The following is a 121,896-nucleotide window of genomic DNA, read 5'->3' as shown; positions in this document are numbered from 1 at the left end:
GAGAGCGAGAGCCACCCCTTTCGAGCGGGTTGCTGGCTGCTGCTTCGGGCTCGACCAGCCCCCTGGCTGAGGTAACTTGAGGGGAACCACGCGACACTGAATGAAAAACCGGGACGTGGGGAGAAGCCCCGTCCCCCCAGCCCCGTCTCTATGGCAACCGGAGGAAACTCCCCTCCCGCTTTCCCGCCTCTTTCTCTCAGTCCGGGCGGGCTGCCAAGAGGGCGGCGCCTTCAGCCCAGCCCGCTGCTCTGGCTCAGGCCGCCCCGCCTTTCTCCGTTCCCCGCGGCTCTCGGAGAGAGGAAGGCGGGCTCTCTGGTCGCGGGAGCCCCGGGGCTGCTTTCCTCCTCCTCCTGGAGATTATTCCCTATTATCTGCAGGAAAGGAGGAATGCAGCAGCAGCAGCAACGGACTTCTGGGGAGATGAATGCGGAGAAGGAGGGTGTGTTGCTGGAGCTGGAGGAAGATGACGAGGAAGAAGAGGGGGAGGAAGAAGAAGATGGGGAGATGGGTGAGTAAGGTGTGTGTGTGTGTGTGTGTGTGTGTGTGTGTGTGTCTACACGTGTACATCCCGTGCATTTAAAGCGCCCCCCTCCAGGGAAAAGAATGTTGGGAACTGTAGTTTTGCCCCACGCCGGGCTGCAATTCCCAGCAAGCTACAGATCCCAGGGGAGAGGCGTGCTTGAAACAGGCTTGAAAGGAGACGGCGGAGGAAGCGCGTCTCAACTCCAGCACTTTCGAGCTAAGGCGACAGAGCTTGCTTTGCAACAGGGAGAGTTGAATCACGTCTTAAAAGTCTCTTCCCAAAGAGAGAGAGAGAGAGGAACGGGTGGGTTCCCGTTTCATTGGCTGCCCTTTGATTCACCCTTTTTTTGTTTTTAAAGCGGCGTGTCAACAGCTTGGACAGTGGCGCAGGCAGCAGAAAGTTAACTCGGAAAGTTTGGCTCCGCTATTCTTTCCAGCTCCTTTGCAGGCCGTTCCGCGGTGTTCTTTGGCTTGCACCGTTCAGCTGGGTCTGATAGTGTCCTGTGCCTGGAGGGAAAAGTCTTCTTTCTAATCCTGAGTTGAAAGACCTCGCCGTTATTCTCTCCCCCGTGCTCGCCTCGTTCCCCTCCCTGCTTCCAAAATGCTGATCTGAGATTTGAACGGAACATCCGCAAAGAAAACTGACGGCCATGGGCGTTTTGATGGGCTTGGGAAAGAATGCAGTGTTGTTCCGGAATCTTTGGTTGTTGCTTTTATTATTTTTGTCTGGGAGTTGAAAGTTCAGTGATCATTTGTCACTTTTCCAGAGAAATGTGAGTCAGAAAAGACGGAAGAATAAGCTGGGAGGATAAATGAGACCTAAAGGCATGGTTGTGTGTGTTTGTTTTTTGCAACAGATGATCTGGAAATACTCAAATAGCGCCACCTTTCTCCCGGAGCGAAAGGCAATTCTTTAAAATACTGCGAGGATATATAAGTTGAGGGTAACAATCCAGCAAAAGTCTCGACATAGGCTGTAGTCCTCCTAACCCCACCTCCCTGGGAGTAAGCCCCACTGAATCCAACGGGACTTACTTCTGAGTAGATGGGCTGCAGACCTGACTATGACTCCATTTAAGGCACACCTCCCACCCCCTAGAATCAAGGAAACTGTAGTTTACCCCTCACAGAGCTATAATTCCCAGCACCCTTAGCTACAATTTCCAGGATTTTTAGAGGAAAACGTGCTCTAAATGTATGGTGTATAAACAGGCTGCAAGTCCCATTGAAATAAAGAAGAGTTAGGTTAGTCACAAACCCTCTGCTGCTCTTTTAAATAACTATATCAGTAAATAAAGCAATAAAATGTGTACTTTATTAAATCTAAGCTGTCCTGTTCTGGAAAAGGACATGGAAGTAAGTTTAACAAAGAAGCAACATACAGGAACTGACAATAGGAGAAAGACGCAGTTTGCTGTAGTGATGGAGCCAGCATTCCACTGTAGGTCCAGCGGGGAACTCAATCTCTTGGGTTGCTGTGTTAAAAGCCACCCCCTGTGTCTCGCTTGGACCTCACGGCTGGCATCAACATCAAGAAGAAGTGGTTCTGCTTTCCCAGTTTAGCCATGCCTTAATTTGACTGCCAAAGCATGAGAGAAAAGGCATGATGAGTAAGAAAATTGTATTCTCAGTCTGTAAGGGGGAAAGTAGTTAACTGTCTCTCACAGATAAAACATAAGAGGGCTGTTTGCTTATTTATTAAGTTATATATTTTTAATCAACTGTCTTTTCAAACAACCTGGGAGTTGGATTGCAGCCTAAGTCATGCTTAAGAGTGAACCCATTGAAACCAAAGGGACTAACTTAGGCCCCACTGATTTCAAAGGGACTGGTTTAAGGATTACCAAGTGTGAAGTCCATTTCAATGGGCTTGTTCTAAGCACGACTTAGGCTGCAGTCCAATGCCAAGCTAATGCCATTTGGCATTGGGTCTGATCTGGGCCCGGTCACTGTGCCAGCCTGGCACTGCCTACCCTCCCCACAACCTGCATTCCCTTCCCACTTTCCTTTGCTGTCAACCATGAGTGGCAAGACTGCTGGAGCTAGGATTGCTCTGCCTGTGTGGATTCAACCCTTGCTGCTGCAGGTGACATATGATTAATGAAGAGCAAATGAACAGAACAATGACAAAACAGTCTATTAAAGCTGCGTAAAAACTATGACTCACCAAAGAGACAAAACAGTACCAACTGAAGGTCGCATTGATCAACCATAACCAATTATACTCCATGTTAAAATTCCATTTGCTGCCATCAAAGGTTATACAAAGAGGGACTCATCCAGGTGCCACAAAAGAGAAACTAGCAGAGTACCACTCCAGAACAACCTCTGAGGCACATTCACCATACCCTCATAAATAGGCAGAGGCCGCATTCAGATGTACGGCTAAATCCTTGTTTAACATTATATAAATGAGCCTAGCCTCTTCCTGTGCTTGTAAGCTATTCCTTCTCCTCCTTGTTGTGGCTTCCCACATGCCTAAGAAGAGGAATTTGGAAGCTTTTGCTTTCCCTTAACTGTGGTTTATAACTTTCCAGCCTTAGTTACAAATGTTTCTTTCCCATAAAATTGTCACAAAAAAATGCTTTTTGTAATTTAGTACACAAAAAAATGTTACTCCAATCTTCTCCTTCTACTTTGTAAAACGAACCTGGCATTTAACTCTTCTAAATTATAGTGCAGGTCTGTCTACGTAATTGACACGAGTCTTCCTTGCAATCATGAAACCGTTTACTTCTGCCTAAGTTGTCAACGGAAATAAAACGAAGCAAAGACAACAAACAACTGATGTGTGTGATATTTGCCGGTGATGCATGGAATCAGAAGAGACTGGGTATTAGGAGCTGTTCAGATTTATCAAAGGGATAGTGTGTGAATTATTTATCATCTTTGTTTCAAATTCTAACAAGGCAAAAGTCAATAGACATGTGATTGTATCTATTGCCATTTGTATTATGCTTAGGTCAAGTACCGTTATTTGTTGAAATGTAGCAAAATTATATAAGCAACTATCATTGGTGTTCAGGAAGTCTTGTAGTTTATCTGTGTCAAACGTAAGTCTTGGTAAATGTAAACACATTTTTTTTTTTTTTAAGTGAGATTGAATGTGTAAGCAATCAACCTGGTTTTTAAAAGACTTCAGGTACTTGGAAGTTCACATGAGCAAGTTCATTTTCCATAGCCTCTGAAATAAATTTATTGCCTTTGTATGTTCATTACATTTCTGATCATTGACCCTAATCAAACTGAAGTTGATTAATAGGGTGGGGGTTAGGTTTTAGTGTGTGTTCAGTTCAGGCTCTATACAGCATGGGTAGGCAAACTAAGGCCCGGGGGCCGAATCCGGCCCAATCGCCTTCTAAATCCGGCCCGCGGACGGTTCGGGAATTAGCATGTTTTTACATGAGTAGAATGTGTCCTTTTATTTAAAATGCACCTCTGGGTTATTTGTGGGGCCTGCCTGGTGTTTTTACATGAGTAGAATGTGTGCTTTTATTTAAAATGCATCTCTGGGTTATTTGTGGGGCGTAGGAATTTGTTCACTTTTTTAAAAAAAAATATAGTCTGGCCCCCCACAAGGTCTGAGGGACAGTGGACCTGCCCTCTGCTGAAAAAGTTTGCTGACCCCTGCTATAGAGAGATCAGGGAAATGTAAAAATGAAACAGAGCTACAGTATGTTTCAGGAACTAAGTTGGCATGGCATCACTTCCTTCTTTGTGGGTTGAGTCAGTCTTCTGGTTTTATAATCGAATCAAGCTGTCTTCTTAAAAACTGTCTATAGAGAGAAAGTGAACTCATGGACATTTTGTTACTTGTTTATTTCTAAAATGTCTATGCTACCCTTCTGCATTGCTGCATTGCTTTCTCAACTGCTGTTGTTGTTGAATCTATAGCATCAACCTGTACTGGAGGATGTACTCCAGGATGTAATCCAGAAAGAAAGTGTCCCATTAAAATCAGTGTCTTTGAATGCATGGTTTGCAACCAGGGAAACTGATACTTTCTTTCCCTCAACTTGTCATGGGCTGGTTGGACACAAAGGAATGGTGGGAGGAACCAGCTGTGGAACCACCAAGGCAAGAAAGCTCAGAGCCCAGGGAGTGATGGTGGGACAGTGATGAGAGGTCAGAGGGAGAAGACTGGAAAGAGGATGTGCCAGAAGCAGAAGCAGAAGCAGAAGCAGGGCTTAGTGAACAGGGAGAGTCTGTGGCAGAGAGGTCAAGAATTGGAAGCTGAAGTTGTTGTTGTTGTTGTTTAGTCGTGTCCGACTCTTCGTGACCCCATGGACCAGAGCACGCCAGGCACTCCTGTCTTCCACTGCCTCCTGCAGTTTGGTCAAACTCATGCTGGTAGCTTCGAGAACACTATCCAACCATCTCGTCCTCTGTCGTCCCCTTCTCCTTGTGCCCTCCATCTTTCCCAACATCAGGGTCTTTTCCAGGGAGTCTTCTCTTCTCACGAGGTGGCCAAAGTATTGGAGTCTCAGCTTCATGATCTGTCCTTCCAGTGAGCACTCAGGGCTGATTTCCTTCAGAATGGATAGGTTTGATCTTCTTGCAGTCCATGGAAGCTGAACTTAGTGAGGTCAAATTGAAATTAGAGGCAGAGATAAGTTAGGCTGGTGAAAAGTCATGGTTGTTTCCTCCTGCCGCTGTGACAGGCTCCCTCCCAAGGAGAGGCATGAAAAAGTCAAGGAGAGTTTGGCTGTACACAGACACACAGTCTCCAATTGCTTGGGGAAAGCCCTGGAGAGGAGGAGACATAGACAGCTGTGGGAAGGTGGGGACCTTTAGTCTTGGCAACTGATTTCCTGGAAGAAGACCCAAGAAGTTGCTGCTCATTAGGCCTGACACTCAGAAAAGTCTGTGGAGATTGTGTTTTTGCTCATCAAGTGTTAACTCCAACTTTGGACTGTGTGATTACTCACCACCACACCCTGTGACATAACTGTAGCTGTTGTTGCTCAAGAAAAGTTTTGTGCCTTGTCATGGAAGGCTTAGCGCACATACCAGAAAGAAGAAAAACTAGGCAAGTTTTGTCTCCCTCCGAAAAGAACAGCAACAGAAAACTTCTGGCTCCGTGTGTGTGTGTGTCCAGTTGCCACCTGGTGGCTAAATCATATAATGACACTATCCACCTGTACTGCAGTAACAGTGGAATGCCATGCAAAGCAAGTAGGGCCTAGATTAAGCTAGATCTCTAGCTTTCATGTGGCTTACTGTAAGGGGAACCCCATCACTACTGCTCTTGGCACAAGGCTGCCTGGCATTAAAAACTCAGAGCCACAAAACTGCATGACAGGTACTTCATTAGGATGGAACATTGCCCCATTCTCCACACCTCCTATTCCCTAATATAGCCATTGAGCAGTGTCTCTATGATGCTATTGTGCAATGCTGATTGGTACTCCTGCTTGGCAAAGGCACAGGGACTGCTGAAATGAGTGGAACAGTAGAATTATTCCTTTATTCCCAAGGAAGAATGTAAAATAATTGTGGCTCATGTGGAAAGGAAAATGGAAAAGTTAAGGAACAACAGCAAAAAATCAATAATGAATTCTGTTGTGATGTCTATCATTCTGAAATTTGTGTAAAAATGTATATAAGACTTACCCCTTACCATCTTAGGGCCCAACCAGATGAGATGATGGACATCAGTGGTAGTGATGCTTTCTTCAAAGCTTCAAAGCAGCCATTGGTTGGGGAAGCGATTGAATCAGGCCTGTGGTGCTAGTTAATTGAAGTTGCTGTTAGTTCTGCAGGGCAGGAGTGGGAGATAGAGATACCTCTAATAGGGGATGTTATGAGCATTTGAGCAGGATTAAAGCGAGTACAAGTGGCTTTCTCTCTCCCTGCCCCAAGGCTCAAAATTTATCTTGCTGATCATATTTTTAAAATTCTTACTATAATTTAACAAGTACCTGATTGTACAGTATTTTTTTCCTATACAAGTTCCAGTGAAATAGATCGTTCCTAGATCGTTCCAGTTAAATAAAAATCTTCACTTGTTGACCTGAGTTGAGGTTCTGGTTGAATGAGGAATGCCACATTTTTAACAAGTGGCAAAAGATTTATGTCTGAACACTTATTTTAATTTCCCAAGCTTCTAGGCCCCAGAATTCTGGGTTACTTGGCAAAATACATTCTAGCTTCTCTGGGATAGAAATCTAATAATTTGCCACCTTCCTAAATTATTTATTCAGCGACTGTACAGGTGCAATAAAAAAATGATCCATTATCCGTAACATAAATTTATTTTACAAGCAATTGCTAACTTCTTTAGTATACTCCTAGGTGTTTTTGTGTGTGAAATATGACACCCATAACATTAGGATGCAGCAGAGCATCTTCTTCAGTTACCTAGGATAGTTTAAGTCATGTTGTTTTCCTGGTTTTGCTCTATCTCTTGGATATTTTTATGTACGTGGCCTTCTTCAAGAAAACACCCATTTAGAATTCCTTTCTACGTGACTTTTCTGAAACGACTCAGTGTGTTGTTTTACATGCTAAAACTAAACCAGTCAAAGCTGTATTCTCTTCCAGTTATTTGTTTTCTTCATGTTCATACTAAAGAAAGTTATTTCTTCTACTATCTAACTGTCAAGGAGGTGGATACACAACTAGTCAGCTAGAGAGTAAAGATAAGATATTTCTAGAATTGTTGCCTTCCTTACAAGCAGAAAGTGGGACATCAAACTTTCCCCACACAAAAAGGCAAAAAGTGCCACATTTTGAAGAACTGGACATGTTATCCTATAGGATTGCACTTCCTACCTTTCTTCCAAAGAGTTCAGGGTAATGTATATGGTTCTTATTCATTCCAGCTCTGTTGAGGTAAGTTAGGATGGGACAGAAATAGCCAACATATGCCCTCCAGATATTGTCAGATTAAACTCCCATCAACCCCAACCATTGGTTATCCTGGCTGAAGCTTGATAACATCTGGAGGAACAATACTGGCTACCTTTGGACTGAGACATAGTGACTGGCCCAAGTTCTCCCAGCAAGCAGCAGTCTCAGGACCAATTCATGTCTGGAACTGTTTTTCTGCATAGTTTGGTCCATTCTAATACCTGAATCCAAGAAGTAGTGCTATGCCAAAACCTAGCCTGCTTTTTGCCTCATCCCCAGCATACTTTAGAATTACTTTAGTGTATAGGTGAATGCAAAATCAAGCTTACTATATCATTGCAAGGTGGCCAAGGGTGTTGTGTGTGTCTCCCACCATCCCATTAAATATTTCTCCAGCACTCTGCAACTTCCCTGCCTCTCCAAACTCCCTGGTATGAAAAAAAGCACCATGGTAGTCTTTATCTAGTGATGGGCTTTAACTAAAGTGCAGGGAACTTAGTAGGCTGTCAGGGTCCATTCCAGACAGGAAGCCAAGGATTCAGGAAGGCTGCAGATTGAAGGCCATCAAAGAGATGATTTATAGAATGAGAGAGAGGATACTCACAACCTGTGAATCTGTGTTGAAAGTAAAGTAAATGTGGATGACAAATCCACCAAGTTTTCCCTCCCCTTTGATAATTTTCAAATGTAATTGCTTTTCTCAGTAATTGATGAAGAATAGTCACAAAAAATATTGGAAGAAATATTTGGCACACTACTATTGGGCTGTACCCCAATAACACCTGGAGGGCCACAGGTTTCTGGTCTACACCTAAACTCCCTATTCTTACTAGTGTTCAGATAATTGAGGTCCAGGCTATATTTGAGTTGATGTAATCTAAATCAAGAGAGAAGCTATCTAGGGCTAGTCAGCTTCTGTGGCCAATTCTCCATTCTTAATCTGCATTTGCTCTCTGCCTTAATTCTTTTGTTTAATCAAATTCAACATTTCTCCAGAAGCAGCACAGGGATATTTTGAAGCTAAATACATTAAAGGTTCTGGTTACTATAGCAATTGTGGGGGGCAAGAATAAATAAATTGTACTAATGATCCAAATTGTCTTTATTACCCATCTCCCTCCATAAGACCAGACCTTCCTTATATGCCCCACTGGCAAAATCTAATATGTATTTTGGCAAGCAGCCTTGTCTGCTTTAGTTCTCAAGCAACTTATCTCATACTAATTAAGATTCTGAATAGAAGATCCATCTTTTTCCTCTAGCCTATAGTTTTATGATAATATATTTATATCCTGCACACAGGCCTGCATGATAGCTTACAGTAATGCTAAATACTAATAAAATAATTAATAATACAATAAAATAAAATATTAGTGTCACAATAAAACAGTGAAGCAGTATAGAGAAAGCAAAATGGGAAAGAAAAACAGAACCATAACTAATATTAAACTTCCTGTTCTTTCCCAAGGCATAGTGGAACAGGAAAGTTTTAATTTGTTTTCCAAATACAGATAAAGAGTCCTGTGGCCTTTCTGATAAAAGAAACTCTGAAGTGAAAGTGCCACCAGAAAGAACATTTCACACCTAATTGCTGACAAACTAATTTCTGATAAAGATGGCATTGGGAGTAGGCTCTAACCAAATAACCTAACGTTCAGGAAAAAAAATCATGGGAAAAGCAGCCTCTGGTATATCCTAGCCAGGCTGGATGGGAAGGTCTATGGCAGCACTTTGAAGATTGTATCTAAACTCACCGTTAATCAGTGGAACTCCTTCAGCACTGGTGTAATGTGTTCTAAGGGGCCAACACTGGTTAACAGCAGTCCTGCTACATTCTGCACTACAGTGGTACCTATGCTTCAGGTTACATACGCTTCAGGTTACAGACTCCACTAACCCAGAAATAGTACCTTGGGTTAAGAACTTTGCTTTAGGATGAGAACAGAAATCATGCTCCGGCGGCGCGGCGGCAGCAGGAGGCCCCATTAGCTAAAGTGGTGCTTCAGGTTAAGAATAGTTTCAGGTTAAGAACAGTTTCAGGTTAACTACAGACCTCCGGAACGAATTAAGTACTTAACCCGAGGTACCACTGTAGTTTCCAAAGGGTGTTTAGATAAGTCATTTTGTAAAAAAAAATGTACTTATCCAAGCAGGATTTGATTTAGTTACAGTGTATGTGTATGTAGTGTCATTTAATGTGGGGTCATCTGATGTCCTGTTAAAAGTGTTGTGGGAGGCACGAATTATTGGTTTGTTGTTGTTTTTACTGTGTATTTTGTGGTTTTATATTACGATTTTATTTTGTGAACCATCCTGAGATCTGTGGATGAAGGGCGTTATACAAATTCAATAAATAATACTAAAAATAATAATAATGCAATGGTTGATTTTGAAAATACTAAGTACCTGTTAATGGCTGGTCATTGGCTGTTATGTAAGTACCTGAGACTTTTCTGAAAGCAAAGAGTAAGGTTACCATAACTTCCGTCACAGAGCTTTGGCATGCTGATGACAATGTAGTGTGTGCACACTCAGAGGATGACTTCCAAGTCATCCTAAATATCTTTGCAGAAGCTTATGAAAAGATTGGCCTATTGCTCAACATCCAAAAAACCAAAATGCTGCACCAGCAAGGACGAAACAACCCCTTTGCAGTGCCATAAATCCAATTCAATGGTGTAATGTTGGAAAGTGTCGCTCACTTCTACCTGGGCTGTTATCTTTCCACAAGAGCTGACATTGATGCCGAATAAAGCATCGCCTGAGCTCTGCAAGTGCAGCTTTCTCCTGATTGAAGTGCAGAGTGTTTGAGGACTGAGACATTTGCAGGGAAACCAAAATGTTGTTTACAAAGCTATTGTACTACCAAACTTACTGTATGTTTGTGTAACATGAACCACTTATAAATGCCATCTCCAACTCCTTGAAAGATTCCATCAGTGGTGTCTCCAAAAAAATTTACACTTCACTTGGGAAGACAGGTGAACTAATGTCAAAGCAACGATTCTTCAACATCAACTTTGTTGGACTGGTTATGTTGCTCGGATGACTGATTATCGTATTCCAAAGCAACTACTGTATTCAGAACTTAAAAATGGAAAGACTCTCTCAAGGCAAATCTTTAAAAATGTAGTATAAACGCCAACAATTGGGAAACACTGGCCTGCAAGCGCTCCAATTGGAGAACAGCCTTTAGCAAAGGTGTCATGGGCTTTGAAGATGCTCAAACTCAGGACAAAAAGGAAAAACGTGCTAAGAGGAAGGCACAGTTGGCAAACCGTCACCATGATTAACTCCCACTCGGAAACCTATGTCCCCACTGTGGAAGGACGTGTGGGTGCAGAATTCTTAAGACCATGTTCATGGAAAACCATCTTACTCGGCTACAAGTGAAAGAAGAAGAAGAAGAAGAAGAGGGCTACTATGTAAGTACCTGAAACTCGTCTGTTGGAAAGTGGTTGGTTGGTTGGTTTTGCAATATGGAGAGTACAGTGGTACCTCTAGTTATGAACTTAATCCACTAATTCTTAACGGAGGTCCGTTCTTAACCTGAAACTTCTTAACTAGAGGCATGCTTTCACTAATGGGGCCTCTTGCTGCCGCTGCGCCACCAGCACACAATTTCTGTTCTCATCCTGGGGCAAAGTTCTCAACTCAAGGTAACTCTTCCAGGTTAGCGGACTTTGTAACCTGAAGCGTTTGTAACCTGAGGCGTTTGTAACTCAAGGTACCACTGTATTGTAAATTACACTTCTGATTGGCTTATTGGGCAGAAATTATTAATTATGCATTGGACAGGGAAAATGGCCTGATTGGCGGGGAGGTCTCTACGCCTCTCAAATCTGATTGGTTAGTGGACAGACAAGCTGGGACATAAATAGGCCTAATCTGTTAGGATATTTCCGTTCCACCTTAAAAGGGAGCAGGCTTTGTAAGTCACAGAGTCTGCGCATGTCCTAGTCACAGGATGTTTATGTTCTGATATTCCTTTCGTTTTTGCCAGTTGGCCAGAGATGCTGACACAGAACGGTCACGTTTTCTTTTGTTCTGTTCTACGCTAAATAAAGTCTGTAAATTATGCTCTTCTGCGGTGCAGCTTTCTGCCTGTGTTTCTGCTGATAAACATTGTGCACAAGCCTGGAATGCAGCCTATCTATTTCTAAGGCTTCGTGCCGCTAACTGTTGGATCTGCGTGACTACGGGAGGCCGATGGATCGTCCGGCAGCCGGCTTGGGGGCTCAGATGGACACTATCTCCCTGGCAGTTTCCCAACATAATCTACTCATATTGAGAGAGACTGCTGACCAGATATGAAGAAGACAGAGGGTGAGACTGGCTGAGAAGAAGAAGCCGGAGGCTAAAGGTGAAGCAGAAGCAGATGGGAAAGAGACTATCCAGGCTGGAGGAAGCTGAAAATAATAGTCTGCCTTAAAAGAGCAAAATCATTAACCTTAAGCTGAAGGTGGGGAGTGAAGACAGTAAGAAGAATTCAGCAAGGAGCTGACCAGAACTGCCTGTAAGCCTGGCTCAAAGGTGGTCCACAGTAGCTAGTGGCAAGACTGACTGGGGAAGAGGGGCTAAGGGTAATGGCTATTACGTTAAAAAGTGTTAGGAACTAAAGTGTATCAGCCAGGTTCATGGAAACATCTGTAACAGAGTCGGTTTTTAGATACAGCAGCTTTATTGCAGCATATATAAGTAACCCTTAAAGAAGCAGCAACAAATTGGAAGCATGGCATTCACCTTATCATATCAGAACTTCTATTAATCCGTACTTCTATCAGAAAGGGTTAATAGAAAAGTAAGCTGTACGGTATGCAGCTCAAGAAAGATATCTTAAATGCAGTTTCTTGCCCTTAGGAAATATATTGCCCCCCTCCCAAAGACCTAACTGAGGAAACATAGTCTTATCTGTGCTAAGTTTAGATCTTGGACATGATGAGTTAATACTGCATCTGGCCTTTAAACTATGTTGGCATCTTTTTCTGTTTTATTTCTATGCTGAGATATTTTCCATCTGTGTTTTATGGACACGTGCAGGACTCAAGTTCCCCGAAACTGCCAGTTTTATCTCAGTAATGTCACTGTTTTTCTTCATTTCTGTGTGTATGTTTAGTAACCAGCTACATATTAATTAAGGAACATTTCAGTCAACCCTTGTCTTCAGCAGTGAATGCAAAATGAATGTCTGTCGAAGAGTAATTGCAGATGGACAAGAGGGCGATTCAATTGCCGTTCAAGCAAAACATATTAAGCTACAGCATATGCACAGGAGAAGGGTTAATATGCAACTTCCTCTGCCACACTATTAAAGTACCGGGCTCATGCTAGAATACTAATTGAAGTGACTTGCTGGCACAAAAAGCAAAGGCAAGAGCCAAAAAAGCAAACAAAAGGAAATCCTTCTGTACTACACTTGTTCCTTTTTTATTATTCAGTGCAGCTCTGATTTATATTGAACATTATCTGGGCCATTTCACACCCGCAAATGCCGCTAATATTCTGCATGTGATATGAAAGACCATAGGAAGGAGTGCTTGTGTGAATCAGCAAGAGCACAGAATAACTTCTGGCGGCACCATTTCCGTCTGGTTTAGGTCATAAAAATAGCTATGCACTGCTCCTTGTGATCTAGCTCTTAATACCCAGCATTTATAATCCAGCTTTTAAGAGTGTAACAATTGCCTTGGCATGGTCAGACTAAAGGTCCATTCATTCAGTCTCCTGTAGTATGAGATGCCCATAGGAAGCCTCCACACCATAATAATGGTAGCCTTCCTTTGTTGTTTGTTCTCAGCATCTTATGCTACTTCAATTATTGTAATTGACACCTATTGCTCCATAAGGGACGTGGGTGGCACTGTGGTCTAAACCACTGAGCCTCTTGAGCTTGCCAATCAGAAGCTCAGCAATTTGAATCCTCGTGATGGAGTGAGCTCCCATTGCTCGGTCCCTGCTCCTGCCAAACTAGCAGTTTGAAAGCACGTCAGTGCAAGTAGATAAATAGGTACCGCTGCGACGGGAAGGTAAGCGGCATTTCCGTGTACTCTGGTTTCCATCACGGTGTTCCATTGTGCCAAAAGTGGTTTAGTCATGCTGGCCACATGACCTGGAAATCTGTCTGTGGACAAACGCCGGCTCCCTCAGCCTGAAAGCGAGATTAGCACCACAACCCCATAGTCACTTTTGACTGGACTTAACCTTCCAGGGGTTCTTTACCCAGTCATCCATGAATTTGTCTTAATCCTTTTAAAGCCACCTGAGTCCCATTTCAGATTTTGCAGTAACACAGTACAGTGGTACCTCGGGTTAAGTACTTAATTCATTCCGGAGGTCCGTTCTTAACCTGAAACTGTTCTTAACCTGAAGCACCACTTTAGCTAAAGAGGCGTCCTGCTGCCGCCGTGTCGCCAGAGCCCGATTTCTGTTCTTATCCTGAAGCACTATTTCTGGGTTAGTGGAGTGTGTAACCTGAAGCGTATGTAACCCGAGGTACCACTGTAATCCTTATTTCCAGTGTGGCTAAAATCACCACCTTCAGGTGATAAAGGGGCCATCTGGATGTCATTCCACAGCACTCCCACAGAAGGGCATCTTCATGCAGTGCTGGCTTCAGGATTTGTGGGGTCCAGCATCAACAGTAAGGAGTACTTAGGGGTGCTGTAAGGAAACCTGAGTTACTTCTTAGCATAGCAAATGCTCATCAGGTTTCTATAGCACACTTGTGAAACTCTTTCGACAGAGTGATAACATATACCAAGGAAGGGCAAGAGAAGGAGATCTGTACACATAGCCTTTCCCTTGACGTACAATAACTGTGAGATAATTTTTAGAAACCTTAATTCTAGCATTATTATGTTTGGTCCAGAAACTTGCCCTTTCATGAGAACTGATGGTATGGGAGCGTTTAGCCAACCTACCTTGTGAGCAGAGATTTTGCAAGAAAAAACACGCGAAAGGAGTAAGATGAAATGAAGTTTCCACTGCCATAGAATCATAGATTGTATGTAGAGTTGGAATGGACCCTGATGATCATCTAATTCAACCCCCTGCAATGCAAGAATATTTGTTGTTTCATATGGGGATCAAACCTGCAACCTTGGTGTTATTGGCACCACACTTTAACCAACTGTGCTATGCACATCATGAGCATGTTTAAAACACAGAAAGTGGTAGCTCAGCTGTTTGTAGCCACCGGGATTAAACTTGTCTCATACAAAAATTGAATGTGATTAATCCATCGTTCATAATTTTACTAGCTTCTCTCACCACTTTTTAAAACAAAAATCAAAATCAGGACCTTCAAGTAAATGTCTGAGACACTCTCCCATAAAGGCCAAACGTGCAGTTTGGCAGTGTTGCTGGATTCAAACCAAGTGGTGTTTCAGTGGCCAGCAGTGCTTTTCCACCATCTTTAAGCTGGTACACAAACTGCAGCCCTATCTGGAGAGAACTGACATTGCCACAGTATGATGCACAACACAAGGGGCTGTCTTTGAAAACATTTCAGAAACTCAGAATGTGCCAGAATCCATGGAGGCTAGGCAGTCATCATTGTTACACAGTGGTACCTCAGGTTATGTACTTAATTCGTTCTGGTGGTCCGTTCTTAACCTGAAACTGTTCTTAACCTGAAGCACCACTTTAGCTAATGGGGTCTCCTGTTGCTGCTGCGCCACCAGAGCACAATTTCTGTTCTCATCCTGAAGCAAAGTTCTTAACCCGGGGTACTATTTCTGGGTTAGCGGAGTCTGTAACCTGAAGCATATGTAACCTGAAGCGTATGTAACTGTGCTATGCACTGGTGTGTTTCTGGGCTCAATTTAAAGTGCTGGTTTTTACTTTGAAAGCCCTAAACAGTTTGGCACCGAGTTCCTTTTTGTACCACCTGCACTATCCTGCCCAAACTTTAGGATTTGATTCAGAGGCTCCCTGACATATTCACCTTTTAGGTTGCTTAGGTGGAAGTCGACAGGAAAGAGAGGTTCTTTTCTACGGTGCCTGCAAGACTTTGGAATTCCATTCCATCAGATCTGTGCAAGGTTACTATGCTGCAGGGTTTTTGGAAGACATTGAAGCCTCTCTTTTTCATTTGTTGTTCTAGGAGTGATGTTTTACTGGCTGGGTGATGGCTTTGGGTGGTTTTTTTATGAAGAGTTTTCCCTAAGAACCTTAAGCTTTTTAAAGCTTAAACTTTTTGTATTATTGTTTGCTTTTCATGCTGTTTCGTGTTTGTAAACCACTCTGGCTGGAAAATGTCTCCAAAAGTGGCCTAAAGTGTTGTTGTTTTCAAATAAACAACGCAACAGGGTATATCCCATTTTATTGTGAGAAAATGTCATTAAGTATAAACAATGTACTTGATGCTATAAGGTTGCCATGGGTTTGCGGAATAGATTTAGTAACATGTGAATCCCAAGCAGACTGTATAAAGGGTTTGTATTGGGGGGTTTGATTATTGATTCTGTTGTATCTTATATCAGGCATACACAGGACTTGAGCAGAGGGAAGCTGTCCGTCAAGATCAGCTGCTAATCCCAAGCTCTGTAGCACAGCAGAAAGAAAAGCTGTTTCATCTTATTTGTGCTGCAGTGGTTTCCTCTGTGTATATATCTGTTGGCAGGTTAGCATCTAAGTGTAGATCTGTTTTACAGATACATTATTCAACAGTTTCCTGACCCATAACCATTTAAATGGATCTAAAATGTGAGATAGTTCCCATAGCAATGCCCCTGAGTTTGCTTGCAGCTGTAATCATTATTTTTGGCAGGTTTACTTTTCCAAATACAATGCTACCTATAAAAAATGATGCATGTAGCATATGAGAAATATGATGAATTGTTCCATCTAAGCAGCCTGTCTAATGGGCCACGGAGGTGTCATTCATCAAAATATTCTCCTCAAATCATGGCAATTCCCCCCAGGCCAACTGTACAAACTCTTAGTCAGCTTCAAATAGCCCCAAATGCCCCCATTCAGAGTGCAGAGCCTGTTATGTAGCTTATCTCAGAGTGTTTCATTATTTCTGGTTGCAACTGAGGAAGAAGCACATCACTGCTTCTAGGATGTGTTTATACATTAGCCATGCAACTGTCTGACCAGTGTTCGTCTATATAGTCAAATGTATATTAGAACAGGGACCGTGGTTAAAAATTAACAGCATTGAAAGTGCACTAACTAGAACAATATGGAGTTGTCACCATTAAATAATTCTTGCCACCATATGCAATTTTACAGTCTCCATAGTTGGTTTGGAAGAGAGAAGAAGGGAAAGGGAAAGGAGCCCCCACAAACCTAGCACAGTTTTTTGAGTGGGAGGGGGATGAATCTGTAATCCATATACTAAAAAACAACAACTTATTCTGTAATTCTTCATCTTATAGTTTTTCACAAATATGAGAAATTTAGGTAAGATTCCCATTTTACAGATAAGAAATTGTGGTTGAGTCACAATGGCTTATACATAATAGGTCAGTGGATAAAGTGGGATTTGAATCCTGGTCTCCTGTAGGGGAAATAACAGCCTATCAAAATATTTCTGTCTGGAAATAAAAACACTACAGGACATAACCACAATGTAAGCCTCAAAAAGACATCTTCAATGTTACATTGTCAGAAGAAGAAAGTAGCTTACTTGTTTGGCTATATGGCATAACTGTGTTACTAATATTTGCAAGTCACGTTTGTAAAGTGGTACCAACCCAGCCATGTTTGTTACAGTTTTTTTGTGCAGAAAAAGCTTGCAAGTCTTAAATTGTTTGGAGACAGGGCCTCTTCTTCATGCTACAAATATAATCTGTTGATTTTTTTTATGTCCAAATTGGCGGGGGGGGGGGAACAATCCCAAAAGGCATAAAACCTTAAATCAAAGGAGAATAAGTGTTCTTTTACACATGCTAGCAAAAAACCACACACAAAAACTACTGGTCTTTGAGTATGTTATGTCCACTGTTAATTGATTTCATGTGGATTAGATGGTGCAAATTAGAGCACTGTCATTTAGAGTTTACATTGTATACTTTCCAGCTTTTACGTCTTGTCATCATAATGCTTCTGAGCTCTGTAACTGAAAAGGAAGAATTTGGGAACACTTTTCCCCGCCCCCAGTTTCTTGTAGAGCGGTATATTCTCATGTTGATCCAGTCAGTCAGGTTTTTCAAGATGTTGGGACACTTTGCTCGCTAAGAAAGAATTTGTACAAAGCTTCTTGAGATAGAATAAACACCTTGCTATTTCCATTTAGGAAATTTGCTTCATTCTCCCCTCCTGCATTCCCACCGTTAATAGGGCAAACAAACACCAGTTCTTTTCAAGGTGAAATTGTTGTCCTTCTCAAGTGTAGGAAAGAGCAGCTGTAGCTTGTGTGGGACTCTGCTTCTTAATTGGCAAAAGTGAATCACATCACCAGCCACCCAGTGCTGCCAAAAGAGCTTAATTCTGGAGCCACATGGAAGAACAGCAGCCAGGTAAGAAAAACAGCTAATGGAACTGTAAGGAACGGAAGTCTCAAGAAGAAAGTGCATGCTTGATTGAGAGGCAGCAAACCTTTTTATGTTATATGCAGGAGTTTCAAAGGGGATGGAGTGGTGGGATTTTTCCAGAGAACAATATGGAAGGAAGCGCTTTTTGAAGGGAGTCAATCCAGAATCCACAAAACTTGCTGCACAGATGCAGAAGTAACAGTAGTAAGTTAAGCAGCAGAAAAGTCATAATGTGAGCCATAATTGACATGTGTGTTTGTTAATCATACATTTAAGCATGCAATATTTACACTGCTTACCACTGGGGCCGAACTGAGGAAAACAGCCTGGGAAAGAAGGATGCAGAAAAGAAAGACTAGTCATGTAGAGAAATGCAGAGTTCTTAATTCATATCACATAGCATCTGAATAATAAATAAATAGAAATATTCAATTAAATATCATATTGCATTTGGGGGGGGGGGAAATTCTGTAACACAATAAGAGATATTTCCCTTCCAACATGGTTTAGAGCAGACCTTCTTCCTCAATGACATGTTCAATGTTTCATGAAAAAGAAGGGAAGCCTGAAAAAGAAGCAATTTTTGTCTTTTCTACATGTATATTTTTGCTTTAAGTATGCCTTAATGCTAATCTAGGGAGGTTTCCACGTAGCTTTTCATTGTTTTCAATCTTTGTTGAACTTCAAGGGTGGAGCTTAATAGTACATACATCCTTTCCAAGCATGTTCTTGGCACGTTTGATATAATTAAAGTAGCAGTTTCTGTGATCTAATAGCGGTAGGAACTCTCAGAGTCATGTTCAGAGAGTAGCTTCTGGTATGAGGCAGGCTCAGGCATGTATGTTTAACATTCTTGTCAAGTGCAAACTTACAGCTGAACCAAACGTTATGCCATAACATAAATAACAAAATCCCAAGGGCCACTTTAATGTGGTGGGGATGGTGGAGATGACATATTTCTGTTTTGCCCTGACTCACCTTGAATGGTCTGCTATTTTAATCCGCCGCCCCCCCCCAATCTTCTCCCACCTTTTTCCCAGGGTACCTTGGTGTTACTTTAGGATACATATCTCTGCACTACTTAAGCTTTCCCTCCTGCTATTTGGCACATGGTATGATTAAATGCATGAGATCCAGTAGGTGGGCTCCCACGAGGCAAGACACAGTAATAACAGCAAGAACATTTATTGAACTACATAACTGGGAAACAGAGGCAAAGCAACTGCTTATATACACTTCTAAAAGCCTGGGCCACTCCCACTCCCAGCAGGGCTATAGCTAGGGGGTGGTGAGGTGGGCCCCTGCCAGGGGCGCAGGCGAGGGCCCCCACAAAATCGGCTTTAAAATATGTCCACAAATATGTCTGTAAATAAAAATATTCATTATTGCCTCATAAGAAAAGGTTTTAAATAGAGGGTGAATTGAATAAATGGAGGGGGGTTGGAGGAAGAGGCAAAAAGAAGAGCTAATTTGTCCATGGCTAGGGGGTGCAATCTGCCAGGGGTGCAAGATCATCTAGCTACAGCTTTCACTCCCAATGTAATTGGCTGTCTAACCTTCCAAACTGCAAATCCTGACTCAGAGTTCAAGGGCCAATGGCAGAGGCCCAAATCCTGAAATGCTCTGTGATTGGACAACATGTAGCAAATCAGAACACAGGAGCTCAGAATCCTTAGTCCAGATTCCAGCTCAGGCAAACACAGACCACTGAATATATAACACGAGCTACCAACTGTTGCTTCTGGGAAGGCGGGTGGAGTAAAATGATGTCTTTTTCAAAGTGGCCTAAGTTGCTTTAGGTGTCTAAAAGTTTTCACATTTCACAGAAGCAGTTTACCTTCCTTGAAAAAAAATAAATCAGTACTTGATAGCAATTGTTTAACAGTGCTAGTGGAAAATATACTGTGGGTATTCTGCAGTGCTGCAAGGATCCTTTTTAAGATTCATGGTTTATATTATAAACTCACTCAAAGGTTTCTCCTTGAATGCCTTTTTAGGGTGTGGGGGAGGCTTTTAAAATGTTACACTTTCAAAGCTCTCACCATAATTCCCACATCTGCACCAAACTCTACTCTTGGTTTAAGAGCCAACCAATTGAGATCATTGAACAGGACCAACATTTTAAGTTATGACTCATATTTTTGAAATTTAATGTTGGTGGGAAATTGCTTGAAATATTTTCTTGTTTCCCTCCCTGGAGCAAATACGACACCACCCCCAGAATAGCAGGCAGGAAATGGAATTATCCACTTCTGGAAGAAACGTTAAGAAGCTTAAACAATATGAAGAGTAGGTTGCCACAACTTGCATCTCTAATCCTAGATATGTTTTATAAGTTATACTAGGCTATAGTTTCTGCCCAGTTCTCATGGCAAGTTTTTATTATACAAATCCATTTGTACAAAGTAGTTTCTACACAATTTCAAGCAATTTTATCTAGGCCAGCAAAAAGCCATATCACTTAAAACATGATTTGAAATGTTTGCAAACTTTGGCGGAATCTTCCCCTCTCCATAGCTCATTTTGGTACACAGGGTGTCCACTGGGATGTTTTTAGGTTGTTATCTAGAGGACCTGAACCCTGAATCTTCTGCCCTTTCCTCCTCCTTCTTTTTAATTACAAAAAAACCCACAATACTTACAGGGAGGCAGGGCAAACTGCAAAGTGCAAGGCAACCACAACCGTAATTTCTTTAAAAATCTAAATTTACACAAATATATTAGCATATGCAAATTTATGTCTTAAGTCAATGCTTTGATCCTTTTAAGTACCTGGCACCCCTATGTGGGATACTAAAAGTGATATCAAACCAGCTACACTATTTCATAGAATCGTAGAGTTGGAAGGGACCATGAGAATCACCTAGTTCAACCCACTGAAATGCAGGAATATGCAGCTGTCACATACAGGGATCGAACCTGCAACCTTGGTGTTATCAGCACTTTGTCTAACCAACTGAACTATTCATATCTCCACAACAGAGATATTCCCTTTGGGCATTTGACACTCTCCCAGCAAGTGCATAACAACTCCCATGTATTGCATGCGAAGTCCCTCCGTCTGAATTTTTCATGGACAATCACATTTCTTTCCTTTAAAACAAAGTGTGACTTATGGCTCAGTCTTTCAAATGCTGTGACAGCAATTGCATAGTGTTATCAAGACTGTGAAAAGTTACATAATGTTACACCAGTGCTGCAGGTAAATATACACAAACACAAGTGTTTAACAATGCACACCTGTGCACCAGCAGTAGGAAACTGGAAACAGAAGACTGTTTTCAAGTTTAATGGTGGTGGTATATTTTCAGAAGATCACAGCTGTGTATGGAAAGGTTAACACTTTCATTCCCTGCCACAGTTTGAGCATCCTCCCCTACCAGAAATGGTCTCCAAATGGATTTGAAAACAGACTTCTACGGGTGCCAGTGGTAGGCTGGTTTTTTGAAGCCTGATTGTTTCACAGATGTGATCTTCCTTCCCTACTTGCAGTCTCTGTGAAGATCACACACACTTGTCAGCATCGCCCTTGAGCCAGTGCCACCAACTGGACTCACACACTTCAGCCCCGACTGGGCTAGGCGAGCTGGGTAGCACTTCCAGAGACCACCTTCTGCACAGGAACAGGTCAAAGTGCTGTGGACTCACAGCTTAGAGTTGTGAGCACTGAATTCACTCCAACAAGAAGACAGTCGTCACACAGCAGAGTACAGCAGAGTATAGCGGAGCATAAACGACTCGGAGAGCAGCTCTGTAGAATATCTTCTTTTATTCTATCTAAATGAGGTCTAAACGAAAAATGCTGAGTGTCTGCAGCTGCTCTTAGCAGCAACCTTATCTATACACACGATCTCTCTCTAACACTCAGTCTCTCTCTCTCTGACTTTGATGTGTGGCTGGAGCGGAATAAGTAGAGAGCAGAAACCGCCCCTCCTCTCTGGAGAATCAGCAGAGCACATCAGCAGATTCTTGGATATGGGAGGGGTGAAATCTCCTCATCACTTCCCTCTGGCAAGTAGGGTTGAAAAACGCTGAAATGCTTTTGTCCATCCCTAATTGCTGGGGTGGGGGAAAGTGAGACTTTTACATGCCTGATATGTGTGTGCATGTGGGGGGGGGGTATGTGTTGTGCGTGTGCGCACTTTGTGTATGTGTGAGAGAAAGTGTGGGGTGTGCCTCTTGTTCTGATCACACGTACCATGGAGATGTGACATCTGGAGGGTTGTCCAAGAGGGAATGCAAAATTGCTGCTTATCCTTGCTACACATGTTTTCTCAGATGCCCTATTATGTGCAGTGGGGCTTACTCCATCATAAGGTTTATAAAGGTAAAATGTAAAGGGACCCCTGACCATTAGGTCTAGTCATGACTGACTCTGGGGTTGCAGCGCTCATCTCACTTTATTAGCCAAGGGAGCCAGCGTACAGCTTCCTGGCCATGTGGCCAGCATGACTAAGCCGCTTCTGGCAACCAGAGCATCACACGGAAACGCCGTTTACCTTCCCGCTGGAGCGGTACCTATTTATCTACTTGCACTTTGACATGCTTTCGAACTGCTAGGTTGGCAGGAGCAGGGACCAAGCAATGGGAGCTCACTCCGTCACAGGGATTTGAACCGCCGACCTTCTGATCAGCAAGTCCTAGGCTCTGTGGTTTAACCCAATGTGCCACCCGCATCCCAAGGGTGTTTATAACTGCAGCCTAAGACTAACACACTGACCTGTTGCAAAGGGCATGTATTTTTGAAAGCAAGTTCAATTGCTCATGCTTTATATGAACCTTGAGTTGAATCAGAGTGCCTCGTAGTGTTTGGAGGGTTTACCCAAGATGAGATAGGATCTCTGCCAGTTCCCTATCCCACAAATTCCCCTAAGCCTTGTGGCACTTTGTCTCCTTGCTTGCAAAAAAACCAAAACACCACAGACCTTTTCTTTCTTTCTTTTGCAAAAAAGCAAAACCATTCTAATAGGAAATGCCCTTGGTCAAGCTGGGGCTGGGGGAGAGGGGTGAGGAGAAGGATAGCCCACTGTGAAGGACACAGGGCATTTAATCAGAGGGAATTATTTCACTGTGGCTGTCTAATCACAGTGGTTTATGGGAAGGATGTTGATGGGAATAAACACATTGAACTCACATGCTTGTTGCTCTTTTCTCAGTTTTGTCTCTCTTGAGTAGGATACATAGAATAGTTTTGTGGTGGACTAGGAGGCACCCCTCCCCTTACCAAATATGGACCCAAGCCAAATCTTGATGCCAGTCCAGTGCATACTCCTAATAATTGCCTGTTTAAACCCTTACCTTGCCATCTTCTGTGGGTGTTTTGTTACATAATGATCTGCATATTTTCTTGTTTATCCTTCGTTTGTCTCCATGGGAATATGATGATATAAATAAATAAGTGGAAATTTAAGAGTAAATTGAAATTTTCTCCAGTGCAATGCAGAGCCAATAGTAATTAACCAAAACTCTGATGAGGAATTCACAAAAGAGAGAGCAGGGAAGGGGTAGAAGGAAGTGAACTGTGATCCATGAAAGCTTATGCCACAATAAGTATTTAAAGTACTGCTGGACTCTCAGTTGTTTTTGCTGCAAAAGACTAGCCGTCTGGAAATAATTACGGTTCAGAAAAAACAGCAGCATTACTTTTACTCTTGCCCAGAGTTAAGAGAATCTGTTTCTCAAGCAAGATACCAAGTGAGAATTAAACTGAACACATGCTTAAAATCAGTGCTTTCCCCCATATATACATATATAGGGGTACTCTCATTTTCCTACTCATACTGCCCCTCAATGAAGCCAAACTTAGATTCAAAAAATGTTTAGGGGTATGCGTACCCCCAGAAAAAAAGCACTGCTTAAAATATAGCCTTTATTTTACCACAAACTTTCACCATGAAGCAGTAGAGTGCTCACTGAACTCTGCAGCCAAACTTAAAATTCATCCTGTTAGAAACAACTATATCACTGGTTTCACATCAATCTTATTGTAAGATAAATGTGCTTTATCTACCTTTACATCACTTTTTATAGTACAGTAATGTTTCCAGAAGGCACACCCATGTTCAAAAAAGTCTCCTGGGGATGACTGCCCATCTGTGTTCTTAAAACTACGTTTACTGGATAACCAACATAGTCCTGTCCATATGTTTTGAACTACAGCTCCCATAATCCCTTATTATTGGCCATGCTGGCGTAAAGCAAAATTGGGCTTTATATATTTATAGGGAACTGAGATTGATGTAGGAACATAATCTGGGTTCATGAACCTAATGTAGCATATTATGTTCTTAACTCTCAGTGGTAGGAATGAAAGGGCAAAGCTGAGAATTTCACCCCAAAATGAAGAAGATGTCACAAAATTGAAGGCTGTAACTAAACCATCTCTTCTGTATTATTTTAGTCTTGGAAGAAGTGGAACAAGATGTCTTTCAGAGCTATGGAACAATGCCCGGCCAGCAACCACTGCATAAGCCAGAATGGGTAGGTGCTACTTCAACAAGTGTTGTTATCTTTGCTTTCTTCTCCAAAGCCTTTTCTGTGGTGGCCCCATCACCACCACTATTTGTGGAATATTGCCCCCTTCCATGGGAGGAATGGAGGGTATGGAGTTATGTAACGGCCAAGCCAAGAAGATAAGTAACTATGCAACCTTCAGAATACATCTGAAGGCAGCCCTGTGTAGGGAAGGTTTTTTTTAAAAAAAGTTTAATGTTTTATTACATTTTTATATATGTTGGAAGCCGTCCAGGGTGACAGGGGCAACCCAATCAGATGGGTGGGGTAATAATAATAGGACACCTCTATATTCATCAGAGAAATATTGGAGTGTATGTGCTTGTGTTCTGGCAAGGAGAACAATAAGTAGTATTATTGTGGCAGCAATTTTGGCAGTGGTGGCAGAAGAAAGGAAAACATAGTCACACTGGGGTTTTCAAGGACACTGGAGACACTGTGCCAAGACCCCTCAGAAGTCTGGAGCCTGAAGAGAAGGAGAATTTGCAGGGCCATTCTCACATGACACTTTGATCTGTTCTATGATCTCCCTTTACTGAAGAATATATTGAGACTTCAGAATCTTCATTTCTGAAGGATGTGCTAGCAGGCTTAGGGAATTAGATGTGACAGCAATGGACTGAAGATGAACCCAATTGTATTTGACCCTTGACCTCTGAGTCTTAGTTAACATCCCAGAAATACTGATAACCATGGTACTAAGAGGAATATAAATGAGAATAGAGACACTCACATGCAAGAATTACGTAAAGAAAAATAAATTAATTGTACTGTATGATCAATTACTGCTTTGCTTTCACAGGGTTTAGCTATGTTCATGTATCGCAATAAAACCAACTGCCTCATTGCCCAATAAAGCTTATACCACAATAAACCACTTAGTCTTTAAAGTGCCACAACAGGCTTTGTTGCTTTATCTTGTTTTGCTTATGCCACACAATATCAACCCTATAAGGCCCCCATGGGCTACATAGGAAAGTACACAACAACATTCATGCTAATTCTACGTTCTTAGGATAATTAATAGCTGGTTAATTATTCAGGAATAACTATGTCAATAACATGCAGTGCTTTAGTTTTAGAACAGATTATGTGGTCTCTTTTCATTCAGTAACATTGCCAATTAACTGTTGTAAGGCTGTATTAATATAATACATGAGTAATTAGCAAGTGCTGCGTATTATAAGCCCAAATTGGAAATGGAAGTGAAAGATGGAAGGAGGCCTTAGGGTTTTGGCTGAGTTTAAAGTAACTTCATATTATCATTATTATTATTCCTATACCACCCACGGATCACAGGGCATTTTACAATATAAAACCACAAAAATGTATACCATAGTAACAAGCGAAAACAATAAGACCCACCCCAATTGTTTAAAAGGCCATAGATAGTTTCATTAGCCAAAGGCCTGAGCGAAGAGGAATGTTTTTGCCTGTCACCTAAGGATATGCCACAAAGACACCAGGTAAGCCTCCCTAGAGAGAGCCTTCCACAAATGGAGAGCCACCACAGAAAAGGCCCGCTCTCGTGTTGCCACCCTCCAGACCTTTCATGGAGGAAGCACATAAACAAGGGCCTCAGATGATGATTGCAGGGTCAAGGTCAATTCCTATAAGGTGTCAGTAACATGGATCACCCAAGTGCAGGGAAAGAGGCAGACTCAGAAACTGAGCTAAGTGAGAGAGAGAGAGCGACTCTGCAGGTAAGAACTGGTTGACAGAGCAGAGAAGGCGTAGTTCGACCCCCCCTTCCTGAAGAAAACACTGTCAGCTCTTAAAAAGTGGGAGAGTTAGGAGGCAGCCAGAGCATTGCTAGGCAATCAGCAGATAAGCAGACGACTGAGAGTGTGTTGAGCGGAAGTGCAGAGGGGGAAGGCCAGCTTCTCAATCCCCATTCTAGGAGACTGGATAAGGTCAGAGGACAACGGAAGGGCAAGAGGGGAAAAGCGGGAATTTGGTGTCCTTCCTGCTGTGAAAGGGGTGGAGATTCAGACTGACCAACTATTGTCAATGCAAGCAGGCAAGAAGCCATGCTCTGGATGTGTTTTTTGTAAATAAACGTAACACAAAACTGCCAGAGAGTCATTACTTCTTATTGGGACTTGCTTGCCTGCCTGAGATCATTACATAAGAGAGAGATGGTGCTTAAGGTATGGCGGTCCTGAGTATGTAAGAGAGTTCGGACATCTTAAATCACTATACAGCATCCTTCACTAAATGCATTTTATGGATTTAGTCCATCCTTTCACACATCTCATTGGATATCTAACAGTACAAAATGATTTCAGTTCTTGGTATCTTCTTAGTATTTTTTTAACCAGAAACAAGAAGTATGGATCTCTGCCTACGAAGAAGTCCCACTTACTGCAATTACACAGATTGAATTGCTTTATTTTTAGTGCTACATAGATACTTTGAACATTGAACATTTACTCTGCCTAGCAAATAATATTGTACTGACTCAAGTGTTTATCGGTATCAGGTTTTGAAACTGCTTAGAAAGCATGAGATGTGCAACCATTTCTCTTTATAGGGCAATAATAGGAAGGGTAAATCCTGTGAGATTCTAAGAAGAGCCCTGTTGGATCCTACCAAAGGCCTATCCCGTTCAGTGGGTTCATATTGCTTGTTAGTCACTGCACACCCATAATACCTCTTCTGTGGGAACTAAGGACCCACAGTACTGAACAACTCACTAGACCAATTCCCAGCTTCAGACCATCAGGTTAGAATCATAGAATCACAGAATCTTAGAGTTGGAAGGTACCCAAGGCTCATCTGCTTTAATCCCCTGCAATGCAGGAATCTCAACTAAAGCATCCATGACAGATGGCTAGCCAACCTCTGCTTAAAAGAAGGAGAGTTCACAACATCCCGCAGGAGACTGTTCCACTGTCAAACAGCTCTTACTGTCAGAGTGTTTTTCCATATGTCTAGGCAGAATCTCCTTTCCTGCAACTTGAAGTCCTACCTTCCAGAGCAGGAGAAAACAAGCTTGATCCATCCTCCATGTGACAGCCCTTCAGATATTTGAAGATGGCTATCATATCTCTCCTCGGCCTCCTCTTTTCCAGGTTGCTCATTTAAGCCGCGGATGGATCCCTTGGCTCCAGCTGCAGATTTATTCACTTTTTAAAGCCATGACTTCCAGTCTCATTTCCCCACCTGTAAGGGTAAAACAACAGCACGTAATAAATCAGAGCCAGCCCTACCCTTAGGAATGGGCAAAGTAGCCTCTTCATTTGGTGGATTTCTGGGATAAAATAGCAGTGATGGCATCAAGAAGCCACCATTCAAAGCAGTGTTGTTTTGAACATCGGATCCACATTTGTACGAGGACAAAAGGATAAGACAACAATTGCTATTTCAAAACCGAATTATGACATGCTTTTAGAAGTACACGCTGTAAAAGATGTGGTACTTAACATTAAGTGGCAAAACCATTGTGCAGGTGAGAACCACTAGTGCACACCTCTCTGTAAAGAGTTGCTTGCCCACTTGTCTAGGATGTGTAGCAATTCTTTCCAGCGAAATAGCGTGACCCTTTTGCTCAAGCCATCCAATGGCACATTAGCAAACAGAGACACACAAGCCGGTATGCATATTCGAGACAGCTAGGCAAAGCTTTAGTGCACGTTTGAGATAAATATTCAGATCAATGTTTGCTTCCAAGATCTGCAGCGACAAGCTTATGCATTCCATTGGCTTTTGCTTTGGTAGACTATTCATTCCATTATATAAAAAAAACAATTTCTTCAGCATGTATTGGATTAAAATTCAATCTTTACACCTTGTGGGGCGGCACATAGGTTTCGTGTATGTTGTGATGTTATCCAAACGTTTTCCCACAGAGCTCTGCTGAGCCAATTGAACATACATGTACACTTTCTTGAACTTAGAATCATAGAATTGTAGAGTTGAAAGGGACCCCCGCCCCAGGGTCATCTAGCCCAACCCCCTGCAATGCAGGAATCTCAGCTAAAGCATCCATGGCAGATGGCCATCCAACCTCTCCTTAAAAAACTCCAAGGAAGGAGAGTCCACAGGCTCTTATCAAAGCTGTGCTGGGTATGTTCTGTATGATAGCATGTTGGAATTTTCACTCTAGTATGTAAAGATGGCTGTAATGTTAAAGGTATGATCTGTTCCTTACAGGCAGAGTTTAATCTGAAACCTGACTCCCTCTACTTTAATGATGGCCAAAGAAGAATCGACTTTGTTTTAGCATATGAAGATGAGAGCAAAAAGCAACATAAGAGGAGCTTTCAGAAGAAGCAAATGGTATGGCTTGCCTTCTTGTTTTATGCTGCTGTTTTTGGGGACTCCTCTTTTATGGGCAATTTGAAGCATCTGTTTTTAGTGATTGTAGCTTCCAAAGGTGTAGCTTCCCTTCTTTTCTTTTGTCTTTTCCCACAAAGCTGATTCATAGAATTTCAAACAAAGAGAGGATTTGCTGTTCTTCCCCTTGGCCTTTTTTTTTTTTTTTTTTTTTTTTGTCTTGATCTTTCCAGTTGGGTTTTATTTCTCGTAGTTGAAAGCTATATTATCCCTTGAATTCAAATTTACTTAGTGCTGGCATGCTCGGTTACTTTTCTGAGTGCTTGCCACAAAGAGAGGACTGAGGCCAAGAATGAAAAAAGGAAGCTTTTAAAAGTTATGCATTCCATACAGTTCCGTACAGGTGGCGCTGTGGGTTAAACCACAAAGCCTAGGACTTACCTATCAGAAGGTCGGCAGTTCAAATCCCCGCATTGACGGGGTGAGCTCCCATTGCTCGGTCCCTGCTCCTGCCAACCTAGCAGTTCGAAAGCACGTCAAAGTGCAAGTAGATAAATAGGTACCGCTCCGGAGGGAAGGTAAACGGCGTTTCCGTGCGCTGCTCTGGTTTGCCAGAAGCGGCTTAGTCATGCTGGCCACATGACCCGGAAGCTGTATGCTGGCTCCCTCGGCCAATAAAGTGAGATGAGCGCTGCAACCCCAGAATCTGTCACGACTGGACCTAATGGTCAGGGGTCCCTTTACCTTTACAGTTCAATTTTTAGCTTGGTATTGCGCTTTTGGGATAGTACCCCTTTAGAATGAATCTTTGAATGCAACCCAGATTAAAACAAAAACACCCTTCCTTGCACTTAGAAAACCAGCTCATCAGAGAGACAGGAAAGCTATCTTCTGTACTTGCTAGCTTTCTATAGGAAGGCGTCTTTAGAATGGGTGGAAGGGTTGTTCAACCATCCAATTTCCTTATCCAAATTTAGGTAATACCAGGAAGGCTATACTATATAATATAACAACGATCCAATTTCCTTATCCAAATTTAGGTAATACCAGGAAGGCTATACTATATAATATAATAAGGTATAATCCTTATTAAACCAAAAAAAGAGGAAATAATGAAAAAACGGAGACATAAATAGCATAAATGTGCCTTGGGGACCAGCAAATGGCGCCAGCTGCATCAACATCCTGTTTTTCATAGGTCTCTTGTGGTCAATCTAGTGAACCCTGGTTGCCTCATTGTTTCCTAATAGGTGCCACTGCATGATAAGCAGGAATTCAATAGCGGCAGTTTACTATCACTCCAGGTCTACACTGGAAGAAATTTCCCCTGCTAGATGTGAATATGTCACTTAGCTGTTAAAGGCACAAGAGCAGTTAAGGACCTACTGACCTCAAAATACTACCTAAAATGTGTAACTATGCTATTTACCTTTGAATGACCTATAATTTATATTTTCCTCCTAGGTGACAGGAATTCAAATTCTTTCTTTCCTTCTTTTTGAATTGCACTGACTCTTAACAACCATGTTTAATTGTTGAATATTTTGCCTGATCTCCTTCCTCAATTAAACTAAGATTACACTGTGCAGTTCCCATTTCTTGCTAGCTTTCCACACATGCCAGTTTGTGGTTTTGTTTTGTTTTAGCACTTATCTGTTTGGTTCCCAGCATAATCTGCTGACATGTCTTAGTCTTAGCATATTGTATTTTTGTGTGTTCAGTCAGTCCATCAATCAATCATTTTATTTGTATGCCACCTTTCCAAAGTTAAAACCATGCTCAAGGCTGTTTTCAACATATAAAAATACTACATAAGTACAATCATAACAACAGTAGTCCTAAACAATTTTTAAAAAATAAAAAATACATAACCAAATAGAACAATTAAAAGAATATTATTATTTATGCCTGAGTTTTCTATCTAAAAGTTCCCAGTAAGTTTTAAAAAACAGAAGTTGGTTCACTTTTTGCCTGCATTACAAAACCATTATATCCTGTCACATGCTTTGTATTCCATGACTAGTTCTGGGTTTTGAACTTGCAAAATATATGCAGTCACATGGAAATGAAGCCATTGGCCACCCATATGCAAGCAAGTAGGGTGATTTATAACCCACATGACTACGCAATCTCACACTGCCCTCCTAAACCAAGCCAGCTATGGTGTTAGCAGCCCCAAAGTGCAATGAAAATAAAAATGGCAATAACACCAATTTTCTTTAGATTGACTATACATGATCCTGACCTGACCTTTCTAACCTCAATCGAGCCATTTTCACATTTCCAGTTTGTAGCGCAGGGCTTAGCTACACCATATTTGTAGCTATGTTAATAAGAGTTTTAGATTAATGAATGAGTAACCCTTCATAACTTCAAAGGCTCCATTCAAAAGTAACACTGAAACACAGTTTGGGACTAGAGGAACAAGTCCTGTACTCATGTGCATCTCCTCTTCCTCTCTCTTCTTCCCTCAAATACCTGGTTTTGATTAAGTACTTTCTCTTTAGACAAACCATAGTTTTCTCTTACATTTAAACCAGCAAACTATGATCTGCATTTGTCCTCCAAAATATGCAACCCCAGTTCTTGTACAAATCTTTTAATTACTACCGTTACTCACTTTTGATAGTCCGGGATGGGGAGCTAAGGAACCCCTTATCTGGAGCATGTGTGTGTAGTGGACAGAAAAAACTTTCTTTTGTTCTGTTGATGACCGCAGGGAGATTTGCACCTCCACCTTCTGCCTAGAGAGGTCAGCCTCTGAGGACATGAGGGAGCTTATCTCAGCACTAAAGTCAGCAGCAGAAAGGCTACAATGATCAGCATAAAAGGAGGAGAATCTCCTCACTGCTCTGTGTGAACATTGCTGCTGAATCTTAAAAGTTTCTACTGGCTATTATTTCGGTCTCTGCCCCTTGACTGCAACAACTGTAGTCATTGCCCCATTAACACTGGATTCTCTTAAGATGCTATAATTCTGATTCTGATTCTAATTCTGGTAGCTAAACTGGACTTAATAGCAAATTGCCAACAGGGAAGGAATGCCACATATAATGCTTGTGGAGCCCTCCTAATAAAATAAAATAATAAAATAAAACCAAAGGGTTGAATCCCATGTAACACCAAGCTAAACCATGGTTTGGCATTACATGACCAAGCCTCAGGCTTGTGATTCCTCTCTCACCCCTATCTCTTTCCTCTTGCATGGCAAGCCTAATTAGCTACAGTATTTTTTTCTTGGCATATACCATCATTATCTCTGAACTGGCAACCTATGGTTTGCACTTGTCCTCGCTCCAAAGAAGGGTGGTTGGTTGGATATAATTGCAAATCACTTGCCAGATTTGGATAACACTGCAAACCATGGCTTGCCTCAAACCAAGATGCAGCTAATGAAACAGACTGCATGAAGGACAGAAGAACTGCATGAGCCAAACCACTCTACAAAGTGGCTCAGTATATAGTAGATTTATCGTGAGATACAGACCAGAGAACATCCAGTTTACCAGGACCTGAAGAGCCTGATTTCATAAGTAAATAGTCTTTTACTGACTCACTTGTACCATTCAAATATAGTAATTCAAATTTAGTTTGGCTGCTTGACAAACTGAGAAGTTGTTTGAACAGTTTTCTTTAACGCAAAGAGAAAACTTTCTTTTCCGGTCCTATAAAACAATAGCATGAATCGGTATGACTAATTTGGCCCAACAACCCCCACCCCCTTGCACACACGAAAAAACCTCACTGCAGTCAACCAAATGCAACCAGCCATGCTCTGGGCACTCCAGTGTCTCACACTGCCAACAAAAACAAACAAATTAATAAAGAACCTATCCATGTGACACTGATGCAAAAACTCCACACATACATTATGCAAAAGAATGAAAGATCATGACCCCTTTCTTTCTCCCACCTCTCTCTCCCCACCTCTTTCTCCCCCAAACTCAAAATTCCTAGGATAGCAGTGTCTCACACTGAATGTAACTGACCTGTAGAACAGACTTTATGAACTGAAAACGTGGTCTGTGTTATTTATGGAATTATTTCTTAAAATTCAGTATTGTTATATATTTACTTTTGCTCTGTTTTATGAACAATGTCTGTTTGTAAGAAAAACGCCTGCTTCGCACTCAGTGGCAAACCCTTACTTGCCACCTTGCACAATCACAGAACCATGGCCAACGCCAGCTCCCTGACTTGTGTGCTTGTACAGCACACACACGTTCAAACATATACATGTGTTTGCTGTATGGATTCATCACATTGTGTGTAGAGCTTAATATTTTGATGTGTGAAACAGATGCAAAGAAAGCCAGCTTCTAAAGCTCCTTGGTGATAAGTTAAATGCAGTGATTTGTTCTTTTTGCACAAAGACCTTGGTGCATTTCTGTTGGAAATATGAATTGTTATGCTCTTCATGGGGAAAAAATAAAATCTTGAACTATTTTTCAATCGATTTCAACAGAGGAAGAGGCTAGCGTATGAGTCTAACTTGATAAACTGTGGTTTGCAGCTTGAAGCAACAAGTTCGGTGAGTGCAGCTTCCTTTGTACTTTTGGCAAAGTGTGAATTTTTTCATCAAAAGGAGAGAAAATGAATTTGTATGGAAGTGGCATTGAAATCTATCCAGGTGCTTGCATTTTTTCACACCATTCTCTCTTTAATCCAGCAATAGTGGGAGGGGGGAATCTCAACTCCCTCTTTGTTATATATATTCTATTTCTCAGGTGTGTGTGACAAATCAATACACTCAGAACACTTGGTTTGAAGTGGGTTTAGTTGCACAAAAGAATGTCTCAAATGTTACAGCAAAGAGAGGTGCCTGCACTTTCACCATGGGAGAACCATGCCTTTTCTGTTATGTTTTAATGGTGCTGTCCCTTCCACCAAAAGGAAAAGGAAAGGCAGCTTACACAAGAGTTCTGTCTGTACACTGCAACACAGTCAGTGCTCTGGTTCATAGTGTACCTTCTCCACTGCAAGTTAATCTGCTTTTATCTGAAATAGTGTAGATTTGTAATGCCTGCAGAGTATTTCTGTCTTGTCAACTGCTCCTTCTGGTGTTCCTGCATAACTATTAGAAGTTCATTCTGTTTCTGCACTTGCTGGGCTATTATGGGTTGACTACGATTGCTAGAAATGAAGTGATATGGTTCAGCTTCTCTAACGCCCTATGTTATTCCACCTTTTTTAAGGAAAGAAAAAAATCAGATAAAAATTGCACAGTTTCTCATTTATGCACAACAATCATGCCTTCTTTCAGATTTCCATCCACCCATATTGCTGAAATATAGTAAGCTGAAGAGAGAAAAATTACCCCTCTTCAAACCGGCACAATTTACAGTGCCTCTACCAATTCCCAGATATTTTATATTGTGGACAATGAAGGTCAACTGCATATATTACATGTGGCAAGTGATAAAAATCAAGAGCAAATCAAGCTTTAGAGCCAACTTGGTCATATTTATGACCGTATGTCATTTTTATGCTAGTGTCATCAACTGGCATTGTTCATCAATCAAAACATTTAGAAACAGCAACCTTGCTCCCAGAGGTAAATTTTGTAATCACAACTAGTAATAGAATTTCTTTATACAACTTTGTTTATAACATGCTTGATGGATTTATTGACTTAAAACAAGACAGTTATTTGTCCCTTTAATAGACACTTTTCTCCAGTGAAAACCTATATCTCCTTTTCCTTGGAGCTTAGTTTGTGCCATGGCTTAAACTCACAAATCTACTTTCAGTGCCAGGTCTCAGCCTCAAAACAATGAAAGAACAGTAAGGCCAAAAGTGCCTCTGGGTATCTTTATCATACCTTCTGATCATCTTTGAATCATCAGAAGGAGTGATGGGTAAAGTCCTCATGACTTACCTTACACTTAACACATGCATACCTGCAAACTCCTAGACCTCTTTGCATCTTCTTCCTTTCCCTCTGCTCAGGCCTACTTGGAGGGATGAGGGATGCAGAAGGAGAAGCAATATTGGACGCTGCATGGTCTCTTTCTCTTTCCCTCTCCATCCATCTCTCTGTGTGTGCATGAATGCCTAGCAGACAGCAACCCAAGCTCAAGGATAGAAGTATTGTAAGAAAGACCAGCAGCCATGTTGAAGCAGAGATTTCCAGGCTCTCCCTCAGGAAATAGCTACTTCTTCATTGAACACCAGTCTTTCCTATTCACACTTTAATCCCTGAAGAACCAATAGTATGCCAGGTTAGGGGAGGATGATGACTTCCAGCAAGCCTTGCACTCTTAAAAAATAAGCACCACCTTTCCAGTTGTAATCTTATGATACTCCTACTGTTTTCGGTATGTCAAGTGCAGGAGAACTTCTCAGCTGAGTTTGTCCAAAAATGTCCCTTTGCTGGTAATGGCTTAAAACAGTGATGAAATTTTATCTATGAATATCCATTCACTGCAGGTTGGGGATGAAAAGCTTATATTTGTAAAAGTGCACGCACCTTGGGAACTGCTGTGCAGCTTCGCTGAAATCATGCACATCAAATTGCCCCTGCAACCCAATGACCTGAAAACCCGTGAGTCACCATTTAAGTGGATTAGCAGATTCTTCAGTGTGGATGAAAATATCATCAAACCAGAGCAGGAGTTTTTCACTGCGCCATTTGAAATCGACCGTTTGTCAGACTTTTACATACAGGACAAGGAAACTTTCTTCAATCCAGCAACCAGGAGCCGGATAGTAAGTTCCCAACATTTACATAAGGATGAATTTACTTTCTGTTGGTGTAGATATCTAGACTTTTTTCCAGCTGTTTTGAGCATCAGACCAGCCAAACAATGCACAAACAATGTTTTGCACTGTACAATCAATCTCTGGGGATGGGTTGTAGCTTGGAGAAGGGCAAACTCGGCCCTCCAGATGTTTTGGGACTACAGCTACCATCATTCCTGACCACTGGTCCTGTTAACTAGGGATGATGGGAGTTGTAGTCCCAAAACATCTGGAGGACGCTCCCTTGCTGCCACAACCACCGTCTTGTGGGACAAGCACCATCTCATCTTCCTCCCCAAGCTTAGCAGTGGTAGAACTGTTGGGGAAAATAGGGATATTCCAAGATAAAACCAGAATCCAGGATGGCTTTCATAATTCCAGGATTGTCCCTGGAAAATCGGGACACTTGTGGTGGGTAGCTCAGTTCTGCAAGTGACAACAGGAGTCTGGCTGCAGAATGTGAGAGTTAGAAGGAGCAGGGATGCCACATCACCCTTAGTTCACTAACTGCAACCTGAAATAGGCCTGAGTCAGGGGGAAAGTTCCTTGCTGGGCAGAGAAGCCTCTCTCTATCCATTTGCCAAGTTCCAAATGCCTCAACTGATCCTGCTTCCATTTCCTTTCTCCCTGATTCACAGCGTAAACCTACCTCCCATTTCAGAATATCTGTTCAGGCTACCTGCCCACTTCAGTGGTTTTCATTTAGTAGTAATACTTAAGGAACACTATGTATATTGCTCCATGAACTGCCATTTTAGGATTAATAATGTGCCTGATGAGCACTATTAAGTATAAATCAGAAGTGAATTTGTAAAAGTTGGTCCCCTTTTGCCGGGTGGGAGTCGGTGGTGGGTCTTTGGTCTGGACCAGTTGGAGGCCAATGATCAAGACAATGCATAATTTTAGACACTCCTACCACATGATAGATGTCCCCTGAGCTTATTCTGGTCCAATTCTTCATTAATAAAGAACTTTGGGGGTTTTTCAGGTTCACTTTATTCTTTGCCGTGGGGAATATGCTATAAGAGACAACGTGAGAAAGTTTGGAATCAATAAGCTGCTGGACTCTGGGATCTACAAAGCAGCTTTTCCACTCCATGATGTAAGTCCAATATTTTTAAAAAGTACCTTTCTGAAAAACCAAAGAAACAACCCTACAATCCTAGAAATAATCCTAGAAACAATGATACAAAAGGTTCTATAGAATCCAATAAGAAAATACTAGCTGGCCTTTTAGCTGTTTGTTGAACATTCATCCTGATTTGCTTGCGCAAAAACTGCAGGGAGGCTAAAAAAACATTAACTACATATTGAGCATTCATTCTGATTTGTTTGTGGGAAGGTAATATTGGTGTTTCATCAAGGAATTATTATCATACACTTTCCAGTGCATTTCACTTATCACAAAAAGCCTGATTTGGGGATGGGGAGTGAATTTGTTGCACAACATCACCAAAGCAATTATAATTGCTCTACCTGAATATGTCAGTATGCGACTGACACCCAAAATCACACCCAAAAATCATAGCAATCTGGAAGCGCCCTGTATGCCAAATTGTGGCCTGTCTCTTTTGCAGCTACTTCAGTGGACAAACAGTACATTTTCTGGAATACTGCAAAATGGACAAACACTAAGTGATATATACCATATTTTTTTTGGTTGTTTGCACTTTTTGAAAATTAATAAATATAATATAAAAAATAAAATGCAACTAGTGTAATCACCATCATCATATATATTTTTATACCCCGCCCTCCCCGGCCAGAGTCAGGCTCAGGGTGGCTAACACCAATAAAATTACAGTAAAACATAATGGGGGGAGGGACAAAAAAGCCCCCCAGTTTGTTAAAATACGGGTTAAAATATAATTTAAAATGCAGCCTCTTTTTAATAGTAGTCCATAAATCAAAACCATAAGGGGAGGGAAACATAAGGGTCAGACTGAGTCCAAACCAAAGGCCAGGCGGAACAACTCTGTCTTGCAGGCCCTGCAGAAAGATGTCAAGTCCCACAGGGCCCTAGTCTCTTGTGACAGAGCATTCCACCAAATCAGGGCTAGTACTGAAAAGGCCCTGGCCCTCGTTGAGGCCAATCTAACCACCTTGCTGCTTGGAACCTCCAAAGTGTTGTTGTTTGTGGACCTTAAGGTCCTCCGCGGGGCATATCAGAGGCGGTCCCGTAGGTACGACAGCACCTTCTCCTCAAGAGAGGAGGCTGGCAGTAGCAGCCAGGGAAAGACTATGGAGAGGCAACGAGATGCTCCCTTGCCACCACTGCTTGAGCGCAGGCTCAATCTCCTCCCTGAGCTCAGCAGCAACAGCACTGGAGGGGGAAATAGGGACATTCCAGCATCAAATCAGAAGCCAGGATGGCTTTCGGAATTCCTGGGTTGTCCATGGAAAATCAGGCCACTTGGAGGGTATGCCATCATCCCTGAAAGTTTGCCATGCTGAGTGGGACTGATGGGAGCTCAAGAGTCCAACAGCTCCTAGAGGGCACCAGGTTGAAGAAGATTATTCTACTTAATATCTCTTATCATTTGAAGGAAGCTAGAAATAGCCTCAGACATTCACATGTCAAAACGGGCAGCATTAACCGTCTCTGTGGTTTTTTTCTGCATAGTGTGGGAAGCTTCTGTGTCAATTGCAGCAGCTACCAGGAAATCATTTATGACTGCTGCGGCACATTACAGCAGCAGCATAACAAAAATAATGATGATGATAAAACATCAGATTGTAGTTTCCTCTAAATGAAAAATGGTGTAATTTGACCCTCAGGCATTTCCTGGTAGGCACTGCAAACGCTACAAGAGAAGCCATTCCTTTTTTGAGCAGGAGTCTGAACAACAGCTGACATTAAAAAGGCATGGCATGAACTGTGCCTTCAAGGAGGTGGGAATTCTTTAATTATCCACTCAATCCTCTGTTTCACAGTCAAGATTCAACTACCAGTCAGAGGATCCCAACTGTCCAAATGAACGATATCTGCTGTACAGAGAATGGGCTCATCCTCGAAATATTTTCAAGTTACAGCCCTTAGATCTTGTCAGGTAGGTATGGACAAGCATGAGAGAGGCTGAAAGTCCTTTTCTAATGTGATCCCTCCCTGCTCCATGTATAGTCATTATTTTTAGAGAAAACATGCAGAGTGTAGGTAGCTTAGTCAAGTCACCTTAATTTGTTTCTCTTGATGTTCCTTGGAGACAGTTTGATTTTGTATAATCATCTACTGGTTACATATTTGTGAGAATGTTCAAGATGCCTAAATATATTTGTGTAATGAATAAGAAAACCAAGGTCCCACTTGGAAGTTATCTCAAAGCCATGTAATTTGCAGCACAATTCTATGCATGTCTATCCACCGTATACCCCTTCTCATTCAGTGGGGCTTACTCCTGAGTCATTGTCTAAGACTGCATTGGATTGCAGTTTTCATGCAACTGAATTATTTGTTTCTTAATATTTATAATTAGCCTTATCCCTAACACTGTAGCATAAATGGAAATCTTTGAAACCAGGTTTCTAAAAAATGAAATAAATATGTTAAAAAAACCCCCAAAAATGTTAAGCAAAAGCTATAAAAACAGCCCTAAACCAAAAATTACCAGGCTTGCACGTCAGCAAAATTACAAAATAAGGAGGTTTCACATTAGTAGAGAATCCAACTGTGGATATAATACAAATTTTAACACAAGTGAAATTGTTATTGTGGTGCTCTGATAGAGTTCCTTTGGGACAAGTCTCCCAAGGTTTCTTAACATCTGTGTGACAAGCAGAAATTTAAAAGACAAAAAGTATTTTCTATTTCTGTACCTCTGTGCCAGGAAGTGTCTTGTTAAACTTGCTAGGACAAAAAAGAAGAAGATGGAATTGTTGCTCCTGAATTCTCTTGGAGATCATTCATAAACACATAAAATGAGGCCTCAAGGTTCAATTCCTTTAAGGCAGGCTTCCTCAGCCTTGCCCCTCCAGATGTTTTTGGCCTACAACTCCCATGATCCCTAGCTAGCAGGACCAGTGGTGAGGGATGCTGGGAATTGTAGTCTCAAAACATCTGGAGGGCCAAGGTTGAGGAAGCCTGCTTTAAGAAATCTGGAAGCACAAAACTGATGGCAATACACAATGATCCATGTGTGTCAACATTAAATGTAAGGAGTTTCTCGCTTCCCCAAATTATTGGATTGAGAGGAATTGTATATTTGTCCATAGTTTCTAAATATGTGTTTTTATCTGCAGGAAATATTATGGGGAGAAAATTGGAATCTATTTTGCCTGGCTAGGATTCTATACTCAGATGTTACTCCTGGCAGCAGTTGTTGGACTCGGGTGCTTTTTGTATGGCTATTTCATGAAGGACAACTGCACTTGGAGGTAACCTGCACCAGTTCATGTCGTTCACGTTGGATATGATCCAGCATGCATATGATCCAGCATAAAGATCCAAATGTCATTAAGTGGACCATTCCCAAATAATAATTTGTTGTTCCAGAGTTCAGCAGAACTCATTAGATTTTCAGTGAAATCTCAAACTTATCAACTCAGAATTCAATGAGGATTATTTCTGAGTCAGTGGGCTTGAGGCCACAGCCTAAATTATGAGCATGCACGTATAGGATTGCACTGTTTGTTGTTTTATAATAACATACGAATGGTCAAGTTATTGTTTAAGTGTTCAGACATATTTTGAAAGATTAGAAAAAGTTGCCACCCCTTTTGCTACTGAGTAACCACATTCACAGACTTTCCAAGTGTCCCTGTTTTTCAGGGACATCCCTGATTTAGAGAAGCCGTCTTGGTTTCTGATTTGATCCCAGAATGTCCCATTTTCCTTTAGGATGTCCCTATTTTCACTGGTTAAATGTTGGAGGGTATGGCGTTATCTGCACCCCTGAGCTGTCTGAAGGCAATCCTGTATAGGGAAGTTAAAAATAAATAAATTAATGTTTTATTTTGTTTTTATATATGTTGAAAGCTGCCCAGTGTGGCTGGGACAATCCAGTAAGTTGTGTGGGGTATAAATAGTAAAATTATCATTATGGAATGGGACATCTGTCTTCTCTGAAGTGTTGAAGGGTATGCATTCAGTGTGAAAAGGTTAAAGTATGCTAAGGCCAGCTAATCTTCAGTGTGTGGTACTGTATTGCCCCACTGTATTGCTCCTATCATCTATGACCAATTTCTCAAACTTATTTTTTTGCCTCTGCTCTTATTCCTTTGTTTCATAGTTCTCTAGAGTAATATATTTTGCAAATCTTTAACGATCCTCTCTTCTGGACATACCATAGGCTTAGAGGGAAATCTCAGCAGTTCTTTTTATAGAACTCTCAGCTGAAATCAGTTGAAGAAAATCTGCTGTTGAAACTCACAAACCCGTATAAATATTAGTTTGATTTATGAATTTTAAAAATTGTGGTGCTAGCGCTAATAAAATAAAACACAAAATAGTGATGGGGGAAAATAAAGGCAGAAATCAACAGGGCTATGCTACACAAAGGGTTTTAAGATTGTAGCTGAAGAACAATGAAAGATAAGTTACTGCAGTCTACATACAGAAGATGTGTTTGGAACTCAGTTGCAAGAAGTCACTTAGAGGGGTGGCATTTTGGAAAGAGAAACAGAAGATGGGAGAAGATTAAGCAGTTCCTCCACTCAATCATTTTCCTAGAGAATGGAGTTATGGAGAAGTTATCACTTCTCCATAACTTGTTTTTTTCTGTACAAATGGGTCACTATGGTAAAAAGCACTATTGTATGTAAAGTCTACTTTGGCCTTATTGAAGTAACTGCAAAGTGGAAACTTAAGGGAGTATAGCATGCAGAGAGAACTATGAAAGCAGTGAATTAAGCAATTTGTTCATTGAATTACTCAACCTCTCAGATGGATCCTTTCAATTTTAGCCAGGAAGTCTGTGACCCGAACATAGGAGGTAAAATCATCATGTGCCCCCAATGTGATCAAGAATGTACGTACTGGAACCTCACAATCACCTGTGAATCGTCCAAGGTAACAACAACATTTACTCTAGCGGATTATGGAAAGGCATTGTTTTCTGGGGCATGAAATTTTATTTTGAAGCGAAGTTAGAAATACATGCAAAAGAAAAAAAGAAAAGAAAAGAGGATGGATACTACATAATAATACGAGACCACTAATGAAAAGGGGAGAATGCAACTTACTGATTACAATCATTGAACTTGTGCGAAGGTTAAGTTAAAAGACAACCTCAGGAAAAAGCTCATTAGATAAATGTGTCTATTTTTATTTGACTGGGATGTGAAACTTGAAGGCAAGTTCCTATACTGTCTTTCAGTATCCCATCTGTTTGCTCAGGTAAATGAGTTTTGGCTTTATGAAGTATCCTTAGGAAAATGGATAGTCCATTAACTTGAATTGCTCCTGTCTACATGTGGTTTGTCCTGCGCATCTGTGTTTGAAGGAGCAAGAGTGATAGTCTGGTGATTCTTATGGCAAGGCAGACCTGGCCACAAACTGTTTTCTTCTCCTTCATAAATAGAGTGACCCAAACCTCACTTTAGAAGAGTAATATAAGGGATATGATAGAGATGAGAATGAAATAAATTGAATAAACAGAGCAAAGATATGAAATCATTGTGTGTGTGTGTGTGTGTGTGTGTGTGTGTGTGTGTGTGTGTGTGTGTTTTAATAGACCTAGACTTAGCATGCTTTTCATGTGATAAGCTTATCACATTATAGTTTGCCTTCCACTGGTAGATCTTTTGTTTATATGATGATAAGAATGCAGCAGCTGGAGCTGCTAATCTGTGATATTAGTTTTACACAACCATATTATCATCTGATGGTTGCTGCCATCACATTGGGAATATATAATTTTTGACATTTCATTTGTTTTCAGTTTGCTCAGGTTTTTATGTATGCGTTTAATATTCCCAGCACTGAAAGATATTTTGCCTCTCTTTTCAGGATAAGTAGGCGTTATAAAATGATTTGCCTCTAAAAACAAAACAAAAAACCTTACATATCACATATTTTGCCATTTTCCATAATGTGGGACTAGATTGGCATTACAGTTCTGTTTTCTAAAACTTGGCAGAACACTAAAAAAAGGAAACTTTATTTAACTATAAAATGCAGGCTGTTATCAAGGCAGCTTCTCAAACAGTAGCAAGCTGTGTGCCATGGCCATTGCTTCCAGTTGGCAAACGCTTCCTCCCCTCTAGCAAGCAGATGGTCAATGTCTTCAGCTGATTAGCTGTGGGGCAAGAAAGCAGCAAGCAGGTATCTGAGTTCAGCCCTTCCCCATAAATGATAAGGAATGCTTTTCTTGTGGCATTGTATGCATACTGCAAGGATGCCAAATGTCTATGTGGGGCTTCCATTTCCATGGCAGAAGAGATGGTCTGCCATGTGAAAATCTGTTTCCATGCATAGGTAGCCCCTCTTATGAAATTAGGTGTTGTGTAACAGCCTATGTTCTTTAGCTGTGCCAAAAAACAATGCAAAATTGTATGCTAACCCCTATTTTTCTGAATGCTTTCCAGAAGCTGTGTATCTTCGATAGCTTCGGAACACTTGTGTTTGCAGTATTTATGGGAGTATGGGGTAAGCTAATTTCAAATACATTATTTGAGGCAGGAGTTTGGGGGGGGCTGGGGGGGTTAAATCCAAACCAAAGCCAAAATACAGTGGTACCTCGGGTTAATTTGTTCCAGAGGGCTGTTCTTAACCTGAAACTGTTCTTAACCTGAGGTACAACTTTAGCTAATGGGGCCTCCCGCTGCCACCACCGCGCGATTTCTGTTTTCATCCTGAAGCAAAGTTCTTAGCCCGAGGTACTATTTCTGGGTTAGCGGAGTCTGTAACCTGAAGTGTCTGTAAACTGAAGCGTCTGTAACCCGAAGTACCACTGTATGGCTTTGTTGCTGTGGGTAGACTTCTGAAGGGTCCCATTTCAGACTGCAGGTAAGGGTTTTATTTTTGTGTGTGCTCCCCCTTTAAAAAGAACCCTGCATGTGATAAACTATTACATCAGGAAAGAGGCACTTGTGTGGGTGAGAAAACGTTTGCTTCTTTCCTCATTTTATTAGTTCATATACTACTGCACACCTGGATAGCTCAGTCGGTAGAGCATGAGACTCTTAATCTCAGGGTCATGCGTTTGTGCCCCATGTTGGGTAAAAGAGTCCCGCAGTGTAGGGGGTTGGACTAGATGACCCTCGTGGTCCCTTACAACTATTCTATTCTATTCTATGACTCTATACACACAACAGTTGTTACCAACAAACGTATTAAATGGTCATGGTAAAGTTTTGGGTTGTTGTTTTTTACCCAGAAAGCATCTTGTTTCACTGAATAGATGCTATTTACAAGGTCACAATAACTAGCATTAATCCACCCTGTTTAATCACCATGCTTGCTTGCTGGTGATTAAAATTAGTGCTGTATTGAAATCTAATTGCACAGTATGTCACGTAACATTTAGGTCACCATTAGCACTCTGTAAAGGTGAATATACAGAAAGGTGCCGTTGTAACATTTTAGGCAAATATTACAAATTGACAGCAACAGGCTTTCAATGTTAAGTATGTTGCAACTTAGTCATCCGACACTTAACATTAAAATGGACCAAAACTACCTATTTTCTACAATATTTAAATTGAATATAAAAGACTTGCCAGTAATGCACAATTCTTAAATATTTATTAACAATAATAATTACAGTAATGGAAGAACAACTTACTGAAGTACCCATGGGTCATGTCACCCAACAGCCAACTGCTTCACCATGCGAAATGGCTTTCTGGTGCTATTATAATTTAATACAGGGATTTCCAATGATGCAACACATTATTTTAGTGCATTATATTGACATGCACACCTCCCACAGCGGTGACATAATAGCATAGATTCTGCAAGATTCAAATCCTCATTAACTGAAAACTCTACTTAGGGTAGGCACCAATCATGGTTAAGGTGAGCAGGGGCAATGTATACCAAAGACAGGTGGGGGTAAGTCCCAGGCCCTTGTTCTTGTCTTAACCATGGCTGAGTTAAAACCCCACACATACACTAAGTAGAAGAAGAGGAGCATTACCATCTCCCTCCACCTGTTTTCTTCCCATGCAACACTGCATGCAACACTAATGTCTCACCACAACTGAAACTGATCTGTAGAAAACACAACTTAGAAAAAGAGACAATGCACGTATTTTTGTAAACTAAGAAATCTTCAATAAAAAACACCATGGTTGAGTTAGCATTGCATCAGGGGGGAGAGAGAGAGAGAGCACATTACCCACAGCTTTCATAAATAAAACAGAGATCCTCAAGTTTCTAACAAGAGCTGTGGATTACAAAAAAAGTGTATTGAGGCAACGTGTAGCTAGAAGAAAGCACATCATCCAGCACTGTTATTGAGTTGCATTGTTTGTTATATGTGACACATGCTGCTGTTGCAGTCATGTCCCGCCTGCTTTGGAGCTTTCTATAGGCATCCAATTGGCCACTGTGAGGATGTAGGGCTGGACTGGCTGGGCCTTTGGTCCAGTCCAGAGAAGCTCAGCTCTCCTTAAGTCCTTCAGCTTCCATATGTGCTCAAAAGGCACAGTTTTTGCAACACTAGTGAAGCATTCCTCTTTTCTCCATTGTAATCAATGTAGGCCCAATTCCTACATTGTGCAGAAAGGACCTCCTGGCTTCTGGCAAAGGCCCTCATCTGCACAGTACTTTGATCATTTGGGTATATAAGGTTTGAGACAATCTTTTGGATATCCTGGTCCCAAACTGTATAGGGCTTTATACACCAAAGCCAGCAGCATGAAATTTACCAGGGGACACAGGTGGTGCTGTGGGTTAAACACAGAGCCTAGGGCTTGCCGATCAGAAGGTTGGTGGTTCAAATCCCCGTGATGGGGTGAGCTCCCGTTGCTCTATCCCAGCTCCTGCCAACCTAGCAGTTCGAAAGCACGTCAAAGTGCAAGTAGATAAATAGGTACCACTCTGGCGGGAAGGTAAACGGCGTTTCCATGTCCTGCTCTGGTTCACCAGAAGCAGCTTAGTCATGCTGGCCACATGACCCGGAAGCTGTACGCCGGCTCCCTCGACCAATAAAGCGTGATGAGCGCCACAACCCCAGAGTTGTCCGCGACTGGACCTAATGATCAGGGGTCCCTTTACCTTTACCTTTTCTCAATGAAAAGAACAGTAACAGCAGAGAAGGGTCCCTGAAAAACAGTGGTAACCTTCCCCTGCAATGTGTATCTCTAAAGGAGACTTGAGTATGTTTTAGGTCAGGAGTGGGGAACCTGTGGCCTTCCAGATGTTATTGAAGTACAGTAGTACCTCTGGTTGCGAACGGGATCCGTTCTGGAGGCCCGTTTGCAACCTGAGAAGCCCGCAACCTGAAGCACCATATCTGTGCAGGTGCGCGGCGCGATTTGGCGCTTGTGCGCATGTGGTGAAACCCAGAAGTAACCCTTTCCGGTACTTCCAGGTCGCTGTGGGGCGCAACCTGAAAAAACGTAACATGAAGCAAACGTTACATGAGATATGACTGTACAGCTCACATAATTTCTGACCATTGGCCACACTGGCTGCTGTGAGTTCTTTCTGCACGTATAGAAATAGTAATGCATCACAAAAAAAGACAATTTTAAATTAACGAATGTTAGAATGATGTTGGATAGAAATTAAGTGGTTTCTAGCTGTAATGCTTTAAGAGAATATGAAACAAAGGTCTATAAATGGGTAAAAGCTTAATGGTAAGGATTTGCTGAACTAATAAATTTAAGTGGAATACCAAAAAGGGAGGTATGAGGAGGTCCAGGGAAATAAGCTTAAGGAAAATAAGAAACGGAAAATTAATGTGTTTTTAACTGTTTTTATTTTGCATTTTTATTTTTATTTTTCCATTTTTATTGTAATGTATGAAAAAATCTTAATAAATATCTTATAAAAAAACAAAAAGAAGAAAATTTAAGTAAAAACAACAAAAAAAAATAGTTTCCACTGTTTTCCTTATAAACACCTGGTTGCCATTCCATCAACTGGCAAGATTTGACTCCATTTCTTCACAGATTGGCAAAGCAAACTAATAAACCTTGGATTCGTAATCCTCAGCAGCTAAAATAATCCTTGCTTAATCCTTCTTTCATCAGTTACTTTGTTTCTGGAGTTTTGGAAAAGACGGCAGGCTGAGCTGGAATACGAATGGGACACTGTTGAGTTCTTGGAGCAAGAAGAACAAGTACGTCCCGAATATGAAGCGAGATGCCATCGCGTCGTAGTGAACGAAATAACACAGGTCTGGATAGGTTTGTTTTTTAAAAAATGTGCTTAGAAATATTATAAGAAAAGTTCTTTGGACTCTATCAAGTCCAGTATTTTTGTCAGGAGCCAGATCTATTTGTAGAAATGTATATCAGCTAAGCAGAATACAATGTAATACGGACAAAGAATCACTTTTCATTACTATGCCCTTGTTTTCTGGTATTTCTGCCTAGAATCACTTTTCATTACTATGCCCTTGTTTTCTGGTATTTTTAAGAATGTTGTTGTTGATTACTGGTAGTTTTAACTTGCATTTTTTATGTTGTACCCTGCCTTGGTATTAATACTTTAAGCAAATAATATATAAAATAAAATATTACATAGATAAAACTCCAACCTCAGGAATTTTGGGTGGAAAGGCTTGGAAAAGCATCTTCAGGAAACCTGGGGTTGTATTCACTGTTAGTAATTCTTGGCATAAATGAACAAACATGACTAACATAGGCTGGTTAATTTCAGTGGTTCTTCTCTAAGTATAACTTAGTTAGAACCGAGTTGACAGACCCTCCAAGTGTCGCTATTTTCCAGGGACAGTCCTGGATTTACAGAAGCTGTACTGGTTTCTGACTTGATCCTGGAAGGTCCCACTTTTCCTTAGGACATGCCTATTTCCACTGGAGAAATGTTGGAGGGTATGCAATAGGATGTCCCTATTTTCATCAGAGAAATGTTGGAAGGATGAATTTGAAGTCCATATCACTGTTGGCAATACTAGGAGAGAGCAGGCACTAGTTTTGAGATATAGCGGCTTTTTATAGTCTTATTCCACTTCCTGTTATCCAGTCTTGGTTTTCAGCAGTATTAGTGCTTAAAGATGCTCAAAATATAAAGATATTTTTTAAAAACCTAGAAATTCTGACAGGGTTGTTTTAAAAGTCAGATCAGACATTTAGGTGAAGTGAATTAGTGCGATGATCTTTGTCTTTGCTAACAGTTACATCGATTCTCACCACTTCAGAGGCCATCAGCTTTTCGTAACGAAAATTGGCAAATGTGTTGCCAATTGAAATCCTACAAGAATTACTCAAAATTAAGAGAACAAAATAATCTTTGATTAACCAAGAGATTTTGCTAACAGAGAATAGAGCGGCGGTAAAGAAGCTTTACATAGGAGCATAGGGAGGTTCCATATACTTATGGGGTCATCCACACTTCTTCTTGTCCGACTGCTTCCCCAGGGAAAGCCACTCTTTACCACAGACTCAGAGCAAACATTAGTTGGGTTTCCCAAGGATTGACGTCTGCTCCAATTCAGCAGTGAAGAGGGGGATTCCCCAGGGAAAGTGGCGGGGCATACCAGTGGCGTAGTGGAGGTGGGCATGGGGCAGTTGCCCTGGGTACAAAATTGTTAGGAGCACAAAATTTCAATACCCAATGCTGCCTTAATACAGCTGCACATTTCTTTTGCTGGGCTCTATTGGAAATGGCTTCTCCATGTGAAGTGACCTCTCCAGACCAGGCATAGGCAAACTCTGACCCTCCAGATGTTTGGGACTACAATTCCCATCATCCCTGACCACTGGTCCTGTTAGCTTATGGTTACCAGATTTTTTCAATGAATCCAGGGACACTTTTTTTTTTAAGCTGAGTAGCAACAGGGAGTCAGTTGTAGGGATGGTGAGGCAAAAGACGCTAGGCCCAAGCACACATGCATATTGTACAAAGGTGCAACGCCCTTCTTTTGCACTCTGTGAAACATAAATGCCCATGACTTCCGAGCCTTCCTTGAACTCCTTCCCCCTTCCCCCTTTGTTTTGACAGATCAGAGGAGGCTCTGGAGTCATGGGCGGGCGGCCATTATCCAGGAGGGGCCAGCCTGTTAGCGCAGTTGGCTCTGGCTGGCTTCAGGAGCTGCTCACTGCTTGCTGCCGTGGTGCAGGAAAAATGATGGGTGCCACGGCAGTGAGCAGCTCCTGAAGCCAGCCAGAGCCAACTGCGCTAACAAGCTGGCTCTGGGCTGCTGAGGCTGCCGCTGCCACATTTCCCAGGGACAGATTTGCAAATCTGGGGACATTCCAGGGACGGAATTTGTCCGGGGACACATTTGCAAATCCTGGGACTGCCCCCGAGAACCAGGGACATCTGGTAATCCTATGTTAGCTAGGGATGGTGGGAATTGTAGTCCCAAACATCTAGAGGGCCGGAGTTTGCCTGTGCCTGCTCCAGGCAATGGAATGGCTCTTCTTTTCTTATCTCAGTGGCTGCGATCTCCTGGGTGATGTGGACACTATTAGGCAGTTGAATGCACAAGTGCGTTCTGTCCGTTTCCTTCCTTCCCTCCCACCCCTCCGCATGGCCCCGGGCTCTGGCAACCTAAGCTACACCCCTGGGGCAAATGAAAAGCTGTTCAGTCCCATGCCTAAGAAAGCATGGATCAAGCAGAAAACCATTCGGACCCATGCATTCTAGTGTGGAAGGGTGGACGAGCTTTAAAGCAGACCGCTAACCCATCTGTTCACACAGACTGGCAGCTGCTCTCCTGGGTTTCAGGCAGGAGTTTTCCTAGCCTGGGAATTCATCCCAAGAGCCTCACACATTTAAAGGATATGCTCCATGACTGAGCTCTGGCCCTCGTTCTGTTATATTTCAATTACGTTTTCAATTATATAATAAGTTTGTCACTGCCTGAGTACTGCACATTTTAAATTCATAGTTCGGCTCTGGGGGGAAAGACCCAAACTTATTCTAATGACCTAGTAAAGTTCTCATATTAGAACTTTATTTCATCCTGGAAAGGAGGCTGTTCTGAGGGCAAGTCTCGCCGTCAATAAATAAGGCTCATGTCATCAGCCATAACTAGGACTCAAAGGATATATTTCATAGCAGATTGTAATTTACGTGGAGGATTATGGAGTAAAGGGGGATAGTTTACAATGCCTTCCCATAATCTCCATCTGAAATGAGTTGATTTATATTTTCTAAAGCAGGGGAACTATTTAATATGATGTTGGGTATGAGGCAGGTGCTTGCATAATATACTACAACACAAATCTAAAGCTATATGATGAAAAAGAAAATCATTCTATGACTGCAATGGGTACCATGTGAACAGAAGTTTATTTATTTATTGTAATATTGATGCACCAACTTTTTTTTACTTTTTTTAGTGTTCACAGGTGGTTTCCAAAAAACCCAAACATACACATGAAAATAAATCCAATGTTTAGAGTATAAAGCAATTTAAAGCTAGCGCTCTCTCTCTCTCTCTCTCTCTCTCTCTCTATATATATATATATATATATATATATATATTTAAAAGTAAGAAACCTCCAACTAATTTTGAATAACAGTGCTTTCACCAGCAATATTCAACTTTCACATGGCTTTTCTGCGCAGAGATACCAGAGAGGGACCTCTTTGCTTTGAGCTGTACTTTTGGATAAGGACTGGCTGAGTGGTTGAGAGATCTGATTGGCTAGAGAATGGTAGATTGACAGAAATGTCTGCAAAGCCTCTCTTGAATTCAGATGGAAGGATTAAATGTGTGTGAAACAGTATGCGGTTTTTATTTCATTTTATTTCTTTTGTAATCACTTGTCATTGTCCTTGGTAGGGCTGTGCCCCATTAGCTCTAGTGGAACAACCTCCCACTGCCTGGTTCTGAGCAGAGACTAATAATAATAATAATAATAATAATAATAATAATAATAATAATAATAATAATAATAATTTATTATTTATACCCCGCCCATCTGGCTGAGTTTCCCCAGCCACTCTGGGCGGCTCCCAATCAGTGTTAAAAACAGTACAGCGTTACATATTAAAAGCTTTCCTGAACAGGGCTGCCTTAAGATGTCTTCTGAATGTCAGGTAATTATTTATCTCTTTGACATCTGATGGGGGGGGGGGTTCCACAGGGCGGGCGCCACTACTGAGAAGGCCCTCTGTCTGGTTCCCTGTAGCCTCACTTCTCGCAATGAGGGAACCGCCAGAAGGCCCTCGGAGCTGGATCTCAGTGTCCGGGCTGAACAATGTGGGTAGAGACGCTCCTTCAGGTATACAGGACCGAGGCCGTTTAGGGCTTTAAAGGTCAGCACCAACACTTTGAATCGTGCTCGGAAACGTACTGGGAGCCAATGCAGATCTCTCAGAACCGGTGTAATGTGGTCCCGGCGGCCACTCCCAGTCACCAGTCTAGCTGCCGCATTCTGGATTAATTGCAGTTTCTGGGTCACCTTCAAAGGTAGCCCCACGTAGAGCGCGTTGCAGTAGTCCAAGCATGAGATAACTAGAGCATGCACCACTCTGGTGAGACAGTTCGCGGGCAGGTAGGGTCTTAGCCTGCGTACCAGGTGGAGCTGGTAGACAGCTGCCCTGGACAGAGAGTTAACCTGCGCCTCCATGGACAGCTGTGAGTCCAAAATGACTCCCAGACTGTGCACCTGGTCCTTCAGGGGCACAGTTACCCCATTCAAGACCAGGGAATCCCCCACACCAACCCGCTCCCTGTCCCCCAAAAACAGTACTTCTGTCTTGTCAGGGTTCAACCTCAATTTGTTAGCCGCCATCCATCCTCCAACCGCCTCCAGTCACTCACACAGGACCTTACCTTCACCGCCTTCACTGGTTCTGATTTAAAGGAGAGGTAGAGCTGGGTGTCATCTGCATACTGATGAACACCCAGTCCAAAGCCCCTGATGATCTCTCCCAGCGGCTTCATATAGATATTAAAAAGCATGGGGGAGAGGACAGAACCCTGAGGTACCCCACAAGTGAGAGCCCAGGGGTCTGAACACTTATCCCCCACCACCACTTTCTGGACACGGCCCAGGAGGAAGACTACTGCTGGAACTTCCCAGGGGACAGAATTCCTGATGCCTGGAATCCTTATCTTCTCAAGGACAAACTCCAGAGCAGAACTTATTGGCAGAACTTGAAACACTATGCAAGTTGTATGGGAGAAAGAAGCTCCCTGAGATACTCAGGGCTTTACTGGTTAAACAAAAACAACAGCTGCAGTACTTTGAGTTGTCTGAAAGAGTCTGGAATTTGTTGTCGCAAATAGTTTCATTACCAAGAAATAGTGTGATGACTTTGTCCTTACTCTGAAAGAATGGTCAGCAACAAATTGGAAGGTGGCTAAAATGTCAAGCTTAACGATATATATTTGGCTGAAGAATGGCAAGAAACTATTTTAATTTTAATTTTATGAAGACCAAATATAGTTTAGATATTAAGAGTTTTTGTATTGATGTTTATACACCTATGCATTAAATTCAATTTGCTAAATTGACCTAAATAAATATCTCACCTGAGCTTTATCTCTTTCATTCTGCAGTCCAATATAGCAAGAATATTGATACTCATGAAGGCATGCCAGCTAATTTGCACCTAATATCATCTTCCCAAACATGGAGAATTCCAGATTAGCATTTATGAATATGTGGCATTTTTCCTACAATATTTTTATTGTAACATTATTATCCTCCAGTATTGAAATCTAGCTTCAGCCCTTTGAAGAAAAATCTTTTATTCTCCATTTTTGGTGCTGAAAAGCAATGAAATTGTTTTTCTCACTGTTTTGTTCTTTGTTGCCAATTCTTTAATGTTTCTGTAATAGCATCAAAAAGCATATCACCTACCACTCTCACCTAGGGGAAAACTGCTTTCAGGTTATGCTATGGTGATCAGATACCTATTTGTTATTGCACAGCGAGTATAATTTACTTCTACTTTTAAGTCAGTTGATTATTGACCTGAATGGGTCTCAACTGCTTGCATCTTGTGTTAAACAATAGCTAATGTTAGTAGTGAGATTTTTGAAACTGCATTATTTTCAAGCAAATCTCAGTGCTGTCTCTCTGCTTTCAGCAAAGGGAATTTTCTATAATCCCTTCAAATTGTAAGCTTTTCCTTTGACAGAAACTTAAAAGCACATTTTGCTTTTTACTTTTACTTAAAATCAAAAAGGTGGCAGAGCAACTTTTAAACTGATGCCAGGGAAGGAGAAGAGGCATGTCTGCCTTGGAACAAATCATTGTCCATGGATAAAGCAGAAAATATTTGTGATCATTCAAGTGCAGGAGAGGTAGAAGCAGACTCTGAGAGGGCAGTGTCACATGACAGCAATTCAAAGAAGTCAATATATTTTAGACAGTATGTTTTTCATACATTTGGAAATGATCCACAGAATTACTTTAGGCATGGCCAAGGGCTTTGGAACCTTTTCTCCTTTGAAGACCATATCCCCAACGTATATCTAGGGCTAGCCCAAGACATTTTTGCCGCCTGAGGCAAAACACCAAATGGTCCCACCACTGCCATCACCCACACACTGACACAAATGTCATGGTGCCAAGTACCCAGTGCTGGTTGGTTTATTTTCACCTTCAGAGAGAAGATAGGGTGATCATAAATTAGATAAGTTAACCATTTGCTGCCCTTCCATGACACCCAAAACCTGTCGCCTGAGGTAACAACCTCTCTCTATCTAACAACAGGGCCAGTGTTGGGGGATATCGTGCACTGCTTTTGAAATTCCTTACAATTCCAAAAGCCTTTTCCTAAATGATATTGGGAGAGCTATTGTTCCGAGAAACTCAAAGCTCCTTTAGATGCATGGAACTAGTTGCATAGTTTTTTGGGGGAAGCCCATGTTTTTTTGGGGGGGGAGTATGTGATTTTAGCATGATAACCCACTAAACCTCTCAAAACTAGATTCAACAATGCTCAGACAGGTTGAGGGCGATATGTGAAGCAAAGTATTTTAATCTGGAAACAAAAAAAACACACAAACGAACTGTTTTCCTGAAACACTGAGCTACGTGGAAAAGAAATGTGCATATTAACAAAGGGAATTCTTTCTCGATCCCCTTTCTTCACAGCAAGAAGAGCATATCCCCTACACAGCTTGTGGAAAGTGCGTGAGGATGACCTTCTGCACGAGCGCTGTCTTATTCTGGGTAAAGTTTCCACAACTGCTGCTTGTCATTTATTTAGCTTCGTCAGCATGATAGATTCTGTAAAGCTTAAATGGTTATGGCCCCTTCCTGAAGGACGGCTGTTCCTCTGGTGGACTCATTTCTCATGGCTGTACTGCTTCAGAATTGCACAGGACTTTTCTTAAAAACAGAACAAAACGCAACTTGCTACATTAATACATTTCTGCACATGGAAATCTAATATTGGAGAAAGTTCCAGCCTGACATTTTAAAGCTTTTCATGGGTTATTTTTGTCTTAAGAACACATTGAAAAACAGCTCTCCTTTCAAAGGAGACAGTGCAAGGCACTGCGAGAATTGAGCCATGCGAGCAACTGTGCCTTTAAACTGGATCTCAGAATGGCAAGGATTCCTCACTTTGTTCTCCCTCACCTCCAAGAAAGCATCTTTCTTCCTTATGCCAGGCTTGATCCCTTACCTTGTCCCATTTTCCCTCTTTTTATGCTATCCTGCATTGAATTTCAGGTGTTTTTGCCTAGCTGGACTTCTCTCCTGATGGCTCCATTTCTGGATTTCTGTCTCCTTTCTCCCATCTTGATCCCCCATCTCTTCTGAACCCCCTTCTTACCTCTTGTGCATCAGCTTGAGTTCTTGGATACTTTGGCTCATTTCCTTCACAGGTTATATTTCAAAGGTACGTTTTAAAACATCTACAAATGATACGTATGTGCACAGCAGAACATGATACCAGCAGCTTCTATAATAGGACTCATGTTCTAGGGAGCTGAGATAGATAACGGCTGGCCTGGCACTTGGGAGAAAACATAACGGTTTTTTGCCATGAAGTGATGGTCAGTCCAAACCTCGTTGCCTTTCCTGCCACTTTTTTCGGACGTGTTGTTCCAGGCATCTGGTTCAATAGTGTGTTACAGATTACAGTGGTACCTCGGGTTACATACGCTTCAAGTTACATACGCTTCAGGTTACAGACTCCGCTAACCCAGAAATATTACCTTGGGTTTTAGTTCTATGGAGGAGAGTTTTGATTTATTGGATATCCCTATGGCATAAACTCCCGAACCACTATCTCATTCAATGCATGTGGCGGGATGACTTCACAAATTTGTGGTCAGGAAAAATCCATGCCAAATTGCTGTCCTATGAGATCTCGCCCTCTGAATTGCTCAAACTGGATCTAAATGTGGCAAAAAGGTGTATAAATCAAAGGCTGGATGATACGGAGCTATACCAAAATTTCTTAGCTGGTGGTGGAGTCTGCTCGCCGTTAAATTTCGGCATAATCCCTATCTACCGTGCTCCGTCCTACTTAACATCGCTTACAGCCGCGTCTCACTGATATGCCTTCATTAGAGCTAGGTTCAATGTTTTTCCAACAAATGTCCTGAGACATAGATTCACTAAGGGCCAAGTCCCTTCAATGTGTGCTTGTGATATGAAAACATCTGAATCTCTACAGCATGTCATGTTTATCTGCCCTATGTACAGTTCAGCTCGTGCTAGTATACTAAACTCCATAATTCAGCCTATGGCTGACAAACCAGTAGACCTACAGCTTGCCTGGGTTCTTCAAGATGTGGATCCTTATATTACCCTACAGGTTGCTAAATTCCTAACAGCTGTCCTCTCGTACAAGAGACGGAATGGAATGTTAGCCGATTATTGATAGTTATAAGAATTTTCTACAATGACATCAGATATTGATTTTAGCGTAGTGCCTAAATCTTAATCTTAAATTTTTCTTTTGAATTGCTAATATCTGTCCTTGTGAGCTGTGAATTGTGTTATATTACTGGTGACTTGTACGAGTCCACTGTTTTATTTGATTTGTTTTGTTGTGTTGTGCTTTATGATGGGCGTAAAGCCGAATAAACATTTTCATTCATTCATTACCTTGGGTTAAGAACTTTGCTTCAGGGTGAGAACAGAAATCGCGTGGCTGCGGCGCAACGGCAGCATGAGACCCCATTAGCTAACGTGGTGCTTCAGGTTAAGAACAGTTTCAGGTTAAGAACGGACCTCCAGAACGAATTAAGTACATAACCAGAGGTACCACTGTAATGGGTCTTTTCCTACCCGTTTCATCTGATTAAGATAGCAAAGCTGGGTGTCCTTTGCTCCCCACCCCCACCCCAATTCCAGCTTAATTCAAAGGAGAAACTAAAATAAGTCTATACAGCCATGGGGGGAAATGTGTGGCATCGTGGAAGAGTTTCAAAAATAGTTCCAATGTGCACTAGCCAATGCCAGTGGTAGGATTGTCATTAGCACGGCTGTAGATACTGCCATGGAAGTGCTACTGTAATCTTCCTCTTAAGGAACATACCACAGGGCTATGAGAAGGAAGGACATTGCAATGAGCAGAGGCAACTGGCAAAAGGAGGAAGCTAAAATTATATTCAGGGCTGGAGGGGTGAAATTTATTACAGAGTGCTGCACTGCATGCTATTCTTGTGTTCCTATCTATCTCCCTTTCTCCACTTTTCCTTTCACCCTCCATTTCCAGTTCCCAGTGCTCACCTATGTGCTTTCTCCCGCACAAATAGATATTGTGGATGCTGTTGTAGGAAATGTTTTCTGTACCAGAAATGAAGTAGAAAATTCATAGGTTGCCAGCTTTCAAGAAGTAAAATCCAGGACAGCAAGTTGTTGAGCTTTTTTTAGGAAGACCCAAGCTTTTTTCTGAGATAAGCCCCCAAAATACAATTTTTCAATTGACTTGCGTAAGATCCAGGACAATTTCCCCCCAGAAATTCCCCCCAGACATCAATTCCAGCTTGGAAATCCCGGTACTGTCCAGGAAAATCTGATCATATGGCAGCCCTAAGATTCAGCGAACCCATATTTACTGTTGGGGGAAATTTAATGTCTTGAAAAATGAGTTACGATTTGGGAGTTTAATTATGTTCAGGAAGTTTAATTATGAGAGGAATGAAATGCATTGTAGGTATATGCATCAGAATAATAGTATATTGATTGCTATATACAATCAATCAGTGGCATAAAGGAAAGTCGGTGTTAACGATTGCATAGACACTTACTGATACATTTAAACACACTTTTGAATAATGTATAAATCTAATATATTTGTATTTATAGTTTAATTTACTTTTTCTGTAATTATATATGTTACTGTGTTTATATAATAAATTCATCAATTAAATATGTGTGTGTGCGCTCGCACTATATATATGTGTATATATGTGACATATAAAATATATCATACTTATTTCATAGCAGTTATGTTGTTATTTGATTTCAGATCCTGCTCATTATCGCCTCAGTTATTGGCATAATTGTTTACAGGCTGTCTGTTTTCCTGGTGTTTTCCGCAACACTCCCAAGGCATATCAATGGCACTGAAGCCATCCAGAAGTACTTGACTCCGCAAGCAGCAACTTCAGTTTCTGCTTCCATCATAAGCTTCATCATCATTATGATTCTGAACATGATCTATGAGAAAGTAGCAATCATGATTACTGACTTTGGTAAGATGATCTCTTGCCCCAGCTACAAAGCCTTTCAGAGTAAATGGAGAAAAACGTTGTGTTCTTAAGGGGTAACTCAGCAAAACAGGATGCCTCTGCCATGTATTTGAGAACTTTCCCCACCATTGCTTGCAATGACTTCTAAAGATTTTAAAGTTCAGGCTTTCTCAGTTAACAAAGAAATGACATTCAGCTCCTTGCCTAAGGAATCCTTCTATAGCCAGCATGAAAGATCAATTGTTTACAGCTGTATATTTATGAAACTGACAAAGCACGGAAGATTACTGTAATAATTCCAGCCTTATGAAAATGGATCAGCACTGCATAATGCATTCAATTACATTCAGTATTGTTTATAGATAGCGTAGTCATTTTCTTGTAAATAAAAAGGGAAAGAATCACTGTTTGAAACCCTTCATGCCTTAGTAAATAGCGAAAACAGAGCGAACACTGCTGGTTTCCTTCCCATCCAGGTCATTTACATTAAAGGAGCTGTCCTATTTTGGCGCATCTAAAGTAGCTTCATTTTAATATTCTTTCATTTGCATCACATCAAAATGTTATGTTCATTATGTATTGAATCTGCTGGAGGCTTTTTGCATTGAGAATTGCTGCTTGTTCTTGTGTGGAAGAGCACATATTCCCCCCCCCCCTTTTTATAACACGTTGTCATGAAATTAACATAATGGCTACAGTATATTAGAGAACTCCAAATAATCTAAATTATAAAGATGTAAATTGTATTCAAGTCTACGACATACATATCTCGAAAGCTCTTCTCGAGTTAACCATTTCTCTCTCCCTCACCCCTTAAACTACAGAACTGCCAAGGACGCAGACTGATTATGAAAACAGCCTCACCATGAAGATGTTCTTGTTCCAATTTGTCAACTATTATTCTTCCTGTTTCTACATTGCATTCTTTAAGGGTAAATTTGTAGGTTACCCTGGCGACCCTGTTTATTGGCTGGGGAAATACAGAAATGAAGAGGTATGAATGAACTACCTGCAGTGGGTTGTCCTCTCTTCATTTTTAATTTTTTTTCAGCTAGAAGTCTTAGGGTCAAACCAGATGTTACACATAGATGGAAGTAACATTAGCCAAATATCATTTTTAAAGAATTTTTGTGCAGAAGGAAAAGCAGGTGCTTAACCCTTTCCTGACTAACTGCTTTTCATGAACTTCAAAGTAGGAAAACAGACAGAAGATGAACACTGCGGCTTCTGCTGCACTTTTCCCAGTTCCCCCTTCAAAAGCTTAATTTGACTTTTGAAAAGCCCATCGTGGTAATATTATACATGTATGCGTGTAACATCTAGTTTGGCCCTGAATCTTGGCCACTTCATCCGTTTCAAGAGATACATGGGAAGCAGTGATGGTGTTAAGGTTTGGTGGGATTGCGATCTCGCAATGGTAAACTGAAGTACTCAGCTTCACAGCTACCGCCATTTTGAGCTGAGTCCGAAGTCCTCCAAGCTCATATTCCACCAAACCTCAGGTGCCGTAGCTTCTTGCAGCCACCACTGATCCCCCTCCCCCCAAAAAAATAACTTAGCTACAATGGTTTAGGGAAGTTTTTAATGTTTGAAGTTTTATTCTGTTTTTAATGTTCTGTTGAAAGCCACCCAGAGTGGCTGGGGAAACCCAGCCAGATGAGCAGGGTAGAAATAATAACATGATGGTGATGATAATAGGATGATGGAGAGGCCTCACAAAATGGTCAACGTTGCTTGAAATAGCAGGTGATTTGCTTACTTCCCTTAATGGCTGTGAACACTGCAAATGGCAATACCACTATAGACAACATGGCGCTGTTACTATTCCACACCTGTAAAAAGAATCTTTGGGGCTGCTTCAGCTCCTCCACTCTCCCCACCACTACCCCACATAACTAAAGTGTGAGAAATGTAAGTGCCCTGATTCAGGTCAGGGCACTGACAGAAGCAGATAGGGCCAGCCCAAGACATCTTGCTGCCCAGGACAAAGGCAATATGGTGCCTTTCACTCTGTGATTCTTCTTTCAACACTGACAATAGGACGCAAACCTGCACCATATCTGAGGACAGCAAGCTAACTTTTAGACCCAAGGCAGGCAACTGCAAGGCACTCAGAACCCTCCAACTTCTTGCTTCACTGCCTAAAAGCAGGGCGAGTTCTGGAAGTAGGCTTCTGAGCGAGTGTCCTTGACTGCAAGATTAACTATATGCTATCCCCACGCTGGTAATCAATTATTTTGGAGGGCACAGATTATGGTTAAAGGTAAATGTAGTTCTGCTGCAGACAAGTTTAACCTCTAAACTCTGTGAGCTGAAGACTACAGGAGCCATATGTAAGCTATTCTTTGCTTTTCGAAGAAAAAGTCTGGTATAAATTAAGCAAATTTATTAAAAATGAAGGTGTTACATTTTTTTAGTAATAATCACCAATGTTAGATGGTTTGTGCATTTTTCTGGAGAGTTATCTGAATAGAATGATGCCAAACAAAACATTATGCTAGTCTTTTTGAAGTAACAGAATATATTTTAATATGTTTTCATTAATTGAAAGTTCGTTCCCTGCAGCTAATGAGCTGGAAAAATTCATGTCCACCCTCCCCCTTCTTCTTCCAATCCTAGTGTGATCCAGGTGGATGTCTCCTTGAACTTACAACACAACTGACAATAATAATGGGAGGCAAAGCAATCTGGAATAATATACAAGAAGTGCTTCTTCCGTAAGTAAATAGTGTTGATAGCTAGGAGTCAAAACCAAACCTGAATTTGAATACAGGGTGGTTGTTTTTAGTGAACCTGAATTTAAACCTCTTGGTTGCTTTGAGCTCACAGCAGAAGGCAGCCCCTAAAACACAAAAAGCTGTAACTGATTATTTTTTTAAAAAAAACTGTTTTAATGATCAGAAATTCATGAGGACTCCATAGGAGGTGAGAAACAGCCTCATCCAATCCTACAGATTTGGGAAATATTAATGAACAGTGTGATAGTTGTGCCTTATTTTACTTTCTGAAACGTAGGACTGGTTCAAACTATGACACTATGGCATGCTGGAAATTTTAAGAAACAAGTGGCAGAGGATTAAAGCAAGGTCCAGAAACATTAGTCTCCATCAATGGAAAACACAGCAACATATGCTTTTGACCATGAAGAGGTCATGAATGGAATCCCTATTCTCTATTGTTTTGTCTCCATTATTTTTTTAAGGTAGAAAAATGAGGATCCAAACAGGCCAAATCCATCAGAGCCTATACAGATGAACTAATGGATGGCTCTCCCAGAGTAACATGTAGCTTGACCTTGGCTGTATCTGCCAGAAAAGGCAAAACTGAGCCCATTATTATCAAAGCAAAGAGGCAGACTTAGCTATTCCATATTGGACAAAAAATTGCATGATTTCTACCATAAAGAATAAATCTAGCTGGTGATCTCCATTCATAGGTGGCTTAAGAACCTGATTGGAAGATTTTATTCAGCTTCACGGTCTGAGAAAGTTGTCCCTCGCTGGGAACAGGACTACCACCTGCAACCCATTGGCAAACTTGGATTGTTTTATGAGTATCTTGAAATGGGTAAGCTGGCTGCTATAATTCTTTTTAATAATTAACATTCTATTAAATAAAAGCGGGATGGGTGGTTTTTTCTAGATTGGATGGCTGGGCTATTCCTTTCTTTAAAAAAAAATCTGAACACAGAGTATTTAACTGTGGTTGTACACAAGACATTAGGGTTGCACTTACCTGAGAGTAAACACCTCTGGATACAGTGGGGCTTTACTACGGAGTGAACAACCACATGATTGTTCTCTAACTGTACTATTTAATGTTGCTCTCTTGCAAATATATATATATATATATATATATATTTCCACACACCCCATGTCCTGATTGGCATTATAAATTCCTTTTTACAATGGCGTTGGTTTCTTGCTGGCTACAGAGTGCAGATAATGAATGGAATCATCTAAGTATTACTCAAAGTAATTTACTCAGAGTGAATTAATGAAGGTGACTAAGATGGGTCCATTAGTTTCAATGGATCTAGTCTGAGTAAATCTTACCCATAGACTTTGGGTAACTTTCCCATACTTTTCTGATCCAAGAAACCAGCTCTTTCAAGTGATCTAGAGTAGCTCTGTTTAGCCACTGGGTTTGGCATGCCTGACTTTTGAAAGCGCACACAATGCTAATTAATATTTCACCAGTGTTTGTCACATTTCTCATTGGCAGTTATACAGTTTGGATTTGTCACTTTGTTTGTGGCCTCCTTCCCACTGGCTCCCCTTCTGGCACTTATGAACAATTTACTGGAAATACGTATAGACGCCTGGAAGATTACCACACAGTTCAGGCGCATAGTTCCTCAGAAAGCTCAGGACATAGGAGCATGGCAGCCCATCATGCAAGGAATAGCTCTTCTTGCTGTGGTGACCAATGTAAGTACAGTCTTTAAGTAGTGACAATTTGGGATCTGAAATGCCAAACAGTTATTTCTCATGGGGAAGTGTTCTTCAATCAGTTGTAATGTCCGTTCTCCACATTCGCACCTTTGAACAGTATGAAATTGTTGACATGTTAGATGTTCTCCATTTCCTTGAGGAATGAGAAGTCCAGCGACAGTGGTACCAGTGGTTGGTTGGTTGGTTGGTTGCTTGGTTTGTTTGTTTGTTTTTTATGAGATACCAATTAAGACTCATGGTGCCTTTGTGATATCTGTTTGTATACAAGCTGACCATCTTGAGTTGTACTTTATTGCACATTCTATTTTGTTCTTATTTTGTATTGCGCTTTAAATTGTTATGACCCATTGCAAGACAATGTGTGATGACAGCTGGTATATAAATATTATAAATTAAATAAGCATATTCCCTTTGCTTTCTCTTTCTCCCTTTGAGGACAGGGTCAACAAACCCTACTGCAATGAATTTTGCTAAGGCTCTGCGGTAGGAGTTTCCACTCAATTAAACTGGCTGGTGCCAGGTTTAGTGTCCAAAATTTACTGCTAGCTGGCACCATGCTAGAGGCATTCCTCTTACTCTTTTACACAGGAGGAGGGAATGCATCTTCTGAGATGCCTCTGGCAACACTAACTAGTAAGTCACTTAAAAAGAAATCCTGTGTGGTTTTTCTCCTGAGTCGATGTTTTCTTCATCTAAAAAGTTCATTTTTTTTCAAATGGACTCAGGTGGTTTGATCATAGAACAGCCAAATAATTATTGCCTCCTAAGTTTTACTGAGAGGTGACTTATTGAAATTAATGGATCAAAGTTTGCCATGGCTACTAATTTCAAGTGGGTCTACTCTTGAGTAGAACTAGCACGGATTGCAACCCTTAGTAACAATAGCCACTGAAAATGCACAGTGGCCCAGGAAGCCTGACTGTCATAACCGCAGCAGAGGCTTTCTAAAATAAAAAAATAAAAATCCCCAAAATAGTTGATGCCATGCTTCTTTTACAGCAAGTTCCATTTCTTTCCACTTTATGGATTACTCTGCAAAACTGGCAGAACTTTAAGTGGATATTGTACAAAGCTACCTTGGCACTTAAGAGTTCATGCAGCAGAGCTGACATTGCTATATTCAGTTGCCAGGCATAAGCCCAGTTTTCATTTGTTCTGGGGCAATAGGAAAAGTGATCACGTCTTGGAACATTGAAATCAGAATTTTTTTTAGTGTGATCCTCTTTTTTAAAAAAACAGCCTACAAATGGTGGGGTGGGGAGTTTATTTTTACAGAGCATCCAGAAGAATATATTCTCTTGTGTGTGTCATCACTGCTATTGCACATCTGGAAATCATTTGAAAGAGGTGAAAGTTTATGTGGGAAGAATACTGGAGGGGTGAAGAGAGAAAGGCAGCGTAAAGAGCAAATAGGTTATACTGAATTCCAAATAACGTTTCGCAATAACTCAGTGTTCTTATACATAGGAAAAGTGGGAAGCGGGGGCAGTATTAGAAAGGTATAATATTGTGATCACTCAGAGGGTGTTCCCTACTAGCATGCATAAACCTGATTCTTATAATCATTTCTGCAAAGCCACCAGGGTATTACATCCACAGTTTATTGCATGCATTGTGTGGTCGTCTGTCAGGGAAAAGCTGCTTATGTTTTATCCCACCCTCCCACCAGGGACACAGACCATTGCACATAGCCTGTTGTGGGTACAATCATAATGGAAACAGGAAGGGAGTTGAGATTTTTTGCCAGCCAGAAACTGGAGAGATCTGGATGTGTTGCGCTTCTGTTTTGTACAATAATATATTTCCCATTTCCAGACAGATACACACACACACACACATTCCCTCTCTCTTTGTATAAAATTCTACCTAGATGCAGTTAAATCTTGCCCATTTCCCTCTCTTTTCAAATGCAGGCAATGATAATTGCTTTTACGTCTGATATGATTCCACGCCTGGTGTATTACTGGTCATTTTCCGTTCCTCCCTATGGAAGTCAGAGCACTTACTCCATGAAGGGGTACATAAACAACACACTTTCCGTCTTTGCTGTGTCAGACTTCAGAAACGAAAGCAAGCCAGCCGCTCTTCCCATGTTTGCCAACCAGACAACATGCAGGCAAGTCTATTTTACCATTTAAAATAGCATATATATATATATATATATATATATATATATATATATGCAGGTTTTGGTGTCTTCGGGTGTCTTCCCGTGTAAGAGTTGGGGTTGAATTCCAAATAACGTTTCGCAATAACTCAGTGTTCTTATACATAGGAAAAGTGGGAAGCGGGGGCAGTATTAGAAAGGTATAATATTGTGATCACTCAGAGGGTGTTCCCTACTAGCATGCATAAACCTGATTCTTATAATCATTTCTGCAAAGCCACCAGGGTATTACATCCACAGTTTATTGCATGCATTGTGTGGTCGTCTGTCAGGGAAAAGCTGCTTATGTTTTATCCCACCCTCCCACCAGGGACACAGACCATTGCACATAGCCTGTTGTGGGTACAATCATAATGGAAACAGGAAGGGATTCAACCCCAACTCTTACACGGGAAGACACCCGAAGACACCAAAACCTGCATTCCTGTACCCGTGAAAATCTACGAAAGCATATATATATATATATACACACACACACACACACACACACACACACACATATATGTATGTATGTATGTGTCAGGGGTTCAGGGACAGAGGCACAGGTGAGGGGGGAGACGGAGAGCGATGGGGAAGAATCCCAGGACTGTGAGGAAGAGGAGGACAATGACTTGAGGTCTTCCATGAGTCTCTCAAGTGAATCGGAGGATTCCCAGAAGGGGGCGCCCCTAGTCAGGCCAAGGGGGTTCACAGGGGGGACATGCCAGGGGCAGGGAAGCAGCAGGGAAACCCCGAGTGGGAGTGGGAGATCGGGGCCGGCTTCCCAGCAGGAACGAAGTGAAGAGAGTGGAGTTCCCAGTGTGACACACGGAGCAGAGCAGGAAGGAGACAGGGGAAGGAGATCGGGGCAGAACGTCCTGCCGGAAGAGGCGGAGAGTAGTACAGGGAGTAGTGTAAGTGTCAAGAGGAAGGTCAGGGGTAGCGAACGCGCGCCAAGTTCAAATGTGGAGGCGCGCGGAAATGGAGAGAGCCCGGAGGAGGAGCCTGGCCCCAAAGCACGAAGGAGGGGGGAACAGGCATCTGAGGGATCCGCTTCGGGAGAGAGCAGGAGGGAAGGGACCCAGGGGGGCAGAAAGACCCTGCGGAAAAGGAAAGACAGGAAGAGGTGGACTAGCACAAGCCTCTTAAGCTGGTGTAGGGGCGGGACCGATTCAGAGGGGACTTAAAACGTCTAGGCTAAGAGACGCGGGGTTGCGCGCCTCGGTTGTGAAAGCAATAATGAACTGCAATAAACATCCTTGTATATAAGAAGAACCTGGCGTTGGTCTTTTGTGAGCTGAGACCTGAGGCAGCCCTGACAGTATGTATGTATGTATGGACATACAGTGGTACCTCAGGTTAAGTACTTAATTCGTTCCGGAGGGCCGTACTTAACCTGAAACTGTTCTTAACCTGAAGCACCACTTTAGCTAATGGGGCCTCCTGCTGCCGTCGTGCCGCCGGAGCACAATTTCTGTTTTTATCCTGAAGCAAAGTTCTTAACCTGAAGCACTATTTCTGGGTTAGCGGAGTCTGTAGCCTGAAGCGTATGTAACCTGAAACGTATGAAACCTGAGGTACCACTGTATATATATATATATATACGGCTATATACAGTTGTACCTTGGTTCTGTAATGCCTTGCGAGTTGAATGTTTTGGCTCCCAAACGCCGCAAACCCAGAAGTGAGTGTTCCTGTTTGCAAACGTTCTTTGGCAATCGGAAGTGGCACCTTGGAAGTCGAATGAACTTCTGGAACGGATTCCGTTCGACTTCCAAGGTCTGACTGTATATTCTCTCTCTCTCTCTCTCTCTCTCTCTCTCTCTCTCTCTCTCTCTCTCTCATACACACATGTCTTCACTTATACTTTACCTCTCAGCATTGTAAAGTAATAGTAAACAATGGTCAAAAGAGAAGATAATTTTAGTGTCGACAAAATAATGCAGTTCAGTAGATGTGATTTATCTGCATTTCGTTCTCATTATGGGACAGCTGCATATTCCTGCACTGCAGGGGGTTAGACTAGATGATCCTCAGGGTCCCTTCCGGGTCTACAATTCTACGATTACATTCTGCTTAATTTGTGTGTTGCCTTATCAGGAGAATGGGATGGATTTTGCTCCCCCTTCTGGCCTGAGTGTCATATTGCAGAGTCTGCTGAAATGATTGCTTCATTGTCTTTGACTGTTAGGTACCGGGATTTCCGATACCCCCCTGGGCACGAACATCAATATGAACACAATATCTATTACTGGCATGTTATTGCAGCCAAGCTCTCATTCATCATTGTCATGGAGGTCAGTATATTTCCTCCTAAAAGGAGTTTCTTCATCATTTTGTATTCAAAACCATGTCAGCATGTGTCTTCCATTCCTTCATCCTAAAGTTTCAGTAGTGCCCTTTGTCTACCTTGCATAAGCCCAGCCCAGCCATGCAATAGGGTGAAAATTTCTCAGGCATGTTTTTCAGAATTTTCCTGGTCTGATTGTCATAAATTTGGGTGGCAGAGTTGGGGGGGGGGGGAATCAGCAAACAGATTTTTCTGATCTCAATGGAAACAAAACTTGCCATGCAGTTTTGGTGCAGCCTGCCTCAATGGCATACATTTTGGAAGAAAAACATATGAAAATTGTACAAAATGAAATCCTCGTGAATGTCCTCCATCTAAAGCAAGTCTAAACAAAAGCTACCAGTTCTTCCCTTTCTCCTCTTCGGTGGAGGGTGGAGAAATACTGAGCAAATCTTGAATACTGTTTTTGGGGTGTGTGGGTTTTTTTAAAAAAACCTGCCTTTCTAGAGACTGAGATGGGGGGGGGACAAAAAGACAAAAGGTTTGTGAATACATTAAAAAAAATATGTTATTAGTAGCTATTTTTAACTCTGTCTGTAAGGATATTAAACTCCACTAAGATATCTGCCTGTCACCCTAGTTGGGAGTTAAAAGTAAAGCCTGCAAAAAAGAAAAAAAAAGAGCCATTGCACAAAAATCCCAATTTTCGCCTTCCCTTGGTTAACTATTTATTTTTTTTAAGACATTTGTGTATTGCTTAATTATTCACACTTCTAAGCAGTGTCCTTTTACATCAAAACAATCCACAGAAAATGGGACAACGAAGCAATAAAAGTTTATCACAAAACTGGACTAGCTCAAAGTGCCGGCTGGAACAAGAGAGTCTGATTCAGGCACCTGAAGTTCAGCAATAATAATTTTATAATAGTAATAATTTCATTAATTATACCCCGCCCATCTGTCTGCAAGGGGAGGGACCTGTCTAATCTCAGTTGGGATGGAATCCCACAGCCTTGGGCCCACAACACTGAATGCGCAGGATGGCAGCGATGGTGCAAAACATAAAATACATTCGAACTTTCAGCTCAGGGAAACACTGGTTCTTCACAAAGGGGGTAAATGGGCAGCTAGGAAGCTGCTGTCCCCCCAGAGTCTGTCCCCAGGGAGCACTCCAATGAGGGTCCTTCTCTGTCCATATTGCACAAACAGTGCCTAGCTCTGTGGTCTCCATGGTAGGTAGCACATTGGGATGGCAGAGATAAACAGCTGCATGGCTGGCGCTTTCCTAGCAGGGAGCGGAGAGAGAAATAAATTGCCACCTGGGCATGCTCTCAGAAACTCTCTTAGCAACCAGCAGGAAACCTTAAAGAAACATTTCCCCTTGCCGTGCATTAGAGGTTGTTTCTTTGCATCTCCAAATTAGATTGATCCTTTGAAATGAATGTGAATGTGCAGATCCTCATGCGTCTGTTATCTGAATGCACATAGGTCATATCTGCACTATGAATTTAAAGTGCTATTGTATCATTTTGAACAGTAATGGCTTCCTCCCCCCAAAACAATCCTGGGAACTGCAGTTTGTTAAGGGTGCTGAGAAGTGTTGGGAGACCTCTATCGCGCTGCCACAGTTGCCAGAGTGGTATAACAATCAGTCTCCTTTCCCGGGGAATTCTGGGAATTGTGGTTCTGTGCAGGGAATAAAGGTAAAGGTAAAGGGACCCCTGACCATTAGGTCCAGTCGTGACCGACTCTGGGGTTACGGCGCTCATCTCGCTTTATTGGTCGAGGGAGCCGGCGTACAGCTTCCGGGTCATGTGGCCAGCATGACTAAGCTGCTTCTGGTGAACCAGAGCAACGCACAGAAACGCCGTTTACCTTCCCACTGGAGCGGTACCTATTTATCTACTTGCAGTTGACGTGCTTTCGAACTGCTAGGTTGGCAGGAGCAGGGACTGAGCAACGGGAGTTCACCCCGTCGCGGGGATTCCAACTGCCGACCTTCTGATCGGCAAGTCCTAGGCTCTGTGGAATCACCTAACCTGACAATTCTCAGCACCCTGAAGAAACTGCAATACCCAGAATTCTTTGGGAGAAGCCGGGACAGTTAAAGTGGTGTAGCAGCGCTTTAAATGCGTTTTACAGATGTGGCCAACAGACTTCCAGATTGTGGCAAAAGTCAATAACGGGGCAATATTACTCTCTTTTATAATGGTTGTATATTCTGAGTAGCTGACTCTGTTTGTGTTCCCTCCCCCTCCCCCATCCAGCATATCATCTACTTGGTGACATTTGCTATTTCACACATAATTCCCGATGTGTCAAAGAAAACCAAAAGCAAAATTAAACGGGAGAAGTATCTAATACAGACACTCCTGCATGAGAATCCTGTGAAAGCTATGAAGAAAAATATGGGGAGCATCGCCGACAAAATATTAAAAGGCGCAGATGGGACTTTCCGTCCTAAAACTGAATAGAGACATGACAGCCTGACAGTGCCTAACCAGTGGTGTGTGAATCTTTCTACCAAAACAAACAAACAAAGGGATCGGACCAAAGACTTGGTAGAACGTAATTGCAAAGGAAGAAGTGAATTCTCGTAAACAGAATGGACAAGCATTTCACCGTGGCTTTTGTTGGCTGTTATAAAGGGGCTGTCCTAATCTAGACTTTTGTGGTGTGCCTTCCAGCTGTATGCCATTTGAAACCAAACCTCAGAAACCAAACCACTTGTCTTAAGAGGGACACGGCTTATTCGGACCAGTTTTGAGTACTTTGATTGCCTTCTCCAGCTTTATCAAACTGGGTAGAAATGGACAGTGTGGCAAGGAGGGGAAACAGGGCTGCCTACGCTGGCCTCAGACTCGAGCCCCCTCCGCTCAAATGTACAGTCTGCACAAAATGAATTTAAGCAAAATGACAATCCAAAGGTAAGGGGGGAAAACCACTCTTGTGTTCCATAAAGCCTTAAGAGATATGTATACTGAAGGGAATGCAGTAATGTTCAACCAGGAATGGCCAGTGCAGTGGGGCAGCGACATGCCCCAGCTCCCCTGACGGCAGTGTTGCTGCTGCTCAATGGGGCAGGGCTGGGGCTGGGTGGCAGTGAAGGCAGCAGTAGAGCAAATCCAGTGTCTCCTTCCGACATTGGCCCAACCTGACTGCCATGCTGCCCCATCCCATTAAGGAGCAGCTGAACCACTGCTGTACAAGCAGCCACGTGGCCTTGCTACTCTGCACTGGCTGCTCCTGCATTCAGCATAATATGAAGGGATTTGCATCCCAGTCAGAGCCGTACTGCCACTGGCACCTCTGCTGATTAGAAGAGCCACGGAAGAGTGGACACTTCAGACCTGCCTCCGTTTTTGCTCTGTGCTCTCTAATTTCCCACCTCTCATTTCAACCTGAATGTCCCTAGAAGTCTCTGGCAAGTAGTTCACAGTGCTAGCAGACATTACTCTTTTGCTTCATGGCTCTATAGCCATTCTTCTGTTTCACTGGAATCCCAAGCTCATGTTGATTTCTGGAGAATGTTTGAGTGTTCAGCTGCCATCTTAGCTTCAAAATGCAGAGTGGAAGATCTTGCACTGGTTTGTAGTTCAGACTATGGACTTGTCATACCTGATCAATGTAATGCATTACAAAAGGCACCACCGAGAAATATTAAATGGGATGGAGAAAGCCTTTTCAGTCATTCAGAATGTTGAACTAATATTCAAGTCCCAACTTCCAGACCAGGGGTCAGCAAACTTTTTCAGCAGGGGGCTGGTCCACTGTCCCTCAGACCTTGTGGGGTGCCAGACTATATTTTGGGGGGAAAATAATGAACGAATTCCTATGCCCCACAAATAACCCAGAGATGCATTTTAAATAAAAGGGCACATTCTACTCATGTCAAAATACCAGGCAGGCCCCACAAATAACCCAGAGATGCATTTTAAATAAAAGGGCACATTCTACTCATGTAAAAACATGCTGATTTCTGGACCGTCTGCGGGCCGAATTTAGAAGGTGATTGGGACAAATCTGGCCCCCCAGGCCTTAGTTTGCCTACCCATTTTCCAGACCATGGGAGCATTGTGCCTGTTGACCCAATACACAAACACTAACCCCTCACTTCACTTAAGTGAACATAAACATGGATATGCAGCCACATAGAAGAAGAGATATCTCCATGTGGCTGTGTATATAATAATTTGATTCAGGTAGGTGTGAGGTGAGTGTGTGTATCTACAAAAGCATGTGTGAATTCTGAGTTGGCCTAATACATTTTGCTACTTGAGGTGAAGGACGAAATGGTACACCCACGTATACTGTGTGCTGAAGGTGACCAGACTGGCAGTAGAAGTACATGACACACACAACTCTATCCTCCAACATCTCACCATTGAGGCAGCTGCCTCCTTGGGCCTAATGGTAGAGCTAACCCTGATTCTAAAGAGGTCAATGAAGACAATAGTCTGATGTGTAACTTGTGTCACCAGCAAATGAATATTTAGAATGGGGTGCAGCTTATAGTGCTTTATCACCAGGGGTGCCAACTTGAATAAAATGTTTGGGTGTGTGTGGAGATAATCCCTGCCCCACAAAATTTATCACAAGATGTGGTGCACGCATTCCATTTGAATGGCAATGCCCATCAACTGGGGAGAAGCTCAAATATTTTAGGGGGAGACGGGACAAAGGGACCTCAGCCCCTAGGAGTTGGCTCCTATGTTTATCACTGTTTCAGGAACAACTGGCTGGTATTGTAGGGAGTACATTGGCTCACAGAGCATTGAAAGTCTTTGTGCCAATTGATTTTGCAAAGCTTTTGACTGATCTAATAAAGATTACAAATAGAGGTACAATCGGTTTAGAATATTTGACAGTAATGACTGCTTTATTAAGTGGTTTTTCCAAGAATAGACGGATGTGTTGATGATGATGAAGTGTGCTGTGAAACTCTGACCACTGACAACTTGTTCTGACATTCGAATTAAGAGACTTACTCAAAAGATCTATTGTTTCACTGTGTTAATTGTGTATCAGCTATGAGGCAATGTGGCTAACTTTACATTTAATATGTATTAGGGGAGCCATAAGTGTTACTTATATATGATTATATATTATGAATACAGAGTTGCAGTTTTGGGTAATTGATTTTGTTTTAATCATGGTAACAGAAAAGAATATTGATGTAATGCTTGCATGTAGATAATCTTCTGTATTGCTGCTTCATTTAATCTCCCATCAATGCAACTTGACATATTTGTTATGTTGTATAATATGCACACATACCATAATGAATATGTTCTACAGATACCTCCAATGAGGCCTGATGCAATCTTATGCTCAAAAGTACATTGCACTGTGTTCAGTGGGTCTTTTTCCTCAGAGAGCAACTGGGGCTGCAGTCACATGCACATTTACTGGGAATAAGATTCACTGAATACAACACAACCTATTTCTAGTATGCATGGGTAGAACGGTGATGAGAATATATAGCTTTTTTCAGATAGGGTATCAACAAAGAAAAATTAGATATCCATCCCAGGTTCAAATCCTGAACTGAAATGACAGTTTCTAGTATCCCATTTCATGCCTTATCTGTCTCTTATTTTTCCCTATTTGCAGACGACTTTAGCTCCCCAAAATTCTGGATCATACCAAGTGTTATGCAGAGACTTACCATGAGGCATGATAATTAAAATTTCTACACTATAATGCATATATTTTGGCTGATGTCCAGTGCTAATTATACTCATGGTACTCTTGTCCATTAATCTCAATGGGTCTACTCTGGGTATGTCTTGGATCCCACCCTTTATTTGTACACCCACTTTACATAGATTTTAAAATTTCTGTTTCATCTATTCTGAAAACTGAAGTCATCATTTGAGTTCATGGATTTTCAGGCTAAAATTTTACATTCAGCATCAAATAACCAGAGGTTCATGTCTCAAGACTTGGTTGCTCAAATTGGTGTTTGTTTGAATTGATATGAAAGACTTCCTGTGCTGTTGGCTCTGGAGATTCACCCTTTCTTTGGGCATATTGCCTGACATGGGAATCACTCTTCCCTGAGCAGCATTTTTACCATCCAGTAATAGTTTATCCATAAGTTTCCCATAATACATAAGAGTTATTCTCCCCTTCCTAGGATTAACTCAATTAGTCTTTATCTACAATATTATATCTAGTGCATGAACCGTGGGGCAGGATTCCCAAAAGATGCATGAACAAAAGGGGTGTGAGCTTTTACCAGACATCTACAGTCCTGCTTTTTGAATCTATATTTATTGATCTGAACCATCCTGCTCTATATCTTGAACTTTTTATGCAGTCTCCTGCACACTTACTTGGGAGTGAATCCCATTTAACTCACTGGATCCTTACTTAAACCCATATAAGACTGCTCTGTCGGACAGTTAAAAAAAACAAAACACAACAACTTAGGTAGGCCCAATAACGATGCTAATGGGGAAAAATGTTTTTCTAATTACATCACTGCTACACAATAATTTTGAAATTGGAGGTTAAAAAGAAGAGCAACCAGTAAGTGGTATTATACACTTTACAGAGCTTCTATGCACCAGATTAAAAAGCCAACAAGACTTTTGGTACATGACCTAAAGAAATTAGAAAGAGTTTACGCAGGAATAAAGTCTGGAAGATTGTTTTGCAAATTATTACTTTCATTAGTTATATATTGGCTTTGGCTATAACCGTAACACAAGCTGTTTTGTCAACAACAGACAGTAACTGTGATAGCGATAAGTCCCAGGCGTCTCACAGCAAGAAGTGCTGGACCAGCATTTGGGGGATCAAGCTGTGAATGAATATTTCAGAGGATTCCCCTGGCTTAATAGTATTTACTAAGAACATCTTCTCCGTACTTTTTCTGGTAATATTGACTATTATGTTCTGAACTGATTTTTCCCCCTCCTCTCTTTATTTATTATCATTGTAATAAAGTTGATTTTATAATGTAACATTCTTAATACTGGCCTTTTTTTAAAAAAAAAACAACCCCGACTGCAACACTGAATAATCTACCGATAAGTGTTATTGAGAGGGTGTTTATTTATGACTTTTGCCAGATTGTAAGTTTTCAATTATCCGAAACATTGAACACATAGTGCTACATACAAATGAACGCAATTTTCTTGAAAGAAACATAAAGTCTATAAATGATCTAAAGCCAGTGGAAGTCGTGGTGGTGGGAAAAGGCCATGGAGGCATCTTCCTGGCACTGTAAGCCGCAGAGCTTACGTGAGAAGTGCTAGGAGGGAGCAAGGTGGTGGTGAGGGTGATCCTATTTTGACACACTGGAAGAGGCAACGCAGCACGCTGGCCAATGTCCACAAAGCCCTCACCACTCTTCTGCCCTGCCCAGATTTCATAGGCCAGCTAGATACAGAGGAAGTTGCGCCTAAGCCATGGTTCACTGCTATTAGTAAATTGTCGTTTAATTGTAGCAATGAGTCTACCACATTAAATTCATCCAAGCAGCAATTGTTCTTCCAGGGCTGAGGTGATCGGGTGGTGCATTCCCTTTTTTATTGTTTAAATTGAACAAAATGTAAAATAGACCCTGTTGAGATGTATTGAGAGACTGAGGAGGAAGGGGTTGGGACAGCACTATTCCCCCCCCCCCCACACACACACACACTGGCATAGGGACTTACCGTAATAGCACAGGAAGTGGCTTTAAGCTGTTTTTAAACAAGCTGAGCCCATTAAGAACCAACTTCTTCCTCTTCTCCCTTGACACATAGAGTGGCTGAGTGAATAAGCAGGCATGCTTATTTCCACAAATGTACAACTGGTGGTTGCTCTGCCCCCACTTTACGCAATCCAGTTTTTATACCCAAGTGGTCACTGGCTCCTGTTACTGCGACCCGCTACATACATCTGGTTCAAGGATTCTGAATTAATGAGGGGTTGTTACACTAGAAATATTCCATGTAAATGAATGCAACTTGCAGTTCAGCAGCAGAGCTTCTTTTGACAAACTTCACTCCAGGAATTCTTTAATCAACCAGTTTTTTTGTAAAATATTCTGCCTGCTTAACACCGCCCTAGCTTGAATGACTCATATTTCATCAGCTGCAAACATGCAATATCCTCCCCACCCCCTCTTTCTCTTCCACATTTTACACTTCCTGCCTGCCTGAGAACTTGGGGGACAACTAGGATTTAGAGGCTGGTACTTAATCACCCGCATCCGTACTAATCTCACATGGGAATTGACAAATCACACAAGAACCGTCGTCTTCTTTTTTATTTCTTGTACTGGGAAAGCTGGAAAACAGGCAAGGGAGTTTTTAGCTCAGTGGTGCCTGAAGCCATATTGTGCCAAACACCTGTTGGAAGAATTATGGATTAGTAGCAACTAGTTATTACAGTAGAAAAACGCAGCGTAAAGGAAGATAAATGTTCCTTTAACAGCAGAGATTTTTTGGGAAAATTCAGCCATGTTAAATGTTAAAAATAGGTCTCATTTTTTATTTTATTTTTAGTATTCCCCTCTTCAAATGTAACTTTAAAATGTGGGCACTGGCAGAGGAAGGGGGTGCAGGGGGTGCAGTCTGCCCCGGGTCACCCTCGCTGTGCCCCCCCCCCCGCCGGATGCTGGCTACACGGGCAGATGGTGGCACCCTACCCTGACACTCGCCGTGCGGGCAGTAAGGAGCGGGCAGTAAGATGCTAGCAGCACCACCACCCCTCCGGACGCTCATCCCGACACTCACCCCCGGGCCAGCTAGCCCCGCCCCCACACCGCTCTGGGTGCTGGAGCAGGTAGCTCTGCCTCTGAATGGGGGTGTGGTCTTGGCCAATGACTTGTTCATGAGCTAAATAAGGTGGAATCTAAGGTAAAGGGACCCCTGACCATTAGGTCCAGTCGTGGCTGACGCTGGGGTTGCGGCGCTCATCTCGCTTTATTGGCCAAGGGAGCCAGCATACAGCTTCCGGGTCATGTGGCCAGCATGACTAAGCCGTTTCTGGCAAACCAAAGCAGCGCATGGAAACGCTATTTACCTTCCCTCTGGAACAGTACCTATTTATCTACTTGCACTTTGATGTTCTTTCGAACTGCTAGGTTGGCAGGAGCAGGGACCAAGCAACGGGAGTTCACCCCGTCGCAGGGATTCGAACCACCGACCTTCTGATTGGCAAGTCCTAGGCTCTGTGGTTTAACCCACAGCACCACTCTGAAAAGGCTTTTTTTTAAGTTCTTTTTTTAAACACACTGAATTTTCCATCAGGCTCACCATCACTATCTAGTGTCACATTGTATCTTGCACTTAAAACACACTTAACACGTTTTATTTGCAGTCATAGGATTCATTTTAGCTGAGGCTAGTGAAAGTATTACTCAGTCTGCTGGAACATTTTGTAAATATATTTAAGGCCTCCTATCATAGTAACTGTTTTGTGCAAATGAGTCTTCTAGACCATCCGCATTATGAATAGACACTGAGCAAGGTGGAGAGAGAAACACTTAATGAGGAAAATAAAGAATCTGTGCTATGCTCTCCTGCCATGACTTAAACACATGGCTTCACTTGACTAGAATGTGTTTGATAAATTTATCTTTCCCACCCTGTCCCAAGTGCACAGGCTATGCCAGAATATAGCTCTATCTAAGCATATCTTCATTATAACCCTGCGATTCAAAACTGAACAGGCATAGCAGACATTAAAAGATGCCACCTTTAGCGGCTTTGGTCTCACAAAACCCTGGAATCTTCTTGGTGATGGGTGGGTTAGAAATAAACAAGCAAGCATGCAAGCAATTACCGGAGATGCTCAGGTCAGGACCTCAAAAGTAGCCATGCCAAATGTGCATATGTGCATCTCCATTCATTTTGTCATGAACCAGCAAGGGCTGCAGCCAGGACTGGGAAACACCGGGACAAGCTGGAGGTGGGAAAGGGGAGGCTGGTGTAGGAAGTACTCATGGGGTGATGGAGGATGGTGAGGGGATGAGGGTCAGGGCACAGGAACCAGAGCAGCAGGACCTATCACCAGAGCCAGAGGGGCCCCAGTCTCCACAAATATGGCGGGCTCTGAGGCATAGGGAGCAGCAGGTGAGGTGCTCTAGGAGGCTGAGGCAGGCAAATGCCCACAGCCCAGCTCCCTAGCTGGCCAGGTGGGACTCACTAGCTCTGGGAGGAGCTGGGTGATTCCTCAGCTGGAGTAGGCTTGGAGCAGATGAGAATCACCTGCCTCATCAAGCCCAGATGAGGCAAGCAGCAGGAATAGTATAAAAGGGAAGCAGAGGTGAGGTGCAGTGGCTTCTCAACTGCCCATGTTGAGGGACCGTGACTTGGATGTTCCTGGACCGCCATGAGACTGTGCTTTGGGTTTGACTCTGGACTGTATCCTGGCTGCTGGACTTCAGACTTGGCTACTTGCATTGACCCTGTGCCTCATTTCCTGACCTTTGGACTTTGCTTGTGTGAATCAACCCTCAGACTTTGGACTTGGCCTACTGACTTGCTGCCAGGTAGGCCAGGGGTTTGGAATACATGTGATGCTACAATTGTACAGTACAGTAGTTATGGCTGCGCACACACAAATACTGATCTGGGACCAGAACTTAGGATTGGCACAAATATGATATGGGACAATCCAGAGCCGGCTTGACCCAGACAGAGGTCCTGAATTGATTTTGGGAGCCAGCCCTAATGTTTTATTAGGATTTTAAATCCTAATTAAACGTGGTTGGAAGGGGGCAAAATGAGATGCACACCCCCTCGCAACCACATGCGTAATCAGGGTTTTAAAACCTGCCTGACTGTCTCTACCAAAGCCCAATTCAGTTTGGGATGGGGGCCTTAGTTAACTCATGAGCATAGTCCTAGTAGTGGTAACCACATGCCACAAAGGTGTTGTCCTAGCATTCACCACATCTTGTGGCAGTGAATAGACTAAGATACAATCCATTGTGATTATTACTTGCTTTTAACTGTATTTGCAGTGACTGTAAAGAAATTGGGGTGGAACAGCAACTGCTTTGGAGACTATCTTATGCCACTTTGCACATCACACTTTTCTTACACACTTGGGATTATTTCCATACTGGCAAAAGCATGGAACCTATGTGTTGCATGTTGCTATCATGCATATGTGTACCTAAAACTGAGTATTGCAAAGCCCATCATGTAAGCTGCCATTCATAGCAGTTTACCAAACGGCACACATGCAAAACATTTGTCTAGGCATTTGTCATGTGCAATGATGGCTATGCATAAATGTTGTACTTTTTTCTTTTTTACACAGAAGTCCTTTACTGGGAGAAAAATGCACAATCATTTCCTGGAAGAGCTGCAATTTTTATTTTTTGCCCTATAGAATTCGCAGCACTCTTTTTTCCAATCATGTTATTTGTCAGTTCATGTAACCAGTTGTAAACAATGTACAACCCCTTTTTTTGCAGTTCGCAGGCAGAAATTCATTTCTTGGTATATAATGGATGCATACTGATGCTGCCACCATACTAACAATATGATCCTTACCATGTCTGCCCAGACTTTTTATATAGGATCAGATTGTTACTATTACTGTTTGATGTTTTATTATTATTATTTTATGTGTTGGAAGCCACCCAGAGTAGCTGGGGTAACCCAGCCAGATGGGTGGGGTATAAATTATAATTATTAATAATAATAAGTCTGATGGAGTTCAATGGGGCTAACTCCCAGGTAAGTGAGTTAAGGATTGCAACTGAAGAGAATTAATTCTATGGTGAACTGCTCTCCTCCAGATGTAAATGGCATGATCTGAAAGCCCTGGGCAGTCCCTCAACCTGAGCAGAGAGAGGGATGAGGATGACTATAAATCTCATAGCAAAGTCAGCAGGATAATCGCAGATATTTTGTACAGCATTGTCCTCAGCAGAGGTTGGTCTCACCTACATCCTTAATGGAGTAGATAACAGCTGAGAGAAGATATTTGAAGCCAGTTATTTCCCTTTACTTGGCAAGTCTCTTTGCAGCCTAAGGGCATAAAGCGGGAGACTGCAGAGGGGATTAGCAGACTTTCTTTTCAGCATTACTGATGTGCCAGACTGATGACTCTATTAGCATTGTGTCTGGTGAAAGGTTTATTTCATGCCGGGTCTTCAGAAGCCCATCACAAATGCAACAGCCCCATGAGTTTCCAGGGTCCATTTTGTTCACTTCCCCCCCCCCACCTATTGTGGCCAGATAATGGATTATAGTGGCAACTTGGTCTGCTGATGGCCATGGAAGAAGATCTCAGCATTTTCTAGGCACCATGACAACATGGTATTCTATAAGTCTTAATTGTTGTTGTATATTTTTACATGCCACTTTCCAGCCTGAAGGGGTGTGTTTCCAAGGAAGTAAACAACCTAATCAAATACAACCAAGAAAGAAATGATTCAAATCTCCCAGTTGCAAAATAAAAGCAACAAAACGTTAGAATCAGGGAATAAAAATGGTCACTTAACAGAAAAAGTGTGCAAAAGAAACACACCTCCTAAGGAAGGGAATTCAAGGATCTGAGTGTCATTATGGAGAAGGTTGTGTCCCATAGACTTAGAAATCTGACCTCAGAGACAGGTAGAACTCAGAGGAGAGCACTCCATCAGATACCCTGGACTAGAGATGCAAAAGGAATGTGATTCTTGTGGATTCCAATATGAGCTGAGCTGATCCACAACTCCCAGACTAATGTGCAGGTCAAAACATCACTCTCCTTCACATTTGCCCCTTCTCCAAATATTGCAAATCAGTTGTATTCCTAGTTTTCAACATCAGGAATTGTTGTTGTTTAGTCGTGTCCGACTCTTCGTGACCCCATGGACCAGAGCACGCCAGGCACTCCTGTCTTCCACTGCCTCCCGCAGTTTGGTCAAACTCATGCTGGTAGCTTCGATAACACTATCCAACCATCTCGTCCTCTGTCGTCCCCTTCTCCTTGTGCCCTCCATCTTTCCCAACATCACTGTCTTTTCCAGGGAGTCTTCTCTTCTCATGAGGTGGCCAAAGTATTGGAGCCTCAGCTTCACGATCTGTCCTTCCACTGAGCACTCAGGGCTGATTTCTTTCAGAATGGATAGGTTTGATCTTCTTACAGTCCATGGGACTCTCAAGAGTCTCCTCCAGCACTATAATTCAAAAGCATCAATTCTTCGGTGATCAGTCTTCTTTATGGTCCAGCTCTCACTTCCATACATCACTACTGATAAAACCATAGCTTTTACTATACGAACCTTTGTTGGCAAGGTGATGTCTCTAACATCGGGAATAAACTTTATTAAATCTGTTGGCAGTACTAAGTGCAACCCTTTCAACTGCAGAAACAATAGCTAAAACTGTAAACAGGGCAAGCTTCAACAAACAAATTAATTTCCATCTTAGCCTCAAGCAGAATATTTTTCCCCCCTCTAAGATTATGTGTGAATGGTGAACTATTCATACAATTCAATGTATAGGCACTGCCATGAGTAATTGAATATATTAATAAAGCCCATTATTCCTGCCATAAGCTATTATTTCAGGATAAGTCTTTTATATCTACAGTGTAATTTGAGGCAAGCAATTCTTCCAGCTTTCCTTTGTTTGATTTCACATAGTTTGTCTGGAATTGAACTAGATTGAAACTCATGCCCTTTCATATTGGGTACAGCCAGTTCATTTAAACAGACTCTGGGGATATTAGTGCTGAGGTATTCATGAGACAAACCAAGCCATAACGTGTGCCTGAAATACGTGTAAGAACACTTAAGCCGCCTTGTTTTGCAGATTTAGTTTTATTTTAATTGGGCTTTACGTGTGTCCACTGGGTATGTGGTTTTTTTAATGAAAAAATTAAGGCCAGTCTGGTGAATTATTTTATTATTGACAATGGTGCACAAATTGAGGAAGGGATGGAACTGCAAAAGCGTCTCGAGTTTTGAATCCCAAAAGAAGGCTAATTCAAAGATCCAGACTTTTGACTTGACAGTGTTTGCTGAGTAGTTCCCTGAAGAGTCTGATACTTTGCCGCTTTGCCTTGTACATGATTGCTTTAGGATCTATTTGGACTGAGTTCATAACTCAGTGGTAGACTACCTGTTTCATATATAAACTCCAGGATGCCTCCAGATATGAGTGATTTAGCAGCAATGCACCAGTTGTGATTTTTCTGCTTCAGGATGTGTGTGTGGAATATCAAGTCTCCATCCAGACCTGTTGATTGTGAATAAGTTGGAGGGTGGTTTATTTTATTTTATTGTCAGGTCTGTAGCATGACCCCTTCATTGTAGTCCCAATCCTGGCTCCTGCTGAAACTGTAATTTAAGAAAAGAAAGGGAAAGGGAAGGCTGCTGTAGAAAATATTTTACTTTTTTTAAAAAAAACCCAAAAACAAACAAACTGAGCTGATAAGGCTTTATCTGCTGTTACAGTGGTACCTCTGGTTATGAACTTAATTTATTCTGGAGGTCCGTTCTTAACCTGAAACCATTCTTAACCTGAGGTACCACTTTTAGCTAATGGGGCCTCCCACTGCTGCCGCCATTCCACTGGCGCACGATTTCTGTTCTCATCCTGAGGTAAAGTTCTTAACCCGATGTACTACTTCCAGGTTAGTGGAGTCTGCAACCCGAGGTGTTTGTAACCAGAGGTACCACTGTAGTCTGTTGTATTTTAAACAATTCTTTTACTTATTTTTACAGTTGCTTTTACTTATATCATACGTATTGGAAACTGCATTTTGATATTACATGCTGGCACCCTTAAAAAAAATGAAAATCTTGATGTCTGCCTGAAAAAAAATAATGAAATGGATCTAACAAATTAAAGGAGAGAAGGGGGGGGGGGAGAGAAAAGCGTTCACTCAAGAAAAGAGAACAGCGTCGAGTTCCTAGAGCTTGATCTGAAGATAGAGACATAAGAGAGATCACAAATGTTGGCATATGTGGGAGGAAAATATCCACAATGTATGCCTAATACAGACAATGTACCTCGAGTCTTCCCCCCCCCCCTGAGACCAAAGATGGTCTTCCAGTTGTTAAGACTCCAACTCCCATTTAGACCCAGTCAGCATGACCAGTACTCAGGGAGCTGCCGTCCAGATACATCTTAAGGAGGTACACATTCCCCACTTCTGCCCTAGACCAACTTCATTTGGTGGGGGAACGGTTGCTCTAATATTTGCTCCTAGTTGCACCTAAAGTCTCCAGCCTTTCAGTCCAACTGTACCCTCTGAAGCATATAAATACAGCATGTACTTTTAAGCTAATAAGCACAGCACCAAAAGCATATGGGAAGGGATCCAAGGTCAAAGCTCTAAATCCAAACTTGGGGAGTGGCAGGGCAAACATTAAATCTTTGTCTTAAGAAGAAGAAGAAGCAAGAGACAGATGTGAAATCTTGATAGATGAATCTCTCCAGGTTAATAAAGAGCTATAGCTCTCTCCTGTCCTTTAGGTTCAGCAGACTTTCTGTTTACACTTTAATCTGTTATGCCAGATTTTCCCTTTTCTTTTTTTACTGCTAGAATACAATGCCTGTGAAACTGAACGAAGGCTCGGTCAGGAGTTTGGTTTTTACTCTGCAAAGTCTTTATAGGTGTTTGTTTACATACAGCTGCCTAAAGTCAATACATTTGGTTCCCCCATGTGGACAATAAAATGAGGAATGAAAAATTGGGGTTTAAGGTGATTAGAGGCATGATTCAGCCAAAGGTAAATATTTGTAGATAACTGAGGCCTAGTCCCATTGATCCTTGTTGAGTTACACATATACATACTCCTTCCCACTGAAATAGGTGGGATGGGCAAGTCTGTCAGTTGTTCAGTTTTTCTTTCTCTCCCCCGCCCCCCAGTCTTAAAAACTGCTCTCCACATTTTCACATCATTTTGTGATTTTTCTGAAAATTCTCATAAAAATTCATAAGCATGTTAATGCAAATTTCTCCTATTATACCCATGTTTATATGCAATTTTGCCTAATATGTGTGTTTCTATACACAATTTACCCTAAGATATGCATTACACAGCTTGAGTACTGCAAAATTTAGGGAAATGTGAATTTCGAAGGATGGATGGATTTCAGTTGTGTTGTTTCAGAAATTGTGAATTAGGTAGGTACGCCTTTAAATGTGAACTGAATGTGATAGTTTATTTACACATTAGACAAGATATTTTCTACCCGGTTCTGGAGGAAACGGGATAGAATTGATTACTTCAATATGCTTTGTACAGGCTTTAATGTACTCTGAATCCAGAGCTGTTCAGTCTGGTTTGGAGACCGGCTTCCAAACCATCCTATCTTCTAAGGATTGAAAGATTACAATGACTCAGGACCTCCACTTTGCCCATTTCTCACTACATAGTTGAAGATGGTAAGCTAAATGGCAAGCCAGTCATCTGAAGCATTCTGCCAAATAGAGGGGGGAAATCTTTACCACCTTTTTGCATATGATCAGAAGAAAGGGGTAAGAAAATTATCCTCACTCATTTGGCAGTACATCACAGGTAGTGGTAAACAGTCATCTTTATTGAACTTTTATCAAGTGGTGTATAAATTTTATGAAATAAGTAAATAAAAATATAAATAAATAAATGTAAATTGCTACAACACTTATTTCCTATTTCTATTACAGTGGAATAGAAATCGTATACCCACTTCAACCCTAAAATAAGTTGATTATTACTTTCAGAAGTGTCCTGTAGAGGGAGCAACTCTTTCATTTAGCAGCCAAAGGCAAGCAGAAAAATCAGAAGAGGAAACCATTACCTTGAGAAAAGTGAAGTGTGTGCGTCCCTGTCTGTGTCATTTCAGATATAAACATATACCACTTTAATGCAAAATAAATGTCTTTTTAAAATGTGTTGTTGGGGGGGATTGTTGGGTTGTACTTGCTTTCATTTTTATTATGTATTTCGTGTTTTTATTTTGTGATTTTTATGTTGTGAACCACCCTGAGATATGCAGGTTATAGGATGGTATACAAATTTAATTAATTAATTAATTAATTAATTAACAAGAATAAGAATAATTTATATGTATGAATGTACTTTTTATTACTACATTTATATCCCATCTTTAACCCAAGGGGCTCAGCATGGAGTAAATCATTACACACACCCCACAAACACAAACATATTTTCTCCTCACAGCAACCCTGTGTGATGGGCTAGGTTGAGAGGCAGTGACTGGCCCATAGTAACCCAGTGAGTGTCATAGATTGAGTGTGGATTTGAACCTGGGACTAGAAATCCATTTTACCATTGTGGGGATGACTGCAGTCAGGTGACCTGCATCCCAGCTCAGTCAACTTTCCAAATACCGACAGTTGATGGAGAACTGCGAGGCCTTTCCTTTCCTTTAGCTCATTGCATTTAACCCAGATTTGAACCAGACAACGCTTCAAGCAGAAGACGCCTTCAGCCACAGGACTGTTCTCTGTAGCCACCATGTGTGTCAATACACAGCACTTTCAGGCAGCTGCCCTGGGCCCTGCTTTAAAACAGTAAGAGGGACCGCTGCCATTTTGATTTCCTATGGCAACCCTATCGTACTGTTGCCAGGAGCATTGTGGGAAATTTAAATGGTGGTTTTCAACCACCTAAAAGCAACTGAAGCCCCTCAAGCCACAAAGTGGCCCCGATTTTACCTTTTCAGGATGCAGGTGGGGTGCTAACTACCAGCAAACTAGCCCATCAAAGAGAGAAGTTTCTCCCTTCTGAGTTTGTTTTTCTACATTGCTCCACAGGTGAGCTTTCAAAAACATCTCAACTCCAGAGCCAGCGTCTGAGGTGATGCAGCCAGCTGTACTTCCTCAGCATTCAGTCACCTCATTCTATGGCAGGCATCCCCAACCATCAGCCCTCCAGATGTTCTGGACTACAATTCCCATCAACCCTGACCACTGGTCCTGTTAGCTAGGGATCATGGGAGTTGTAGGCCAAAACATCTGGAGGGCCGCAGGTTGGGGGTACCTGTTCTATGGCATGTGAAGAGTTCACAACCAGCTGTTCCTAACATTGAGAAGCAGAAAAGCCCCACTCCCATGGCTTACTGTATTTTTTGCTCTATAAGACTCACTTTTTCCCTCCTAAAAAGTAAGGGGAAATGTGTGTGCATCTTATGGAGCGAATGCAGGCTGCGCAGCTATCCCAGAAGCCAGAACAGCAAGAGGGATCGCTGCTTTCGCTGTGCAGCAATCCCTCTTGTTGTTCTGGCTTCTGAGATTCAGAATATTTATTTTCTTGTTTCCCTCCTCCAAAAACTAGGTGTGTCTTATGGTCTGGTGTGTCTTATAGAGCGAAAAATACGGTATTTCTCTAAATATTCAACTTTTCCCTGTTTGGGTTTCTGAATATTGAGCTCTGGAAGGCCATCATGTTGCAGTTTATTAGAATTCTAATCTGGACTGTTAATGGACGTTCCGTATCTGAGAGTTTGGGACCAAAATCGGACACTTCAGCTAGTCAAAGAAGTCTCTAGCCAGGCAGGGCATCGATTTGTTTTGTGCTTTCTGCGAATACTCAAAGAAGAGAGCTGCTTTCAAAGAGGAAGAGAACGTTCTCACTTCTAACGCCCAGGAGACTTAAGCACAAAATTCCCATTAGCAGCTGGTAACGGGAGTTCTCTCTGCCGATACCTTGTGCACCGAGAGAATAAAGCATCCAAAATAACAGATTTCAGAAATGTGTGAAGATGGAAAAAGTCAAGTTCGGAACACAATGAGATTAAATTGCAGAAAAGAATAAAGCTATGCGTTCAAAGAACAGTGCAACCAAATGCATGTCCACTCAGAAATAAGTTCAATGAGACCTGCTCTCAGGTAAGTGAATATAGGAGCACAGCCTAAAATTGAAGGATAACAGTGTTCAGAGATATTGTATCAGTGGTAGGAAAGCCAACACTGTGTGAGCAGATACTTGTATACAACTGGTGAATTGATTTTATAGTTTAAACAGCGAAAGTTGCCACCAGGATATATCTTCCAACACAATTCAGGACAAAGTGATGGACTGGGTGGGGCTGTTCTCTTCTGTGTCCTTGTCATCTATGTGGCTTATGTCCTAGCTTTCTGATGGCTGTATTATCTCATATTAACCTGCCTGTGTTTTGAGATATTTGGGGAGACTCTTTTATTGGTCCTGCCACCCTTACCAGCACCCTTGGTAGGGACATGGGAGAGGCCCTTCTCAGTGGCTCCTCCCAGACTTTGAAACTCCCTCTTGAGATGCTAGACTTGCTCCCTGCTTGCTGTCCTTCCACTGGCAGGTGAATAATTTCTTGTTCCAACAGGCTTTTGGGAACTGACTGCTTTTAATGAAAGGGCTGGTGCAGTGCTGTTTTTATTGTAATTATCTGTATCTCTCTCTCTCTCTCTCTCTCTCTCTCTCTCTCTCTCTCTCTCTCTCTCTCTCTCTCTCTGTGTGTGTGTGTGTGTGTGTGTGTGACTCACACAAACATACACACACACATTTTAATTCTATCAATGTTTAATTGTTTTTAATGATTGCTTTTTATTGACATTATTAGTGATTCTTACTTGTAAGCCTGTCAGGGAAAGAGGCGGATTATAAATAAATATGATGATGATGTCAGTAAGCTTGAAGTCCCAGGGATGCCAGGATTGCCTCGCTTAGACATGAACAATACGAAGATCAAAATTGTCAGAAGGATAATTTCACAGACTGAATACTTGGAATTATCTTAAACTTTTAATAGGAATCAAGATGGGGAATTTTCATTCAGAGGCAACAAATTTATAAGAGCAGGGTGGGAAAATCAGTGAGATAAGTAGGCCAATTGCAGGATGTGTAGCTTCTATTTTTAAAATGTAGGTTGTGTTACATACAGTGCAATTGAACCCTGATGTTACTCAACCTGTACCTGTGATTAAGGAAGTCCTCAGGCGAGTGATACACGCCCATTAAATGCAGGTGAAGCAGACATGCTGATCTCCTGACTCAGATCCAAAGCCTCATTCTTCTGTGAAGCTATATTTTGTAGGACAAGCAAAGGCGTAGTGCAGGATCTGAAAGGAATGGATACTACTAACAGCAAGAAATGGACAGGTTTTGGCTTAAAAAAAAACTTCTAGGAACTTGCTAAAAGTCCTGGACAACTTTGGTTCATTGATCAGCTAAGGAGCTGTAGATTAATAATTTTTTTGTGCATGCTGTTCTGCACATGGGGGGGGGGCTGTGGTCCTCCAGATGTTGGATTACAAGGCACATCCATCCCAATGGTCAGGAATTGTGGGAACTGTAGCTGGGAGAGGACTACAGGTTTGCCATCCTTGGTTTAAATTTTCAAATCCTGTTGTTGGTCCGTGTCCTGGAATCCTGAGATGCTGTGCTTTTTTAGTTGTAAGGAGTTAGCAAATTCTGACAGGAAAATAAAGACTAGAAAAGTGATTTTTGGAAACTAGGGGGGCTTAGTACTAATAGTAATAGAGAAAGTAGGGTCACCAAACTCTGAGGTAAAGCACTTTTTTAAAAAGATGTGCTAGCCCCTCTTTTAAGAGGGGCGGGGAGTAACCACTTGGGGTCCATCATCTGCCTTTGGACTGTGGGCTTCTCAATGGAGGGTCTTGTTCATTCTTCTCCATTTTGTTTTTCCCCCTGAAAATTGCCCCCTATGTGCTATTCCCCCCCCCCCACTCCCAAAGTGCTGTTTGCTCCTTTAGTTGAAATTCTTTCCGTGTCCTCAGGCTTCTGTCCACATAAAACCTTTCCCGCACACAATACAAGCAATATAAATTTACTTGGCTCCATTCCACTGCCACCGAAAATTAAATTCTAGTACTCCTCAATGGTCTTCCTTTCTTGTATTAGTATTAGTAGCATAAAGTACTTGTAATGTAAGAGGAATGTATTCAGGGTGAGGGTGTCTTTTCTGCAAGATTGACACAGCAACCATTTTTAAAGTAACACACACACACCCTGCCCCAAACCAGACAATAAACATGAATCTATGCTATTAATGTAATGTGTAGTTTCACCCTGAGACATGATCTGAGGTGGCAGTCAGTCCTATATCAGCTGGATTTTACTAAAGAAATAATACTAATGGATTGTTAATTTATTTTTATTATCCCTGTGTTGTGAAATATAAGTCTCCAGTCCTTTGTGGCATGCGAGAAGGCTGTCTGCCTATTGGTCAAAGGGCCTGTACTCTCATCTAAATCCTCTCTCTTACTCGCTGAGCCAGAATAAATTTTGCCAAGTGGATATACATCTTTGCAGACTTACTATCTTCACATAATGGATTTGATCCAGGTCAAGATGGAGCCTTAGATTAATCTAGCATCTGATCATAAATTTATTTTTATTTTATGTAGCAGATTTTTTTAAATTGAGTAGTATATAAATCTTAAGTAGTTTAGGTTAAATACAATGAAATGTTTAAAAATTGGCAATAGAAACATGCATTAAAAAGGTAGGCATAATTATCCAAATACATAAAGTATGGCTTTTAGAATGATACAGTAAATGAAGCTCACTCTTTTGGCTATGGATAACTTTGCTCTTCTCCAATTAAGCTCTTCAGCCGGAATAAAGTTTCTCTTGCATTGCTGACACAATTAAAATTACCTGTTGCTGACAAGCAGGTGTCAGCAACAGGTGCAGCTATGTTGAAGCTGAACACGGACAACAAGAGGAGAGGTTGGCAAACGACTTTATGTATGGTTTCTGAAAACCACATTTTAACTCATGCATGTCAGAAAGATTAAACTGCATCACAGAAGTTCGATATCAAAATAGTTCTGGGGTTAGTGAGGCAGGGAATGAGGTCACAGGAAACTTCCAACTTCGTTTTAAAGCTTTTATTTTAAGAAATAATCTGGTGATGGTGATCATCTCTGTAAGAAGAACCAAACGTAAGACAAAGCAGCAATGCATAGGAGTCGGAAGGAGTCTAAAACAGTTGTAAAGTAAAAGGGATGAGAAAATAAATAGACACACACCAAAAATTGCTTCAGTTATCTGGAGTCTTGCATCTCATGAGTTTCCAGAGAGCTGAGAAGACTTAGCAAGCATTGTCTGTCCCAGCATTTATTAACTGAAGCAAATTATGTATGGGGCAGCTAAACAGAGCAACAGTAATATTTCAGATTGGTGCAGATATATAGTAACATCTCAAGAATTTTGTTATGAGTAAAGATGGTGAGCTTTGTTTGCATTTCCAGGCAACTCTGCCTGATATGCTCTTTCTGAAGTGATGTGCAAACCAAAATACAAGCCACCCATTGAAATTTGCATATTTCTGAATTTTGCATGGCATTCTCCAGCCAAGTAATGTGTACAAAAATACATATACATGGGGTAGTGTGTGCATAAAAACATGTTACATACGTTGTTTTGAGGGAAATTGGTTTGCAAAAATGTGCATATTAATGAGAAATATGCCCTAAAATTGTGGTATAATTTCATGATTAAAAAAAATGCAGACTGCAGACAGAATTTGATTGGAAAAATGAGAAACACAGGGGAAATGAAATTGCCAGATTCACCCCTACCTAGTTATGAGAGTGATGAAAATGACCTTTACTCGTTTGCATAGAGGTTATTCTTCATTTCTGTTTCTCTGGCAATGGTCAATACATTTGGTGACCATCCATCCTCGCCAGTCTTCTGCTCTCACTTCTTATGTGTCACCAATCACCTTGATATGGTAATAACAGATCTGCTTTGCAGCATCCAGCCAACTGGTATCTCAACGTTGCTCAAGGAAGAATTGCACTCCTTTCCACTGAACGCCAGATTCATTTCAGGTAGAGCTGGATCATTAATCAGATGGTTTTGAACCAATTAGGAGTGTTTTAGTTAGTATTCAAGCAGAAAGAATCCAAACTTAATGAACTGAATTGATATCAACTGGCTTTGAAGGGAGGCAAACCACATACATAGAATTCACACATTTTCTCACAGGAGTGATCAACCCTGATGAACTTCTGAGACAATTGTGCTGAGTCTCGCTTATATGCTCATTTGCATAAATGCAGAGCAGTGTTAAAGAACTTGTGACCACCCTGCTGCTGTTGGATTGCAATTCGCACTATTCCTAACCACTGGTTATGCTTGCAGGGGATGACAGAAGTTGGAGACCAGCATTATCTGAAAGGCTTACAGTAGGCTTCCTCAAACTCGGCCCTGCAGATGTTTTTTGGCCTACAACTCCCATGATCGCTAGCTAGCAGGACCAGTCTCAAAACATCTGGAGGGCCAAGGTTGAGGAAGCCTGGGCTACAGCATCCCCACTCTGAGGAGTATACCATTGTTGGTAACTTAATCAAGGGATTCATGGATTCTTGCCAACTTTTGAGGGCACTTAAAGGGTTGGAGTAGCTTGCCATCCAGCCGACAGTCTACAGTGCAATAGTGACTTTTTGGGCAACCCCCCCCCCCCAAAAAAACAACAACCATTGTGTGAAGAGCCAACTGAAGGAAAACATACTTCCACATTTGTTTGGAGTTAAGGGTAATGAGGGAATGAGGGAAAAGCATTCTAGAAATGAAATACGATGCGCTTTCAGGAGAATTTCATGTGTGGAGAAAACCCGCTCATTACTTAAGGTAATTTATATGGATATAAATTGCTGAGAAGGCAAGCACTGATACTAGAAGAGCATTGCATGAAACAACCTTTAAAAAGTGTATTTAAGGAGACTTTAACGGAAGACGGAAGAGCCTCAGGATAATGGAGTATTCTGAAAGCCATGAATGAATAGAACAAAAGGAGCTGAAAAGGACACAAAAATCCAAAGTGAAAGAAAAGAAAGGGAAAAGAATACATGAGCATATACAAGTCACCAGGGTCATCAATGTATAGACGAAAAATTGAAAAATCCACACGAGTATCTTTTTAGAAAAACAATTGTGAATGTGGATCATTTTTCCAACTGTAGAAAAATTAAAATAGACTCATGGTAACAGGGAGCATCTTCATAGGAATTTTTCACATGGAGAAAATTATTTAAAACGGAAAACGTTTTGGCATTCAAAAATGTGAGAATAAACAGGCCATGGGTTAATGAGCATGTTTGCTGATTCACTCTCATTCCAGTCAATGGCCCATCAGTTGGCAGAACTTGTTTGATGCTGACAGTTGAGCAATCAATTATCTCTTGGAATATATATAGAGATATACATACATAGCACAAATGACCACAGAACACATTCTCTGGGCAGGATAATCACTGATGCTTGAGATCAAAGCGAAGATTGCCATACTATATGCATTTACCTAGGAGTAAGTGTCACTGGCCTCAGGCCACTTCCATTTATTGGATATACGGCCCTGTATACCTGAAGGAGCCCCCATCGTTCAGCCAGACATTAAGATCCAGTGTTGGAGGGCCTTCTAGCGGTTTACTCATTGTGAGAAGTGAAGCTACAGGGAACCAGGCAGAGGGCCTTCTTGGTATTGGTGCCCACCCTGTAGATTGCCCTCCCATCAGATATGAAGACTTTCCTAGCATTTAGGAAACATCTGAAGGCAGCCCTGTATAGGGAAGCTTTTTAAGGTTTTATGTTTTTATATGTGCTGGAAGCACTTATCCAAGAGTGGCTGGGGTACAAATGATAATAATTTATTATTAATTCTGAGCTGTTGGCAGGGTGTTGGCTATTTATTGAGCTTTCATTATGATTTGTTCTCCCATACTTTCCATACTGCAAAAAGCCCAGTGGGAAAAGCAAGTCTGTTCAATTATTTATTAGATTCCATACCTGCTCTTTACCATACGTTTATCAGGGTGTTTTGCAATAATAAAATACACAATTATAAAAGCAAATCAAACGGTTACAACCATAAAGCAAGAAAATTGCAAAAACTGAACCAGTTCCATATATAAAACAACTAAAAGTAATTCCATATACAGTGGTACCTTGGGTTACAGACGCTTCAGGTTACAGACTCCGCTAACCTAGAAATAGTACCTCGGGTTAAGAACTTTGCTTCAGGATGAGAACAGAAATCGTGTGGCGGCGGCGGTGTGGCGGCAACGGGAGGCCCCATTAGCTAAAGTGGTACCTTAGGTTAAGCACAGTTTCAGGTTAAGAACAGACCTCCGTAACGAATTAAGTTCTTAACCTGAGGTACCACTGTACAAAAACAATTATAAACAGTTCTTGAACAGATGGAGCCTGGGATAACTTTGCCTGCATGCTTAGTTAAACCTAAAGACCAGACACTTAAGCATTTGAGGCATAGTTAACTGACAGCACTATGGTATACAAGTCTACTACCTGAAGGAGCATCTCCACCCCCATCGTTCAGCCCGGACACTGAGGTCCAGCTCCGAGGGCCTTCTGGTGGTTCCTTCACTGTGGAACGCCCTCCCATCAGATGTCAAGGAAATGAACAAGTATCTGACTTTTAGAAGACATCTGAAGGCAGCCCTGTTTAGGGAAGTTTTTAAGGTTTGATGTTTTATTCTGTTTTTAATATTCTGTTGGGAGCCGCCCAAAGTGGCTAAGGAAACCCAGCCAGATGGGCGGGGTATAAATAATAAATTACAGTGGTACCTCAGGTTAAGAACTTAATTCATTCCAGAGGTCCGTTCTTAACCTGAAACTGTTCTTAACCTGAAGCACCACTTTAGCTAATGGGGCCTCTAGCTGCCGCCGGAGCACGAATTCTGTTCTCATCCTGAAGCAAAATTCTTAACCCAAGGTACTATTTTTTATGGGTTAGAGGAGTCTGTAACCTGAAACGTATGTAACCCGAGGTACCACTGTATTATTATTATTATTAATTATATTATTCAGAAATAAGTCTGTTTTTAATGGAGCTTACTCCCATTACAGGATTGAAGTCTAAGTGTTGCATTAGAGCTGGCAGTGGGGAAAAGCAGGGTCCTTGGTACCTTTAACAGATAGATGTACAACAGTTTAAGCCTTTATTCGTTTGGAAACACCAGTTATGGGACAAACTTCATCTCTTCATATTCTGCCTGCGCAGTCATTTTATCACGAGTCCATGGTTTTATTTTGGGGTCCTCCACTCCACTAGGAAAAGAGGACACAAATTCACAATAGGAACAAAAAATACACAACTTTTATGCAAATTGTGTCCTCTTTTCCTAGTGGGTTTGAGGGCCCATTTCACACAGTGTACTGGGCCAGAAAATCCTTAGGATGGGTGTCTCTTTAGCTAATGTGGAAACAGGAGACACTGAAAATGACACTGAGTGTTCTTTCTCCTACAGTTGCTTGGGCTTGTGCGTTAATTGGGGTATATTCATATTTAATTCCACATGTGTGACACTATCCTCATTTCAAGCCTATTCTAGAAAACAACTTGCCATGTGTGTTAGGCAGCAGCGGGCAAGGTGTACCCAAGGGGGGTAATTATCACTTATTATATTTAAAAGAAAAAGGGAATGTAGCGCTTCACAAATGTTCTGTGATAAACAAGGGTGCCAGAAAAAGCAGTCACTCTTAATACCTCTTGCAGGAAATAATAAGGAAAATTAAGAATACTTGTTTTATTTACATGAGAGTTTATTAAGAGGCACACGAGGAAAGTTGCCATCTGCACAGTCCTTAGTCCTGAGGACACCTATCGCCACCAAAGGAAATAATAATAATATATAATTCTTATTATTTATCTTCACCAACTACTGCCAGTATCAGTGGAAAGGAATGCATGTGTGCTTGGTATTCTGCAGCTCAGAGATAGTCCCTCTTTTATTGGCCTTACCTTTTTGAATCCCTTTCCTGCTGTGAGCGTTGCTTGCCTACACTACAAAAATAGCATAGATAAGCCAGAATGCCCCAGGGGACCAAACAGACCTATTGCCTTAGAGATTGCTCTCAAAGGTCTGCTTTAGCAGATACTGGTTTTCCTCCAAGATACAAGATTCTAACACATTTCAGACCAACATAAAAATTGTGCCAGGCTGACAGAGACAGCATGCACTCAAATACTTCATTCTCAGCCACCAGTCATCGTTCCTGACATCTCTCTTGTTTTTCAGTTGTCAGAGTGAACTCGATTCCTCTCCTTTGAAAAATCTTTGACATAAGCCAAGCCCATCTTTGTCTTATGCTTTTGAAGGTCTTTGTACAAGGAAGTCAGGACCTCTCTGCCCTTCTGTGTTGCAAATAGTGAGCAGAGCTTCATGCCATAACAGTCCCTCTCATCACATCTGAATTTGCAAAGAGCCAAAGTAGCTGAACAGACTTTCATCATCCATTTCTGAAGGATAGCAAAAGCTTTTAACTTGCAACTTCCATGCTTTTTGAAACGATGGTGCATTCATAAAAGCCTCAATTCTTCCTGTCTTTTTGATTCTCCGCTACATCTGCGATTCAGTGCCATCAGTCACGCATGTCCTTCCAGACTGCCTTTGTGGCACGCAAATATGGGATACCACCTTGTCCTGATTCCATAAAGGGACGCGGTTGGTGCTGTGGTCTAAAGCAGTTTTTCCCAACCTTTTTTGGGCAAAGGCACACTTGTTTGATGAAAAAAATCTCGAGGCACACCACCATTACAGCCCCGTGACGTCAGCGCGCAGCGTCACGCCGGGAGGGACGCACGAAAGTGTAAGTTTCAATTTTTTTCCCTCCCCCTTGCCAGGGAACCTCCAAGCTTTGGAGGTGGGGGGGGGAGGAGGCAGCAAAGCGAGGGACTGAGGGACTCCTCCAACGACAAGGGTTGGGGAAGAAGAGAAAGGGCTATTCCGCTCCAGTCCTTTCTGAAGGAGCTGAGGGTGGGGGTCCTCCGGCGCCTTCGGCGAAACGGCGCCGGCCCAGAGCGCTTCTAGGAGGCTGCCTTTGTGCGTGACGTAAAGCCCTCTTTCCCTCCCTCCAGCCCCGTGTCACCTGTGGAAAAGGGGGCTGGATCCAGTGACGCAACTCGGAAAACTGTTAGGGAAGCCAGAGCAGGAAAGTGAGTGGGGGGCGTCGCCGCCGCTTTAACCCACGTTTCCTTTTTGAAAGAGAAACTTAAGACTAGATGACCCTTGGGACCCCTGCCAACTCTACAGTTCTATGGCCCTTTATGGAGGGGGGCAGCACCTGGAAAGACGGGCTAGGGGATAATTGGGGCGGCCGCCTTAGGCACACCAGAAGCGAAGCACGTCCTGAGCTACAAAAACAAACCCAATTCCTGCCTCGTTTTTTGCAGTTTCTGCAAAGCGAGGGAGTCTCCCCCGCCTCCATTCTTCGGTGCCTCCTCCTCCCCCTGCTCCCCACTACGGGTCTCCCCTGCACTTGGCCAGGCCGCCTCGCCCTCCTTCCTTTCCCAGAGCAGTGGCTCAGAGCGCCTCCTTGCACCGCAGGTACACTCCGTGGGGAGGGGAGGGAGCGGAAGCCCAGACCAGCCCCCAACCCGCTTAGTCCGACCCCTCAAACCTTCCCAAAATAAGAACTCTGCATTCTACAACGTCACCCCCCAGCGGGGCCCCCTTTATTCCCGGTGAGAGGGGGGCGGCGGAGGGAAAAAGCTGCTTCCCACACTTACCCGCCGCCATCTTGACTTCCCGCAATGAGCCGGATGCGGCGCCTAAGCTCCCTGCCGTCGCTTCTCCGCCTCCTCTACTTTGCACAAGGCTTCAGGGTCGCCGGCCGATTCATCCATCGGCCGCTCTTTCAAGCCCACTCGGAGGAGGAATGAGTCGAAAGAGCCAGAGACGCAGCCGCAGTGGAAGCCCCGCCCCTCCCTTCCAGTCTCGGGGCGGGGCAGAGGCCACCAGGCTGGCAAGCAGAGCGCCGAGAGCAAGGAAGCTGATGCAACGCAGAGGCAGACCCCGGCTGGCGTGTGTTACTCTAAAGCACTGAGCCTCTTGGGCTTGTCAATTGGAAGGTCAACGGTTCAAATCCCCGTGACGGAGTGAGTTCCCATTGCTGTCCCAGCTCCTGCCAACCTAGCAGTTCTAAAGTATGCAAGTGCAAGCAGATAGTTACCGCTGTGGCGGGAAGGTAAACGGCGTTCCCATGCGCTCTGGTTTCTGTCACGGTGTCCCGTTGCGCCAGAAGCGGCTTAGTCATGCTGGCCACATGACCCGGAAAGCTGTCTGTGGGCAAACGTTGGCTCCCTTGGCCTGAAAGTGAGATGAGCACCGCAACCCCATAGTCACCTTTGACTAGACTTAACCGTCCAGGTGTCCTTTACCTTTTTTTTACCTGGTTCCATTCCTCCTTCCAGGGAAATTTCTGAAGGCGGTAGGGGGGTTGTTCTGTGGGGTTTCCTTCTGATACTCTGCAAACAGACAAAGCAATTCTGGCCTTCATTGCTTAGGTTTGCAATGCTATCCCTACTTACCTGGGAGCAAGCCCCAGTGAATTCAATGAGACTTAGTAGAGATGATTAGGATTACCGTGCTTTTCAGCACAAAAAGTAATACCAAAGCAGTTCACACGCTAATATTGTCTCACAGTACTTTAACTCTGTTTTGTGCCATTCTGTTCTTAAGCCCTTTGAAACCATCAGTGAAAACTGTTATAAATAATAAATACACTCCTCACTTAAACAGAACTGTTGCGTTTTTAAATCCTAGAATTCATGTTAACTGGAGAGTATGCCTAACCTAAACCATGCTTTCTAGCATGTAAACCCCACTGAATTCTCTCTCTCTCTCTGTATGAGATATAGATAGGGATGAGTAGGAATCAATTGCCATTTTTGTCATGTGAGCAACACAAATAAAAACAGATAAAAACTGATCTTTTTAAGCTAGTGAAGCCCCCCTCCCGATGTTAAGACTTTATGGCCAATGTTTATCCTTTTCTATGCAGGCACACATATACACCCAGGAAACTAATGTGAGATATTAATAGTAGATGAGCTGCTACCAGTGGAAGTGATCATATTTTCTCAATACTTGTTAGATGCCTCGGCAGTTCTTGAAAAGCAGCCAGAGTTTCTTTGGCCAACTTATTTGTAGGCGAGCCATTATATACAATGTAGTGTAGAAGGAAGAAAAAGAGAAGTTAATTCTTTTTGGTAGTGAAATAGTGCCTGCATAATTCTCCCAGACACTGCTCCTTGTGCCTTTGAAAATATTCCTTTACTTGCAAAGGAAAATGAGGATGTCTCTGCAAACATTGTGTTTGTAATTTGCTGCTGTGGTGGCAAATTACTTATTCTTTATACTTCTAGGGGGAAAAAGGGAATTAAAAAAAGAAGTCCTAGATGCATTGTCTGAATGGCACATCCAATTCAAAAGAGGTGAGTGGATGGGAATGTGAACATTTTGTAGATGCTACAGAAATTCAGACAGGAAGGTACCTCGTGCATAACGTTCCCAAAGCTGAATATACAGCAGGAATGGCCAGTGAGGACCAGCAATCTAAATTAAATGCAGTACCCTTTAAAGACTCTGGGTGAGACCCAACTAAATCATATGCAGAATTGACCCACTGAACTGGACTTCTAGTAAGAAATAAAGTGGAATCTGATCCCCTGGCCTGGACGCAAATAGGAAGACATGTAGGGGGGGGCCTGTTGATGGCAAGAGCGAGGTTGGTGAGGCATTGCCCTATATGCCCTAATGAACAAGCCTGGACTGCATTTAGGGCTGCTTCAGCCTTTGTGCGTTTTTCTCCTCCCCCCTCCCTTCAGCTTTATGACTCACCTCCCATTTTCAATCCTTTTGCTTTCCATTTTTATGGTACAGTGGTACCTCTGGTTACGTACTTAATTCGTTTCGGAGGTCCATTCTTAACCTGAAACTGTTCTCAACCTGAAGCACCACTTTAGCTAATGCTGCCACACTGCCGGAGCACGATTTCTGTTCTCATCCTGAAGCAAAGTTCTTAACCCGAGGTACTATTTCTGGGTTAGCGGAGTATGTAACCTGAAGCGTATGTAACCCCAGGTACCATTGTATGTCTTTTAGATCTCAGTGATGTTACCTTCATTGCTCTTTGTATAGTACCTGCCGATTGTGGCTGTTCAAAAACATGAGCTTTTACTCCCGCTACAAAGTAAGTTTTAACTCTCACACCGGTGGCTACCAAACTTTTCAGGCCACTGGGCTTATATGGCATTTTGAGAAAGGGTCATCGTTGCCTACCACAAAATGGCTGCCATGGGGGTGTGGCTTAACACCAAATGACCACCATATCTAAGAGCCGAAAAAGGGAGGGGTGTAAAATGGTGCGCCCCGTAAGCCCTCCCCCACAAATGGAAAACAAAGGCACCTACGCCAGGCACTGCTATACTCACTCACAAAGAATACTTGCTCTTTGCACCTCTCCTTTGTTCAGATCAGAAGTTTGTGTGTGTGTGTGGCCCTGGTTTCCACTTAAATATGGGCATGCTTAAGCTGTTCAGTGTAGGCAAGGTTAAACCAGTACAAATAGGTCCTGGGCAGGAAGAGAAAGTAGGAGATACTGGGGGACACACCGTACTCTACATACTTGCTTCTCCAGAATGTTGCTCTGGAACGCATTAGTGGACTGGTACATTATGGTACAGGTCATCCCTTTTGTTTGCTATAGAACAGAAGCACTGCGCACACACCATTAATTTAGCAAGCAACAATTTTGACAGTTCCAATTATGGTATTTGTGTCAAGCAAAACCTGTTTCTACCTGTGTCTGCTGGCCACTTCAAGAAAATTATTGCTGCCTGGCACATCTTTTGCTTTCTGATTGTTTGCTAGGCTCCACTGAGCAATTGCTTCATGTGCTTCCACAATGAATTTGTGTGGTGTTCTCTAGCTCGGTTCAGTTGTGACATCTTCACAAACAGCAAGGGAGTTTCCTGGTGCAGATACTCTGACAGGCAAAGTTATAATAAATGCAGAGCTCAACTTCTACCTCCCTCTTCCACATGCCTGTGGCAACAGGCATGATTTAGCCCGTGAGTCACTCCATTAGTTGCATTAGGAGCCGAATACTACACAAACATGGCACAGGCCAAATGATCTCACAGGTGCAGATGGACTTGGCCAATGCACTCATTTTAAAGTAAGGACAGCACAATGAGATATTAAATGAAAATAAAATCATTTGTTGTCTTGTGGACAAAAATCAGCACTCCTAGTATCACACATGTACACGCACACAAACAAGTTTTGTAATGCAAGCAGAGCTTAGAACACTTTCAGATTGAATTCTGAAAATATTTTTTAAATGTTTGTGTTGGGAAGTTTGGTGTGTGTGTGTGTGTGATGGTGGATAATTAAATATGGTGGCAATAAAGACAGAGGCCCTTTGGGTGAGTGCATCCCAGATCAGGGATATTGTCTGTTCTGGACAGGGCTGAACTTGCCCCTTAGAAACGTTAAGTAGTTGCCCTTGGAGCCATCATTGTCACTTGTGTCCCAGAGAGTTGCATCAGCCCTTAAGCGTGGTTTGGAAGTCACAGTTGGTACAGAATGCTGATCTAGGTCTACCTACTAGTGCATTCTAGACCATTCATGTTAACCACTCCTGAAGGTATTGCTCTGCTTTCCAGTTTGCTGCAGAGCTACGTTTAAGGTTCTGTTATCATCCAATAAAGCCTTGAACAACTAGAACTCAATTACCTGAGAAAATGCTTCCTCCCACGTGAACCTACCTGGGCACCGAGGTCTGTAGAGAAGCTGCTCTAGGCAGCACCATGGCTGCTCTGATCCACCTTGCATTAACAGGGAAATGGCTTCCTCTGCCGTGACCGTCTCCCCTCACAGATCGGGTGAGCAACCTCCATAATGTGCTTTTGTCAGCAGTTAAATATGTTTCTTCATTGTTGATCACTGGTTCATTAATTCCTTTTTATCATCATGCTTATTCTGTGACACTCTCTGTACACTTTGCTTGGTGCTTAATGTTTTAATCATGTTGCACAACACTTTGGTATGCCACATGAAAAGCTGTATAGAAATCCCTTTTGTAAACAGATATGTTCAATTCCAGGTATAACTGCAGTATAACTTTTGTATAGCGCAGGGAGACCACAGTGGCAGTAATATGGTCAAAACTATTAGAATGGATGGCCCTTTTGGCTTGTAGAACAAGCAATGAACATTCTCAGTATTAATTGCTTCTCACCCACTGCTTTCAAGACTCAGGGCTAGCCAATTCCGCTTTACTCATACAGTGTATTTTCTATTTAAAAGCAGTGCTTCATATTTTTAAAATCTCTAAGTGGTGTGCACTATGCACAATATAAAACATCACCCTTTAAAAAGGCAACCTGAAACCAATAAAACATTATAAAAACAAGGAAAGACAGAAATTCAGGGAACTTGTACACTGGGGTCCTATCTGAAGAATCAGGGAAATCTTGGGCAAAATAAATATTTACAAGGCATCTGAAGCAACTGGGGACTGCTGATTCAGGTATGACAGATGGAAAGGCATTCCACAACACAGAAGCAATAGCAGAAAATGCCTGTTTTGGGGTTACAGCCACGTGGTATTCTGTAGGGTAGTGTTACAAGTAGAATTTTCCCAGATGATCTAGGTGACCATAGTGATCTATACAGGGGCACACAGCCGTGCAGGCATATGGGCATGTATTTATTTAAAGAATTTATACACTACCCTTCGTCAAAAACTATTTCTAGATGTTTCACATATAACAGCCCCATAACCCTGTGAAACAAAGAGATAAAAGTTTACAGCTGCAACATACTTAAAATATTCTTCAAAGAATACAAAGGATTTCCACCTGCTACCTGGAAGGTTATACTACTAGCATGGGACCAGGTGAGTGAGTCTCCCAGGGAAAAGCATCCCATCACTGGAGTAATACAACCCCCACCAAGTTCTTTCTGTAGATCATATCTACTTCGTCTCTGAAGGTTAAGGCATCCATAAAAGAGGACCTGCAGAATATCTTCCAAGTGTGGAAGAAACTGATATGTGAGGAGAAACTTTTTCAGATGGATCTCATGTGGTTTGAAGTTAAGTACTGGTGCTTCAAATTGGGCTTGGCAGTAAACAGGCAGCCAACACTATTCTTTCAGAACCTGAGATGTGATCCAAATGAGGTTCACCATCAAAAGCCTCGCTACTGTAATCTGAATTTAGCTGAAACTGCCAAACATCTTCAACAGCAGTCAATGCATCACAGTAATTGGGAAGCTTCAATATAGAGTTTTTAAACAAATGGAAGCTTTAAATTAAAAGAGCAATTCTATGCATGCCTACATAGAATTCCCACTGAACTCAATGGGGTTTACTCCCAGCTAACTGAATTTAGGACTGTAGTCCAAATTTGATTATACCAAGCTTTTGCTGGCGTAACATTTCACTATTGTAGTGTGACTCTGTGACAAATGTGTTGGCAAACATATGCATCATGCAAGCATACTTATTAGGAAATTCTGGTTGGCAAGTAGCTTCTTTTTAGAGCAAACCTGAGTAATAGGTGGGATGACCCTCAGAGGTGACAGAAGAGGATGCTTGGCACCAGCAATTATCTTGTCATCATATATTGCCTACATAAATTGGTGCCAGTAAAGTTATTAGCAGGCGGCTATAGAATTTTAAACAGAAATAATTTGAAAGTGGACAGAGTGAAGAACAGTAACACAGATCAGATAGATATTTGTTAATTTAATTTACTTATTTATTTACAGTTAAGCGTCTTGTAAGATATCATATTCACCAATTCGTATTCATCAGCTAGTCACTGATGATCCAACTACATTCAACATGTGAATTTTTTCCTTTCTGCTTCTTCAAAAAAACCCCAACAAAAAACAGGCAGAGGGTGGTCTGCATAGGACCTCAGCAAACAGGGAGGTGAACTGGACTGTATGGAGGCTGGTTTGAAGCTACCCATCTGGAGGCTGGGTTTAAGAAATAAAAACAAAGGTGGAAGTGCTTCTTAGCTGCAGAAGTGCCTCATACTCTCCCGGGTTTGAAGTTCTCATCAGAGAGAAGTTCTGATGCTAAGAAAAGCCCCAAACCACAACCACGTTCTGCATGTACAGTACCACATAGGTCTTCTCAGAAGACGCAACTTCTACTGAGTTCTATGAAGCTTCTACCTTGGCAAGTTGGTTAGAACCCAATACATTTGGCCATTTCTCTGTTGTTCAAGGAAAATTTGAGCAGTCTTTTCCGAGATCCCTGGTATAGGATGAAAAATATGAATGGCCCCAGTGTCCTCTACTTCTCCTACAAATCGTATTGGAGAGTGAACCTGCTACCAGGGCCCACTTTGTCATCAACTTTCAAGCTGTTCCCCACATTATTTTAGATTCCATTCAGGCACACTTTTACCACAGTGATTTGCATTACAGTTGTTCTTTGTGGAGTGCTGTACTGTGAAAGATGACACCTGCCCTGAGGAGCTGCCAAATACATGTCTAATTCTTCCAATAAAAAAGTCAGAAGTAATACTAGCTTAGAAGAAAGCGAAGCTCTATTGTAAAAGAAAATGTCCTCCCACACCAAAAATGCGGAGCATTGTTCCCTCAAGCATGCGTAGTCATGATCATATATGGTTATTATAGATCTCTTGCCCATTTCAGGTTCGTTTGTAAGCTGTTAGTTAGAATTAGCTTTGAGTAATTATGTCTTTATTAACTAACATGATCAGTGAAAATAATCTAGGTCCATAATGAAGGTAGAACATGTGGATTCTAACATTGTTCTCTGGATTCTATATTTACTATTAAAAGGGAATAGCATATTCTTAGCTCTTGCTGGCAAAACTCTCGCTGATGACTTTAGTTCATAGCCTTCTCTACCTTTTCACATACGAATTTTTCAAGCGCTTCTTCTCAGGTAGAATGTTGCTCCTCCCTCTTCACATCTGAAGAGCACCAGCAGGCTTCCTTTTTATTTTCAAGGTAACCTTTATCAACCTTGTCTAGCGACAGAAGGAAAGGGCAAGATTGCACAGGGCGAAACTGTTGAGTGGAAGCTTCAGAGTTTCTTTAAGCTGATGTTTTTACATTTACGACAGCTTTGTAGCACTCTTAACCCTATAAGCTATTCCAACCCTATAAGCCCTTTGTACCACTTGCAAATGTTCTTAATGCAGGAAAGAATATACAGTGGTACCTCAGATTAAGTACTTAATTCGTTCTGGAGGTCCATTCTGAACCTGAAACTGTTCTTAACCTGAAGCACCACTTTAGCTAATGGGGCCTCCTGCTGCCGCCGCGCTGCCGGAGCACGATTTCTGTTCTCATCCTGAAGCAAAGTTCTTAACCCAAGGTACAATTTCTGGGTTAGCGGAGTCTGTAACCTGAAGCGTATGTAACCTGAAGCGTATGTAACCTGAGGTAACCAACTGAGTGGGTTTGAAGGCACAAGAGGCCACTGCTTTGCTGAAGCTAAGCAAGTCTGGGTCTAGTCAACATCTGGATAGCCACATCTGTACCACCTTGAATTCCATGATGGACAAATGTAAGAAAACAAAGCATGTACATTCTGGCCTGTGCAGCTTTTTGTCATGGTACAAACCAATTAAACCACGCTGTTAGAACAAGGGAACTTCCAGCTAGAAGGAGGAAGAGGCAGCTGCATGAGGCAGGCTGCAGCTTAAGGACTAAGTTTGATATGAGAGAAAAGCACCTGCACTTTTGGGATGGTTGCCAGTTGAATGTATTATCCATATAAGGTATCTAGCTGGTACCAAATCTATGTGGAACAAATGCTAAACCTGACCTCTGATGCAACCGTATGTAGTACTCTATTTGCTACAATTACAACATTGCTAGGTACTTGTTTTCTTGTGACTTTTCTAGGCTAGTGGAACTCATTCCACTTTAGAAAAACGCCAGCTCCAAATTATAGGAGCAGGGAGCACAGCAGCTAATCCTCCCTGCCCACTAGCCTATTTCAGCAGATTCACTCCACACATTCTGATTGAAGCAGCATCTCACTCTTCAGTCTTACTGCTTTCCATCTGCCCCTTAATTATAGGATGTCAATGCAACATAGTTACGCAATACGTCTCCGGAACTTTATTAAACTGTTTGGTGCACAAGAGATAACAGCATTTTTTCATCTGGATAATTAAAACACCATTCTGATAATGTCCCTTTGATTGGGCATGATTGCACAAATACATACACCCTCTACTTCTATTATTGCAGGAGTAATGAGAGACAAGTGTTTTTCTTCCATACCCTGCTTGTTTAAAACAACAAAAAATAAAACCAGAGTTTTTAACATAGTTAAGAACCGGCTACATGTATAACTCAAAAGGAACAGAACGTAGCAGATGTTAATTCTACGGCAAATGTTATGCATTACACATGTCACTGAGACACACCAAAAAAATGCTAGAACGTATTCACACCTCTTGACAGCAACACACCACAGAGTTCCTGCCAACTTCTAGCGATGTTCACCTCCAAATGGCCATATCATCCCTCCCCCCATTTCCCTGTCCCAAGTCAACATTCTGTTGCTAATGAGCATTAAAATCTTCCTATTCTGATTTGGGTTTGGCTTTGTCTGCTTGCTTTTTAGGGTATTTCTGTTCACTTGAACGTGTGTGAGAGTTGCACAAACCGAGTTCCAGCTGGGAAAAAGCCCTGGTGGTAATAATTTTTTTAAAAAATTGCAACATCACTTACAACCCAGCATATAAGCTGGTTTTGAACTGGATTTTGTTGTTGTCCCAAGCTTAGTGTTGATGAGGCCCAAACTATAATTGTTGACTCTGCCCGTCACTGGCTCAGATTCCATCTACTGCTGGTCTTCCCATCTTCCACCATAGTGGTCTCAGTGGGCACCAGACAGCACTGGCTGAGAGTTGCTTAGTCACTGTACAGACAAAGCACCTATAATGCCCGAGTGTGCAAAACCAATCGCCAGATGAGCACACCTCCACCAGGCTTTCCAGTTCTGAATTAGTGAGGGGTCCAAAGAATGGATTAGCTTCAGCAAGAACTGTCTCATGTGACCTTGGACCATTTCCTGTGTCATCACCCACAAAAGTTAAGTGTTTTTAGTTAGTGGATCATGTAAGAATACTTATTTGACTTCTGCCTTATCCAGTCCTTAAAGCCTTTAGCCAAGGGTTAGCCTGGTAGCATTTCCCATTGAAAGAACTTTCCAGACTCCTTTGCCTGTGCTTCACCATGCTCCTATGTGATTTTCCTAAAAAGCAATGATGTATACAGAAGCCCATTCACCTTTTGGATTCTGCCCTAATTTTGGTGCTGGTTTTTCTGGTTTAGACTTTTGTTGTTCCTGTTTCCAGTGAGTACTTGCAGGAAGGGGAGTGGAGAAATCATGCAGGATTTTTTAATTCCTTAGAAGTTCTATTCAAATTCATTATTTGGCAGATGCAAGGGACAAGAGCCTTTTGCTTGCTGGCAGAATAAGGTCTAACGTACCATTACCGGTATTTCTTCCCCCTTCTTCATATTTTTAACTCTGCAGGAGTCTAAACAAAATTTTAAAAAACAAGCATTATTAAAATTATGTAATTACTGGATCCATTTTTATTAAATTCAGTCAACAAATCCTTAAGTATGTTGGCTTTGATTTTGCTGTTTCACAAGGATTCTACCCTACATGCACCACACCAATGCTCAGGGCAATCATGCATTTTAAATCTCTTTCTCTCACACACTTTTACAACATCTGTGACTGATGAGTCTAATAGAATCAGGACCAGAGTAGTGTTGGGGCTTTGCACTATACACCCAACATGCACTCCCATCGTAAGTTAATATTAGTACCAATATCAGCTTGCCTTTAAATGGTAACAGCAGCTTCTATTTTTGCAGGGGCAAAACAAAAAAAGTAACCCCACTTCAGAGTTGCTAAATGTCACCACTAATTTAAGCTTGGCCTTAATAAGGGCAGCAATTGGTGCAATTTTGGGCAACATAAGACATCTTAAAAGAAAGAAACAACCATTGCAGCCCGCTTCAATGGTGACCATTTCCAAAGGGGTAGGGTTGCCATACATCCAGGAAATCCCGGACATGTCCTCTTTTTTGGGGGGGGGGCAACATGCCCCTGTGGGGGGGGGGGGGAGGTTCACGCTTTAAAGGAAATGTCTGGGTTTCGGGATTGTCCTATTTTTTGCTCTTCAAGATATGGCAACCCCACCAAGGGGTAACCATGCTAATCTGCTGCAACAAAAACAATGAAGTGTCTTGTAGCACCTTAAAGACTAAGAAAAATAATTATGGCATATGCCACTTCATCAAAAGCATGCAATTCAGGGGGGGGGATTGCTCTAAAGAGCCATAAGACTCTTTCTTTCCAGTGCAATTTTTCTAGAAAAAGAGGTGCTGGAACTCACAATGAACGGCCTCCTTTGTTCTCTTATAATAGCAATGGTGTCCACCTGAGATGAACTGGAACTGAGTTCCAGATGAAAAAAAGCCCTGCTTTTAACCATTGTTGACAAACTGATATTGGACTAAGCACTGTCAAAATTAAGTTGTGTGCAACACAGCTATTACACTTCAAATATGTGTAGCTCAAGATCATTAGATATACATAAAAATGTAATGAGGCTGAAGAATTTATGGAAACAGAAGCAGTCTCCTTGACTACTTGTGTATTATTTGCATACTGTGAATTTCAAAAATAATTTCACCAAACTGCACTGACTGGTATACCCCCCCCCCGCCCAGCTTTCCTTAATGGGTGGGGGGGATCTTTAGAAATCATGCTCCATGCTAAAAAGGTCACTCAACTGAAATATTTACTGAATGGAGGAGAGAAACAAAATCCTGAGATAACAAGCTTAAAAATAAAAACTACCCATAACCCCAAGCATTGATTGATAGGGGATTTTGTGGTGGTTATAATAGAAAAAGAGGTGCAGTCTTATCAGGTAATGATATTCAATAGCCTGGTTCAAAAACTAACCAAACTGTTTCTGCAACTCTCATGGTGGTGATGAAGGTACGCAGTCCATCAAACACAAAGTAGTATTAGATGCAGACTCCAGGCACATTGGCCCAAACACACTGTATGGGTGATCATCTCACTTTTTCTTTTTTAAGGATAAAGATGTGTGTCAATTAGTACATTTAGACTATGTGGTGAAGGGAACAGACATGCATTTGGTCCACTTCAGTAGGTGTCTGAATCTGGCCACAGATTTAGATCAAAATGTTACTGACTACTACACAATGAGCTTGTTTAACGGTAGCTGCATATATTAAACAGATTTTCAGATTCTGTTAACAAGCATTCTGAAATAGCAGTTGTGCCAGGTGGGTACACATTTAAATATTCAAAGAACCCTCAGTGTTGAGAGGGATATAAAGAGATTGTGGTTTTAAATAACTGGCTCTGCTGCAAAGTTAAGATCGATCTGCCTAGATTAAAAATGAAACCTGTTTGCTAACTGTATATAGAACTGGTTTGCAAAATATCATCTGGAAAGCCAATTTGTGAATACATTATGAAAGCAGCAAAAAGCAAACTGATACTTAACTAGGCTCATGGCAATCATGAGATATTTTGTTGCTGTGATTTTGTGCCAGCTGTGCCTCTTAGAGATCAGTATTTTTCAGGTATTCAACACACGGGTGTTTACAAAAGATGCTTTCTTTGAATGCTAGCCCATTCCTTTCTGGACCTGCTGTTTCCTCGTGTACTAGATACTATTGGTGAAAGATGACAAACAAGGAACTGGGTTGTATTATGCACACATCCCAATACACTACAAGATCCCTTGTTTTTCATATTTGTCCACTTCAGTATCTCTAGAAAATTCACACAGTGGTCTTCAACAAGCACAAATTATGTAAAATGAAAATGTGTCATTCTATATAGCTGGCTGCCAAAGTTTATTTATTGTTGCAACCATCCTGGTCATTTCAGCCATCACTACAAAGAAATATACGTCCCATCCATACTACAGTGGTATCTCAGTTTACAAACTTAATCCGTTCCGGAAGTCCATTCTTAAACTGAAACCGTTCTTAAACCGAGGCGTGCTTTTCCTAATGAGGCCTCCCGCTGCCGGTGCCTTTCCACTGTTGGGCTTCCGTTCTTAGACCGAGGTAAAGTTCGCAAACCGGGACACTATTTCCAGATTTGTGGAGTTTGAAAACCAAATTGTTCTTAAACTGGACTGTTCTTAAACAGAGGTACCACTGTATTCAGAATGTGCCTAAATACACCATTAAAAGACAGTATTAGCCAACATACATCTATAACTTGAAATGCAAACCCAAAGCACATGAGTTTCTATATTTCATTGACGATCGGATCTTTACAGTCCACCATATTATCCTTGATGAATGCTCAGTAATTCTATATTTTAATGGAAAAAATATTAATGAAATAATTATTCTGTCATAATACAAGAAAACTGCAAAAGAGTCATAGAATTGTAGGTAAATTTATAACAACAACACTTTATTGTTTAAATGCTGCCCATCTGAGTGGGTTACCCCAGCCACTCTGGGCAGCTGCCAACAAATTAAAAAACAATACAATTAAAACACAATGTTCAATGTTACCCTAATGGAGGCTCCTATACTCACCCACAACAGGTTATTCCACATTAATAATGTCATATTAGAAATAATGGAAGAAATCTAAAAGCAACATTAAAAAACCTGCCACAAAACATGAAAGGCAATACAGAACAATCTGTCCTCAATAACAAGAGCAGCAGTTGTAACTGTGTAAAAAATAATAAAGCTCTACAAAAATTATTCATGTGGTTAGAAACACTGGAAAGAGAATATAAAAGGGGAATTTCCAAGAAAGATTGCAGTAAGGACAGTATCATGGTAAGAAAGCACTGATGTCACAAATTTAAATTAGCTCACTGCATTAACAAAACTATGCTAATTGGTTTAAAAACAGTATTATAGGTTTATAATATGTTGTAAATTCATATTTGTGGCTCTCCCCCCCCCCAAGTTTTTTTTTTTGGGGGGGGGAGGAGTTCATATATAGGCTCAAACCTAAAATAGCAACCCCTTCCTTATTTGCACAGCCGCAGTATTTCAACCAATGTGAAACCTTGACTATTTAGGACAGGCATAGGCAAACTCGGCCCTCCAGATGTTTTGGAACTACAGTTCCCATCATCCCTGACCACTGGTCCTGTTAGCTAGGAGGGCCGAGTTTGCCTATGCCTGATTTAGGATATTGTACCATTTCTCAAACCACAATGACTGTACAGTGGTGCCTCGCAAGACGAAATTAATTCATTCCGCGAGTTTTTTCGTCTAGCGAATTTTTCGTCTTGCGAAGCACGGTGTCGGAAAAGTTTTGGAAAAGCTTCAAAAATCACCAAAAACCTTAAAAAAGGCTACCACACCGCATGCTATGAGTCGCTCCTCGAAGTCAAGTCGCAACTGTATTAACGGTGTTAAGAAAAAGGAAACAAACTTGCAAAAAACACAAGACGTTTTCATCTTGCGAAGCAAGCCCATAGGGAAATTCGTCTTGCGAAGCAGCTCAAAAACCGCAAAACCCTTTCGTCTAGCGAGTTTTTCATCTTGCGAGGCATTCGTCTTGCGGGGCACCACTGTATTGCTTGAATCTCTGGCCTGCATTGACAATGATCAGCAATGCCAACTTCACAATGCAGTCCTTCCTCCTGCAAACAAGGGGAATTCCTGACTTAAAAGATCACTTATTTAATGGCTGTTTTTCATTCCAAGATTTCTCCCTTCAGAACCTTTCCATAAAAGCCAATCCCATTAATGTCTTTTTTTACTTTCCCCGAATGATTTTCACTGGTGGATTAAAAAGCAGCAGCTACCTCTCAAGATCTGTACATTAGCTTCCTTGGAATATGATAAAACTCTAGGAAATACATGAATGAGACTTTGTGGCACAGATCATAGCACATACCTAAAGTTCATGTTGTTACTATCCTAGAATATTACCAACTTCCTAATGTAGTAATAGTACAGTGGGACACTCGGGTTGTGAACGTGATCTGTGCGGGATGCTTGTTCGCAACCCGCAGCAGCGCATGGGTTGCAATTCGGCACTTCTGTGCATGCGCAAAGCATGATTTAGTGCTTCTGTGCCTGTGCGGCCGCTGAAACCCGGATGTAACCCATTCCAGTACTTCCGGGTTTCGGCGGTATGTAACCTGAAAAAACGCAACCTGAAGCATCTGCAACCCGAGGTACGACTATAGTAGTAGTAGTTATTAAAGTTCTGTTTTAAACCCTTGAATTAAAGGGGGGGCTCCTTTCTACAGAATATACCCCGAATACAAATTATGGATGTTTCAATATTAAATGTGACAAAATGTTCACCAAATCAAAAGTGTTGTGCTAGTTATCAAATGGTTCAAATCAAATGGTTGGCTAGTTATTGTGGCATGAACCTTCATATGCAAGAGACCACTGCATTTGTTTCTAAAGGCATCTGAAGAAGTGTGCATGCACACGAAAGCTCATACCAAGAACTAACTTAGTTGGTCTTTAAGGTGCTACTGGAAGGAATTTTTTTATTTTGTTTCTAAAGGTAAAGGTACCCCTGACCGTTAGGTCCAGTCGCGGACGACTCTGTGGACTGGCATTTGTCTGCAGACAGCTTCTGGGTCATGTGGCCAGCATGACTAAGCCACTTCTGGAAACCAAAGCAGCGCATGTAAATGCCGTTTACCTTCCCGCTGGAGCAATACCTATTTATCTACTAGCACTTTGACGTGCTTTTAAACTGCTAGGTGGGCAGGAGCAGGGACCGAGCAACAGAAGCTCACCCCATCACAGTGTTTCTACATGGGCTTTATAGATCCAACTTAACTTTACCAGGTTTAATAAACCTCATGGCCTGCCATAAATAAATAAGCATTTACATCTACTTAAAACATCTTTATCACCAAATACTGCAAAGCGAAGAAAGTTGCTCCCGTTTCATCATTAATTCAGCACTTCCAAGTATGAGGACTAGCCCATTTCCTCCCACAAACTATCCTTGTCCACTGGAGTCCCCTCACCTCTCTTTAGAGAGCTAGAGTCAGTATAAATCAGAGTTGCTTTCGAGATGGAATCCTCTGACCACAAGCACAGTTCTCTCTGCTCTGGCCAGACATCATCTGATTTAGCATCACTCTACCATCTCTGCCTGAAATACTTTTTCCTGGAGACACAAAGAGGGGGTCATGGCTGTCTTGGGCATGAATATTCTGAATTGTTGCAAGCGATATTAGAAAAGCTTGACACGATGTTTTAAAGCATGATGTATGACATTTGGGGCCAAGGCTGATAGGTGCCCATAAACAGCGCTGCTGTAAAACTCACAGAGGCCTGAATGAGACCAAGGTGGACAGATAACACCTAATATCCACTAGCCTATTCTTATTCTGCAAATTCATTGATGCTGGAGTTCTACACACACACACTTACCTGGGAGTTAGTCCCGCTGAAGTTTGTGGGGCTTAAACATATGTAGGACTGCATGCTTATATTGCATTTCTAATTCCACCTTTCCTCCAAGGAGCCCAAGGTGGCTTACATCCATCTCCCTCTTTTCTTCTTACAACAACCTTGTGAGGTAGGCAGTGTTAGAAACTCAAGATGTATAAGCTAGGTGCTAAACGGCTTCTTAAATGGTTACAGTCTCCAAAATGGAATGTCTAGTTGCCATTTTGGGGTAAGACAGCTCTAAAGTCTTGTTTTCCTAATGATGGACTGACTGTGATTGATTATCAGTTCAACATCTGGCTAGCTTAGAAGACTACCTTGAGCTAGGTTTGAGAACTTAAGGAAGAAATGTCACTTAATCCACATATATATTGGCCTATCCTACCCCTTTACCCCTTTTTCTTAAAGGTAACATGGACCATTCATAACGTAAGAATATCCTTCACAACTGTGAGCAGGGCAGTGAGGTAGGGTAAGTGAAGACAAGCTACAACAATTAATTATTTGAACCCCAACACCACACCCCAACCACTACACCACACTGCCTCACTGGGAAATGTTTCATTGTCACAAACCGGTGGAATCTGTTTGCTGAAAATCAGCTAAGTTATTCAGGTTACAGCTAACTCTAGATTAAGAGCGAGTTCTTCAAACCTCCACTCCCACTTTCTCATCAGAGGCAGATCAACATGTCCTATCATCCAAACGTAAGAGAGACCACTTGAGTGAGACACATCCGAACCCACCTATTGCTCATGCCAGTGATGACAAAAGCACAAACTTTTAGAATACCAAACCAATATTATTTTAGACGATAAATGCAGTGCATGTTCCGTACTTCAAGGATGTGACTTCAATTCTCACATAACCTTTAAATAATTAAGTTACTTCAAACAGAAATGCTCTTCTACGCCACTTTGCACTAACCTCACATAAATCTGCTTAGCGGTATTGAAAGGGAGGAAAATATATCACGAGGATACGTAATCTGCTGTATATTAATAAACTGCAGACCAAATTATTAATACTAATTAGGGGATAGGAAGATGAGCCCCTGGATTTTCTGTAGATTAAGTATACAACCAGCCACGTAACTTGAGGCAATCCTGACAGTTGACAAAGAACCTACATTCTTCTGTCAGCTCACGTCCAATTATTCAGAACTGCCTTTGATCCGACTTGAAATATGGTGTTGTGAACTGCTGCAACAAGCTGCAGCTCAGTTCCTTGAGATGACACCACTAAAAATACTATCTTATTGTTTAGCATGCTTTAGTTCCTTTTAAAGTAACCAGCTGGTCAGGCATGCCTTGAGACAGATTTCTGTCCTTTTGTTGTCACTCCCTAGCATTTAAGGATACAGAGGTTTCAACGAGAACCTGTAGACCTCTGGGTGTTTTTGGGATTCCCAACTCCCATCAATCCTAGCCAGAATGGTCCAGGGAGGAACTGGTCTTCATCAACATCTGGAGGGTCACAGGTATCCACCCCTGCTACATTGACCACTTTCCAGTTCTCAACCATGGAGACAACTTACAGATTTGTCAGAAAATCTGCAGTCACACTGGAGTTCTTCAAGAACTCTCAGGTGGATACCACCCCAACCCCGTGATTTGTGAGTTTTAAACCTGTCAGCAAGGCATAGAACTTTGTCGCTTGACAACACAACTTGCTTCCATTTCTTATGCCCTGCCTGAGATATAAAGTTCTAAAAAAAATGGATCTCGCTGCGCCTTCATCAACAGATGAAAAGAACTGAGCTTGTCTGCAATCTCATTTAGCATACCATTGACTCCTTAGTAAAGAATTTGTTGTTGGTCTTAATGTTCTCTGTGATATTTGTCTCTCTTTTTTGCATCCTCGTGGCCTTAGCAGTACTTTTCCCAATTTGCAAAATATATTCTAGCTAAGCTAAGATTCTATTGTTGTACCTGAGAAACCTCCAAGGATTCTTGAGAGATCTGGTTGTTTTTGTTTTATTTTACCACAGACCCTTTCAAATAAAGACAATTTCCTGAAAGCTGGCTTGCTTGTGCAGTTGTGCTTGTACCAATTCCTCACCCCCATTATTATTATTTTTTTAGAAGTTTCCACCTTGAAGTTAAATACAGTACAACTGTTTTAGACTTCCTTGTCAAATGTTCACTTACATTTATGTTGAATTTAATAACTCTTCATCTCACACCAGGTCCTGGACACCACTTAACATTAAGTCCAGGGTTCCCTCATCTCTAAATGGTTACATGATCAACTAGAGGACTGCTGACTGGTAAGGAAAAGAAAGGTGGCAGAGGCCAACAAATCCATCTGAACATGCCTACCTGCAGCTTTGCTGACTCTTGAGGTCCGTATTTCATTAAACTGGAAATATTAATTTAGATTGCTGTAGTTTTGCTTGTTTATGATATAATTGTTTAGCTGTTTGTTGGTCCTGTTTATATGATTTTGTAGTTTTTGGTATAGTTTTTCTCTTTTTATTTTTATTACTTTGTTCCCCATTCTGGAATTGAAAAAAATTGATGAAGAATGGACTATAAATACAGTAAACAACAACAACAGTTGTTGTAAGGTGCAGTGGTATCTTGGTTTACAAACTTAATCAGTTCTGGAAGTCCGTTCTTAAACTGAAACGTTAAGCTGAGCCGTGCTTTCCCTGATGAGGCCTCCCGCCAATGGTGCCCTTCCACCATTCGGATTCCGTTTAGACCGAGGTAAAGTTCGCAAACCGGTACACTACTTCCGGTTTTGCGGAGTTCATAAACCGAATTGTTCATAAACAGGACTGTTCTTAAACCGAGGTACAACTGTACTGTCATTTGAGATTTCTTTTAGGAGCAAGATCCAATAATAAAATAGAATTTTATTCTGAAGACTTGTACAAGATATGCATATCTTAAGGTCACAAACTGAAAAACCAACTCTAAACATATCATCCCATGAAATTAAATGGAACTTTGTTACAAGAACTGCCTTTGAATCCTGAATAAACTGCCCTTAGATTCAAAGACTCGAAACCCTTACAAAGACTTAAATCTACTTGTAAATGAAATTTTTAAAAAGGATGAAGACAAGTTTCCCCAATACACAGGTCTTTATGAAAGTACTGGCAAGTAAAGCAAGCATTTCTCATCTTCACCTCTTCCAGGATCACAGGATTGATGAAACATGTTACATAAAAAGGGGCATATAAAAACCACAACTTCCTTGAAATGTCATTAGTTCAAAAGAAGCTTATTTCCAAAGAGACTTTCAGCCAACTAAAAGGTAAAGGTAAAGGTACCCCTGCCCGTTACGGGCCAGTCTTGACAGACTCTGGGGTTTGTGCGCCCATCTCACTCTATAGGCCGTGGGCCAGCGCTGTCTGGAGACACTTCCGGGTCACGTGGCCAGCGTGACAAAGCTGCACCTGGCGAGCCAGCGCAGTACACGGAACGCCGTTTACCTTCCCGCTGGTAAGCGGTACCTATTTATCTACTTGCACCCAGAGGTGCTTTCGAACTGCTAGGTTGGCAGGCGCTGGGACCGAGCAGCGGGAGCGCACCCCGCCGCGGGGATTCGAACCGCCGACCTTTCGATCGGCAAGCCCTAGGCGCTGAGGCTTTTACCCACAGCGCCACCCGCGTCCCTTCAGCCAACTATTCTGTCCCAAAAGGACAAGGTACACTTTAATTCATTTTGCATGAAGAGATTAATCTGTTAACCATATTCCTTCAGACAACTCATGCCCCATACTATTTTAGATCTTCCTCTACAATAACAGATCTAGACAGGTTGCCTTTTCTGAAGTACTGTTTGGCTCTGTGGAGGCTAACTTCATTCCTCGTAGTGACGGTAGATAAACCAACCATCTTTACCCTCCTTTCAGTGGTCAAAGTCAGCATTTTGTAGTTCATGATGAATTTGCATGAAATACTGTACATAAAGGAATTAAGCTTGACTGCTTTCATAATGGCAAACAGCCTTTTAAGGGAGGGGGAAAGGAGAATGGAATTTTGGACTTAAATTGTTCCATGGCAGTTGGGACAAACTGTTAGAAGGAGAGGCAAGCCATCCACCCCCAACTGTTTGGACAGTAGCAACATAATTCCTCGAGGGGTGATAACTCCCTACAGCGGAGAGTTAAAATGAAACCTTGGTGGGAAGTCACCTGCAAAGCCTACGACGATGTGAGTACTATGCATTTTAACTTAACGTTGCCAGCAATTTGTTCTAATGGCTAGTGCTTGAACACAAGGATGGAGAACCTGCACACTTCCCTTTAGCATGGCCAACCAAGTTCAGCACTGGGGGGAGACAGAATCTTCCCCATCCCTCCTTCAGCCTCATGGTGAAGGGACAGCATACAATTATCCCTTGAGTGTCTGTTTGACTCCCATTTCCCTGTCCCGGGCACAATGCTCTTCCAATCCATGGGCAAGGCCTGAAAGGCTACAATGGCTCCTCTATGGTAGTTTTGGCATCTGTGTTAGCTGGCTGTTTCTGTAAGCTTCTGGCCCTCTGCTAGAACCTCAGGAGCAACTATTCTCAGCCTGGTGCCCTTCAGATATTTTGCTCCCAGGCAGCGTGGATTAAGTGTTGTAGTCCAAAATATCTGGAGGGAACAAAGTTGGGGGAAGGATGAGTCAAGTTATTATAAAAGTAATGGCAAGTGGGTGTGCATGAGTGGGATAATGATTATTCTCCAACCCAGTTTAATCCAATAAGCAAGCTCACAAGTGTAAGGAAAAAAGAGTGTTGGAGACGGCAAGGTCTCTTTGTGTGTGCAAAGGTGGAGTCGGGCTAACCCTGATGGTCAGAGAATTCTCCTCTTGCTCCAAGTACAGTGGATGTGTTGATTAGATACACATTGCAACTCGTCCCAAAGGGCAGTGGAGAATGGTTCAGAGGGTGAAGTAGGCCACAAAAGGGATCAAAAGCTCAGAACAAGATTATGGACATGGCTGACGTCTCTACTGTCACTGCAAACCACTTCAGGGTCTGGATAACTGGAGCTGACAATTCCAAAAAGAAATCTAGCAGGATCCATTATATGATACAAATGTAGTCAAACCACCACTGGGATGTCCCTTGGATGATTTCTTCACTGCTGGGAGAATCCATTACATGCATCCAAAGAACTTTTTTTTTAAAAAAACCAACCACCTCATATTTTCATAAACAAGCTGTGAATGTTGATTGTTGCTTGTCTCTGTAAAGCAGATCCCTCCCATTGTTACTGCAATTCAGAAGCCTGAAGCAGAAAACAGCATATGTTCTTTGCTAATTTTGGAGGAGCTGCTGCCGTTTCCAGTGTAAGCCAACCAGTGCTTTTCACCAAGAAATGAAGTGTTGTACTGTTGGCACCGATAATGGATGGAGCAGTGCGCACGATAGCATTTTCTCCATTTCCTCATAGGATAAGATAGCTAAATTAACCAGTACCTCAGAGATCCTGCTTCTCTGCTTGTTCTAGTTCTCAGTACTCACTTCCACTGGATTCCAAAATAAGCAAAGAGAGATTCAGATTCACTGATTAACTGTAACAGGGAAACTGCTCTTCAAAGGCTGCATAATATTGAAGCATGCATATTTTAGGGTTCTACCATCCCACTGCACTTGATTGCATTCAAAGGAGAGTTGAGACTTGCTCCATTACTGCAACTGTTTCCTGCAATTAGCACCTGGATTTGCTCATGTCCCCCTCTTCCTTCACTCTACCCATTTTGGATTAAACTGTCAGCCATTATGATAGGGGACCTATAAATTCTACATCGTCTAAAATACTGTTACGCACTTAATTAGCAATAGTGGCAATAACTGGAAATTTTGAAATCCATGTAAATATATGTGCAGGATAATCTCAGCACAGAATTAAATCCTATCATGTTCAATGGGAGTTCTAGAGATGCATGCTTAGAAATGCAGACTTAAGAACAAGACTTTATAGGAAATGGTGTGTAAACACACTAGAATTAGTTTTGATGTTCAGCACCCAGCTACATACTTTTTTTGCTCTAGTTCAATTAGAAGTCAATGCCTTGCCCTCTAAAGCACTGTTTTCTTTGCTCATGTGTAGGTCGGAAACTAAAATTAGCTTTGTTGAAACTTAGTGAATAACCCCCATAAGAACTATATTCAACTAGCTACCTTAACTTGTTACCTTGCACATAAATACAGTGGCTGCATTTGCATGCAACACTATAGATCAGTGGTTCCCAGTTAGCGAAGTACTGTGGCCCTCCAGTTTTTAAAAAGCCAAGCCATGGACTTTTGAAAACTTTTTTATTTCTACGGTAGTTTTTGTTATGTGAATGGTGCCACGGAACCCGTGGGTGGGTTACACAGACTCCTTGTGGTCAGCAGACCACTCATTGGCAACCACTGCTATAGATTATCATTATGATGAACTCCAGCAGCTCTGCGGTACTTGTACTCCTCCTTGTTTCTTCCTCTGGTGTTACCTTGAAGGGTTCAGAAGCTTTTGCTTCCATTCTGACCTAACCATAGCTTGTCATGGCATCTGAAACCAGACAAATTGCTGTTAGTCTTAATTATGATTAGTAGAAACAAGCTACCTCCCCAAAAATAGTTTTCAACAATGCTTTGTTTCCACAAACCAGTAAAGATTAAGTATAGTTAAAGTCTTGCATCAAAACCTTCAACTGTAGTGAAAGCTTCTGAACTCCTCCTTGCAGCTGCTTTGGAATCATTGAGTCTTGTCCTTACAACACTAAAATATAGTTTACTGTTCTGCGCAAAATGGTCCAAAGTTCATACACTTTTAATATATGAGCACTGGTTTTTATTTAGTGCAAAAACTTCAGTTCACAAACTAGGCAAAGCTTGAGTATTTGATTTAATAGTAATGTACAGAAGAAACCTGAACTTCTGTTCTTCGATCATTTCCTATACGACTTAAGAGAGGCATGACAATATGGAAGCTTGACTTAATACCAGGATGCAATACAGGGAGTTAGTGTTGATGCAGAAAGGTACCTTGTTCTTCAATGCATAAAAAGCAAATAGAGATTGCTGCCCTTGCTATCAACCTAGGACCTCAGTTTAGCTGGTGTGGTATAAACCAATGTTTAGGATTAAACTGATGAGAAAATAACCAAATTTAACTATGCTCAGTAAACGTTTGGAGGGGGGCGACACCCCCCCATACTTAAATTTCTCTGGGAGAAAAAGGAAACCATCTCCCCCCAACTGCTTTTAACAGCTGCATGGTAGGCAGACAACCGGAAAGTATTAATTTTTTCCAAGTACTGAGGTGTAGTGATTTGGGAACTGGGGTGGTTGGGGTGGGGAGGTGATTGCACTTCCCATCTTATAACACTTATTGGCACTGTACCTTTACGTTGAAAGAGGTTCCCTTACTTCCCTACTGAACAACTCCCTCTTTTCTTTTAAAAAAATGAATAGATGTCAGACTGGACTTCGACACTTCCTTTAGGAGCACTCTCCCCTTTACAATCACTACAGGAACCAATAGCCCTTCTCATTAATGAATACATAGCTCTGCTTACTCAGAATATCAGTTAGCTATCCTTTAAGAGTAATTTTACCATAAAGGCTTGCAGGTCAGCACAAGCTCATCTGAATGATTTTGCATCATTTGCTGGAAAACTTACACCACCAGATTCTTAAGAGTCAAGAAGCATTTTTTCCCTATTTTTGAGGAAACTCAAACCTTCATTTTCTGGTTGTCGTTTGAAATGCAACCCAATGTCATATATCAACCTAGTTATGTTTCATAAGAAAGGACAAATATTGACACAACATTTAAGCATGCCATGTATATAGCTACTGATAAAAACTAGGGACACAAATGCTGTAAATGCTCAAAGAAATTTATCCAAGACCACAGTGTTAAAGAAACAGTCAAATATCTTATTGTCTTTTAAGAATGTATACCAGCCTGCCATCCTATAAACAAATTTATCACAGCTCCAGGTGTTCCACAACAGATAACTTAGGATTCATTGAATATAAATCATGAGCCATGTGAATACAGCTTGCTACATAGCTTAGTTTAGATAAGTACTTTGATTAATGCAAGTCTCATGTGGATTATGAGGATGAGTATTTGTGAAGTTGAGGCTCCAATCTATCCACTTTAAGAGGTAGTCCCACTGAGTACAGTGAGATTTACCATTGAGTAAGGATGCTTCAAATCATACTGCAGAGCTAGCTTAATGGATGTGACCATTAAGTGACAAGGTTCAATTTTGGGTGACTCTCCTTATAGCTAAGAGTCACAACTTAATCACCTGGGGGGTGATAAAAAGACAAATGACAATATTTTAGTTACGCTAAACAGAAACACTATTTGCATTGGCATTATCACCTTAAATCACATCTCAATTTAAAATGGATATAACAAAGAGTTGTGAGAGAAAGCATCTTTTTTTAATAAAAAGGAACAGTCTTTTCCAGAGTGTGTTTGGTAAAAGTGCTTAACAAGCAAGTCTTTTTATATTAAGAATGTGATAGGCTCTGGGAAATAGAATTTTCAAGGTGTTAACAAAGAAATAAGATATGCTTGCCTAGTGTAAATATATTCTTGCCTTGATTATTTAGCTGAATAAAATGACCACTGTGGGACTACAACCTTCAACAACTAGTGCAAGTACTTGTTATTTAAAATATAAAGCACATATAATGACCCAAATTCTAAGAGAAACCCATACTACTGAAGCATATAGTTCCTATGTAAACTTACCTGGGAGTAAAGCCTATGGAACGCAGTGGGGCTTCCTTCTGAGTAAAGATACACTGCTTACGCTGGGAAGCTTGAAGTTCTTTATTAACAAAAACTAATGATGTCTATACTTAAAAGTAACAAAACCAAAATGCCAGAAAGCAAGCTGCAGCAGTCTACTCCTGAGAAGAAAGCCAAAACCACATAGGAAAACAACAACCATTGCATAAAAGGATAGTAAGCAGAAGGGAGAAGTAGCTGCGTTAGTAAAACAGTTAATTGTGGGTACGAATTAGCACTGGGGAAATGACCACAGTGGCTTTGTTTCATAACTACCTTTTAAATTCTACTATAAATAAGTCTGTGGCAAAATCACAGTATCTGCATTCTAACAAAGTTAATGTTAACATTGGTACAAATTAAGAGTATACAATTAGGCAGTGTTCCAGTTGAGCGTTTATTTTTCATAAATATTACCAAATCAACTACGTAGTTTAATTTGTGCTGCTCACTAAGGCACTTTGATCGCACAAAGCGAAATGAAAAAGCGTTACGATGAGGTTGGTTTTTTTTCCCCAGAATTAGGACAATGCATTGCAAACCACAGCAGCCTCAACGCATCACTTTTAAGCCTTTTCAAAATAATTTCCGCAGGCTAGTTCTAAATAATGTAACCATTAAAACAAGCGATTCAAATTTAGTTTTTTAAAAATCCCTTTTAAAAAAAGAGCTTGTTAAAAACGAAACATCATCTTCGTAAGGGAAAAAAAGCCATTGATAACAAGACCAAACACGAGATCCCTTACATAAACGTAGATGTACCTTGCAGGGTTGCCAGCACTGCAACTCGGAAGAGAGCATCAGATTTAACAAGGCGAGATACATTCAGAAAGGCACAATTGCAAAAAGGAAGCACGAGAGTTATGCATTCCCAGACGTGACGCGCGTTAAAAGTCTTACAACTCTGCCCATCCTTCGCTTGGGGAAGAAGTGCTGGTTTGCTAGAAGAAAAAGAGAGAGGGGGACTAAGGGGGAAAAAGTTACAGGGCCCTGTTGTAGTTAAAAAAAAAGAATAATCTGTGGAGGAAAGCCGAGGAAGGGGACGGGGCTGAGAGCGAGGCGGCGGCGGCGAGAGGATCCCCCCCTCCTCCGGCTCCTCCATCGCGCTGTGGCGACCGGCGCTCCAGTCCCACCCCGGGGTGGAGACCTGCGTCGCGGCGGCGGAAGGGGAGGAGGCGAACGCTCGCGAGGTCTGAGGGAAATCCGAACTGCGGAGAAAATGGCCCCAATTCAAAAAAATAAAAAATAACAGAAAGAGAGAGAGAGAGAAAAGAGCAGCCAATCCAGAAAGGCCAAAAAAACAGCGAGGAGCCGCAGCGAAGACCGGCGGAGCATCAGCTCCCCGCCCCGCGCCCTCAAGCCCTGCGGGCGGCAGCTGCTGCTGCTTTTTGCTGCCTCGCCGACTCCGCCCGCCTCCGGCTCTCGCGTCAACAAGGCTCGTCTGGGGGGGGGGGGAGCGAGGGAGCGGCGACGTCCTTGCCCCCCCTCTCCCTCACACACACTCTCTTTCAACGCGTTGACCCGGCCGCCGCCTTCTGCTCCGCGCTACCCCCCTTCAGCCGAGCCCGTCTCTCTCTCTCTCTCTCTCCGCTGCTGTGACAGCTCCACGGGCACAAAATGGGGCTGCTCTTTTCCGTGGGCGCCGCCATTTTGTGAAGAGCTGAGCGGCCGTTGTTGGTGCTGTGGTGGTGCCGCCGCCTCCTCCTCGGTCCGAAGGCCGCCCTGTAAACGGCTCCCGGGGCGTTGAGTGCGGTGGCGGGATGGTATCGACCCCTTCCAGGGAATCCCCCAGCGGACGGTTGCGTAAGGGACCGTGCGCAAATTGCGGCGCTCTGGCAGCGGAGCCCGGCTACGCAGTTTGAGTATCCTTGCCGCCGCTGCTCCCGCCGCCGCAGTATACAGTACGCGCAAGGAACTGAAGCGAGGGAACTGACTCACCTCTGCCAAGTTACCAGGCGCTTGTGGGAGGGAGACCCCTAGTTTTTGAGTCATTCGAGGACTGTTTACAACTCTCCCTCCTGAGTGGAGGACGAGAAAAAAGCCTTATGTTCCCACAAGGCGCTTGAACGCACGCTCGCCTGGTGCTGCATTTGTTTTTCTGGAGCGACAGCAACAGCTATTTCTGCGGATGCTGTTAACTTAGAAAGAGCAAAATAAGCAACGGCGATCAAAGTTTGCATGCATCCCTTCGGATTAGGGTGCTTCTGGGGGTGAGATTTGCAGAACCTCTCCTCCTCCCCCCTCAAAGAAACGGCTGTAGAAGGGCAGGAGGTTTAAAATGTTGAGAAATAATCCCAAACCAGGGGATTTTGCCCTCTTCTCAATAATGAATATGACCTGGAGGGCAGGTTTTACCAACCGTCTTAATACATCTCTATCTCTCTGTTTTCAAGATGAAACTGCAATCCAGCCGAAAGAAAAACATAATCTTAGATTTTAATTTCCTGAAGCAATTTAGTACATGGCATAAAGGGAATATAGATTTCCTTGACCGGCTCACTGGAGACCATAATGTGTAATCGATTTTTAAACAGAACTCTCTCCTAACTTTAGTTACCAGATCTCAGATTTGATAACATGATGATACAGGGCTGGGGGGTCAGTTCACTGCAGGAGAGGGAAAAGTGCCCTTTGCCCCATAAGTCTCAAATAGTCTAGAATCTTGCTTATTCTAAGGTGGAGAGCAAGTGTTTTAAACGTCAGTGACATTTTTTTAAAAACATCAAGCACTCATCTAGAGTATAATTTATTTTATGGGCCTAACTGAAAAAGAGCTGTGATTGAGAAATATTCCCAAGTATTTCAAAGAGTTTATCTGAAGTTCCATTTACATCTGTTGAAGATGGGTGAAATCATGTGTTACTCTGTGGGAACAAAAAAATCCATTTGATTTCCCACATAATTCCAACTCTGAGTTGGGTTGCGATTACAAAATTATTTATTGGGTATTATTGCTACAAAATTTTTAACAAGGACTATCACATACTA

General features: G+C 41.9%; 2 protein-coding genes and 2 long non-coding RNA genes across 7 annotated transcripts in view; 3 read left to right on the top strand and 1 right to left on the bottom strand.

Moving 5' to 3' along the window:
* Positions 1-267: 267 nt before the first annotated feature.
* ANO6 (anoctamin 6) lies at positions 268-69,660 on the top strand. 2 transcript variants are annotated; one of them, XM_081211516.1, is made up of 20 exons: positions 268-508; positions 24,256-24,335; positions 28,524-28,649; positions 33,112-33,177; positions 35,076-35,354; positions 36,376-36,489; positions 38,322-38,437; positions 39,624-39,758; positions 41,286-41,391; positions 42,909-42,969; positions 46,524-46,669; positions 53,520-53,597; positions 56,857-57,082; positions 57,904-58,073; positions 59,699-59,796; positions 60,516-60,646; positions 61,304-61,509; positions 63,447-63,649; positions 65,871-65,976; positions 68,237-69,660. In XM_081211516.1, the coding sequence occupies exons 1-20, from the start codon at positions 388-390 to the stop codon at positions 68,441-68,443; spliced, it is 2,775 nt and encodes a 924-aa protein (XP_081067642.1). In that variant the 5' UTR covers positions 268-387; the 3' UTR covers positions 68,444-69,660. The 2 variants fall into 2 exon arrangements, with proteins under 2 accessions (XP_081067642.1, XP_081067643.1); XM_081211517.1 differs by lacking the exon at positions 268-508 and adding an exon at positions 17,524-17,840.
* Positions 69,661-70,350: 690 nt separating this feature from the next.
* LOC308596632 lies at positions 70,351-72,940 on the top strand. The gene is made up of 2 exons (XR_014012586.1): positions 70,351-70,525; positions 70,569-72,940. It is a non-coding gene; the product is annotated as an uncharacterized lncRNA (long non-coding RNA).
* Positions 72,941-113,799: 40,859 nt separating this feature from the next.
* Positions 113,800-121,896, top strand: part of ARID2 (AT-rich interaction domain 2) — a 104,379-nt gene continuing 96,282 nt past the window's right edge. Inside the window, exon 1 of one of the 2 annotated variants that reach the window (XM_081211375.1) lies at positions 113,800-114,331. The gene's annotated coding sequence lies outside the window, so the exon portion shown is untranslated. The remainder of the gene's footprint in view (positions 114,332-121,896) is intronic. The other variant, XM_081211373.1, reaches the window with a different exon arrangement.
* On the bottom strand, positions 116,410-120,399 carry LOC308596623. 2 transcript variants are annotated; one of them, XR_014012574.1, is made up of 2 exons: positions 118,870-120,399; positions 116,410-116,664 (listed from the first exon to the last, which is right to left on the bottom strand). It is a non-coding gene; the product is annotated as an uncharacterized lncRNA (long non-coding RNA). The 2 variants fall into 2 exon arrangements; XR_014012575.1 differs by having other exon boundaries at positions 119,671-120,399.

Source organism: Podarcis bocagei (genome assembly GCF_964188305.1).
Source record: "Podarcis bocagei genome assembly, chromosome: 10".
Taxonomy (NCBI): Eukaryota; Metazoa; Chordata; class Lepidosauria; order Squamata; family Lacertidae; genus Podarcis; species Podarcis bocagei.
The sequence above is the reverse complement of the archived record's forward strand: the minus strand, read 5'-3'. Positions and strand labels throughout refer to the sequence as shown.

Coding starts and splice junctions, on each gene's coding strand:
- ANO6 (XM_081211516.1), top strand. CDS start 388: ATGCAGCAGCAGCAGCAACGGACTTCTGGGGAGATGAATGCGGAGAAG. Junction 57,083..57,903: donor AATCATGATTACTGACTTTG/GTAAGATGATCT, acceptor CTTAAACTACAG/AACTGCCAAGGACGCAGACT. Junction 58,074..59,698: donor GGAAATACAGAAATGAAGAG/GTATGAATGAAC, acceptor TTCCAATCCTAG/TGTGATCCAGGTGGATGTCT.